We start from the raw sequence: 138,692 nt of genomic DNA on the forward strand, positions 1-138,692 counted from the left end.
CCTAAATGAATAAAAGACAAAATACATCGAAATATATTGTATAACAAGAATTAGTATATCTAAATGTTTACAACAAAATATATTACAATAAATGAAATGAAACTTATAATTATAATGAAATAAAATTAATACATTAAAATTAGGAAGAAAAAGATAACTAATTAAAAAAATGCAAATGTAATTAATAAATGAGGTTATTAATGTATCAATGGACTAAAATTATATTTTGATCTTACTCATGGTTTTAGTCTAAAAGTCATATTTGCCAAGGATTAGAATGAAGTTTTCTATTTCATTTAACTTCATTGACAAGCTTTATTGACAAGTACTTATTTATTAAGGTTCTCTAACTTCAAGTGCATTAGTATGAAAAAAAAGGGATAATGCTAGGAAGACCAATTTTTTTAAACTAAATGATGTGTCACCAATAAGAAACAAGCATGTTAATTTAACACTTAATTAATAATCCAGTCATTCTACAACCACATCATTTGGTTTGCAAATATGGTTTAAAAATTTTGGTTACCCTAACATTATCCAAATTTGTACTTAGGTACTCATTTTCTAATTCAACTCCGTCATAGCACAATGTTGTCCGCTTTGGGCCCTGACCACGCCTTCATGGTTTTGTTTTTGGGAACTCACACGAGAACTTCCCAGTGGGTCACCTATCATGGGATTGCTTTCGCACGAACTCACTTAACTTCGGAGTTCCGATGGAATTCAAAGCAGTGAGTTCCCAAAATGCCTCGTGCTAGGTAAAGATGAGAATATACATATAAGACTTACAAGATTCATTCCCCTAGGCGATGTGGGATGTTACAATCCACCCCCTTAGGGGCCCGACGTCCTCGTCGGCACACTTCCGGCCAGGGATTGGCTCTGATACCAAATTGTCATATCCCGGCCCGGGCCCCTACCACATCCCCGGCTTGACTCTGCCGTAACACGATATTGTCCGCTTTGAGCCCGGACCACGCCCTCACGGTTTTGTTTCTGGGAACTCACACGAGAACTTCTTAGTGCGTCACCCATCATGGGATTGCTCTCGCACGAACTCGCTTAACTTCGGAGTTCCGATGGAATCCAAAGCCAGTGAGTTCTCAAAAGGGCTCGTGCTATGTAGAGATGGGAATATACATATAAGGCTTACAAGATCCACTCCCCTAGGCGATGTGGGATGTTACAATCCACACCCCTTAGGGGCTCGACGTCCTCGTCGGCACACTTCCGACCAAGGATTGGCTCTGATACCAAATTGTCACATCTCGGCCCGGGCTCGACTCCGTCGTAGCACGATATTGCCTGTTTTGGGTCCTGACCACTCCCTCACGGTTTTGTTTCTGAGAACTCACACAAGAACTTCCTAGTGGGTCACCCATCATAGGATTGCTCTTGCACAAACTCGCTTAACTTCGGAGTTCCGATGGAATCCAAAGCCAGTGAGTTCCCAAAAGGCCTTGTGCTAGGTAGATATGGGAATATACATATAAGGCTTACATGATCCAGTCTCCTGGGCGATGTGGAATGTTATAATCCACACCCCTTAGGGGCCCGACGTCCTCGTCGGCACACTTCAGACCAGAGATTGGCTCTGATACCAAATTCTCACATCCCGGCCTAGGCTCGACTTTGTCGTAGCACTATATTGTCTATTTTGGGTCCTGACCACGCCTTCACAGTTTTGTTTCTGGGAACTCACACAAGAACTTCCCAGTGGGTCACCCATCATGGGATTGCTCTCGCACGAACTCGCTTAACTTCGAAGTTCCAATGGAATCCAAAGCTAGTGAGTTCCCAAAAGGCCTCATGCTAGGTAGAGATGAGAATATACATTTAAGACTTACAAGATTCATTCCCATGGACGATGTGAGATGTTACAATCCACCCCCCTTAGGGACCCGACGTCCTTGTCGGCACACTTTCGACCAGAGATTGGCTCTGATACCAAATTGTCACATCCTGGCCTGGAGCCCCACCACATCCCGGGCTCGACTCCCCACCGTGGCACGATATTGTTTGCTTTGGGCCCCGACCACACCCTCATGGTTTTGTTTCTAGGAACTCACACGAGAACTTCTTAGTGGGTCACTCATCCTGGGAATGCTCTCGCGCGAACTCGCTTAACTTCGGAGTTCCTACAAAACCCGAAGCCAATGAGCTCCTAAAAAGCCTCGTGTTAGGTAGAGATGAGAATATATATATATATATATATATATATATATATATATATATATATATATATATATATATATAAGGCTTATAAGATCCACTCCCTTAGGCGATGTGGGATGTTACAATGTGCTAGGTAGAGATCAGAATATACATATAAGGCTTACATGATCCACTCCTCTGGGCGATGTGAGATGTTACAGCTAGGGAGACCAAATTTTTTAAACAAAATGACGTGTCACCAATAAGAAACAAGCATGTTAATTTAACACTTAATTAATAATCCAGTCATTCTATAACCACATCATTTGGTTTGCAAATATACTTTAAAAATTTTGGTTAACCTAGCATTACCCAAAAAAAATTACTTAGGTACTCATTTTCTAATTTGGCTCAATTAAAAAAAAATGTCACATGTTTTTTGGTTTTAGAGCATAAGAAAAATTAATTAAGATGTCTATTATTTTTTTAAAGTAGTAAAACATGTGTTAAAATATCATTGGATCAAAATTAAGATGAGAGAGTAGCTACTAGTAAATACTTAAGTATTATCTTAAAAAAAATAATTACTTGAAGTACTTAAAACAACAATAAAGTTAGATTATCGAGATCAAAAGTGTAACCTAGCCAAACATGTTTGTCAACGCTTGCACAATGATCTCATAATGCCACCCTTAGAGACTTAGGGCGATGGTGCTTATAATCTAGGGAACTTTAATGAAAAGTACTCGGTACTGTTCACTTTAACGAAAAACCACATTTTTACACAAAAAAATCAATCCTGGTACTATTCACTTTACCCTTTATTTTGTCCTTATCATTAAAACTCAAAGTTTTCAAGCCATTTTCATTAGTTTTCCTTATAATCTATCATTTGTCACGTTTTTTTAATTTTTACGAGTTATCTCATAATTACTTTGAGATACTGTCATCTTAACGTTTTTGTTTTGTGTAAATCATTCTCTTAAAAACAGCGATTGTCATCGCTATGTATCAAGTTCAAAGGGAGGAATGCATGTGAAACAAATTGTAAGTTTGATTAGACGCATTGAGTACTGATTAGGGCAATGATTAGGCAGAAAATAAAGTTTATGGTTCTAGAAAAAAAGGTTGATTTGTAAAAGTTTGGAATTAGGGGTGTGGGTTGGCGGGACGTTATCTACATTCTTATTTGGCAGGCCGTCCAGTCGTCCACCCAATCACCGTTTCGTCGGTGCCCTTCTCTCGCTACCAACCAACGCAACACTAATAATAATTTCCTAACCCCCTCTTTGTCCACCCTTCGCTATCTCTTTAATTACCCTTTTACCCCTTTGCCCCTCGCCCTGTTTCGTTATCTATCCCACCTGCACGGCACTCGGAATTTCTGTTCGGATGACGGGATTACCCTTTTTATTGTTCATTTTTTTTTCAACGTTCATGTGTGAGAAATAAAAATACATGCATAGGTTCAGACTTGAAATGTAATTTAACATAGTTTTAATGAGGTTGGCATTTGGGGATAATGATTTTCTCGGTTAATTCATGCGTCTTGCTATACTCCGAATAAGGCAAAGAATATGTACCAACCATATGCAAGATCCTCATTCCAATTAATTAGGCGTCTGTTCTTGATTTTGTGTGGAGCCCATTTTTGTTCTAATTCCTTAACGTGTCAATAAGTAATAAGATCACATGAAAATAGGAGTGACTTCTTTCATTCATATTCTTGTAAGAATATGAGTATGAAAGTAATTGTTATAGCTGATTGATTCAAATTGGTGCAGAAAAGTCTTAAGAAAGTAATATTATTTTGTCCTAATTACATGGAAGTAGACTTAGTATGTCAACTGGTTTTTACTGCTTATAATTTGATAAGGAAACTATTTTGGCGTTCAATATGGATTCTAATAAGGGAATCATGTGGATTAATCGTCTTTATTAATAGTGGTCACTGCTAGTATAGAAAAGATAACGCTTATTATTGGACTTGGACCTATTGTAAAGTTGAGCATATTGTTTATGCAAAAGAGGAGAAGCTTACTATTAAAGTCGGCTATGACTTCATTTTTTCGATTTTCAAAATGTCAGATTTATTTGTTACAATTCCATGTTACTAAACAAGAGTTGCTCAAAAACTAGATGAAGGATTGGCTTTGGTACGTCCACTGGTATTGGAGACTGTGGTGTCGCGAATTCACCAGATGTATTATCGCTTGAAATGGATAACTTGATCGTTAGTTATCTCTCTAGCATCCCTAATTGTTTCGACAAAGAAAGAAAAAAAAAAACCCCAAAATCAAAAGGACAAAGAAGGAAGGATGTTTCTTGCAGTCAAAGTTTAAAAGGAAGGCTTTACCCTTCCTAATAAGGGTTTTACCTTAATTAACCAACACATATCATATGACTCTCACTTTGTTTTCCACCACATAGGGCTTCAGCAACCTTTAGAACAAATATTTACCCAAAAGAAGAAATTTTTTAGAAGAAAACCCTTTTCTGCTTTCACCCACAAGCAAGCATGATTGGATTTGGAGACATCATCAACTCATGACCCCAGACAAAAAATTATTAAGGGGCATATTGGTCAACTCATCGCATCTCAAATATAATGTCAACCAACCAAGGTACCAATCACAAATGTTCAAAGGGTAAAACTGGAATTATAACCCTAAACCAAAGTACACACATAAGTATTGCTCTCTCTCTAAGGAGACTAGTCACTCCCCCTTCATCAGCCCTACCACAGTACCACCACCAGTCTCACCACCACCCCTCTCTTCTTAAAAACCAAAAAACCAAAAAACCAAAAAAACAAAACCAAACAAACAAAACAAAAGGTGGTAGATGCATGAGACACAAATACAATTACACACACTCTCTCTCTCTCTTCCTTCGCTCACCACCCTCCCTTCCTTTAAAATCCCAATCCTTTTTCTTTTCCTTTTCCAGGGAATTTAATTAAATTTACAACTGCCTCTAATTCTCCGCTGCCTCTCTCCCAGCTCCAAGAACCGCCACCTTTCTGCCTCCTCAGGTAAAAAGGAGCTGCCTTTCTCTTTCCCAATGGCTACTTTCGTCTTTTTGTCTAATGGGTTGCGTTTTCATGGCGTGTTGACTGTGTTTGTGGCCGTGGACTTTTTGGGTTGACGAGGTTGGAGCCAAAGGAGGGCTTTTTTTTCGTTTGGGGTTTTTGTGTTGCTCTTGATTTGGTGTGTGTGTGTGTGTGTGTGTTGTGTGTTTGTTTTTGAATTTTGGTTTTTGGGTTTTGTTTTTCTGGTGATGAAACTTCCATGAAAGGTGGTAGGTTGGTGGGTTGACTTAGCTTTCAAAGGTCAGACATTTGGAATTTTTATCAATTTTTTTTGTGGTTTTCTTGGATTTTTTTCGATTTTAATCCATCCTGCATGATAGATGGTTCGGTTTTCTGTTTGCAAGATAAATATGACTGAGTTTGTTGTTGTCACCTTGCGCCAATTACTGCAATTCTGAAAAAAAAAAAAAAAAAAAAAAAAGATGCCTGAATGAGAGATGTTGAAGTCAAGTGATTGGATGAATTTTGCTTGTCTCTGTTGATTTCGATGTGTTCTAATTCGACTTGAGACTGTTTTCGGTTGTACAAGCACAATTGTTTGTCTTCTCACTTTATTCAAGGCACATAAGGTGTTTAAGTAAATCTCAGGGGAAGTTCATATGTATCTTTTATGATTGGAGTTTTGAGTTCCTTATGGCTTTGTTGGAATAATCTTTTGTTGTAGCAATAGAAATCGAAAATATAATCTTAGATCATGTGACCACTTGGTGGTGTTTTATCCTTGATCACTTGTAAATAGTATTGTAGTAGTTTCTTCAGAAGTGCCTTGACCTTCATTCACATTGCATATGAATTTCGATGACGTAGTTAAGAAATGTATGTGCTGAAGTTTTTCATCCTTTAATGTGGTTCTCTATAGTTAGTGGCATTGTGTTTTGATTTACTTGTTCTCACGTTATTATGTTTTTTGTTGACATTTTAATTGTTAAGTCGTACCCCGTTTGAAATTGTAACCTTACTTTTCATTGTAATATGTCTACTTGATTTGTCCAAGGAATGGGTGATGCATGAAAAAGGCTGCCAAGTGAGTGTTGTGCTTCGATAATCAAGTTGAAATCAACCATGGTGAGCTTAAGAAGGCGCAGACTGTTGGGATTGGGACTATGCTGTGGTAATAATCAGTGGAAATGTGCTATACAACATATGATTGATTGTTTTTATTGAATAGCATGTATTGTTCTTCTACTCTTAGCAATTCACATGCTAATCCTCTTTGAGTTTTAAGTTGTGTCGTAACCTTTCAGCGCTTTGTGATACATTTTCAGTTTGATGACTTTTTTTATGCTTAAACGAATTATTCACCAATTTTTGTCTTTGCAGAGATACCTCCGGTTCTAGATCCACTTCCTAGGGTTGTCAACAATGGAACCACTCCTCAAAATTTCACCCGTGCGAATCCTGTCAGTGTGCATCCCATGCCTGCAAATGATGCATATCAACCAGATGGGGTAAGAGTAGATTGTCGATCAGTCTATATCATTAAATTACGTACATTAGATGGGCAACTGTTTTCTTTGAAGGTTTTATTAGCTTGTTTAGGACACTCGTGAGGCAGGATTTTTATGTTTTCTGTTAACCTATATGTATGTATGGTAAGAGAAAATTTCCGTATATGCTTTAGAACAAAAATCCGTAGGCTGCATGTCTCGATAGCGTAGCGTAAGCTGAGCAGGGTACCCATAGCAAAATGGTAAGATGGAAATGATCACCATATAAGACCTAAAAAACCGTTTTCATTATAACAATATTTCTTTTAGGGAATTGTTATTGGCACTACAAAATTCTCATTGTGCGCTCCAAACTTTCTATATTTCAAAAGAAAACTACAGTTCCCTTCTTTTAATGCAAGAAAAGGATTTTCACAAGCAATAAACCATTTGAGATGTTGGTGCCCCTAGGCCTGGTTTTGTCACCAAGTATGCTCTTAATTACTAGTTGCTTGATCAAGAAGGCTAAAAAGCAGCATTTTCTTCTATAATATTTATTTTAATGAATTGGTTCAGCCAAAAAACGAAAAATATATGCCATAAGTAGAAACTCGAAAGCTCTATCTGGGAGATTTCACTAGAGTTCTGGATTCCTTTCAATAATTTCTTGGCTTCTTGGCTTCATTCTATCTGATGCTTTATTTATTACCAGAATACCATTGTGAAAGCAGAATTTCGGTCCTCAACTGCATCGGGTTGTAGCTTATCCAAAGAGCAGCACGATGTGGCAGGTTTGTTGTGTATATTAAATTTGCTATCATTTCTAATTATATATTACGGATTAGAATGCTGGATATCATGGACTTTGGACGCACAAATTTGCGAACTCATCCTTTTGAAACTTGTATTTTCTGTCTTTACATTATGAGCTACTTTGTGGTTGTCTTTGCGATTTCATTTCTCAGAGAAGATGCGAGTTTTTGATTTTGCAGTTATTTTCAACTTTTGGTATATATGCCAATAGAAATATCTTGGCACACAGCATATTCTTGAATCTCGATAATGGAAGTTTTAAAGAACGTATACGTTTATCCATTACAATTAGCTTGAGAGGGTATGCCAGTGTTACAGGTTGATCGTTTCTAAAACATAATATGCTATTTGCAGGGCCACCAATCAAACGCAGAAAGCGACATCGCAGAAAGCATGCTCAGAACCAGGAACCATGTCTGATGAGAGGTGTCTATTTCAAGAATATGAAGTGGCAGGCAGCAATAAAAGTTGATAAGAAACAAATCCACTTGGGCACTGTTGGTTCACAAGAAGAGGCTGCTCATTTGTACGACAGGTACTATTGCGTTTTTGTCACTACGAACACTACTTATTGGATGAGCACTATGAGTAAAGATCAGCATATACTAGATCTTTAGTTGTGCATAATTTTGAAAACCATAAACCATTGCAGTTTTCTTTTGTCTACCGAGTACCGAGTGCCTTCTCTTATTAGTGGTTCTTTATCATGTTATTAACAATACCTTCAAATAAAACAATCTTAGTCTTCATTGTTGCTTCACTGGTTTTTTTCATCCGCATTCTTCAGACAGGGTCATCAGATAAGACATGCCACCCTAAATGTTCATTCCAGCCAGTGGTTACCCGTGTCCTTTTTTATGTTATTTCTGGTTTTTTATTTTTATTTATTTTTTTGAAAATCTAAAGGCCTGTAGTGTCTGCATTGCCAACATGATATAGTGATTAGTGCCAATCCCCCGACGTTCAAAAACATGAAACTTGATAAGCCAAAAAGGAAAATGGGTGGTAGCCTTTGTGTGTCAAATGCAATAAATTATAGCACATATAAACTTTGTTAGTTTTGTTATTTGTGTTCAGGGCTGCTTTCATGTGTGGGAGGGAACCAAATTTCGAGCTTTCTGAGGAGGAGAAGAAAGAACTCAGGAAATTCAAGTGGGATGAATTCTTGGCCATGACTCGTCATGCAATTACCAACAAAAGTATGTTTTCCTCTTCTCGTCTCACATTCCCCAGACATTACGTGTCTCCGGTCTGTAATTGTTTGCTTTCGTGAAATATTTCAGAGCACCGGAGAAGGTCAGGGGCAGAGTCAGAGAAGAGGTCCGAGAGTCCTCAATTGGAAGACGCAAACTGGGAGGATGAAAAAGAAGTGAATGTCCTCTCAGCTTCAGAAGATGCAGAGCAAGACATGTTAGACTCTTGAACACAAACGTTCAAGGGCAATGCTTAGTTTCCTCCTTTCTAACAGTTAAGCGGTTAGCTGATAGACCTCCCATTTTTTGGTGTATACAGGCTCATATTAGGGCAAATGGTGGATTTCATGGTCTTTTAATAAGGCAAATGCCCCAAATAATTATTAGTTCCAGATTAGGAGCGTCATAGTTGTTAATCGCTTCGATCAGATAAGCTGCTTCGAAGCAATAATTTGCAGTGGAAATTGAAACCTTTAACTTATTAATGCTTGGGAATCTTTAGTTCCAAGAAGTATAATCTGTAGAGTAATCTGTTTATAGTTTCTTGATTAGCTGATATACTGTGATCATATGCTAAATTTGAATGAAATACTGCTATCAAATAGCAGTGGCCCTAACTTAAACAATGCTTGTTTTAATACTTCACATTGGTGGAAGAAATGGATAAGAATTAACACTTCTTAAAGCTCTGAGAAATGATTTTCATACTCCTTTTTTCCCGCGCACCCTTGTATATCTTGGTTACTTGATTCGTCCTTGATTTATACAATTCAAAAGGTTAGAAATATACATTGGTGTGCAAAGGAAAAGAAGTGTGCGGAAATCACTTTCATATTAGGAATGGCTAAGTTAATTCACATCTATTTTTGTTTGAACATAACGATGATTACCACATGGTTTAAAGTGAGGCGATTGATATAAACATCCAACTCCTTGTTTAAACAATTGACAAATCCTTAACTGAGCGAATCCGATAATTCCATGATTTGAGTGATGGTTGATCGGGAAACACATTCTTAACCCTCGAATCTGATTTTTGCATCCTATATAGTTGCCATGTACTCTTTCATAATACAAAAATAAAAATAATAAGTGCATAATGACGATTTTAGAGCGCTTGAAACAATTTGTAGATATGCTTTTCCATGTATAAAAAAGTTTTCTTTTTCATCTTTGAGCCATAAGAGAAAAAGAAGGGTCAAATATGAAAAAGAAATAGATAGCCCGAGTCCAATTTTATAATATGGTTACTATCCGAATACCCGACCTAAAACCCGATTCCGGATGAGGCGCAACCCGATTCGACCTCATGGCCCGATGGGCGATGGCTGCACCGAAAAACCGCCTCCCATAACAAAACGACTCCGAAATTCTCGCGTTGAAGGCTGAAGAGAGCTCAGGCGAAGAGCAAAAGCAAATTTCACAGCTTTCATTACAATCATGGCTTCCGACGATCCCAAAGCCGTAGAAGCAGAGCCGCCGCCGTCGTCTTGGAAGGAGCGCATCGTCTTTCCCACTCTCCTAGCTGGGATTCTCGGTGGAGGAGCTGGGTTGGTCTCCAAGCATCGAAAAGTCGTGGGTCTCCCGACCAGTTGCGCCACCTATGCTGCCAATTTCGCCATTGTTACGGCTTGTTACTGCGGTAAATTTCATTTCTTTCTTTTGAAATTTTGATCTCCAGCTTCGGGTTTATGTACCCATTTGGTTTGATTGCGTGGTGTTTGTTAAAATGCCTGAGAGGGAATGTTGGATGGAGAGGGAGTGGTGGAATTGTAATGGGTTTGTTTGGATTTGGCAGGGGCTCGTGAATATGTGGGAGTAACTCGAAAAACTGGACCTAATGATCTGGTGAACTCTGCAATTGCTGGGTTTGGCACTGGTGTTATTCTTGGGCGTCTTCAGGGTAAGAATTCCTTCAGTCTGTGTCTACCTGTACGTGTTTGCAAAGTAGAGGAAGAAATTGTGTTTACTTTGGTGTAATCAGATTGTATTCAGTGATAGGGAATCACTGAAATTTACATTGCCTTTCGACCTCTCGGCTCGTGGCTTGGACTTGTGTCATTCATTTGTAGTGGATTGGGGGGTCTATATGATCTAACCTGATGTAATCTGGGAGCGCAGTAATATGTTTTGGCTGTTAGGAATGATTACTTTGTCCTGTAAAATATGTCATGAGTTCAGTTTAATGATTTCTAGGGAGAAATGCGAGCTCAATTGATGAGCTATAAGTTTTGTAGTCTCGCTTAAGATGAACTGGAAAATTTCTGATTCGAATGTAGCTCGGATATTCCTTAGCCAGGAGTCTGGACTTGGTTCCAGAAGTAGAGAATCCATCCACTGCCAGCTTTAAGCAGGACATCACTGGTCGAGAGAGAGACATGCTCGTTTAAGGTCTTGAGTTATTGGGTGGGGCTATCTGTATTGGTCAAGCAATTACTGTATACTCACAGTAGTTTGACTCTCGGAACTAAGTCTCTCGAACCTCCTGAATCACCAGCACAGACGTCTTGACTCGCAAGCTGCATCTCTAAAATTAAAGTTGCTAGCATATTTGTTAATTGTCTGCTTTATAGTTCGTACTACTTTGAAATCCTCCCTCCTGCCATACGTGGTTTAACTGTTCTGTTCATTGGTTTATAGGGGGTCGAATTGGTGCTGTCCGCTACTCAATCATCTTTACTCTTGTTGGGACAACTGTGGATTATGCTACGATTAGACTAAGACCTGTGTTAAAGAGCTACAAAAAATCTATGCTTGGGAGTAATGACGGGTCACAGAAGAATGACGGTTGGTTGAAAATGCCCGACTGGTCTCCTATCAAAGTACTTGACGAGGAAGCGCTCGCTGCAAAACATGCTCGCGAACAAAAGATGTACGCACAGAGGGCAGCACTTGGTAACCTAAGCAAAAAAGAGTCCTAAAATTTTGTTACATGTATCTTAAACTTTCTTATATGTCAATAATAACGTTTCAGGGCATGCCTCTCAAATTTTGGTTGCGTTTGTCATCGTGTCCCCCATTTTAAGGATGCATTGCTAAGGTCTTTTCAAATATATTGAAGATATAAATAAGATGCAAGTAGATTATTCAAACTCGGAATCAAACATTTACATTTTTTGCCTAAGTCCAAGGATAATAAGCTCATAAACTTAGTCTTATTACTTCACCGTCAAGAAACAAAAGAAGACTTCTATCTCCACGTTTAACTCAGACGAAGCAAATTTAAAAGTAATGAAAATTTGCAAAGAAGAAGAAAAACCCAAGAACTTGATATAAAGCTATATAGTATTGTTACCATCATGTACAGAAAATGTCATTGCTAATCGTTCTACATCTACCCTAACAGGGGTCTAAGATCTCATATTGCTGCTCGACAACTCACTACAAGTGTACAAATTTTGGCAATCGGAAACTCACTTGCCGGATAAGCTACATTGTAAACAATCAGCATCAAGGAAGCTCCTCCAATGTCTTCAAATTTTATGAAAGCAGAGAGACGAGAGAAACAAACTCCAGTGTTACCCGGCCCTTGGACCTTGTGTTGATGACAAAGTGTTCCGGGTATTTTCTTAGCAACATAAGCAAGCCGTACCATGGTTTCCCTTTTGACTCTGGACCAGGCCAGTCCTCAGAAGTGAGATACCTCCTCACTCGAGTGTGATGCCAGACGCTGCTGTACTGCTCCACCAACTGAACAGGAGTGATATGGAGTAAGGCAGAGAAAACCAAGGTCCCAACTCATAAACCTACAATAAACAAAACTAGAATACACTATCCAAATGCATATACATGCAAAGCGTAACTAAATTATGCTACTCATATGAATAACTAAGGATGTGCTTCTACGTTGCTGATGACTGCAGATAACTGCACCATCCATCACAGATGAGACTAAATAGTGGAATAGCTGATGCATTCTTTGACAATCATCAAGGGAAGAGTGCAGTTGAAGAATAGAAAATAACCAAGTGCCAAAGGTTACGACTAACAAATATTTTGTTCGTCAGAATGTGTAGACTAACCTCAGTATGAAGTTTCTCCATAGGCATCCATTCTCCCGGACCACAAAGATCAGAGAGCACAGTAGCAACAGAGGACACCACATCCTTTTCCTCCAAATGCAGAAGTTGCTGATTGTCAGTGTCTCGATCAACCCTTGACCTTCCATCTCCCTTCTTCTCTGCAGAAATCGAAGATAAAATTATGAAGATGAGAAGCCAATGCAAGTGTGCCAAAGTTAAGGAAAGAACATGTATCTTCAGTGTCACTACAGTTAAGTATCAAACAGATCAATCCTATTCCATCAACCCATATCACAATCTAGAAGTTAAAAACTAGCAATAATATAAAAAAGACAGCCAAAGACTCTACAAGGTATCGGGTGGAGTTTGAGCTAAAAAAAATGGCTTCGAATGTATAGTTTTGCCATATCCTTGGACGAAATGAAAAACACTAGTTCTTGATTATCTAACATAAACCGCATCCAACCACAGCTACACACAATCCATACGCCCGAAAACCAAAAATAAAGAAGACGAAAACCATTCTAATAAGGAACATCAATAAAAATCATAGAGTATAACCTGCAACAAAAGAACAATTTCAATACTTTGATAACAATCTCCTAAAGCTGTAAAACAAACAGAACAAATGCACCTCATAATCCCTTTCTACGAAAAGGCCGACAAGTTCACAGAAATTCAAGCCGAAATTCGAACAACACCGATCCTCAACATGTGATTGAAAACACTTGACAACACCATGATTCATATGATTTCAGAGAACGCAACTTCGTCGGATTCCAATTTCATATTAACATCAATGCCCATCAATTTATCAATTTCTAGGAAAGAGGAAAAAGCTAGAACTGGAAAAAACTACTAACCCAAAGCTCCGGCCTTGCCTGAACCAGAACCCGACCCGCCACCATATCCGAAACCATCGTACCCTTCTCTCCTCATCTTCTTCCCACTCCCACTCCCCCCACCAACATCCTCCTCGTCCTCATACTCGTCCTCATACAACTCCCTACCCCTCCCCTTCTTCCCAATCGACCCCGCGCCCGAACCCGAGTGGTACCCGTAATGGGCCGGGCCGACGGGGCTCGGCACCACCGGCACCGAGCCGGGGTAATGCCTAGGCCCCACAGGCCCACCGAGAATGCTCCTCACCGGCAACAGAAAGTAAAACTCCTTATCTCCGATCTGAAGAAGGTCCTGCGAATCGAGCTTGACCGGGGGGTTCCCGGGCAGGTGGAGTACGCCCTCCACGAGGCAGCCGTTCTTTCCGAGGACCTCGAGGGCGAATCGACGACGCGTGAAGTCGTAAAAGATTCGCGCGTGGTGGCGCGAAATGTTCATACCGCCGCCAAGGCTGGAGAGGTCGACGTCCACCGTCGATTTCTTGGAGTTCCGGCCCAGGATTATGGAGTAGGTCTGCATGTAGTATTCGAAGTCTTCGCCTTGGAGCTTCGCGAACCCCGCCTCCACATCGCTGCTGCTCGCGGCCATTGAAATTTTCACAGATTCGCGGATCGGAGAACTGATATAATCCCCCAAATTCCAATTGGTTTCGGTCTATTTCTCAATTGCAATGGGGTTTAAACTTAAATGGAAAAATGTAGAATTGTATTAAGTTCAGGGGCCAAAATAGAAATAAAAAAAGTATTCACTTCTTTCCCCCAAAAGTCAAATTTTCGATATTCTCACATTTGCCCCTTCGGAGTCCTTTTTAGGGATTTACCCTCTCAATTATCTCTACTCCCCTCCTGCTCTAAACGAACACCTTGGTCTCTGTAGCTCTTCTGCTTCTTCTCCGCCGCGAAATTCACTGTAATTCTTTCTACCCATCTCTAATTACTTTCTATTTCTGCTAAAAATCCTTGCTTTCTTTCAATTTTTATTCAATTTTGATGTGAATTTTCTGTTTTTCTTTCACAAATTTGTCACCTTTTGTGTTTCAATTTCTTCACTTTGTAATTCGAAGTGAGGATTTCTATTTTTTTTTGTTGGGAATTAAATGGATCTTATATCGGATTTTGGTGCAGTTGATGCTCTTAGCATTTTGGTTGGGATCTCACATGATCCATGGAATGACACCAATTTTTGAGTTAGGGTTTGCTCTTGTTTGTTGATTGAAATTTTAAAAAAGTGTGCCAGATGATGTGGGAAATTGCGCAAGGGCTTTGAGTTCCAGGTTATTACCATTTACATGGACTGGAACAGTGAAAAGGATTACTATGATCTATCCCTTCTGATGGCAGCTATGGATCAACTATTTCTCAAAGTTTACACTTTTGCTGTCCATATGCAAACATTAAGTTATCTGTTTTTCGTCGCACGTCTTGTTCTGGCTTGAACTGTTGGACATGGGAAAGATTGGACTGTGGTCATACTTGAGTTAAATATGTGCTTCGGTGGGAGTGAGGAAGTTATTGAGCGGTTCTCGTGCCGGCTTGAACTGTGTCTGTGTGCATTTCTACTCCGTAGGTCATGGGATCGACTACTTGTTGTAGACTTGTAGTAGTCAAATCTCTTGAGTGTGGTGATGGGGGAGGAGTTTCGAGGGAGGGGAGGGCCACTGGACCCTGGAAAGTAAACAAGTAGGATTTAACGGCGTTATGTTTTTTGAGCATTCACGTGTAGAAATTATCTTGGACTGATTGAATGAATTAGTTAGCTTTGAGGTCTAATTAGAAGATGCAGCATGATCTGTGTTGTGTTTACGGTGATGTGTGTCTTAGTCTTCATTGTTTGACTTGTTGATTTCATGTAACATCAGTGTTTTCTTTTCCTTCTCAAGAGACATCCTTTAGCAAAAATCAAATATAAACGACTCATGTTATATTTTTCCTTTGGTTTGAGTTTTCATGTATTGTTAAAGTAGCTACAATTCCTCTTCAATTGATTGCTCAAATAAAGAATATGGTTTCACAATTAATACGTTACACTATACGAATCAACCCGCAGATGTGCATTGCCTTGTGTGCTTGATCATGAATTTGCTATTGCTTTCATGCATGCATTTGAAAGACATTATATTATTTCAAGTAAGCAAGTTTATACACCACAGGGCTGTTGTTCTTTTCACTTATGTTATTTGTAACTTGCAGAGGAGTGGGAAGTGATTATTATAAATCAATGAAGCATATTGTGAAAATTCTGACATTGTTGGTGGCCATCTCTGCCTTGTGGATTGGTCTCTTACAGATGTCTATTATTCCGCGGAGTCATACTTGGCTGGTGAGTTATTTTATTTATTGATTTCGGTCAGTTTATGTCACTGTTTATACTTTTGATGTTATATTATTGTAACTATGCTCTGTTTTATCTTGTTCCCAGCTACCAATATATTTCATTGTGTCTCTAGGATGCTATGGCCTGCTAATGGTTGGAGTTGGTTTGATGCAATTTCCGACTTGTCCTCAAGAAGCAGTACTGTTGCAGCAGGTAGAATACTTTTTCTATGTATTTTCTGCTCAGTTTACTTTGCCGAATGATACTTTGGTTAATCTCTCTCATTCTCTGTGCTATTCATTACACACATTTCACCTTTTACATTTATATATGTTTGTCTTTATAAAAAAGGAACTAAAACCTGTTCTAAGGATTTTTAATCCATTAGGACATAGCCGAGGCCAAGGATTTTTTAAAGCTGAAAGGGGTCGATGTGGGTGGCTGCGATTGATTCTGCACGCAGAGTTGTCCCTCTTCTGTGTTTGGATACGAAGAAAATACCTAATTTAGTATAGAATCCATCGAACTCCGCTCGTTCTTGCAGTGATATGGTGCACGACTTCATGACAGCTTATTGTTTCCGACCTGATGGAAAATTGGCAAAGGTTTAACCAAGTTTAAGGAACGAACGACGCCTTTGGAGTTTTTAACTTTTAGCAACAAACAAAAAAAAAGCCTCTGAATTGTGGGAAATAGAAAGCAGTTTTGGAAAGTGCACACCTTATGAATTGTGTATTTTTGTTCTTCTATTACAGGTATAGAAGTTTTTGTCTAGTGGCACTTACCTCCTCTTTCTTCCATTTCTTTTCCTCCTCATGTTCATATATCTACTTGATCGGAAAGTAAAGCAGGCAAGTTAAAACATAGCCAGCTTATAAACTTATAAAGGAGTATAATCTCGGGTTGGTCCTTGAACTTACACCTTAGTTTAGATTTTGTCGTCGGACTAAAATTCATTAATTGATGTCTTTGAATTTGTCGAACTGTGGAGCATCATTTCTTATCGTTAGATTCCGTTTAAAGTATGTTGCACACATGTAGGTCTTATACATCTATTTTTTTTCCTGTTGTGCTGTACAAGTGGTAATGACTAGTAGATTATTGGCCTGTCTCGATGAAATCTTGGTAAAACGTTCTCTTGTCTTGCATTAGTGAGATTCAGAGTTAGATGGAAACCCAACAATGGGCAGCACAAACAAACACAAAATGGCAGTACAGCTTGTTTGAGACGTATGTAATGAACTCAATTACGCGCATTTGCCGGTATATACCACACAGTCCCAAATGCTTGAAATGCACGTTGCCGTTGGTTTCGTCACGTCCGCCGTCTTCCGCCTCTGCAACCTCAAACCAACTCTTAATATTGACCGGTCATTCAGAGTTACTCTACATTTTTTTCATGACCATATTAGTATATACTTGAGTTGGAAGGGACTGTTGCGGTAATCTTTGTTGAGGAGTTGCAGTAATTCTTTGTTAAAACGTAAGTCCTCATCAAAGTAGTGTATCATCATCATGTGATAAATGATTTGGGTAATTCTACATCTCACATGATGAGATAGGCCCATGTGGATCCTTCACTATAGATGAGGATCATCTTCGGATCCTCTTTGTGGGGATCATATGGATCCTTACATCATAGTCGTTTATCGTATATTCTGCGATCAGTTTTCATTAGATACTATTTGTGTTTAATTTTAAATAATAAAATTTAAATTATCTCTAACCGTACGATATACGATGAATGGTTAAAATGTGATGATATCTAGGATCCTCACAATTTAGATCGGCTCCAAATCCTTTCACTATGACTTCCTATGGACTCTAATAATTTTTATTTTTATAATATTAGAATCACTTTTAAAGTGCATAAAGAAAAAAAAAAACAAATGAAAAAGGTTTGAAAACTTTGAGTTTTAATGATAAGGATAAAATAAAGGATAAATTGAATAGTATCATGATTGACTTTTTAATGTAAAAATGTGGTTTTTCGTTAAAGTGAATAATACAGGAATTTTTCGTTAAAGTTCCCTAAAGAAAAAAGAATTGTCTATAAATAAGAAGAAAACAAACCCAAATACATGTTTCATTTGGTTTGGTCTATAAATAAATGTTTGTTTGTTATTTTTTTTTTGCAGAAAAATAAATGTTTGTTTAGTACTAATTAAAATTCATAATTCTTTTTTATGGATGGAATATGTAATCCAGGTATGAAAACGACTTCCGTTCTTTGATGAGAAACAAATTGTTTATATGTCATAAATAATGAATATCATTACAATGCAGGTGCACCCTTACATAAAAAAATTATCAAAACAAGTGTCCATTCTTTGATTAAAATTTTTATGTGCATGGTGCGCTATTGACGTTGTCGATAACTTCTCGATAACATATTTTAGCATATTTCATTGGTTACAACAACCCTAATATTGACACACAATTTATCACATACCGACAATCATTCTTTAAAAAAAAAAGAGCGATTGTTCAATATCCAGATACATCTTCATTGAAAACATAAAAAAGAAAAAGAAAGGGAAGAGACTTGATGGTGTTCACATGAACATTCCAATTACACAATAGCACCTGTAAATTGTGATCCCCCACAATTGACTGGTTCACTGCATTTTCACTCCCTTTACTGTTCTCCTACTCACCAGTCACAATAACACATTTGCTTCCCACTCCCACATTCAACTCTCCTTGAGATTCATTATGCTTTATAAAAACTCTTTGAAAAATCATGCAATCCTTAAGACGTGGCGTTCATCTTAAGTAAAATTACAATTATTAATCACAAGAAGCCAACGTCAATTTCAGGGAACCTTCCGACCAAAATTACATCAAATTACTTTAAAAATCCTAATGGTGATCATACATTAAGACAATTAGATAGTTTTAATTACGGTAATTAATAATTCAAAGTACGCAAGCAATCAATCATAAGCTCATTTTTTATGTGCTTTGAAAAGAAAAGAAAAACTGTTTCTGTTGTGATGAGAGAATAAGCTCATTTTTGCTACTTCACATTTTCAACTTTTTTTCACCTAAAATTATGAAATAAGTTATTTTTAAGTATTAACCAAACATATTTTTAAACTCAATTTTTTTATACTCACTTTTTATAAAATCAATTCGGTACCAAATCAGTCCTCACTCATTCACATTCCGACAAGCCATTTTCTTTTGGCCCAATATCCAGCTCACAATATTTAACCCAAACTCTCCCTTTAACTCCTTTCACGTCCGTCTCGTCCTTCTCTCTCTTCTCTCTCTCACTCTCTCTGTCTTTTTCTTTTCCTTCATAACCATGGCAGCAGACAATGCAGACCCATGTATAAAAATGCCACTTTAGCTCGCCGTAGATCCAAATTTTGAAGCTTTTCAATCGAATAAAGATAACCCATTTGATTAAATCCTTCAATTTTCTTGACCCGCCATTGAAATGGGTGGTCTCAGAGAGTCATGGTGCTTCTGCAAGGGAGTGAGCAAGTCTGAGAAGATGAAAGCCGCCATTTTCTCCGGCAAGGCTCCGGCCATGGCCAGAATTTTCGGTGCCGCAAATGCGATCTCTGGCACCGGATTTCTGATCCATCGTAGTCTACTATTGACCACCCACGTCAACCTTCCGTCTGTAGCGGCTGCCGAGAGCTCCGAGATCCGGCTGCAAAACGGTGTCGCTGCAACTCTCGTTCCCCAAAGGTAGTCAGTACTAGATTTGCTTAATTTGTTTTATTAATAAAGTTTGGATTTCTCTTGGTTATATGGGAATTAATTGAAGGTAAATAATGGGTTTAGTGTTTTCTATTGGTTTGTTTTTGGAAAAGTGGAAAACCAGCCCCATTAGGCCTCTTCAATGCATTAGGATTGTTTTATGTGCTTAGTTGTAGTGGGTCCCAAATGTTAGAAATTGAATTTTTTGAATAGTTTGATTACATGATGTTTCTACCCATTTTTTTTAGCTTTCAATGGAGAATTGATTAGTTTTGTACTGAAAATTTGGTTGTACCCTTTGTTTGCATTGGTGAGATTTGAATTGGTCAAAAGTTGTAATGTGAAAAGGGTTATAGGTGCTGCAAAGAAGTTGGATTGTTTTGTACGCACCTTCTGGTGGTTGTGCAGTTGTTGGATCTGATTAGATCATATTCATTCATTTCTATATAAACTACGGGTTAGGAGAAAAAGAGTGTCAACTGCTAATCATTTTCCTTTTGACAAAACGATATTCTAATTTAAGTGAGAGATCTTAGATTCGATTGTCATCAAAGACAAATTTGAACCACATTATTGCTAGCTCATTGTGAGGCTTAGGTCGCTCCCCCCACCCCCTTATTGTAGATAATATCGTTTGTTCAACAAAAAAAAAAGATAGAGGGATTCGAACTTGAGTGCAACATGGTGGCACGCTGCCCTGGCCAACTACCCAAATCCCACATCCGCGTTAGGTGGTAACCATTCAGATAAGTTAAATGTGGAAGTCTTTAATGTAGGGGATGGAGACTAGGGGTTAGTACTGATAATGCAGTGTGTTAAATGAACTAAAACTAGAGGTAATGATGGAGGAATGGCATGGCATAGCTAAAAATGGCAAGAATTTGCAGGCAATAAGAGATGCCAGTGACTAAAAAAATGGAAGGCATTATCAATAATGGTCATTGTCTCTGAAAAGGTTAAGAAATGAAATTGCTTTCTCAACTTCTTAGGAAGCTCTTCTCAAAATCTCCGGAACTCATCTGGCAAGTCCTCTCCCTGAGTCATGGAAATTTTGTTGTTTTACTTTCAAGTTGGTCCTAAGGCTTCATGGTGCTACACACACACACACACACACACACACACACACACATATATATATATATATATATGTAGCTATCTAGTGGGTTGCCTCCTCTGGGAGTGATTAAGAAAATGAAAGGTAATTGAAAATTGGAGTACATAGCATCATGATCGTGATGATTCAGTTTATCACGTTATAAATGATTTAGTATTGCATAGAAATTCTGTTGGATCTGATAGTAGTTCAGTCCTCTAGTGTTTAGGCGAATGGAATTTTGTGACATTCTTCTCTTAAAGCATCAATACATTATGGTTTATGGTAGCCTTTGCATATTTACGCATTTCGAGTAGTGTTTCTCATTCTTTCATTGGATTGCAGATTTTTTATCACCAGTTCCATCTTGGATCTTACAATAGTAGGTTTGGATGCGGTAGATGGAGATTCAACTGCCCAAGGGCACCTCCACCACTTGAGGACCTGCTCTAAACCAAACCTGGATCTTGGCAGTGTAGTTTACCTTCTTGGCTACACGGAGAAGAAGGAATTGACAGTTGGTGAAGGTAAGGTAGTGATAGCCACAGACAATCTCATAAAATTGTCAACTGATGGAGTAACGTGGAGCCCTGGTTCAGCTGGATTTGATGCACAAGGGAATCTTGCATTTATGATGTGTGATCCTATGAAACTAGCAACATCTCCAAACACCAAATCCTCATCAACTTCCTCATCATCCTCGTCATCATGGAAGAAGGATCATCCAATGCAATTTGGTATCCCCATTCCAATCATTTGTGATTGGTTAAATCAACATTGGGAAGGCAGCCTCGATGATCTTAACAAGCCTAAGCTACCACTTATTCGGTTGATGTCTTCTGGCCAGAAAAGTGAGCACTCTTGTGCTTCCTTCACGCAGCGGCGAGTTTTTAAGTCAACTGAAGGTGACAATGATGGAACACCATCTTCATCAAATACAACCTCAAAACCTGGGGACCAGCTAGGACCAAGCTGCTCTGCTGCCGCAAACACTGTTGATGAAGAGGCCCTAACAAGTGATCGTCATGCTGCACATGTACAAGGCATTCCTACTCCAGAAATCTATGAATCACCAAAGTTAACAGCTATTCCTCTTTGGAGAAAAGAAGGTTCCCCAGTTCAGCTTTTGGACATTAATTTTCCTCCAAGGGTTGCAAAACCAACAGTTCAACCACAGTCAACCAAAAAGTTACCCCCAAATTCTGGTGAGAATTTTGTCAAGGAGCCTCCCGAGCAGATCCGATTAAGAGAAGGATACAGAGTTGAAGATAGAGGACCAGCCAGTCCTAATGCAAATGCTGAAATTGCCTCAACGGGTTCATTTAATGGGGCCCAAAGTGAGGTTGAGTCTAGTTCATTCCCAGTAGATGTTTCAGATTTGCACAATGGGTATAGCAGTGAGGGAGAGACTATGTACTCCGCCGAAACTGCTGAGAGTCGAAATTATACTATTCCTGCAGATGGAAAGTTTCAAGAAGTGGGAAGGAGCCAGAGTTGTGTGAACTATAATAGATGGGGAGCCACCCAAAGTAACCCAGTGCAGCGCAGGGCGTTGCTAGAAAATCAGAGAAGCTTTATCCATGGAAGGAAGATGCATTCGCAAGCTGCAACTTCTCAAAGGAGCAATGACTACTACAGCCCAACTGTCTCCTCAATCATGAAGAAGCGCAACTCCGAGCAGCCTGTCAGACCCCGGCAAAGTGCCGTTCATTCCTCTCCGAAATGGAACTTCTGAGTTGATTCTTATCTGGAAAGTGATTAGGACGAAGAAAATATATAGTTTTTTAAGTTAAACGGCGGTTTAATTTCCACTATGGTATAGTGTAACAAATTTGTAGTGACTGTGCAGAGTGACAGATATCAGGTGAATAAGAAAATTCAGCAAAGTTGTAATTTTGTTCCTAGTGAGACTTGTGTTACTGGTTACATATCATCTATAAAATTATTCTTTGAGGGTGAAAAACTCCCTATGGCAAGTAGATAGTTTTTTAGTTCTGGGAAATTTTAGCAGGTTAATCTGTCTCCATGTTAAACCCATGGTATATTGAATGGCACATTTAGCTGATAACTGCCTGGTTAGAGAACAGATAGGGCAGCCGCTTTCGAGTTGCATATAACAAAAAGGAAAAGTATTGAACTTGGCTGTGTTCTGCCATTTTTGGCCATGGGGTTGAGCTTGAGATTCGGATCACAAATTCAGAAAGGGAATAAAAGAAGATCATCTCCATTACAAAATGAGCCTGGACAATGGCATATATAACTCAAAATAAACTGCATAGCGTTAACGATTTTATTCAGAACATTAGCATTGATCAGATATTAGGGTTCTGCGCTAGGACAACGCTCCAAAGAAAAACTACAAAAAATCTCTTGTTGAGAGCCTCAATAGAATTCAAGTGCAGGCTTCACTAGACTAAGTGATGTCAAGTTAATCCTACTGATACGATGTGGTCTCAAGCTTGGCTGGTTTCCCTCAACTTGAGACCGCATCTTATCAATAGGATTCGAGTGCAGGTTTCAGTATATTCATCTGAGGGAGCAGCAGAGAGACGGATTCAGTTGAGGGGAACCAGCCAAGCTTCTCTAGGAGTATGTCAATCAGGTCACCTGCTAAGTAAGAAACACCTCCCACCCCAATCATGATGGTAATATAGTAGAGTAAAGTTTTTATGTACTTTGGTGGCCTCTGGATATAAGCCTTTCCAAGTGCGAGAACTATGATGCATAGAAAAGAAGTTACTGCAACTGCTGCAATCTTTAGGTCCCTGTTGTTGCTCTGGAGGAACGAGAAGCTATAAACCACAGGAGGTATTAACCCGAAAACAATGAATGATAATATAACAATAGAGGCATGAAGAGGGAAATTCTCTCTTTTCCCTAGTACTTTATGGTATTTTCCCACTTCTTCATCTGTTTCACCAGAGGGCACTTTTGAATAATCATCTTTCAGTTCCCAGAGCTGCAGGTTGAAGGTCATAAAACATTAACAAACAAACATTGTCAAAATAATAATTATGACGGGGTGAAGAGTAAATGAATTTGAAAGAGCTGCTATGGAAGTTCTGAGTTTTTCGACTGTAAAATTACTCACATTGTGACCAATGATGAAAAGTCCGCCAAGTAAGTTTGCCAATGCCAAAGCTAAAATGTTCACTACAAAAAGAAGATGGTTACAAACCTAAACATGATGATGATCAAGGCGCGCAAGTGAAAAACTAAATCTATTAGTTTCAACTACCGGAATGAAAATGTAATAGACATAAAAACTAGATGCAATGAGCTCGTATATAAAGAATCTCAGGCAGTTTAAAATTAAATCAACTTAAATAGAAGCAACTTACGTGTGGCAGTATCAGCACTGGCTGCGGATGTCACGATGCCTAAGCTTGTAATTGCTTCAGTTAAACCACCGTATACAATGCTTTTGACGATTTCTAACGTTTTGGTATCACCTGTTTCGGGGGGTATGATTGTTGGTTCTGGACTAATAACGACTATCGTGCTCTCAGGAAGCTCAGATGTAGTTGGCCCTGTATCAACACAGTATCGCATCATTCTAGATTATAATGTATTAAAGAACTTGTGTTTCAGTCTTCGAATACATGTAAATTTGCATTAGAAGGTTGCTATGGTGCTCGATACTTCCACTTTCTTAAAATGATTCCATGTTTATAGTTTCTCATGTATGACTGTGTCTTACACATACCTGCATCACTGTCTTGAATTTGTGCGGGATCTCGTGAAATGGCTACCACATCTATTTGAGATGATGGGGGCTTCGTGGTCACAAGTTCACCAACTCCTACTGGGAGAACAGGCACCGAAGGTTTTTTATCAAGTACTGTTCCATCTGACTCATGTGATGGAACTGACTCGTCAACTTCAACACCGCTCTCAAAATTATTTCCAGAAGGTTTAGCTCCAACACTAGCTTCAACAGGCTCACCAGTCACTACAGGTTTATCTATTGAGGCAGTATCTCCAACTCCAATTGGCTGAGCAGGCATTGCCGGACTTTTATCATATTGCGTTTCATCCAAGCCGTGTGATGGAACTGGAACTTCGACTCCAACGCTGCCCTGAATATTATCTCGTGAGGGTTCAACTGTTGCAGCTTCAGTGGCTCCAACAGGCTCTTCAGGCGCTGGACCTTTACTTACTGGTGCAGTTTGACTACTTTGATCTTGTAGTGTTCCAGCCGAGTCATGCGATGGAACTGGAACCAACTCTCCAACTTCAACACCTTTTCCAATATTGGTTTCTGCATCAGCAAATCAAGTAAGAGGTTTGGCTACTTGATAAGCAAAACCTTGAATACCGCTGAATTATACTTTAACGGCATCTCGATAAGGTTTATTAACAAAACAGTAGAAAAGTTTACCTTGTTTCGTAGGATCGTCCTCATCTTTATGTTCCAATTTAGGAAAGAACCAGCTGCCTATTTACATTGAAAGAATGGTTAAACTATCAGCCAAGAATTCAAGACAGAAAGTGTCACACCGCAAATGCCTAATTGATAAACGGAAACATAACAAGAGGAAAGATTCAGGTTCTGGAAGTTTAATAGCAATACGATGATCTAAATATATTACAATTTATTTTTTATATACCTTAACATCAAAGGGTAAAAATTCTTCTTTCATTTACTGGCAATAGTTAGGCAATTGAATTCCTTGTTCTAAATTCCTTGTTACTAGAGTAAGGATGCAAGACTACCTGCCGGAATGAGGAAACTGAAACACGAAGTGCATCGAATTGGATCAACTAGTGGAGGAGGTGGTGCAGCAGGAGGTAGTGTATTTTCCGGTTCTCTACCGCGAATGATAACCTTTGTGATGCAAGACTTGCAATTAGGACAGTAGAAATCATGCGTGGCCGGCTTCTGATATACCCCTTCAAGATACAATTCAGACGCTTCTTGTTCACTGATTTCTCGCAGCTTAACTCCCCCATGTTCAGCTGTCCCATTGTTTCCAGAAGCATCACGTCCATTCTGCTCAACTGACTGCTTGGAAGATAAAGTACCAGAACCATTCAACTCTTCTTCAACCTTCTTATCACCGACATCTTGACGGTTGGTAATACTAACAGCACTCTCATCAAAGGCTACTTTGACATCCAGTATTTCATCTCCAGGGTTTTTCCTGAAAGAAAAATCGACATGTCCGCCACTGAATCCAGAGATCTCATATGGAGATTCAGCACCTGAAACCATGGAGAGAGTTGAAATTTCTCATCACAAAACCATTGAGCTTGGCCGAACGCAATCATGCAAACATAATACCCTATTTAGCATGGATTTCCATGTCCACCGCCAACTAAGATCCCAATTGAAATTTACTCTTTAAAAAGAGTAAATTGATTAGTCAATTAACTGGAACCCATTTGATTCTTCCTAGCTAAAAAACAGTTAAAAAGAAAGGGTAAAACAAACAACTAGTAATTACTACTGAAACTGCAGAAAAACAAACCAAAACTTTCATTGTGAAATAACTAAATGCAGTTCTTGATGCACAACAAACTAATGAACATACCAAGAAGTGTTTTGTTTTTTTTTTTTTTGTCAAACGATAAATTTTGTTAGATTAGATGTAAGAATAGCTATCAACGGGATTCGAATGCCACGCCGTCATGCGAGGGCCTCCTTTTCACCACTGGTAAAACTTGCAAGAAGCGTTTTTTTTTTTTTTTTTTTTTTTTTTGAACTTACCTCCATTTTTGTGAGAAATGGGAGTGTCATTGCTTGGGGTTTCCTTGACTTCCTCTGCCTCTTCAGCTTCGCTAGAAGCTAATGAACTCTCAGAGGAAGAAAAGATAAAGTCACCCTGGGAGACAGTGGTGGCGAGGTTTGCTGTCTTGCTGTCCTGTTGTGGCGGCTTTCTTCTCAGAGCCATGCCTGCTTCTGCTGCTTCCTCTGTCTCCTCCCACTGATTCGTTGCCTCCATTTTTTTTCCACCAATTGCCTTGGGGAAAGCTCTGAGACTGTGTGAACAGTATTATATATGGAAACGTTAGGGAAATCTAGGGAGAAGGAGAACACATTTTCCACGTGACATGGCGCGGTTGATGATTCAATTTTATTTAACGATTGTCGTATTTGAGTCCGTATTTGTTTTCATTTATTATTATAATGAGAGGGGGAGAGTACGAAAATTATTACAATAATTTAAAAATAAGAAATCCGAACACGGTATGCATGAGCGTATCCCAATATTATATTTATTAGGATATTGTACCTCATATTTGAATTATATTTTTTTTTTGAAACATAAGTGATGATTTAGCGAAATAAATTCATTATTGACATGACATGACATAGCACTTGTCACGTCAAATCAGTGTTCAAATATGTGGTTTTTAATTTTTAGAGCATTTTTCTTAATAATTTAAAGAAAGAAGTGAATATTAACCATCATATCATGTTATCAATAAAACATAATTTGAGTATATAATCTCTATACAATGAGAATATATATAGGATAATATTATTTGCACATTCATTTTACTTCTCACAGATACTTCTCAAATTTTTGTCGTTTGAACGAATGAATAGAAGAAGATCAATGGTTAAAATTTAATAAAAGTGTGTGAGAGATAAAATGGGGGTGTGAATATCACTGTCCTATATATTATCACCTGTAAAATGTGAAGTTTTGACATTTTAGGTTAGTTATGTTGTAATGTGCTAGAATTCAAACCTTTAGATGAAGACAAAAGTAGAGTCTGTATTTAACAATAAAATGATTATATCCAAGTTAGGTGATTGAAAGAAAAAAATTGTCATGCTTTTTAAGTGTTGAATTAAAGTTTTGTATGTTCTTGACCAAAAAATTAAAGGTATTTTTAGCTTTATATTATTCAAAAAGGGAGGTGAAATCACATTAAGAACTTCGGATAAAGATAATTGCTCTTAATCGTTTGGAGTCTTGAAATACAAATGAAGTCTTTGCAAATCGATTGTGTTGATCAACTAGTAAGTTAATACGATAATTTAGTTGTATATTTACATCGCTCGTATTGTGTAAGTCTTTCTCCTAGACATAAAAGGAGATGTTTAAAAACAATGATGTAATTTCTCAAATACAAAAAATTCAAGTTAAAAGCCAACTTAAGGTCTTCACAATTGTTCGAGTAAGTGATACTTAATGAAGCAGCTTGAGTTTGATACTCATAATACTATTGTTTTTTGTTTATTATTGAACAAACGAATTATCTATATTATGGGGAGTGGGCTAAGCCTCACAATAAGTTAGCAATAATATCGTTCAAATTCGTCTTTGACGAGAATCAAACCTAAGACCTGTGATTTCAATACCTACGAGAGTCATACTTTAAAACCTCTTAGTTTATAAGTATCACGCTCATGAGTTTAATATACAACTTATAAGAATGTAATTCCTATATAGCTTAGAATATCGGACAAGGATTGTCTGCCCTCCTGGTTCATGTGCCCTCTCGTGCTTTCCTGTTTGTGTGGTCACGGTTAAGCCACGTCAACATTTTATATTACTATTCATTTTTGTCTTATTATCTCTATAAAAAAACAATATAAAATGTTAACGTGGTTTAACAGTAACGACACAAAATAAGAGGACATGAGAACAAAGAGGGTAGACAATCCTTGTCCCAGAATATCACACCCATATTTTTTTTTTTTTTTTGGCTTAAAGGCCCAACATATGAAAAATCCACCCAATTTGACTTATGTGCTTTTTTTTATTTTTTATTAACCTTTTGATTTTTTTTTTAATGGTTAGGACAATGTCCTTGGTGATCCCTAGGGTAGGGACAACAGTTTAATGTTTGTGTACCACAATATCAATGTCATCTCTCCATATTTCCTACCTCACGAAATTCATCCATCTTTGGCCACACAAAAAAAAATTAAAATAAAAAAAAATTAAAAAAATTATCCATCTAACAGTCAGACTAATGTAGTACTCATTTTAGTATATGGTTCTGGATCTTCACAGAATTTTAAGTTTGGGGGGTGGGATTTACGGAATCCATGTCTCTAGATATGAACATATGAAGCCAATTTGATCATTCACATTGTTTCTCATCATCCTACATGTGAAACCTCAGAATTTTTAAGTGCCTCAGAAGCGATTAGTTTTTCAAGATTATTATTATTGTAGAGTCATAAGATGAAAGTAAATTAGATTACAAGTTCGTAGCATTTTTCGAAAAATTTTAGATGTAGATGCATTTAGGGTTTAGAGTTGGACCAGTGAGTCGATAACACATGGTATACATTGAGTGGCTAAGTTTGCCACGTGGTGATCTAGCCAGCATGCTAGCACAAAGACATTGGTCATATTATTAGTGTGTGGAAAGTGATTAGATGAGAGAGTAATGCTACATTTATCACATTTTTCATACCACGTTTGTACAAATTCTCTAATAAATGTACGACCTACTAATACAAGTGAGTCTCACTTTTAATAGAAAACTTGTATAAATGCGGTATAAAAAATATGTTAAAAATAGCATTTTTGTAGACGAGGTAACCTAATAGCTACATAAAAATAGCATTTTAAACTATAAGCGGGAAGAGACATGGTAAAATAGATAATGATGAAATTGTATGTGAATGTGGTTTCGGGTTTCTCCGTACAGTTAATTGTGTGCAACTAATTTTAATTGGTCGATCGAGCATGCTCATGATTTGAGACTTTTACTCAAATGTTAGATGATATTTTTGTTTTTTTAAGTAAAACGGGGCAATCCCTTAGGGGAAGTACACGTTCCCTTCCATCAAATCCATAAATCTGAGCTTTTGAAATTTGATCAAACAGCTAAAAACAGGAACTCTCTTTAAAAGTTATAATAACTTTAGTCGTTTGATCAAATTTTAAAGGTTATTTCCACAAGTTGCTCCCTTCCTACTGCATAATTTTCTATGCAGGCATGACAGTGGCAACAATTAAATTTATTTTGTTATTCTCGGACCTCTAATATATTTGTTTATTTGACTTGCATGTTAGATAAAATCGTATTTTCGATTGATTTTGGTCTATTAAAGTATTTATCATTTCGTAAGGTTTTAAATAAATTATTTTTCAAACCTGTTTCAGTTTTTTTTTTAATTTTTATTTATTATTAATTTTCATTTGTAAATGAGTGTTTTAGGTTCGATTCTCATCAAAAGTGAATTTGAATCACATTATTACTAACTTATTGTAAGATTAAGTTCACCATTTAATATAAATAATATCATTTGTTCTGGAGGCTCATTACTAACCTGATCAAGACATCATAAGTAGTTCAGCAAACCCATTACTAACCTGATCAAGACATCATGCGCTCGACTGCTTGTGATGACCTATTTTTTCGGTATCTTTATTTGGGTCAACGTTGGACGAGATTGAAATGCCACAATAGTGTCCGAAAGAGAACTCAAGGGACACGAGCTTCGGACTCAAAGACCAAACTTTCATCACATAGCCTTGCAAGTAGACAAAAAAAACAAATACAAGTGAGAAGGAGATGGGGCGAAAGGGACACATCAAAACACTTTTGCTCTGCCCAAAATTGCATCATGCTTGGCCTTGTAAGCGGAAGGATATTAGGAAGACTAAATTTTATAAATCAAATTATGTGAATATTAATGATTAAATTATTACTCAAGCGTAAATTAATATATTTATTTTATATTGACAACACGTGATTTGATTTTCCTAGTATTGTTTCTAAATTATTATGACCGATGCTTAACCCAAATTACCTACCTCTCATATAAAGGAAGATATATAGCCCAATTTAGGCCCAACTACTAATAGTGGGCCAGTCAAAACCTGTACCAAGGTGTGAAACCCAATTGCCGGTGGTTACTGGGCCCACAAAATACCCCTGTACGCCCACACTATAAACCTTGGGGCCGACAAGTCCCCAATGTCGTTCGACCCCAACGACAGTATTCCAAACGTCGGCAGATAAAGCACCACGGTCCACGTGCATGACTCAAAAACTGTGGTCACACTCCACTCGGCCTCCCGTATCCGGAAAGGAATCATTTTCAGATGTGTTCCACTAAATTCATCAAATCAATTAATTTGAGTTTTTTAAATTTGATTAAACAGTTAAATTTACGGATTCATTTAAGGGTCCAAATTCATTAATTAGATGGATTTGATAGAAATGATACGGTGATGATTTTTTTCCACCGCATCCTAGTCGCCTAATACGGTTGGGTTTCCGGATCCAAATCCAGTGGCAATCTCGTAAATTCCTCCAAACCCGGTGGCGTTTCCGCTCTCCGAGGCTCCTCCACCTCGGTCCTATCGGCCAGAAAAATATTATAAGCAGAAAAAAGCGGCTTTTCTAAGTCACACACAAAATCTCTTCTTCTCTGGTTGGCCGCCGGTCTTCTCAACTTCCTGTAAAAAAATAGTAAAATAAAGAGAGAGAAAGTGACGAGAGAGAGGAAATGTTGAAGCTCTCGACATACAATGGAGTGGACCAAATTCACGGCGTGGCGGCCCAATGCCGCTTCCTTGGCCCACCCAAGCCCAACCCAATTTTCCCCCGCCGGAAAGACGGCGCCTTTCTTGCCCGCTGCGCTGCCTCACCTTCCAAAACGCCGGTTCTCGCCGTCGTATCGGACCGGGGGCCCGGGAGCTTGGCGGGTCGGGTCGAGACGAATACCGGGCCGGTCACCCTCGCGGACCGGCTGAGGCAGGGGAGCATGGCGGAGGACGGGAAGTCCTATAAGGAGTGCTTTATAGTGAGGTGCTATGAGGTCGGGATTAACAAGACTGCCACCGTCGAGACGATTGCCAATCTCTTGCAGGTGTGTTAAGAGTTGGAATTTTTGGTTTCGATTCAATGTGTGTTTGCTGGGTTTTATTTGAATTTTTGTGGGAAATGTTCATTCTTTTGGATTCGATTTTTGTGGTTTGTAGAAATGTATCGATTTGGTTGATTGGATTTTGTTTGGGGAAAATTTGGGGATTTTTGTTTGGTATATTTGCCATCTCCCCCACATGCATTTATGAAGTGAATTGCATGGTTTAATGGTCCAATTTACAGTGGTTGGAGGGGGAACGTAAAATTTGATTGGGAATGCAAGTTACCAAATAACTGTAATTATCTGATCACTGTAATTTCTGATTTAATTAAGTGATTTTTGTTTTGATTGCTTGAAATCTTAGTTGCCTAGAAGCAAAGGGAAGAACATTGTGTGATTATATTCTCTTCCTTAATTTATTTTTTTTAACTGTATTTCTGGATTAGCTAATTGAGTTTCTGCATTGTGGAAACAATTGGTCTTCTTCTGATGATTTTCGTTTTCTGTGATCATTTTGTGATGCAGGAGGTAGGATGCAACCATGCTCAAGCTGTTGGCTTTTCTACTGACGGATTTGCGACCACAACCACCATGAGAAAAATGCATCTCATTTGGGTTACTGCTCGCATGCATATTGAAATCTACAAATATCCAGCTTGGTGGGTGTTCTCTAGATTACAGTTCGGGTTTTGATTTGTAATCCGGAATGTGAAACTTAAAATGTGGGTTCGTGGTACAGGAGTGATGTCGTTGAAATAGAAACATGGTGCCAAGGGGAAGGGAGAATTGGCACTAGGCGTGATTGGATACTCAAGGACTATGCCACCGGTGAAGTCATTGGAAGAGCGACGAGGTGCGTATTCTTTTTATTTTTGTTGTTCTAAGCTTTTAAGACATCCATGAAAACATGATATAAGTATGGAAACACTGATATTTTGTCATGCAACATTGAATTTACGTTGGAGAACATGTTATTGTATTGAACCAACTTCCGTATTCTCATTAATATTACATTTGAGTCTGGCATCTCTCTAAGAACCAGTAAGCATGTACATGCGGCAGGTCTTTGAACTGTAAAGTTATTATCTTCTTGATGCTCTGAAAGGAACCCAATTTCTTTTTTTTCATCGATGCCTGTTGGGCATGACGTCATTTTAATTTGGCTGCATGACTATTAGCACTGCAATCTTTGTTCATATTTTTTCTTTGCCTTTTCCTTTCTCTCCTTTTTGATAAATCAATCATCCATTTTGAAGATTGCATGTGAAGAAGTTGTTGAATGTTTTCTGCAATTCTAATGTAGTGTTGTTGGATTGTTCTAGCAATTCTCAGTTTATGTGAGCCTATTCTGAGATATAGTCTAAAAATTGGCCATATGTACTGCATGTTTACAGCAAGTGGGTGATGATGAACCAAGACACTAGGCGACTTGTGAAAGTCACCGATGATGTTAGGGAAGAGCATTTAGTTTTTGCTCCACGAGAACTGAGGTAAATGGTCCTTTTTTTTCCATTTTGTATGACTTCATCGCTTCTATATGATAAAGTTATCCCTCATGCACAATCTGCTGATTGCTTTCTTCTCTTGGGATGATAGATTAGCATTTCCAGAGCCAAACAATAGTAGCTTAAAGAAAATCTCCAAACTTGAAGATCCTGCTCAGTATTCTACACTGGGACTTGTGGTTAGTATATCTTCAATTCATTTATGTTGTCAAATTTATCCAGTAATCTCAGTATGCTTTTTAATTTCGCAGCCAAGGAGAGCAGATCTCGACATGAACCAACATGTTAATAATGTCGCCTATATCGGATGGGTTCTAGAGGTTGGCATCTATGTCTGTTTCATTCATATGTTTGTTTTTGTGGTGTTCTATGGCTGTAGGTTATTGTTGGTTTCATAAGAGATGTTTTTAATTTTATCTTTTACAGAGCATGCCTCAAGAACTCATCGATAGCCATGAACTGCAAACAATCACCTTAGATTACAGGCGGGAGTGTCAACAGGATGACATAGTCAATTCCCTTACTAGTGTTGAACCTTTAGACGATGCTCCAGCTCTTTCAGGTAACGGAACAAATGGATCCCCTACTGCAACAGAAGATGATAAGGACTACCGTCAGTATTTGCATCTACTAAGATTAGCAGGCGATGGTTCGGAAATAAACCGGGGACGAACTATCTGGAGAGAAAAACCTGCAAGATGAGGAAGTAATCTTATCTCTTGGTTTCGCCGGTTTTAGGGTTGATTTTTGTTTCTATTTTCCTTTGTTTTTGTCCATTGTATGAGAGGTTTTGTTTCCTAGTTGATGTCATCTGTCATATTTTCGTTTTCAGTTTATTTCTTTCCAGTTGTCCTCTTCCAAATGCAATTATTTCCTGCACTGATGTGCAATGTAAGGTCTGGATTTTAGTTGCAAATGTAATACTTATGTTCCAATTGCCATCGTTTGTGATTCTTGCTGGTTTCCTTTTGGATTGGTGCAAGCTTCAAAAATAACAGCCTACGGTTTTGTTAGTCATCGTTGGCTTATAACTTTAATGAAATACGAGTTTGATATTAAGGGAACGATGTTATTGAGACTTCAAAAAAGTCATTGTTTTCTTGTATATTTTTTTTTTCATTGCGGATGACTTTCGATTGGATTAATTTTTTTTCTGTTACACTAAAGGGAGTTGAACTGTCACAAGGAATAAACCTATTATTTCAGGCAGAAATTCTTGGACCTTTAAATTAGGGATGTGCTATCTACACACCTCTATTTACTTCTCACACTCCTTGTTCATTTATGTCATTTGATCATCGTCATTTCATTAAATCCTGAAAATTAAGAGAGTGTGTGAGAAGTAAAAAATGTCTGTGGATATCACACCCTTAAATTATGACCCTACTCTTCAGCACGGATTAGGAACTTGAAAATAGGTTTAATTCATGAAACTCTACTTTCATGTTTGAAAAGTGCATTAATGGGATAGTTTTTCATATTTTTTTTTAACAAACAATATTATTTACACTAAAGATGTGAGGGAGTGGGTATAATGGGCTAGCAATAATGTGGTTCAAATTCGTCTTTAACAAGAATTGAACCTAAGACCTTTCACTTACCAATAAAGAAAAATACTACAAGATCATAGTACTAAGTGGCGGGATAGTTTTTCATCTTACATGCATTTCAAACTGTGACAACCCGTCCCAAATTTTACTATTTTATAAATTTTAAAATGTGAAATCACGAGAATACCCTAGAGATGAGGGTATTGACTTTCGTTGATCGCTAGTTCAAGATGCGTATGAACTATTACCTTACCGTATTTCAAAAGTATGTTGGTAAGGGTTGTTATTTATTCTATTCATTTCTTATAGTTATTGTTATTTTTATTAATTGAGAGGTTAGAAAAATTAACGGGGACAAAAAAAGAGGAAAGGAAAGAAGAGAAGAAAAGAAGGAAGGCTGCCTGATGACAGCGAAGTGGAGAGAGAGAAAAAGAAGATGGGCACTGCCCAATCAGGAAATGAGGAGAGTGAGAGTGACGAATGGGAGAGAAGAACCAGGAGGGAAATGAGGGAGGTGTGGAGCACCTAACCCAGCTGACCCGTACACCCACAGCAAAAACCGGTTTTGACCAGGTTCTAATTCCGGCTAGATTCCACCACTTTTCCGACGAAAGTCACCCATTCTTCAACTGGAAATCATCCCTTGACCTCCTCTCTTCTATTTCCACCCAAATATGGAAAAGATTTGGGTGTAAATCATTGAAATAAACCATGGGGGTGCCGTGAGACCCATGCTCGAAATCCATCAATCGTGAAATCATCTCCTTGAATTACCACCACTAGAACACTCCTCTAGAACACAAGAACAAAGCCCAGGCAGTGGTTGAGGCGTCTGAGTGAGTATGGAGGTCGAATTGAAGCACACCATTTTCTAGGGTTTCGGCGGGTTTGAGCAAAATTGGAGCTTTTCTCGGCCAAATTGGACTTGGCCATAGGTATAAAGTTTACTCTACTCATTGAGATCTTCATTCTTGTAAATTTTGAAAATTTTGGAAATAGTTGGATTTTCCGGCGAGTCAAGGCAGTCGACTGCCACCTGCGGCGGCGCGTGCCTAGGGGACCGTCGATGTTATCCTTAGGATAAATTAGATGTCTTGAGTTTAGTTTTGGCAATTGTATATCGTAGGTTGATCGTTTGGACCTAAACTCATTAGGATACGTTACTTGGTAAAGATATGAATCGACGATCCGACCGTTGGATCGTCACCAAACTTTAACATGTTATAGTACATAATATTTGAGGACCATAGAAACTTACGGATAAGAAATCCGACTTATGGATTTTCCTAAATTGGATTTGTAAGTTTATAAATTAAAATGTTGACCGCCATTTAGTTTTGGCAATTGGTAGAGATCTGACCGTTGGATCGTAATGAAACCTTAGGATGTTGTTCTAGAAGTATATTTTGGATCTTTGGAAGCAACGGATCAGAAATCCGTGATGCAGATCTTCCGAATTGAATTATGTAAGGATGCATTTTATGTAAATTATGTATTTTATCGGTCAGAACTCTGAGATGTGATTTGATAATTGGTCATAGGCGACGATGGTTCATGATGACTCAATATGCGTGCTAGAGAGTCGTAGCACGGACCTCAGGTAAGTGGGTCTTTTCCCTTCTATCGTATACACACACACACATATATATATATAAATGATTGATAATTCCACAAACAGTTATAAATTGATTACTACATATAATTACTATGAATGCTGTGAAGTACTAATGCGAACTACAAATGGCTTGATCCCTATTTAGGGTACATAGGCAGTCTAACGAGACATTAGATGCAGCCATAACATAAATAAGATAAAATAATTGAGGTAATAGCCTTGTTGGGAAATTGTGCAAGGTGAGGGACATTGGTAGAAAATGTGAGATTTAACCATATGAATTAGTGATTGGATGTTGGTCATAAATCATGGTGTGAAGGATCGAGAATTTGAAGTACGGAAACATAAGTAATGATAGCTAATTAAACTAGTGTCTAGTTGGGCTTATCACTGATATTTATTCTCGGAAATAAATAGTTCGGGAGTAGGGCGTTACAGCTTATGCATTTTTATGCCATAATACACACACACACACACACACACACACACACACACACACACACACACACACACACATATGTATCTAATTGAAAATGCTATAACATGGTTGAGTAATAAATTGCATCATGGTTTATCTATATGTATATTACCTGCACATAATTATTATGAATGTTTGAAGCGCAAAGGTGAACACAGGAGACCCAGGTAAGTTCAGTTGAGTTTATGGTATTAGTTGAAATGATCGAGTGATGGCATGACTATATTATGTTTTAGACAACTCCAACATTGTCGTACATGTTGCCTATGAGTTGTATATGTCATATGAGATGCATTTAGAGCTCATAAACCTGCACCCCGGTGTTAGTGCTCCGGCCCGTGGCCAGGCCACAGTCCTTCACGTGATGTTCACCCACACACCTTACGCTCACCTTGGATACAAGGTAAGTGCACAGGCCTGTCGTACAGACCACTATAGGTGGTTCCGACTCGTAGATGACCCGTGATTATTCGCACAATCTTTACGTGATTGTAGCACTTGAGCGTATTTATTTACACTTAGTCATGTCGTACATACCACTATAGGTGGTTCCGACTCTTGTGTATGGATATATGATGAGCTAGCATATGTGATGAGATATATGATGAGCTAGCATATGTGATGAGATATATGATGAGTTAGCATATATGATGAGATATATGATGAGCTAACATATGTGATGAGATATATGATGAGCTAGCATATATGATGAGATATATGATGAGCTAGCATATGTGATGAGATATCTGATGAGCTAGCATATGTGATGAGATATATGATGAGCTAGCATATGTGATGAGATATACTTATGAGCCAGCCTATGTGATGAGATATGGATAAGTCGTACATGTCACAAGAGGTGACTTTGACTTATGAGCTAGCATATGTGATGAGATATGGATAAGTCGTACATATCACAAGAGGTGACTCCGACTTATGAGCTAGCATTGATTGATGAGATATGGTTGTAGTCGCACAGGTCACCATAGGTGACTCCGACTGGCGTGCTAATATGGGTTATTAAGCACATGATTATTGATATTGTTGATGAGATGTTGTGTTGTAGTATATTTATGGATTTACTGTTGATATACTTTTGATTTCACATTGATACGTGATATGATTTTCCTGGAAACTATACAGGTGTTGCAACGAGGGGTTATAATGTTTTATATGATTTCTATTAAAATTTTATTTCCAGGGTCACTCACCCTTGTTTGGTTTTCACCCTCCAGGTTTTATTAGCTGAGCTTTCTTATCGTCGATGATTCATGGCAAGTCTTGGTATTGGAGATTACCTTTGATGGTACGATTCTTAATTCATTCTACTGTACTTACTTATGCTTTAACGTCACGTGTGAAGAGGGTTCATTCCCGCTCACTAGCGCACTCTAGTATTTAGGCACTCTTAGGTTTAAATTTATTCACATTTTTACACATCATCACACTTTATGGCTTCGTCACCTTCCAGATGTCAGCCAGCACAGCTCGATTTGGAGTCCTAGTGGACATTCCAAGTCGGGGTGTATCATAAACTCCCATGAAGAGAAGTTGAAACTCTTGCCCCCTTTGTACCCTCATTACTTATTATTACTTTAAATAATCATTGAAAATGTCTAAAATGACGATAAATCAAATATCAATTTGAATCGATGAAAATAAAATATGAACAACATAATTCAATATCGACGATATTGTGATAAAAGACAATGACATGAGATATATATGCTAAAAGTAAAATAATTTCAATCATTGAATTGATCCAAAATCAACTATCAACGATATAGCTGACACAAAATGATTAGAAATTAAATCTCAATTGTTGAACTTATCAAAATGAAATTTGGACGACATAATGGAGATTTAAAAAAAAATTATCATTTTGACCAATTTCTCATCTTACACAAACCAACATGAAAATAGTATTATCTTATACCCAATCACTAGGAATATAGATGGAAAGTCCATTCCCAAGGACTCATTCCAAATGTTTAGGAATTCAATTTTTTTTAACAGACAATATTGTCTACACTAAGGGGTAGGCGATGAGCTAGTTACAATGTGATTCAAATTCACATTTGGCGAGAATCGAACCTAAGACATCTCACTTACAAATGAAGAGGAATACCATTAAACCGTAGTATTAAGTGGCTTCAAATTTAAAATGCATAAAATGCTACTTCTCTCCTTAATATAGTTAAAGTTGTATCAATTCCAAAACCATCCATCAAACATCAAACTTAAATGCTGCTTTAGATTCAGAAAGCCTTATCGTCACGAAACCATGAAAATCCATGGCCATTAAAGCTTATCAATGAAGTTACCATTTGCTCCTACCTGTTACCAACAGATCAACCTAATTTCAAACCAACAGGAGAAACCCTCACCAAACTTGACTGGGCCTGCAGGGATTTAAAACGCAGCAGTTCCACTCAACTTAGTCATTCCATAAAGACCAAAATCTCCATGCAGACCCTACTCCATGCCATTACCGAAACAGAGTACACAAATTAATCAAAAGATTCTCTCACTCTCACTCTCTAACTCCCTCTCGCAGAGTGCCACTATTAATAGCGGGAGATCTCTACGCAGACTTCTCATGCAAAATAACTATGGAGAACAAAAGGGTGTTGCTTGTTTTCATTGTCTTTGTAGGGTTTCTTGTGAGTTCTGAAGGGGTGACCAGTAATAGTGAGAAGGAAAAGAAATTAGAGGAGGTCTATGATGCCAAAAACTACGGGGGATACGGTGGATATGGAGGGTACGGAGGATATGGGGGGCCATATGGAGGCTATGGTGGCCCTTTTGGAGGATATGGCGGTGGGGTGCTGTCATTGATTCCATTGATTAGGGATTTGCTTCCATTGCCATTTCTTGGTATACCTGGGCTGGGACGATTGGGGTTCGGTTTCCGTGGGATACTTGCAGAAGATCAGGGTGGGAAAGGATATGATGATAATTACCCTAGAGGTTATTATGGCGGGAAGGGAGATGATAATTACCCTGGAAGTGATTATTACGGGAAGGGAGATGATCCTTACCCTAGAGGTGGCTATGGCGGCCGGAAAGGAGATGATCCTTACCCTAGAGGTGGCTATGGCGGCCGGAAAGGAGATGATCGTCACCCTAGAGGTGATTATGGCGGGAAGGGAGATGATCGGAACCCAAGAGGTGATTATGGCGGAAAAGATGACAATGGTGGTAAGGGAGATGATAGTGATCACGGAGGCAAAGGAGAACGTTCCAAAGATGATCGTGGTGAAAAGGAATGTTCCGAAGATGATCATGGTGGAAAAGGAGACCGTTCCGAAGATGATAACGGTAAGAAAGGAGATCATTCTAAAGAAGATAACGGTAAGAAAGGAGACCGTTCTAAAGATGATCGAGAAGGAAAAGGAGACCGTCCTAAAGATGACCACGGTGGGAAAGGAGACAACCCCAAGTATGATTATGGTAGGAAAGGGGGCATTCCAAAATATGATGATGGAGGGAAAGGCGTTGGTGGAGCTGGCGGTGGTGGCTATCCATAGTCACTCACCCGACCACACTATGCTTTGACAGGCTCACTGAACTGAGGCCTTATTAACTACGTACATAAATAATCATGAGCCTAAGAACGTTGTAAACTCAAATTATACGTAATGTTATGGTCTTGTTGTTTAAATAAACGTGCTTCAATTATCACTGCTCTCTCTATCTCTCTTTAATTTGTTTATGTTTTAGGCCATTTTTCTTTTACTCTTCTTTTTACAAGACAATATGTGTTGTTAATTATTATAACTTATGGAGACGGAATTTAAACTTGAGTAAGTAAGTACATTGCCCTTAACAGCCCAACCTATAATATCTCCGCAAAGATATTATTCCGTTGCCGGTCCCGAAATTCTCTCCGCCTTGAAATAAAAGCCATTGTAGTGAATGAATGAGCTCTTTTTCTTATCTTATCTTCAACAAAAACGTTACTAATTAAAGTATTGTCAATAATTTTGTCAGAACATCTACTCTATAATTTTCGATACGTATCAGGGTAGGGTCACATCTAGGGTACATAATAAGATATCCAAAATCCGAATAATAAGGATCTTTAACATTTTATACCACTGTCATAAAAATAAAATTTTAAAAAATTAAAAAATTAAAAATTAAAAATTAAAAAATTAAAAATCTAAGCCATAAGAACAATCACCACCGGATTCTATTTTAAACGGTTTTCTTTTAAATTATTATTATTAGGGAGAAGGGGAAGTTTATTAACCGGGACGTATTTTTTAACCGGGACGTATGTATAAAGGTACTTTTTAAAATAAATAGTACTGTAACAATACGTAGTAAATAAAGTTATTTTTTAAAATAAAAGGTAATTTTCTGGGTTCAAATCTTTTTTCTAAATTAATGTTTTTATTTAGCCACACAAAATTTATGATGTTTTTGACACAATCCATAAAAGGGTTTACTTTTTGTACCTATACATTTTGGGTAAGTCAAAAGATGAGAAGGATTGACTATACACCATGTTAATGGGATACCTTAAATATCTCATACCAAAATTCATGTTGCAGTGGTATTTCTCTTTTTTATAAGTGAGATCGAACAAATTCTTGTCAAATACAAATTTGAACTTCATTATTGTTAGTCTATTATGAGGTTAATTCTATCTCCTCTCTCTTAGTATAGATAATACCATTTGTTCAAAAAAAAAAAATTCATGTTGGACCCACTTATTTACTTATTCGTTTGGTGTTAGTAAACAAAGAATTCAAAGTCAATTAGAAATGCTACAAGCAAAAATTTTCAGTAAATTTTCTTACTGAATACAAAGACGAGTTTGCGGTGGAACTAGGAATGGTCAATGGAGGCACATTAATACTCCATATGTATCACCATCATTATCACAAGAACAAAGATCACCACTCACGACCACATTAACACCATATATACCATCATCATCATTACAAAAACAAACATCACCACTCACGACCACAATTAACACATATCTAGTTAGCTTTATCACCATCTTTACCCAGGAGTCCCCTTTTTTGCTAACAAAGAGTCGAAACGCCTTGTAATTTTCGACCACTTCTATGCTACAATATAATTACTAAGAGTAAGCGCTATTGCTTGTTACCCGACAGCTTGATCGAACCAAGCCTCCACAGTTTCAAAATCTCCTTGTTGAACAACTTGTTCTCCCTGGTCAGAATAGAGGGGTAAATTCCTTCCCAAAGAACCATACTTGAGAGTTTCCGACCTCATACGGCTCAGCGGTCAAATTCTTTCAGTGTACTATTTATCAATGGTATTCATTTCACTTGAGTCTATATACCTTTCATAAAAGATGCTAGTTAGATGGTCAACACCGGTATACTCATTTGGTTTCTTCCTTCCGTCCCCTTCTTCTCTGCACCCAATACAAGGCAGTCGGATCCTCACCCAACCATAAACCATACGTGTAAAATAAAGCACCAGTAATTCATCACTAAGAACTTGGGCCATTCATTGCTCATCCAAAAGCTAATTGCATTAAAAGCAGCATAAAGCTGAAATTAAGGTGCCTGATTTCATAAAGAAGTTACAAATACCCACTAATCATAACATCTTTTTTGATACAAACCATTTGAGTATGAAAATTCAATTCTGCAGGCATGCCAATTCAATTCCCCAATCCTCAATCCCTCAAAAACCACCTTTCATAACCCTGCCACAACCAAGACCGTGTATAAGTACTTGACGACGAGCAAAACACGAAATTCTATAACCATGAGGAAATGTAAATTTCTTATGACTATTAGAGAATTGGCAATCCAATATCTAGTTAGTGCTATTTGTAACCTTTGCATCATAATAACCGATATAGAGAGGCACATTGCGAACAGAAGTACACAAGCGAGCAAACATATATGAGCTCCATGAGTGAACAAATAGTTATAGGAATAGGACAGCCGAGTGAACTTACATCACCAATCAACAGGTCGTAGGGAGGAATACCCTAATCAGTTCTTTCATAGTTACTTTTCTCCTACAGGTAGGGCATCTGCCCTGCGCACCTATTGCAGCTTTAATGCAAGCCTTACAGAAAATGTGGCCACATTTTGTTGACATCTCCTCAACTAAAGGAGCCATGCAAATGGGACAGGTAAAGGTGGGCTCCTTTGGTGGCGGTGGTGGTGGAGGTGGCTGTGTAACATTCTGTTTCTGCAAATAAAATATTTGAAGTATCACATACATGCACAACAAATGAATGCGGTGCCCTTAAGTCAAAAGCTTACAATTACCGTGGAGGTGGAGTTGCTGTTGCTTTCCAGATTTATGTAGAAATCACAATTAATAATTGTTTGGTTTGGTCCAACTCTTCTGCGCTTGTTCTGAGTGACCCTAGCCGTCCGTTCTGCAATGATCACAGAGAGATGGAGAGACGCATAAAGATCAATGAAAAAAATTACAAATTGTGACCAACATTAGACCTTGATTACCCTGCAAACACATATCCTAATAGTAATATGGAGCACCTACAATTCGCCACTGACAAGGTCAAACTCAAAGGTGAGTAGATTTCCTAATCTCCCCTTCTTGTTTAGAACAATAGACAAAGAAACAAAGATGACAACATCTGTCAGCTTGTACAGGGTTGTCCAGGACAACTTTCAAGACTCTGAAACTTATATTACAAACATCTTATCCTACTAAGAAAATGCTTAAAAAAAAAGAAAGAGATGACACATTATTCTGACATTATCTCCCTATTTTATCTCATAGGTTGCCCAACACCAAATTTTTATCATTGATGCAGCAAAAACAGAAGTGAGAGGAAAATCCAAAGGAGAACATTCAAATTGTCTAATAATCTCCTGAACTTAGAAGGGAACAAGAATCAAGTAACAAATAAAATAACAAAAACATCTTCACCATGAAGTAACAAAGAAACAGCAGATCACACAAAAGAACACATAAATGCCAAAAAGTTCTGCCGTAACAAATAACAAGTTTACATTACAATATAACAAAATTACCTGATTCCACATCAACAACAGTCCTCCGGTTCCTTCTGGAATTGTTTTTAGCCTGATAAAATATCATAACATTTTCTTCAATACACTTAAGTGGATGGAGAAATTCACAATAAAAGAATGTGTAAAATTAATATAAGCATGCCTCAGCAAAAGCCGTGGGGCTGGATTCAATAACATCATCATCAATAGCCTCAACATCAATCGTATTAGGTGGTATAGGCTGAACTTGCAAAGTCGCTTGATTATTCTGAGGCACTGACTGAGTTGAAGTTCCCTCCTGTTCCCGACTGTCACCAGGTGGGGCACTATTGAGGTCCAAGTTCAACTCATTCTTTCTTCGCCGCCCTCTTGCATGTGGCGCCCTGGCCCCCCGAGTGCTCATGTTATATTAAATCTTGTATCCAAGTTGAAGATTTTAAAACCTACAGTTGTTTTTTAGAAATGAAGTAATCTTATTCAAATACATGATTCACTTTGTCGGAAATCAAATGAAGAATTATAAAACAGAAGAAACAATAATAACATACTTCAATATTTTCAAACCAAAGCAATCAAGGATATGACACTACGCTCTATCAGCCCATTTCCTTTCCTACAACTTTCATATCAAACAAGCCGACAATAAACTCTGCTGAACCATGCCAACGAATGATAAGACAAAAGTTTGATTATGATTCACTGTTTAACTTCGTTAACCTACCAAAAACTGGTGCTTCAGTTCCATGCCTCAAACCAGCACGACTAACCAAACTCTCACTACAACGTATTCGGTTCAAAAAAACCTCGGCCAAAGAATCTAGAATCGAAAACCCTAGTAGCAAAACACAGTATGGAAATTGACCATAACCTGAGTGAACTGGAAATCCTAATTGCAATCACAGATTTCATCCCACTCTGTGACCAAAAAGTAACCACATTTTCACAACAAACAAAGGGCCTTCTACAAAAGCAGAAATCAAATCATAATCCATCAAGAAAATTGATCATTTGCAACTGAAATTTTCAATTTCCACTTAAAAGTCCCAATTTTTGAGCAACCAAACGGCTCAAAAATTGCCAACCCAGGGCTAAAATTTCCGACTTCCATCAAAACCAATTTTTTTCTAATCCCCAAACAACACGAGATAAGAACGATACAAGCATAGAAAACCATAAAATTGCAGTAAAAATAAATAATAATTTCGCAGAAAGAAACCCTAGGAAATTAAGAGGCACACCAGAATCGAGATTTCACAACGAGAAATTGAGAATCTAACATCCGATTTCTGGAAAGCAAACGGGAGAGATAATTCGAAATTAAATTGAATCGTACCTTCGATCAGAGATTTTTGAGAGGGGAGGGAGTTACCAATGGTTGCCCAGAAGCACTGGGTCTGCAAATATATAAGAAAATTTTGAAAAAAAAAACAAAAAAAGAAATGAAAAGAAAGAAAGTTTATTATATTTTAATATTATTTTCCGCTTTAAAATACGAGAGGTTTATTATTTAATTAAATTAGATTAGAATTTATATGGAGAGAAATATAATTTTGCTCCGCCTTCCTTCCTTACCTGCGACGAGCGGGTGGGTGAGGCACGAAACAAGTCCACGTCACGTTGCCTACGTGTGAGATGATGAAATTATCTCTCCCCTATACGCAAATGACCACTTTGCCCTCCTTGTGCCTCGCACGTGACTTTTGGTTTGCGGTTTACGGGGTTGGTCATTCAAATTTCGTGTGCAGAATATTCTAATTAATTGACTTGCGGGATTGGCTACAAAATATATTTAATATAATAATTATTTTTAATCCTTCCCCTCTTACTAAGATTAGACGATGTTCTTGAAAATTATGGCTAATTTCAGGTATATAAGTATTGATTTTAGATCTAGAGGTTAAACGTATTCTGGCTACTTTATATAAGGTAAAGTTTGTTTTTTGAGGGTGATAGTGGAAAAGTCGACAGATAAGTCACCCTTACTGCCATAATGCCACTCTATAGAAACCGTACATGAGATTTTCACCTTATATGACTTCTCGTTCAATTCTTTTGAAGTCATTAGATCATTTTCCTCGTTCAAGAATCTCTGGGCTCTTCAATTTCATTTTTATTTACTTCATGAAAGTATAGTAATCAAATTCTTAACTTGCATTAGCTTGAAAATGAGATATTTTAATGAAAAATGCTAAGAGAACTTTCTCAAACTTTCTATCACGTTACACTTTAACTTCAATTTTCATGTCAGCATTATAAAATATTATGTAAAAAATATGAGATGACATAGAATCCAAGAAAAAGCATAACTTTGAAAAAGCCCCTTTAACATTTCTCTATTTTAATTTGTTTTAATCCACAAGAACGGGATTTTAAAATTATAAGAGACGGATAAGCATAATGCACTCGTCAACCAACTTTAGCCTTCATCAACAAATTTGTCCAAGTAATTAACGGTCGTTGACGGATGGTAACAGTTTGAAATTGGATGGACCAAATTGATGCAACTGAACATAATAAGTGGAATTTCTATAAAACTACCTTGGCCTACAAAATATTCTCTAGCTCTTAAAAAGGTCAAAATTTGTCCAAGTAATTAACGGCCGTTAAATACGTTTATATTATATTCGATGATTATAAATAAAGAAGATTGTGTGGAAAGAGAAAAAGGGTGTAAAAATCAGTTCTAGGGTTACAAAGGAAACTTCGAGCTCATATGGGTTCCAGGTTGAGAATAGGCGCCAGAGAAATTGATTACTTACCAGAAAAAAATCTCAGTTTATATAAGAGAGAAAGAACATGTTACAACAGCAGCAAATAAGAAGATTTATTCAAGAAAAACGAAGAAAAAGACAATTACATACCTCTTGGTACAGATGAACTAAAAGCATACGAAATATCAGTCATCTAAAAGATGACCCAAATTTTTGCTCAAAGACTGAAAAAGTAGCTAAAAGTGTGTTGAGTTAGGCGTTTTCCTTACAAAAGTTCTACATCACAGCTTCTGTCAGCCTCACCATGAAGCTATTCATCTTAGCCGCCTCCAGAACAATCCACGAGGACTCAAACAACTCATGGAAGAACTCTGCGCCGATCTCCTGAGCTGCGTTTCGGAACGCGATTCCAAATGCGTTTCCTTGAACCGCTCCAAGTCTAGGCTTCCCACAAACCCCAACTATCAACACCTTTTTAGGCTCTTGTGCCAAGCATGCACAAACCAGAGGCTTCATTCGAGCTCCCTTCTCTCTCAGACCGTCCATCAGAAAATAGCAGAATTTCGTCAATGCCTGAGGGTACCCCAGCAATTTTGCATCCAACGAGTCTTCGAGTTTCACCCAACGAAATTTCCTTCCACTTCTTATGCAGCCTCTCTTGGTTATTGCCATGCTTCCTTGCCTTAGAATTGCCCGCTGGATCTTTATTGCTTGTTGCATTCCTCCTTTCAACTTATCAAGATTGTTCATTGACAATGCATCATAAGCCATCCCAAACTCCTTGGAAGCACAAGAACCATCTGATGTCACATACGATTCAAGCAGCGCTGTAACTCCATACACCACATCTGCTGCAGATACTCTTGATCTGTAACCATGGAGCCGCAGAAAGCTTCTGTAGTAGAAATCAGTGAGTCCATATTCGGGTAAAAACCGTTCAAACTCCTCTTTCATCAGCCGTTTCACTTCTGTATCCATGTACCTATATTTCTGCTGGCAATCCACAAGCGAAAATCCCATCCTTGCAAGAAGAAGCTTGAGCTTCTTCAACCCATTGTCACTCCATGTCTTCAATTTAGTAGCAATGTACGAAGAACAAAGCATAGAATCGAATAAATTCCACTCCTGCAACAACATTAGCCTAGGCTCATCTTCGTATGTAATTCTAGATGCCTGGGGCACACGAATCTTCGTGCCATCTTTGAGAGTCACATTAGTCACTGCCTCCAAATTCCCAGAACTGTTAATGTACTGCTCAAGCTCCATCACCGCAGCTTGGTACCTCTCATCCGTTAACCTCTCGTGCAAAAACTGATCCGTTAACGAAACGCAAGCCAACCAAAGCAACTCATTTGTGTTCTTCCTCAAAGAATGTGACAAATCATACATCAAACACCCTGAAGGCTTACCATGAAAAGTACCCAAATGATAATATTTCCTCTTCAGGTCCCGAAAGAGCTTAACTGGGTCGTTCTCCCGATCCACCCTTCTTCGCTTTCTCGAGCCGTCTCCATTTCCTTCTTCTTCCTCCTCACTCTGGCTGTCATCACCGTCACTGTCGCTATCCGATTCGGGGTCAAATTCATCATCACTATTCAAGTCACTCGCATTCGCCAAAGCCGACACATCCTCAATGTCATACGCCAAATCAGCCTGCCTCTCATCATCCAAAGTATAAAGCACAACCACACGATCATTCTGGTCGCTCAGATTATGCAAATGGATCGGACGGTGGCTGTCAACCACGAAAACACGAGCCTTGGGAGACAAATTGAGGAGCTTCTTCAGATCCCGGTGGCAGCCCCAATTGATCAACAGTATCGAAACCGAGTTTTCGGACGAAGAACACAAATCCGGGCCTGCATACTTGTGAATCTCCTGAAACGACGAGACGGGGTAGCACGCGTATCGGATCGAATCGGACTCCAGGACATGGAAGATGATTTTGAGGGCACAGAGCGAGTCCGCATCTGAAGTCGATGGGAATATCAGAAGAGGAGATTGAGACGACGCCGTTGCGGACTCACGGAGCCTCCGGTAGAAGGACTCCACAGTTGTCTCTCTCACCATGAGTTTATAGGGTTTGAACTCAATTGGGCATAGAGATTTCAATATTTCTAAAGCAAAAATCGAAGCTTTCCTATGAATCCCAATTCAGCGAAACCCTAATTTCAGCTATTCTGAAACAACTGCTCAATTGGGTTCGCAGATGTTGGTGCGGGGATGTGTAAATCTAGAAATTGAAGTGAAAAATGAAAGGGTTTTTTCTGCGTGAAAAGAACTGGAAGTTCTGAATCAAAGTGAAGTACCTGAGATTTGTAAGGATTCGAACACAGCAATCGGTTCCCTGTATTCGATTCAGCTATGGCGGACTGGCAATCCGAAATCTAAGAGAGACAGAGAGGGGGGATTTGAGATTTTAGGTTTCAATTTTCAAACATGTAATCTAACATTTTCGTTTTGAGTATTTTAACGTACTTTTTTCAGCGAAATTTGAAGTTTTGAAACTCGCGGCGAAATTTTGGCGCTCGATTGGGGTTTCTGGTTTGGTCTGTGGGGGCGAGAATTGTAAGTGAGCGCCCTCAGGGTGGACTCCCATCCCATTATTTGTACGGTGAGGATTGGTTATTTACAATTGACCCTCATTTTTCGGCTTTGTCCTTTTTCTTGTCGGCGGCTCGGACACTGCAATAATGTAATGATGTTAGTAGGGAACAATCGTGCATAGTTCTCCGTTCAAATTTTTGGGAGGACATGTTATTTTATTGCGGTTAGAAGTAGGATAGAATGCCTTTAATCTTTCCGAGTCCCACTAGACATTATTTATGCTCTATAGAGTGTAGGATACCTTAAGCTTAAAAGAAATTGATTTATGATTTGGTTGAATTTTTGTAGAGGGATTTTGAAATGGTGACCTACAAAGCCAAGTCAAAATCATTTGGCAACATTACAGAATGAGAAGGAGAGCTGAGAAAATAGACCTAGAGGGTGCGAGCATCGTTTAGTGTTTATCTCTACCCTCTGATGTCAGAAGAAGGCAACATATATTCCCACGAGAAAATGCATCCCAAAAGAACAAGACAAATATTGCCGGACATTATTTATTGAAATAGGATCAAAGAATCGAGTTTTTTCCAACCATATATATAGTTGTTAAATTGGTAACTCAATGACACAATAACACACCCAAAAAAAGATGACAAAAAAGAAGAAGAAGAAAGATTTCCAATCAGAATGGAACGAAAGCTTTATTAATACAAAAATAACACACAACCTTGGATAGATAAAAATGGATGCACTTTATAGAAGGTACTCTTCCCTCGTGGATACAAAGCCCTTAAGATATTTACAGGTCCAAACACCTTATCATTTACCCACAAATTCCGAGATACGATTCAATCTCATTTTCTGCTCCATGGAAAGCAGCAACTCTGCAAAATTTGAGTCCGAAAAAGAAAACGAAATGAGACATGAAAAACGGTGTTTGCATGAAAATGAGAGTGATATGGTGATTAGTGACAAACCTTGGCACTGTCATTGGAACCCTGCCTTCTTGCATCCTGGTAAGACGGCTGAGAAGGAGTCCCTGGTACTTTTCCCGCCCGCTCCTCCCGCACTTTGTTGAATATGTGAGTGAAACCATCAGCTGATGCCGGGTCGTTTTCATCCCACTCGCCAAATTTCGGAACAGCAGCACCTTTCTCAGGCTGCCACATTAAAACAGAAAATATACTCAAGAGCAAGACTTGACAAAGATATTGTATCACTATAAAACTACCTGTTATTAAGTTAACTACAGGAACAATAATTTCGAAAACAATGGTTTTTACCCAGCAAAACTTTTTCGAATGATGCTTGATCATCAGTCAAAACAAGTTTTTGAGACCATATCTTTTTACCGTAATTACAATAAAGAAGGAAAAATAGACAACAGTTTGACAAGTTTATGATGGTATAACAATATAATAATGGATATGAGGAAGAACATTTACACTTTCATCGCGAGGTTTGAGGCGGGACCTTCCAGGAGTGCCATGGCTAGTTTCATATGAAGTCTTTCCTTCCCAGGAGGGTGAATCTCGTCCTGTGACCTTCGCATTGCGATGGAGAGGTGAACGCTCAACACTGTTCTCAGACCCAGCACTTGGTCGTGCAGGCCTTCGATGGGTTTCACCAGAACTAACTCCACGGCCTCTGCTAGGTTGATGTGCTGATTCACCAGAATTTCTGCGCTGGGCTGGGGAGTTGGCAAATCTTAGGTCATTATCCTCCCTGCTTCTTCTCTGTTCATGAACTGGTTTTTCTGGTTCTGGTCTAACTTTTGGAGGAGAAGATGCAGATATGTCAGAAAGGATGTCCGGGTTCTCTTGGGGGTCATTTGGATTAATCATCTTTCCCCCGACACCAGTTCGATCCTTACGGGCCTTATCAAAATAGGCTGTGTAAGGAACACTTTCTTCGCCTTCCCAATTGCCAAACTTTGGTACATGTGAACGTTGCTGCCACATTAAGAAAATAGTGTCATGCCTACTATTTTCATCAATCAATACATTTCAATACATCAAGTAGCATTATATGAAGTATTTAAGACCTCGTCTATAAACAGGGTCATTGAATGGGTAAGTTCAAGTAGGCAGATGAAACCACTGAACAGAAATGAGGACCAAATTTAAAAATATGAATTGGACAAGTATGACAGGCAGTTCAATGTGATCACAACTTGATCTCGCTTAACCACATTGCAACAAACTTTCAAATAAACACAGTTAGAACAGATCGGGGAAGAAAAGGACATTCAAAATCTATTGCAACTCCCTAAACCTTCTCAGAGCAACACAAAAGAGATACTTCTTCAACAAGCTTTGGTTGCATTCAAAGAATGAGGTAACAGATGGTGACCTTACCTTTGTCCGGTGAGACAGTTATGCATTTTCTCAATGGCATGCTCTTCCCTAAACGTGTTTCCATTTCTACCATGAGCGCCCTAAAGCGAGGGAGGGAAATGACTGGAAGATTAAATGCCCATGGAAAATATTCAAATGAACATACGCCAAATGGTATACCAGATGACACATCCCAATATACCACCTCTACGATTGTCCAATTGCCCACATGATTGTTTGGTTTAGACTGCATACCTATGCCTTTCTAGTTTCTAATCAAAAGCCAATCAATCCAATGCAACATCCAAGTTTAAGTTTTTAACAGCATATACTGACATCAAACCCAAATTCCTTTAAAATCAATGGTATTATAAGACTATCTTGGCACAACCAATATCAAGCCACTAATTCCAGTTCTCCTTAATTGCAACAAATGAAGGATAACTCATCCAACCTAGTCACCTTGTCACTCAACACTATCGATTTGGAGAAGCTGTAAAATGCACCAAACACTAGTGAACAATGATATCTCTCTTCACACTAAGTAAAACCCCATATATTCATTTTAACTGAGAAGCCAAAGAATTTCAATTCATACAAGAAAGTTGATAAAGAGAGATAAATTTCAGCTTCATCCAATCAACTCATTCAGAGAGAGAGAGAGAGCTAAAGAGAGAAAGCTTTCCGGACTCACCTACTAGTACGAAAAAATACCAAGTTATAAACTTATAATACATAAAAAAATGTCAACCCATTGATTTCATTTCTCTAGAAATGGCAATTATCCAACATTCTCACTTTGTGCCCCAACAGTATCTGTTGGAGATACCTTAAAATTCATCGAAAAAAATGAACAAAGATTTCTCCACCCACATAATAAACAATGTAGACTCAGAGAATTTCAAGTGTGATTATGCAAACAAGAAGGGGAAGAGAAATTTTGTCTAAGAACATATTATCAAACATATAACACATACAGGTTTTCAATTACCTACTAGCACTAAAAATTTCAAATAAGATACCATAAAACATCAGCCTCATCAAAAGATTATCCATCCAAAATTTCAGCAAAAGTATCAACTTCCAAGAATCAAAACACTGGAGCCGTATGGCATATGCATCAGTGTTTAAGCATAATGCAACATCAACTAGACTACAGTAGACCGCTCAACCCCATTCCAATCCTCAAAACAAGAACTCGGCAACCCAAACTCAGTACAACTATTACGCAAATTAACAAAAGCTAGGGCTCCAGTTCGCCCAAGCACAATTTTTTCAATGCTAATTCAACCACATGAGCAAAAAAAATGCAAGAATTCTTCTTCTTTTTCGAAATAATTATTGAACATATATCATATACAGAAGCTGAAATGTAGATTCGAAGGAATGATAAAAGGCACTTTGATTGAGCAACCTAAAGTAAACTCCCCAATAACAGAACCCAGATCAATAATACATCAAAGTTTGCAACTTTACATGTCAACAAGCTTTCACATCAAAATATAAATTAGTAAACTTACAATCCCAATTCAATATTTTTCCATTCAATTTCCAACAAAGTAGAAAATTTCCAAAATTAGAAGACAAAATCAGATAAAGCTCATATTTTTCTGAATTTCCATAAATTCTCTTCTTTATTTCCACAAGGAAACAGAATATTCATTTATTCAAAAAAATAAAGCACAAAAAAACCCAGAGAAAGTTGTGAACTTACTGCCATTTTGCTGTCCACCAGATTTAGAAAAAACCCAGGAAAGTAATGTCAGAGTAGAATCTCCTGGACCACCCACCACAAACACGCAACCCCAGTAGCTCCTCCACGAAACCCTTCTACGAACCACCAAGAGAGAGAGCAATTATTTTAGAGAGAGAGAGGGAGGGAGAGAGAGGAAGAGGGTGTAGAGAGAGAAAGGAGAGAGAGTTATAGAGGGGTTTATCAACCATTGACGGACCCTACCCGTCATGTTTGACCTTTCTCTCTATGTAATAGTCCTGCTTCTCTGTTCAAACATCTCCCTCAGCGAGTTAAGACTCTCCGTCTATTTGCGATAATGCTATTGGTTGATAATATGCTCTTTTTTTATTAATTAATTTATCCCCTGTATAATTCAATTTTTTCATTACTTGTTTTCTAATTTTCTTTTTCTTACAAATTATAATTATAACGTGCTACGTTTTTCACTCATCAAATTTTGATAGTAAGATATGATATGTTTTAACGTTCTGTCCCATTCAAATTGTGTTAGCGAGAATTGTTCATGCACACATAACTGATTGCGAGGTTTTTCTTTAAAATAAGCAACATTAAAATGATAAAATAGTAATTTACTCACTTCCATTTAAAATTTAGCATGCCTTTATCAATTTGAAGTAATTTTAAATTGTGTTAGCGAAGGTCGGTCATTTATGAATTATAAAAAAGAAGCATATAGATATGACTTTTTAAACGCGGCTAATGCATAGTAATTTTTTAAAAAACACTGATGCATAGTAGTTCCTGAAATTGGTTTTTTAGTGTGTTATGTGTTTTGCTACTCTTTAAAGCAGAGCTACCAATAACAGTTCATGCGTATTTGATTGGTTTAAGTTATTGTTCATGATTAGTACAGGGATTAGCCAAATTAATCATACGAAAATGATGTAGTTACTAGTTCTTGATGCAGTGTGACTTTAGCATTATTATTATTTATTCATTTTGGTACGTATGTGCTTTATGCTTGTCTTTTTCTGTCCATGTGTTTTATTGAGATTGTATTGTTTTTGTTAGGAATTTTAATTGTGTTCATTTGGAGTTAAACAGGTTAGTTTTAGTGGCGGCTAACTTCAAATTGTAATTTGAGGAAACCTCAACTGAAGTACGAAAGCTGTGTTCGCTTGTCGATTTCTGTGGAAACATTTTCTCATGACTCCTTTTTTTGTCTTCTTCTCAATTTTTTGGGGTTTAATTTCTTTTAAAATGTCATATTGTAATTAGATAAGAAGTTTTAATGCTAGCTTATAATTTTCTTGATTTGGTTCACAAATTCAAGGTTTTAAAAAACGCTAGGCGTTAGTCGGGTGTGCCTAGGCGGTTAGGCGAGGTCTAGGCGGATTTAGGTAAATTTCTTGTATATCTTGTAAATAAGTGCATATTAACACTTACAAAAAAATATACTTGTATAAAATCCATGGATAAAATGCAAAAAAAATATCCAACAAGTCCAAAATTTTAAAACACATTAAGCATATATGCCATATAATTTAAGATATTTTGAATTGTTATATCTAATTTTTTTTTAAATAAAGGTAAAAATCCCACATAGCGGGTTGGGTGATTCATAATAAAGAAAAAATTCTAATGTGAATATGGGTAGTTCTTAGTAATTTATAAAATATTTTTTAGAGATCATATTACTTTATGTTTAATTTAAAGAGAAATAAAGGTGTGAAATATGTGGATGTAGGGATTGACACCCCATCATTTTTTACGAGAAAAATCAATATGTTAGGGACTGACAGCCTATGGTTTTTAACAAAAAAACAAGCAACTTGATGCTTGTTGTCAAAACTTGATTGGAGGGAAACTAATAAAAAAATTAAATAAGAAAAGTATGCAGAGTGTACGTGGTGTGAAAGGAAGAGAGAGAAAGTTATTTCTCATCTGTCTTCATCCTTTCGTCTTCGCCAAACCGTGAACCAAAAACCTAGAAGGACAAGAATGCAGTTGATCTGCATTCTTGAAAACAGAACAAAACTAAAATTTCTGGACCGCCTAGGCCACTCAGTCACCCGCCTAGGTTGCCCAAGCCGTCTCGGTGGCTGCCTAATCCCTGTCCCGATTTTGAGTTAATCCTTATGGCCAGTCACCACCCAGCGCCTAGACGCCGCCTAGGCCGATTTTTAGAATACTGCTATAATTACTCTTTTGTTTGTCTTTTTTCTAAAAATTAAAATTGCTTCGCCAAGAGTTTGACTACACTCAATTTTGAGATAAACAAAATATCTTTATATCTTTATGAGTATTGTTGAGAATCTGAATTTCATATTATAGAAATAAAGTTTATACACGAACGTTTAATAATCTTGAGATTCTTTAACCATTATCAACTAGTTTGAATTGAATGTGCACATTCTAGTATATGGTGTGTTAGAACTAATTATTTATGTGTTGAACTAAATTGTCCATGTACTCCTGCATCACACAGTATTTGTTGCCTTTGATAGATAATCTCACATTGGAGCAATTAAAGCCTTAGAGCAACTCCGCCCTCCCAATTGGTAGGGGGATTGGGTGGATGATTTGATCCACCAAAACCAATAGGATGAGCTCCAGCCTTATGCCCAGTCACTCAGGCTACAGTGAAAAGCAGAAGGCCCGACTGCTCAATCGGGCCACAATCGCCCAACGCACTGCTTAAGGCAGTCGGACGTCAGGGTGACGTCACACACATTATAATTATTTGTGCCAGACACATGCATTTCACGCGTACGTGGGCGCAAGTTATCTGACAAAAATCCAGGGTCTAGATTTATCATATTTGACAGTCCTTTGTTATCCTGATTTTTATCGAAAATAAACATAATATGATTTTTTTTAAATAATTTTTTAATACCAATTGTTCGGACAATTCATCTATGGCTGGAGATACGCTTAGGTAATTACTGTTCATAAAAAAATGCCAATTACTCAATAGCACATACTATTGTCGCCCTAAAGGGTGGAGTTGCTCTTTCATATGTGTTGCCTACGATGGTGAATTTCATCCTAAACCTTACATGGAAGTAAAATTCTCTTTCCTTCTAATCTCTCTCCCCTTTCCTCCCCTTTTACTTGAACGGTTAATGTTAAGTCACGTTAACATTTTATTTTAATATTTTTTTTAAAGACAATAAGACAAAAAGTAATGTGTGAGAAGATGGGAGAGAAGGGAAGAGAATTGAAGGGAGAGAGAATCCTACTACCTAAACGTGAGATGCACTAGCTTAAATTAGGTGATGCATATTTTATTTTAATCCCATAGAAAGTTCTTCCACCGATAAAATACTGGTTTGGTACTGAGATTATTTTTTAAAAAGTGGGTATAAAAAAAAGCTGAGCTCAAAAAAGTGTTTGGTAAACACTTAAAAACAGCTTATTTTCACAGTTTTGGGTGAAAAAAAAAACTGAAAACGTAAAACAGCAAAAATGAGCTTATTCTCACAGCACAGTAAAAACAGTTTTTTTTTTCAAAACACAGTAATACCAAACCAGCCCAAAGTCCATAAACTGTGAGTGGGAGCTGGGGCTTGGCAGACATTGCACCAACTCAAGAGCTGATATAAAATACAAACTTAACTATTGATACTCCAAAATACACAGTTAAATTTGTATCTTATGTTTTCCTTATATCAACTATAAATCGTGTAAAATTTGACTCCATGGTTAGTACAGTTACGTAGGGTTATGAACTTATGCATCTTCTAGAAAGGCCAATTTGTCAACTAATTAAGTTTTAATTTAATTAACAATTGGGTTGATAAACAAAAAGAAAATCATAAATAAAGCCTTTATTCAAAACTAAACTTGTCATAAACAAATGCCCTAGTTGACATGAAGAAATCTGGTTCAAATCTTGAAAGAACACAGCTTTATAGAGAAAAAAAGTATTCTAGGCCTGATTGAGATAATTTTTTGTGCAAGGGCTTATTTGTTTGTTACGTCACAACATGAGTTTGTTTAAAATACAAAGGGGATTCCTGCATTTTGGTTCATTAAAATAGACCAAAGTATGATTCGAATGCATGAAACTTATTTTGTGGGTACATTTTGAATGGATACGTAACAAGACATAAAAGCCTGTACCTAAAAATCTCTCGTATGTATGACTTACAATTAAGAGCATACTATGAGTTCAAATATTGATTCACCTTTGAATCCACAGTAATGGTTTAACCTAATCGTGGGCTTCAAAACAACACAAGCTATGTAATGTATCTAATACTTTAGCTTAGTTCGATTAGGTTTGCTGACTTGACCGTCAGAAGGTTTCAACCAACACTGTACCTATACATCAGTCACACCCAAAATTATATATCATCTTTGAATTGTAGATTACTGGAGTAATTTGGATTCACGTTGATATTTTTGCTTCTTAGTTAGCCTCGCACAAAATGACCAACTACATAACAAATGGTGCATCTTTTGTATGATTGTAGTGCCTTTTTGCATAAAGAATCATTGTCTTTTGGGATAACGGCCAGATTGTATTCACATCTAATTGCACAATCTTTCCCACTAATCCTTCATCAACTTTTCTTTATCTCATCTCATCTCATCTCATCTCATCACTTTTATAAAGTTTGTATTAAATAGAAAGCCCTCATTAGTTTCACTAATCTTCCACTTTAACTTTATTCGTACACTTAATAGAAAAAAACTTGGTGTTTGTATGGGATTGTTTTATACATACATGTTTAAGGTGGGTGTTGTGACATATCATCGTTTCATAGTCAAAGTTCGGTCTTATTCAATAGTTTTTGTATAATGCACCAGAGCATAGCGTGTAGCGGAGTTATAAATTGTTACATGCTTTGGATTCTTTGATAAAATGAAAATAGGAATGACTATAGGATTTTGATACCTTCAATTCTTCAGTAAATATCATGCACTTCAGTAAATACCATGCACCCGAGCATGATAAAACTTTATCGTATTCAAATAATACAAATATGACTTGTTTGAAAGTCCTTTTAAAATAAGTGAAAGTGCTTTTAGAAAAAACGTTTTTAGGTTCTAAAAGCACTTCAAGTTTTTCTAAGATTCACTTGCACTTTTACTATAGATTGATTTCAATAACATTTCACTAAAAGTGCTTTTAGCTTGTTTAAAAGCATTTCCAAATAAGCAAAACAAGCTTTTAACTATCATTCAGAATGATGAGGCTGTTTTGGAAGAATCTTTTTTATTGGATGATATTTTTGTACCACTTTTTTCCCTTTTTCTTACTCAAAACATTGATGACATGTTTACTAATTCGACATAAGCCGAGGAAAACTTGAAATGACAAAAGAGTGAGTCAATGAACGTTTACAAATCTGAAAACTAATGAAAGTGGATGATTTCATATAAGGAAAATTAATGAAAATGGTTTAAAATTTTTGAGTTTTAACAATAAGGACAAAATAAAGAGTAAAGTAAATAGTACTAGAATTGATTTTTTAGTGTAAAAATATAATTTTTCGTTAAAATGAACAACATCTAGAATTTTTTTATTAAAGTTCCTTTCTATATAACCAACGAACCCCAGCTTCATGCTTGTGGCCATAACGTAGATAGTAGCCCATTGGACCCTCTTCTATTGCATTTTCAAACAAATGCCATATAAATAAATAGTCAAATTGGTAGCATACTAGCATGCAATTGCAAAATGTGGCATATGAATATATGTGACAAAATAATGGCTTGGTTGAATGTCAAAGTATGTGTAGCAAGTAGCGAGACCTTCTCAGTTCTCGACAGTCGAAGTCAAGCTGTTGCAGCTTCTACTCACAATAACAAGTACAGTACTCAACAATCTCTCTCCCACCTCTCTTCCGGACAAAGATTGTCTGCCCTTCCACTTTCGGTGTCTTTCCGTTCACTCTTATTTGTATGGTCACGGTTAGGTTAAATCAACATTTTATATTACTATTTATTTTTGTCTCATTATCTTTATAAAAGATAATATAGAATATTAACATAATTTAACCGTAATTATATAAAATAGAAAGATATGAAAAAGCATCGGACGTGAGAGGCAGACAACCTTGTCCCGCTCTTCCTCCGGCTAAAAGCTACGCAAATCTCTTTTTTTTTTTTTCCTTGGTTTTTTTGCCTTCAATTACACATCAAGTTCATTGCTTTTGACTCTGCAAAACAACTTTACTTTTCATCCCCTAATCTTAAAGCAAAACCCATTTGCAAATAAACCAAATTACACCGCCTAGTTACAGAAAAAGCCACCAAATTAAGTTAATTAACAAATGGTTTTCTGCAGAAAAGCTTCCTGCTTTCTTACATTTCCCTCAAAAAGCCTAGATCTGTGTCCTTAAACCCCATTTTTTGTCGATAAATCCAGCTTGTAGCAACTGGGTTTTGCTATTTACCTCGAAATATCATTACCCATCACCAAAAAAATCTGATTTTCAGTCAGAAATCCGTTGTTGCAGCCAGTATTTATTGCTACAGTGTCAGGAAGCTGCTTTTTCAACTCCATGGATCTGTGATTCTGCCTGCCGAGAAATGAAGCTGCTTTTCTGAGAAGCCGTTCCGATTCCATCACAAGCCAAGCAAAAAAAAAAAAACACCCAGAGCTTTTGGTGGAAGCAGGGAAGGATGATTCAGCTGTTGTTCGTAGTGCTTTTCGCCGAGGGGGTTGTAGCATTCCTTCTGCTGGTGAAAATTGGGCCGTTGAGGGAGCTGGTAATAAAGAGCTTGGATCAGATAAAAATGGGTAAGGGTCCGGCCACCATAAAAACGATTGCCGGGACCATGTCTGTGATTTTAATCTCCGACTTCATCAGCATTGTGAAGATCCAGAACAAAGGTGTGAAGCTTGGGACGATGTCGCCGATGGATCAGGTTCTGTGGAGGACCCACCTGCTTGAAGCTTCATTGTTGGGTATGTTCCTCAATCCTGCTCACTGTTTTCTTAGTAGTTTTGAGTGTTTTGGTTACTATTTAGTTAGGGTTTTCTTGCTTTAGTTATGGGTTTTTGTTAAGAGTTCATAGAGACCGGCTAGCGGCTCACTACTATTGAACACCGATACTGAACCTAACTTAATCACCTGGCCCGTAGATTTTGTACAAAAGTTCTCGATGCAATTAGTGGTGGAACCACTCAATATAAGTTCTACTGAATTTTTTTTTCTCGCGTTTTCGATGTGGGACTATACATTTTTAACAGTTTTAATTGGAAGTTAACAAATGTGTACGAGTGTGTGGATTATTACACGAGTCCACCAAGGGAAAAGTAGAAGTTCTCTAGCACAATTAGTTTTGTTGCACATAAACAAGAAACTTTTAAGGTTGTTGCCACTAGGTTCTGTTGAGAAGGGGGTCGCTCCTGGAAAAGAATCTATTGATTCTCTCGCAATTGGTTGGACCATGATTAACCCTCGGCTTTACAGATGTACCCGTCAATAATTCTTTATACATTGCAAGGATCTTTTGGCTTCTTTAGACTGTGTTAAAAAGATTTGCCTGAAAAAACTGGTTGTTTTGATTAGTGGATCTAGTAAGGACTAGAAATTGGTCTAATTGTAAGTCTTCAGTATAGTGTGGTGTTAACTTGAAATGAAAGTTCTCAAGATGATATCTGAATCGTTAGCGAAAATCATATCGTTTGGGTGGAAAAGATCACTTGTTTCAATATACAGACGTTTTTTATTTGGTTTTTCCTTTTCCTTTTTGTTCTGTTCTCTTAGCAAAATTCAAGCTGTAGTTGGTAAGAAGTATCCTATATTTTCATTTTCTTAAATATCGCTTATCAGACTAATTAAGAAAGTGAAAATATAAGATATAAAGGTTTTCCTTCAGTTGCCTACCCTTTGCCAGTTTGCCAGTATTTGTTGGTTTTTCCGTTTTAATGTGAAATTAATTTCATTGGTTTTCCTTGTTCCCCGTATACATTTGTTAAAGACATATCACTAGGAGTGTTAGTTCTTATGATTTTCATTTCCTTTCCTTTTCCGATAGCTTAATAATAATCAAGTATTTGCATGCATAATTGTATATCTTCTAGGATGTGACATCATAAATCTGTATGTAACGCACGAGGAGTAGTTCAGTACCAAGTCAAATTATATTGAATTCAATCAAAAAATTGCGACCTAAGTTTTGCACTCACAATCTACAGTGCGACTATCGTCAATGTAAGGACTCAATCCACTAGGTAAATAGGCATGGGGGCGACAAGATATTAGCCATTCATTAATAAAATCTTCACGTTGGCCTCGTACTATCACCATCCATTGTAAATGTGTTTCGCTGCAGGTTTCTCTCCTATTGTCGGAATGACCCTAATTAATTTCACTCTTAAGAACTGTTTCTTGCTCCTCTCTCTTTTTATGGTCAAATGATGCAAACCTGGCAACCAGATGACTCCATCTCTCTCTTGGACTGTGTCCCGAATCCTCAGAATCGCTGTCTACTGGTTGAATACTTGGTGTCTCCATTCTTCATTACCCTTGGTTGCTGCTGCTAGTCCGGCCTCTCTGTCCTTGTACACCTAGTAATCGCTTTCATGTTCTGGAAGAAGACGATTTTGGTTACCGGAAAAGGGAATGCTTAAGTTGATTATACAGTCTTCTTGGGCAACTGACAGTAGAGCTTCATGCATGGTGTCTGCTCTGGGATTGATGTCCAAACTGTTGTTTGCATTCCAGTGAATGATCCTTTCTATCCCTGATGACCCAAGAAATCAAGCACCATTATCTCAGTAAGCTAATCGATAATTGATCTTGCCTGCAGGTTTTACCCTATTTCTTGGATTCATAATTGATCGAATGCACCATTATCTCAGTAAGCTAATTGGATTGAGGAGTAGCGTGGGAGCTTCAAAAGAAGAACTTGATAGGCTTCAGAAAGAGAAGATACAGCTTAAAGAAAAGGAAGATAAATCGTCCCAAGAAATCAAGCAGCTGCAAGACAAAATCTCAACTCTAACAGAGGATTTGAAGAAGCTGAAATTGGAATGTGCAGAGAAGGATAAAAGCATCGAAACTGCTGAATCCCATGTTGCCTCCCTCCAAAAACAGGCTGCAGATCTACTTCTCGAATATGACCGCTTGTTAGAAGACAACCAAAATCTTCAGACTCAGTCTCTAGGTTATAGGAGCAGGTAATTTTGAAACACCGCCGCAGTTTGAGCTTTGAGACGTATTTTGCTTACTTGTGATGTTCTTGTCTGATCCCCTGCCGGAAAGTTGTTGAAAATTTTGTAATTCTCGTGAAATTAGAACGTACACTCCCAGATTTAGTTCACGATGCCTTTCGATTAATAGATATGCACACGGAAATTTGAATCTGTTAGAGCACTTTGATAAATTTTCTTTGCTGGAAGGAATGTTCGTCTTCCGAATTGTGCAACAGAAATTCATTCCTGGGAACATATCCGATGGCTCTCATGTCATGATCCAACTTATTCAGGATTTGCATGATATCGCCATGATGTTGGTGTGTCTTATCTTCCATGAGAAAAGCATGGAGCTCTCCATTCACTTCCACAACACTATAACCAGGCACTTTCTTTGTTCCTCTCTGTTTCATCATCTTCTTCATGTCTGCTACATCATCCCACTTCCTCGCCATTGCGTAGAAGTTCGAGACCAAAGCGTAAACTCCTAAGTCATCCGGATTCAAATCGAGGATCTTCTTAGCCACGACCTCTCCAATCGACGACTTCCCATGATTGTGGCAACCTGCCAGGAGGGCAACCCAAACAGCAAGGCCAGGTTCAGTATTCACAGAATTAATTAGCTCATAAGCCTCTTCCACTCGTCCGGCGCGAGCCAGTAGGTCAACCATGCAAGCATAATGTTTCTCCCCCGGAGTGGTTTTGTACTTATTGACCATGACGTCGAACCAATACTGGCCTTCTTGTACGAGGCCTGCATGACTGAAGGCTGAAAGAAGAGAAGCAAAAGTAGCATGATCGGGCTTTACGTTTGTCTCCGTCATCTGGAGGAAGAGTGCTAGAGCTTCCTCTGCATGACCATGAATTCCGTAGCTTGTAATCATAGCATTCCACGAGATTAAGTCTCTGGAAATAATCTGATCGAAGAGAGCACGTGCGTAAGAAAGGGATCCGCATTTCGAATACATGTCAATCACTGCAGTACCCAAAACTTCATCAAAATCAAGCCTCTTCAAGATAAATGCATGTGCGGATTTACCCCATTTCAAAAACCCTACTTGTGAACATGCTAGAAGTGCGCTCACAAGACACGCTGAATCGGGTTCAAATCCACTGCCCTGCATCTCTACTAGCATTTCGAGTGCACGCCCTGCGAAGCCATTTTGAGCAAAGCCGGAAATCAAAGCACCCCACGAAATGGCATTCTTGTAAGGCATCCTATCGAACACCCTATAAGCTAGCTCCAAATGCCCGTTCTTTGCATACATATGGGCAAGGCTGGTTTGAACCATAACATCCATACGAAGACCTCTCCGAATCATAAACCCGTGAACAGAAAGACTCAATCTCAAGTCCCCAAGACTTGCACAAGCCTGTACCAACCCCGTCATCGAAACCCCATCAAATTCGATTCCCTCATGTTGCATTCCCCTAAACATCTCAACTGCTTCCATTGGCCTTCCACTCTGCACAAACCCTGTTATCATTGTTGTCCAACAAACAAGGTCCTTTCTAGGCATCTTTTCAAACACCACCACTGCTTCATCCATCTTCCCGCTCTTGGCGTACAAGTTCAAAACAGATGATCCCACAAACACATCACGTTCGTACCCGCAATCCACCGCCTTAGACCAAATTTCCTCACCAATCTCCAAGTCCAACATGCTTGCGCAAGCCTTAATCGCGACAGTAAAAGTCGAACTATCAGGTCTAACTCCATCCGCTACCATCTGATGATATAAACTTAAAACTTGAGACGGGTACTCTTGCCGAGAATACGCGACTATCATGGCATTCCATGCATTCACGCCTCGTTGAGGCAATTTATCGAACACTTTGCGGGCGGACACAGTATACCCAATACGCGCGTAGGACGCTATGAGTCGAGCGTTGAAGCTTCCATCGGCGAGGGTACTAGTCAATATCATAAGAGCATGGACTTTAGCTATGGAGGTCTTATCCGTGCAGGATAAGAGGAGAGCTCTGAGGCGCCTTGGCCATGGAAGTAACTGCATCTATGCATGGGAAGCTAAAACTTGATATTCTGTTAACACCTACTAGGTTACTGTTTATAGCCTTTGCAAAAGAGAGATTATTATTTCCTACTTTACTTTTGCAATTTGTTTGATTTTCTTTTGAGCGAATATCATACTTTCTTTTAGTTTAGGACATAATATTCGATCAGATAAAAAACAGACAGAATAATTTGGTCCAAATCCTTTCTTACAGCATTAACTCTTTTCCCTTTAAATTATCTAATTAATTGTTTTTATTTATTTGGGATTTTGGTGATGGTACTTGGATAACATTTGGAAATACGTTTGAATTATTGAGGCAAATATGTTCTCGATCGAGCCATAGATTCTTTGGCGTTGAATTTGATTGGTTGGAATTAAAAATTAAATTTATTATGATTGCATCTAAAATTTTGTATCCTTGACAGAATTGAAGCGAACAAATGCACGCTTTATGTGACACACCCCAACCTAGAAAGTTTATTTGGACTCCAAATCGAGTTGTGCTGGCTGACACCAAGAGGGTGACGAAACCATAAAATATAGTGATGTGGGAAAAATGTGAATAAATTTAAATCTAAAAATGTCTAAATACGAGAGTGTGCTGTGAGCGGAAATGAACCAATTTCACACGTGATGTCAGAGTATAAGTAAAGTAGAGTATGGTGGATTAAGAATCATACCATTGAAGGTAATCTCCAATACCAAGATTTGCCCCGAATCCTCGTCGATAAGAAAGCTCAGCTAAAAAAACCTAGAGGGTGGAAACAAAGCAAGGGTGAGTGACCCTGGAAATAAAATTTTAATAAAAACCTTCTAAATCGTTATAACCCCTTACTGTAACACCTGTATAGCTTAAAAAAAAATCATATCACGTATCAATGTAAAATCAAAAGTATACCAACAGTAAATCCAACATCTCATGAGCAATATAAATAATCATGTGCTCAATAAATCAATGCTAGCACATAAGTCAGAGTCACCTATAGTGACATGTACGACTCATCTATATCTCATCAATCTCCGACCTATGTGCTAGCATTGATTGATGAGATATGGATGAGTCGTATAAGTCTCAGGCTGAGATATGACATTATGTGATCAGCTAAATTAATCTATTAATTTGTACGGATTTGGTTAGTACTATTTGGGCTTTGTCGTGATTTTATACAAGTTAGATATTTGATTTGGAATTTGAGAATTAATAAACATTTTGAGTTTGAACCAAATTAAATCATACTAAATTGTTTGACTCAAGAACTTGGCGCAGGGAAATAAACAGGGTTCGTCTTAGAAATCTCATTCTCCCTTGCATGGACACGAGTTAGACGAGTTTTCAATTTCTTTGCTCGCAAGAAAGCTCACTTCCTTGACCCCCACGTTTCTTTGCTTGCAAGACAATTATTTACTTCATTTTCTTTTACATTTTTTGGTAAAAGATTACAAATTCAAGTCATAGAAACAACTTATTCGCAAAACATGAGTAAGGCTCTATACGATAGACATTATCCTTGACCCTTGCAAAGCCAGGAGCTTTATTGGTTAGGGTCACCATTTTCGCTTCTTGTATTTAATATTTAATTCTCTCCGATCACTTCATATATAAATTATTAAATTAAGCTGAAAAAGAAGAACAGTCTTCTTGGCTCTAAAGTTGAAGGAACCAATTGAAAAATTATATAAATTCTGTTGGTCTACTCATAATCCCACAACTTAGAAAAAGAAGAAGAAGAAATCAGATTCCAAATTCCATTACCAAAAGTTGGAGAAGCAAATTGCATCTATTTGTTTGAGCATATATTTGGAGAATATTTAGTTTGTGAATATTAAAGCAACCAACATTCTGTTAAGCCACAACACGCAGAACAACCTCTTTGTGAGTAATCAAATCATGGACGATCAATCAGACGGCGGGGAAGGCAACTCCCAAAGAAATCCGAAGCTGCCGGTACCCGGAAAACGCAACATACTCATCACAAGTGCCCTCCCTTATGTCAACAACATCCCTCACCTTGGCACCATCATTGGCTGTAAGTATAATTCCCAACTACTGCTCTTTCCTCGCCTTGTTTTAGCTCGCTTTATTTATACACAAATCGCAGTTTCACGTGTGCAACATGTTCGTGAATTTAATTTGTTTGAGACCGTGATTTGCGGTTGATGTTTGTATGCATGCTTATGATTGTATATCGTATATGGACATGATGCAGGTGTTCTAAGTGCTGATGTTTACGCTCGATACTGTCGCCTTCGCGGGTACAATGCGATATACATATGTGGGACTGATGAGTATGGGACTGCAACCGAGACAAAAGCTAGGGAGGAAAATTGTACTCCACAGCAAATTTGTGACAAGTAAGTTGTGACAAAAATTCGGATAGTGAATAGCAGTATGAACTTATTACTAATTACGGAGCTTAATTGGTTTTGTAGATACTATGAAATTCATAAACAGGTCTACGAGTGGTTCGATATAAGTTTTGATAAATTCGGACGCACGTCAACTCCTCAACAGACAGAAATTTGCCAACATATTTTCAAGAAACTTTTGGAGAACGGATATTTTTCCGAGAACACAATTCAGCAGGTATATATGTACTAGTACTACTGCTCGTGTGAAAATTTACATCACTTTACTGCTTACTTAAGTGAAAATTTTGTATCTAAATGGTTTGAATTTCGGCAACAATCCAGCTGTTTTGTGAAACATGCGATCGTTTCTTGGCTGACCGGCTAGTGGAAGGCACTTGCCCAACGCTAGATTGCGGCTATGATTCTGCACGAGGAGATCAGTGCGATAAGTGTGGAAAGCTGTTGAATACAACTGAGCTTAAGGATCCTAGATGTAAAGTATGTTTAGCTCCTTGAGATTTCATACTTCATTACAGTTAATTTGTTAGGATTTCGTCGAAATTACCAGCTTCTTATTTCCTGGTTTTGTACTCGAAACTGTAATCAACAGGCATGTCAGGCACGGCCATGCATACGAGAGACGAACCACTTATTTCTAGAGCTCCCTTTACTGAAGGATAAAGTGGAAGAATTTGTCAACAACCTGTCAGTTGAAGGATTCTGGAGCCCGAACGCTATTCAAACTACATACGCATGGCTTAGAGAAGGACTTAAGGTGCGATGTATGACGAGGGACCTTAAGTGGGGTGTTCCCGTTCCACTCGAAAAATTTGAGGACAAGGTTAGCACTTAATTTATTTAACAAATGGTGATTTTCCCTTTGTTAATGTTTACTAGAAATTTGCACGTTGGTAACTTTTTTTTCCTTTGCCAATTTATGATATGCTTAGGTTTTTTATGTATGGTTTGATGCGCCTATCGGTTATATTTCTATCACTTCATGCTACACGCCCGACTGGGAGAAGTGGTGGAAGAACCCCAAAAATGTTGAGCTGTACCAGTTCATGGGCAAGGACAATGTGCCATTCCACACGGTAAAGATTTCATCTTATTTATCTGGAAGTTTGTAACTTTGTATTTGTTGCTGAAATGTTTATTTGTGGTACAATTTGATTCCAGGTTATGTTTCCATCTACGCTTCTTGGAACCGGAGAGAATTGGACACTGATGAAGAGCCTTAGCGTCACAGAATATCTGATGTATGAAACAGGTAATTGCGCGTGAGAATTGCGATGATCTTCGCAAAAGTTTTACCATTTAAAGTTTCAACTCATACTTCTATTTCTCTTTTCATTTTCACTCATTGATCGATGCCACAGGGAAGTTTTCCAAGAGTAGGGGCATAGGAATTTTCGGCAATGATGTGCAAGAAACAAACATTCCCTCAGAAGTGTGGCGATATTATTTGCTAGCTAACCGGCCAGAGGTAATCTGTTTTTTCTTCAGCTGCTGGTGATTTTGCAGTTCTTGCGTTGAACTTGGATAGTTGAAAATTCCAATGGTTATTACTTAATTATCTGTTTCCTTAATCATGATTAGGTCTCAGACACCGTTTTTACATGGGCGGACTTACAAGCAAAACTAAACACTGAGTTGCTGAATAATTTGGGAAATTTCATTAACCGGGTATTGAGCTTCATTGCAAAACCTCAAGGTCAGTAATCCGCTAAACAAAGAATTTATAATTCGGAGTTTACTTGAATTCACTTCGAAGTTTTCAATTTCCTTGCGTTTTACGGAAGTTCAAAACTTCTGTTTACATTTCTGTTTTTACTTATCTTGTATCACATTTTTTTTCTTCTTCGATCAACATATCGTGATCAAATTTATGTACCATGTTCTGCTTTCTCTTGCATTTTGGCATTCATGTGAACTTTCACCTTTTTCCTGCAGGACAAGGATATGGATCTATTATTCCAGACGCTTCGGGGGCAGAATCACATTCCTTGACGAAAAGATTGGCAGAGAGAATCGGCATATATGTGGATCAATACATAGAAGCAATGGAGAAGGCAATATATATCTGAAACTAGTCTCTCAATTCCTCTCTGCACTATCTTGTTTGACTAAGAAGTTACATTATCTCACAATCGGCGATATGTATAGGTCAAGCTAAAGCAAGCACTGAAAATTGCAATGAGCATATCCAGTGAGGGAAATGCATATTTACAAGTAAGCTCGTAAAATCTCAGTTTTTCTTCTTCAAATTATTGACAGTGTATGAATAAAGGTTTCCCATATGTAATGCAGGAGAACCAGTTCTGGAAACTTTACAAACAAGATCAAGCTTCCTGCTGTATTGTCATCAAGACTTCTGCAGGACTCGTTTATCTTCTCGCGTGTGTGCTGGAACCTTTCATACCTTCATTTTCTCTCAAGGTACAAAAAATGTCTTGTATCGAGCAGATTAAGGACAAACAAAATACTTCACTCCATGTTTAACACCTTGGTATTAATTTTTCCTTTTCATGTCCAACAGGTGCTAAAGCAGCTCAATTTGCCACCCGAAAATCAGTTTTCGCTTTGCAACGAGGATGTTGAAAGGGCAAGAAAGCCTTGGGAAATATTACCTGATGGTCACAAGATTGGGACACCAGAGCCTTTGTTCAAAGAATTGGTAACATTATATGTTCATGTATAATCTTCTGTATCCGTTGTCTGTGGTTTTTGAAATGTAATGTAATTGTTTTCAACTTATTGTTTCGCAGAAAGATGAAGACGTGGAGTTCTTTAGGAGCAAATTTTCTGGAAGCCAAGCTGAAAGGGTTGCTAAGGGAGAGGCTGAAGCAAAGAAAATGGCTGAGAAATTGGAGCAAACAAAAATTTGATGCTTCCTTTATATACTAAGTAGATTCCTTGTTTGTAGTAACTTGTATGGATGGGTTGGAGGCTACCAAGTGCTTAATTTCTGAATTAATAATGAATTTTGAAGGATTTTGCGTACTATTTTGAACGTTGTGTTTATAGAATTAAGTTGAGATTTTCTAGTATGCATCAGTGTATATTATACACTGTCATCTTTAGCAATTGAATTTTGGCATATTCAACGCTTTATTTATTTGGTGCATGCTATACACCAGAGCATAATATAATTTTAGAAAGAATTTTTTAGTATGCATTTCAACGCTTAATTTCATCCAATGCATGTCGTGCGGTAAAAGAGATGAGACTCGAAATGATGGGTGAATTCAATAGCAGAACAACAAAATAAAAAGATGGAAAAATAAAAACGCCGTCTGTGGGAATCGAACCCACGACCACACGGTTAAAAGCCGTGCGCTCTACCGGCTGAGCTAAGACGGCATTTGCGACAGTAAACCACAAAGGATTTAATTTAAAGAGCAGCTGTTAGTTTACTTTACCTCCTGATTCTGGGGAATTATGTAAAGCAACATGCTTCAGAGCTACAGTGCCTCCACAACAATGGCGGAAATCACAGAGCCTCTCCTCCCTCCTAAGGAAACCCCAGAAACATCCAAACCGCTAGAGCCAGCAGATGACTTCGATCCCAAGACGATGCGCAGAATCACGCCAGGACTCAAGCGCCTGATCATCACCGTTTCAGTCCTCTTCTCCTTCATTCTCGGTCCTCTTTATCTCTCTCTCTCCTCATCTCTCTCTCCAATTTCTATTTGCCGATTTCTGACTTTGATTTTGCATGCAGGAATCCCATTGATATACAAATCCGTGGAAATCCCATTGATTTCTAAGACTAATATAGCTTTGTATCTCCAGTTAGTTATCATGCATTCATCATCTTATGTTTTCTTATGCTAATCTTCCTGCCAGTTTCAATAGACGTTCTCCTGGCAGCTCTACGAGAATGGAGAAGATACAAGCAGGAAAATAAGAGGTAGTTAGCACGGAAGACCAAAGTGAACAAAGCATCTTGATCATAGTCGACACGAAGCACGTTTCTGTTATTTGGGCAGGAGGCCAGAAGACATCAAAAAGCAATCCAGCTCTCGTGATATATGCATGTTTCTTGCGGTCTTGGGGAGTAGACAAAGTGATAAGGAAGGGAAGCATCGAAAAGGGCAAAAGATGACCTTCTTGAGTACGTGCTTTGAATTTGAATCCACGTTAGGATTGTTTTACTCATTTTTAAGACGAATGAGGATCCTCTCCGGATCCTCCTTGTGAGGAGGTGGAGGCACGCTTGGGTTGCCGGCAGGGTTGAGTAGGAGGCTGCGGTGTTGAGGGCGGCGGAGTTATTTGTTCAAGTGTTAGCCGTTCGGTTCCCTTTTCAGATTCAATAGGGATTTATTTGCCCAAATATACATTCCATTTCAAAACTGCCATGGGGGATCTTCAAAAATTTCCTACGCAATTATTCACCTAAGAGCAAAACACATAGGAATACAAGTTGGTCAGTAAAAAGTAAAGGTATCGGTAGACGGAACACATCATCTTCAAGTTAGATTTAGGGAGAAAACAGAGTACATCCATAAAATTTAAATTTCGGGCTGTTCCAAGCTAACAAATTCACAAGGTTTATATCAATAATGAGCACATTGAAAGCCACTTACAGCGATGCGTACTAGAACGAACGGGAAAAAAAATATGAGGGGTAAAATAAAGTTACAAGCAGGTTGATACCAATCGCAATAAAGCCTGCTAGACTGAGTCATACTAAACATGATGAAACAAGGCGATGAAACGGCTCCACAGTCCACCCTCAAGTGTCAGACTCTTGATTCCAATGCCAAAAGTATCTTCTTCCTTGGGCCCTGAAACCCCCAGATGGAAAAAGGTTAGCTCAGAGCTCCGTAGCCAAAACTCATTTGATCAAACCGAAAACTCAAATTGCTTGTATGTTCATCACGATTACATTATACACAATCACGGGAAATTGAAGGATACTAACATATCGCGTAGTTCTAGCAAAATTAAGGGAAAAAAAAACTACAACAAAAAAACCATTGAGGCATGGACAATGGTGTGCCCAATCCTAATCTTTCTTTGATCCAGTGTTATAAAAAATGAATTTCAGTAAAACAAATAGTTTAACTGTTTGAAACAACTGTAACGCAACAGGATTAGTTTCAGGTCAAATGAACAGACACCGTCCTCAACATTAATTAATGATAGCCCTAATTGGTGTTTGAAATTCTCTGTTTTATTTTAACCTCCACGACATCCGACTGATGTTAGGAAAGTAACTATTGTTCAACCATGCAATACTAATTAATTTTATTAGACTATTGTGAGGATGGTATGTATGCTTTACAATAAATGAATTTTTCCTAGTGATTCAAAAATAACTTCAAAAAGCTTTTATGCCACTCTTGCATGTTGAAACATAGGCTGTACAAAGTTTTCTGACACGCACCCAAAAACAAACATGTAAACTAGCATACTTCAAATCACCAGAGCATACCAAAGGTTCAGTAACAATAAAGTCGACGTAAAATAAGTATGGATTTCTTAGTTTTGAAAACAACAATTGAGTATAATATATTGCCTATTGGGATACGATATTCATAATTCATGTTTCAAGAATTCTATCTGGGAATTTGGTTGAGTTTACCATTGGTATTCCTAGAGCCTTGAGGTCCTCATCAGTCATGTGCACAAGAGCTGTCATATCAACCTGCATAAACACTTGGAATTGAGCACTCGAAAGTAATCAAATGCAGGTGGTGGAAAAAAGAAAGAAAAAAAAGCTATAATCTGCTTACTTCCTCTGCCTGAAATGTGATGGAGTATTTTTCAAGATCCAAGGACGTCAAAAATTCATCCACTGATGAACCAGCCTGTACCAAAAGAGGTATGGGTCATGAAATTAAGAGGCAACTGTCATAATGATATTGGAACATAGACACTCAATACTTCAATCTAGAAACAAAATGAATTTTCTTTTATGCTTACTTAAAGACATTGCAATGTAAAAATATCCGTATACCACCAACAATTGATGAACCACTTCATGAAATGATTTCTTCCTGTCACGCCGAGTATTGTAAAGAAGTCTTATTCTTACTTATTTATTTCTTAAGAAGCCTGTTAGAAAGTCCCTTCAGGCCACCCTTTCTGGTGCAAAATAAAGTATGAAACTGCTTATTCGTTCTACATGAAGACAATATTTAAAATCAAGTCCTAATGAAACCTCATACTTCTATGTTGTGATGTTGTAATGTAAACCCAATAACTGCTATATACATACTATTCCCAAACCCATCCCATTGTGGCCCCTTAAACAAATAGAAATTAAAAAAGAGAATGGAAAAGATAGCTGGGTCAACACATATCTAAAATCAACATGTCATATGTCGTAAAGCAAACTTCCGCTTGGTGAAACATTTTAAATATCGAAACGTTTTCCTCTTGAGCAACGTAGTAAAGATGAACCTAACTATATTAATTCTAGTAATCAGATGTAGAGAGCAATCTCAAACACACCGAGTGTAAGTGTGTGCTTACTGGTATGAATTTACAAAAAATAAAACACTTCTCGCCTTTTGTGAAGCCCTCTTTCTAGGAGCTGGGTTGGACACTTTTTTAGTCTCTGTTGCAAGGGTGCCAACAGCAATACTTCTCCTGGCTGGTTTGGCAGCCTCCACTTTTGGTTTTGGTGGATCTGTGTTCATTGGTTGTGGATTCATAGTACCAGATAGCTTTTCGCGCAGGTCCCTTACACCTGAAAGGGATCGATTTCCACTTTTTTTGAAACTTTTCCTTTGGAGCTTCAATCGAAGGTCCCGAGCATCGACTTTCCGATCTTCACAAGATATTAACACACAGTCAGCAACCAAAGAAAGATGACTCAATGGCATAAAGCCATAGCTGAAGTTTTAGTTGCAGGTGAAAGTGTCATAGCCCATACTTGAAACTTGAGGATCATCCTCGTATAGATCATGCTCCCACTTGCCATCTTGTCTCTGCCTGCAAAAGGATATGCTATGAACTCAATTATAAAGCTTTTTGGACTGAATAACATTAGTCCGATCAAACAGTAACAGTTGAATTGACACAAAGTAACTATTCAACAAATTGCATCCTCTGAAGTTTTGAACAAAAAGTATATGCACCAAATGGGTCAAAGAATCTGGTGAAGGCCAGATTGCAACACCAAATGCAGTATCTTTGTAACTACAATGATTTCATCAAGAATGAAACAATTACAAGTGCTCTCATTGAAGTCTTCAAAATTCATCAAACACAAAATCAACTGTGCTAATAACATTGCCACTGCCACGCAATTCTGTCTTATCAAACACAGACATAAGTCATACATAAATAAGAGTTCACAACTTTCACTACTAGAAATACAAAAATAACAACTTTTTGTAATAAAAATATGAAGAGTCAAGCGGTAGAAATAAAGAAAATGGTAAAACAAGGAGTCCAATGGTATCCAAATTTGATAACATATACCACTTTGTGTTTGACATAAGTCATACATAAATAAGAGTTCACAACTTTCACTACTAGAAATACAAAAATAACAACTTTTTGTAATAAAAATATGAAGAGTCAAGTAGTAGAAATAGAGAAAATGGTAAAACAAGGAGTCCAACGGTATCCAAATTTGATTCCATACACCACTTTGTAAAGAGTCCTCATTTCGATGAAAAGGAGATCGATGGATATGAATACCAATTCAATTGCATACATTTTTAATGGTATTGATAACAATGTTGTAAGCCTGAAATCCAGCATTTTGAAAGTATAAAACCTTTGTGGACTATTGTTACTTGCGTAATCATATTGGATTTGAAAGTATTGTTTGTCAATATCCAAGCTTTTCTATTTATAAGGATACTATCATCATTATTAGCTATTAAAGTTGCCAACACTGAGACCAAATTCCTGAACTTTTGCCACCTACTTTGACTATCTACACAAATCCAACTCCAAAATCTGATATTTCTATCAATCGAGCGCATCACGAAAACTATTCTGCAACATACAAAGAAAAAGGGCAACAAAAACAACACTCTAACATACACAATTCAAACCCAAAAACATATAATCGGTGCAAACTAAACCAAAATCCATAAACTACCAGAAGAATCATTGCCATCGATTCCCGTTCTTCGGAAAAAACAAGAAAAAGGAAGGAAGAGAAAGCGAACCTCTTTCCGGCTATCTGTCTACGGCGACCAGAGTCCTCCCTGAAGCCGCCATTGAGGCGGTCCTTTGCGGACAACTTGGTATCAGCTTCCTCTCGATCAGCATACATCTCCCTTAAATACAAGAAACCCTAAATCCCAACTCCGAACTCACACTTGAAGTCTTGAACCCTAACGGGTCGGAAAAAAATGGGGAAAAAGCACAACCTAATTCGAAATTCTAGAGAGACATGGAGAGAGAGGAAAAGGGGGGAAATTTGGGAAACCCTAACCCTCGTTTTATCAGTGAGAGAAAAAAGATGAACGCTGTAAAACAGTCGGAAGGAATTGAAGAGAGAAGAGAGAGAGAAAAGAGAGAGAGAGAGAGAGAGAGATATTTGATTGGAAACGGAGAAAGCCGGTTCAGCTGCAAAACAATTTGAGATATTATGACGCCGTCACTTGATATTTCGGGTTCGGATCTCGGCATCTTTTGATTTTTCGGAGGGGGATTTGGGCAACGGTGAATTAGTGCTGTGATACGCACCGCATTGGGAACCGCCTTTTACAAAAAAAATCCCTTTTTTACTTCTTAAATTAATTTTGGAAAATTGTGTCGTCCAATACTAGGAGTGCAATTTGATGTGAGTTATCCAGAACTCGTCCATGTTTAGTCCAAATTTAAACCCGAATAAGTGGGTTTTTTCTTGGATATAAGTTATAACCTGACAGTATTCAATTCAAACCGGTTATCATTTGCCTGATTATGTCCAAACCGATTTATTAACTCGCTGTAACCCGATTATAACCTAAATTACTAATGCATATATCACACCCGACCAACAACCAACTTTTCTAATATTTGGTACAATTTCATTTATAGGAATAGTTGATAGTGCTGAAGCATTTGGCATGGGGGTTTCTTGTAGCATTAAACCGGATCTATTTGATAATTTTTAGGCCCTCATGTACTTTGTTTTAAAGGATTTTAATGATTGTTGTGGATATATGATATATGATATATATATATATATATTATGCATGGGCTTGTTTATATTTGGATAATGAAATGTCTGCTCTTTTTTTTCCTTTTCCTACAAGTAGGGGTGGACATTTGGAACCGAAAATCGAAACCGAAACACGAATTGAATCGGACTGCACTAAATGGTTGGTTTTGCGGTTTTGAAACGGTTGCAGTTTCAAAACCGAACCACGGCAAAGAAAACGGTTTGGTTTCGGTTTTGGGTTTTCAAAACCGCGTCGAAACTGAAACCACACCATATATTGAATGTTATGTTTTAATTAGTTCAACTAGAATAGTCATCCAATTTTGCACCACTATTCGACATCAGTGCCTTGAACTCATTGCTTGCATCTGTCTGTTTCTCTCTTTCTTAAAACTCATCTTCATCTCTCTCTCAAAACTCATCTTCACCTCTTCCACAGTCGACATCAGTGCCCTGAACTCACTACTTGCATCTCTGCGTGCGACCTGGCTGCTTGCATCTCTGCGACCTCACTGCTGTTGCAAAATACTTGGCAACTTTCCATACTACAGCACGCATCTGTCAGCATATGGAACATAGTCAATATAATTAGGGTGGATGAGTCATATGTAAAAACATGAATGTTGTTATCAAGAAAATTAAAGACTGACCTCATCAAACATGAAGGCATGGTCAGGATCATCAACAATTAGTGAAAGGGTCCCATCGTAGTCTAGGAAAACAACCATCCTCTTCCCTTTTGCTGCTTTCATCATTCGATCAAATGAGCCCAATGCAAAAGGGTGCTCAACCTAAACATATAACACCCAAAAAAGAACTATAAAATAAAAACGAACAAGGATATATATGGTAAGAATTGTCATAAGATCACCGACTAAGTCCAAATGGCTAGAGCGTATGTCACAACCCGTCCCGAAATATTTAGTTTCGATGGTGTGAAATGTCTAAATTGCCTTTGGACATTGAGTTGTTATGTGGTGTTGTGGTTAAATTTGGGTTAAACTTAATTGGTTAGTTCCTAAGTTTCTGGAACTTAATAATTTTTGGTGGTGGTGAATGACCCAAAATTTGGACCACACACACACAAAAGTACCTTTCTCTCTCTCCTCTTCCGTGCTCTCTCCATCAGACTCACCCTCTCTCCTTTCTCCTGTACAAATCAACAACAAACTAGTGGAAAGTTTGCAGATCGAGGGTTTAAAGGACACCATCGTGTTCCTCAGACTCACACGAGTTGAATGGTGCCATTTTTAGGGAAGAACTTCTTTGAAAACCCTAACCCGATTTATGTCACTATTCATGCAATCGTAAAATCGTGTGTTTTTTAGGATTTCAAGCTTATAGGTAGCTTAAAGAGGTCCTCACGAGGCTTGGAGTGGTATGTTGGAAGAATTTGGACGTCGGGTTATCGAGAACGACGAGCTTTAAAATTTGCCGGAATATCGAGGCTTTTTTTGATGGGTTTCCGATGGTTTCAGGGTTTAACTCAGGCCTGGTTTTGTTCGTCTTGGTGAGATCTTCAAAATGGGTCAAGTTTTATGGAATTTGGTTAAGAAATGAAGAAGATATAAGGTTTTGAAATAAAATCCTGAACCCAGCGAAGTCACCGGCGTCCGGCGACTTGTCGGATAAGATGAGGGCATATTCCGTCAGTTTTGACGGAATATGCTAACGGCGTTAGATGATGCTGTTAATAACTGACGGAATATGCTTGCTTTTAGACGGAATATTCCCTAACGCCGTTACTGCCACCGTCAGTGTGCCAGGCATGTGCCTGCGAGTGGGCAACTCGTCTGGCCGTGCCTTGGCCAGCGTGTGGGGGGTCATAAAATTTTTCTAAACATATGGGGATATTCGTGGAGTTGTGTAGATCACGTTGATGTATTCAAACATCCCATTTGAGCAATGTATGAGAAGTTATTAGCTAGTGTTGTCTATGTGCTTTAAATAACGTTTATTCAGTTATTTCGCATATAGGTGAGACTTATCTAGATGACGAGCACAATCAAAGGCGACTCGGGGGTTACGACCATTCAACATACCAGTGAGTGGGCTTTTGGTTTTCAATATATACTTATATACTTGATATTTTCCCAGAAAATGTGTTTAAATGAAAGTATGCTTTGAAAATGCCATGCCTACTAAATTATGCTTAAACGATGAGTTGAATTATTTACATATATATAAAATTGTGGTGATGCGGACGCTCAAGTAAGGACCAGGTGAGTTATGTTTTGTTATGTGAATTATTGATAATGTGACATGTGACTGAGTAACTTTGAGCTCATAAACCTGCACCTAGGGTGATTGTGATTTAGCCAGAGATATGACACAGGCTTGTATATAATGTCACCTCCCGCACCATATGCTTACTTTAAATCCAATTTAGGTGCACAGTCTTGTCGTACAAACCATTATAGGTGGTTCTGATTCGTAGGTGACTAGATATTTATCGCCCAGCTATCATGAGAGCGTAGTATTGAGCATAATTATATAACACCCAGTCTTGTCGTACAAACCCTTTTAGTGGTTCCGACTTGTGTGCAGTGTAGTGCCGTATAGGTCATTGTAGTGATTCCGGCTAGATTGACTAATGAGCTACGAATTCAGCCGTACAGACTTCTACAGGGGTTCCGGCTAATATGTTATTTTACATGAATTTATTCTCACCTGAATTACTTATTCTGTTTATATCTTGGCATGGCATATTAATGAATATAGTTAGGTGAAGCATGATTTGAATTGAGATATTTACATATATATTTATGCATATGTTTATATTCTATTTCTGGAAAAATTATACATGTTTTAAGGCAAGGGGTTAGAACTTTTGAGAAATGAAATGAATTTGAAAACATTTGTTTTTGCCCACTCACATTTTATGTTTTGCGCCCCTTCAGGTTTTAGGTTGACTTGCTGTTGGTGGTGTACGAGGATTTCGGCGGTTCTGACATAATAAAATAATTGTAGGACATCTTCTGGTACTGTATAACTAATACTTATCCTACTGGACTGCACCTAGACTTTCTACGCTCTGGTTAGGAGTATTTACACATGTATCTCATTCTTAGCACTTCCTGGTTATTAGTGCACATTAGTAGCTTTCGGTTTTTATTTATTCGTATATTTCTTATCTTAATTGCTTCCGCACTATGCACATGGCTACGTCACCCTCACGTGACGGCCAACATGCCTCAATCTCGGTTGGGGTGTATCAACGTACCAACTAGGAATTATAAGCTAAATATGAGGAGAATGGTTTCCTAAGGGTGGAGATGTCATGCATGTTTTACGGTCTTATGCATAAATAGGTGTATATTTTAAATTGTATATTTTTTTTCTCAAAAACCAAACCGAAACCGTTTGAAACCATACCGAACCGAACCGAACCAAACAATTTGGTTTCATTTTGGTTTTGGCTTCAAAACCGCACCGAACTGCACTGAGCCCACCCCTACCTACAAGCTTTGGTACTTTTTTGTATTTTAATTCAAATTTTGTATGGTTAAAACTTTTTTATTTGTTTTAACTTTTACGCGGCGATATCTATTTATGGAATTGAATTGAAGTTTTGATTGATTTATGAAATTGAAGTAAATTAGCTTTGTTGCTATTTGGCTTAAGATCAGGCAAATCCGAACCAACCTTAGTAAACCCGAATCTAATTAAACCCAAATCCACACGAGCCCAAATGAAACCTAATCCGAACCCGCACCTAAGTTGTGAATGTTGAGTTAGGGTTAAGTTGACCTTCAAACCCGCTCGAGTTGCACCTGTATCCAAAAGGCAACAATAGTACGATTACTATCATTAGAACATATTTTTCAAAAACAGATGAGATATTTTGAGGAGCAAATGATTGATGGGTGAAGCTGCATTTCTTTGCAATGAAATAGGCATTAGTATACACTTAAAAATAGGCAATAGTATATGATTCTTTTACTATCATTATAAAATAGGAAAACTAACGAAAAATTCAAAAAAAAAAATTCTAGTTTTAATGAAAAATGACAAATGAAGGTATAGTGAATAGTACTAGGGAAAAGGTAAAAATGTGGTTTTTCGTTAAAAATAAATAGTACCGGAAGCGCTTTGTTAAAACTCCCTTATAAAATAGGCATTAGTATACACTTAATGAAGAGATGCTTCATTTTATTATGTAAACTAAATGCAATGAATATATGAAAACTATAAAGAGGTACAACCTTTAAATAAAGGGTTTTTATTACAAATAGTCCTTGAAATTGACCTTCACTATCAAGATGGTACTTGAAATTGAAAATCGATCAATGTAATCCCGAAAAGGTGTCGCAAATCAATGTGGTCATTTTGTCACAGTTCTGTTAAAAATTATGTTAACTGCTGATGTGGCACATAAATGAGCTATGTAAGTCCTTTTTTTAATCATAAATGGTCATTGAAATTGACCCGCGACATCAAAATGGTCCCTAAAATTGACCCGAGACATCAAAGTGGTCCCTAAAACTAAAAATTGATCAGTATAGTCCCGCAAGTAAGTGTCTTAAATTAATGTAGTTCTTCTGTCACAATTATGTCAAAAATTCTGTTATATGTTGGTGTGACACATAAATAGGTCATACAAATCTAATTAAATTAAAAAAATTACAAATAGGTTTAATAATGTAATAATTAATAAAAAATTTGTCAACCCAAAAACGTAGTCCCGCAATCACTTCTGATCCCAGTCCACATTCCTCTACCTCCATCTATGATAGCATTCCCTGTCTATTCTATAGAAAAAAAATATTCTCAATACACTCATTTTTACGCACTTCGACACCCTTCATCGAATTGGACTGGTGATAGCTTGGATTGACGATGACATCTATGACATCATCGTTAACATTTAGGTGATCAACATCCTCACAACTTTAATCTTGGAGAGCTTGTTGGGCGTTCCCCTACTGGTCTGGTGACATAGAGAACGATGAGGTCTACCTTAAGATAATGATGTTCTAACTGAGATGCGTCTATTGTTGGTTGAAAATCATTTCCCTTGGTTAAGCCTTGTGCCTTTGACAACTTATGGAAGTGATCTCTTTTCGGAATAGGCCCTACTATAAAAAGAAAAAAAATTAATTGTGCAAAAAGGTATTTAGACAACTTTTTTAATCAATTATTATATTATTAAACCTACATCAGTACATAACAATTTTTTTTTACAAAATTGTGGCGGAATGATCATATTAATTTCCGACACCTATTTTCATAAACTATATTGATCGATTTTCAATTTCAGGGACCATCTTGATAGTATGGGTCAACTTCAGGGACCATTTCTGATAAAAACTTGTAAATTTTGTGGGGCCCATTTATGTGCCACATCAGCACTTACTAAAATTTTTAAAATAATTGTGACGGAAAGACCACATTGATTTGGGACACCTATTTTTAAGAACTACATTGATTGATTTTCAATTTTAGGGACCATCTTAATGGTGAGAAGACAATTTTAGGGACCATTTGTAATAATAAAAAAAACCCTTAAATAAGTAACTCTTTACTACAAAGATTATACCATTCAATAGGGTTACAGACGTGTTATGATACATTTGCTTGTCTACTAATCAAGTTTGCAGTTTCGATTCATTCCAATTTCAATGTTACTTGAGAGAGTCTACGAGAGTCTCTATCTTTCGGGGTGATTCTCAACTTAACCACGGCCAACATTAGAGATCTTATTTATGTTAATATGAAATAGTTTTAAAAGGCGCCAGTCGAGCAGCGGGTATGGGCTTAATCCTTAGGAGATTAGGTCTTTTTTTTAATAAAATTTATTATACAACATATAATAAGTGTCTACTTATACTTAAAGAAAATACGTAATTGTATCTAGAAACATAAATTGTAAAATATAGGGAGTAGATCAACCTCTTATAAGTCCTTACATGGTTGTTCCTTTCACTAATGTGAAATTCTTTTACCTTTACATCCTTACAAAAACTACCCAGCTTGCTTAGACCCACCTAGCCTGCTTATGTCCACCTTGGCAGGCAACTAGGCAGGTTTAGGAGGATAAATAACTTGGTTATTGAACGTTCAAGGATTCTCGGTGTCTTAATGGAGTAAATATATTGGAGTTTTAATCATATGCAATCAATAAAGGATCCTAGCTATAACAGTGGAATTAGTTAAAACTCTAGCTATAAAACTAAGGAGCAGTCTGTGTTGGAATTCAGACCATCTTCAACATTAATAAAACTTGAATAAAAATGAGAAAGATGGAGATTTTAAGAGGAAGAAGCAGTTTACTACTACAGAAAATAGGAGTCGAAAGGTAGAGAGAAAAACAGAGAGATTGAGCCAACTTTTTCAGATATTTTTTTTTACAACAGCACAAGGCCGACATATAAAGGAAATAGTCAGGCCTTGTTTTACAACAGATCTAAGCCATACAGGTGGCACTAGATCAGAGTTCCAAAGCATTTTAAATTACAAAAATAGTTTAAGTAAAGCATTAACTTTTAACATTCTCTCTTAATGCTTTGCTGCTTCACTCCCATAAGTTCTCTTAGGTAGATGAATCTATCCTTTGGTAATGCCTTGGTGAAGATATCAACAACTTGATCTTCTGTCTTGCAGTAGACCACATCCACTTCCTTGTCTTCCACAGCACCTCTGATGTAATGATGTTTCAGAGCAATATGTTTTGATTTTCCATGATAGACAGGATTCTTGCTCATGGCAATAGCTGATTTGTTGTCACATAGGATAGGAGTTGCTAATTCTTGTTTCTCACCAAAATCTTGCATAATTCTTCTCAACCACACTGCTTGAGAAGTTGCAATTGAAGCCGACACATACTCAGCCTCTGCCGTTGATAGTGCAACTGATTTTTGCTTCTTAGACGTCCAAGAGAATACACCGGTCCCTAATGTAAAAGTATAGCCAGATGTGCTCTTCAAGTCATCCACACTACCTCCCCAATCACTATCATAGAACCCATACAATTTTGGCTCAACATTCCTTTCATACATAATACCAAAGTTAAGTGTACCTTGTATGTATCTTAGGATCCTCTTTACAGCTCCATAGTGAATGCAAGTAGGCTTGTGCATAAATCTGGACAACAAGCTTGCAACATACATAATATCGGGTCTAGTCACTGTCAAATACAACAAACTCCCAACTAGGCTTCTATACATAGATTCATCAGCATCACCATTACCATCTTCTCTTTGAAACTTTTCATTCACAACTAGAGGTGTTGCAACAGGCTTGCAACCAATCGTTTTAAATTTTTCTAGAAGTGTTTTTACATATTTCTTTTGAGTAATAAAGATACCATCAATTGATTGAATGATACTAATTCCCAAAAAATAATGCAACATGCCTAGATCACTCATCTCATATTTCCTCATCATGTCATTCTTGAAATTCAAGATCATATTATGACTACTTCCAGTGTAAACCAAATCATCAACATATAAGGAAACAATAAGGATATCTGAAGTACCTTCAGTTTTGACATAGAGGGTAGGTTCATTCTCACTTCTTTGAAAACCTTTTTCATTGAAATATGAGTCGATCTCTCCATACCATGCTCTCGGAGCTTGTTCCAGGCCATAAAGTGCCTTCTTAAGCTTATACACCTTGTGCTCTTGTCCTTTAAGAACAAATCCTTGAGGTTGATCAACGAACACCTCTTCTTTTAGGACTCAATTTAGGAAAGCCGACTTGACATCAAGTTGGTGTAGAAACCACCCCTTCTGAGCAGCTACAGAAATAAGGCCTCTGATTGTTTCATGCCTAGCTACTGGTGCAAAGGTTTCTTGGAAGTCAATCCCGGGTTTCTGAGAATAACCCTTTGCTACCAATAGCTTTGTTCCTTTGAACGGAACCATCTTGATTTAGCTTAGTCATATAAATCCACTTCACTCCAATGACGAAGTTGTCACAAGGTCTGTCTACTAGTTCCCATGTCTTGTTTTTCACAATGACATTGATCTCCTCTTGCATTGCAACCTTCCATGTCTCTTCTTTCACTGCATCATCAAAGTTTTCTGGTTCTACAACACATAAATTGCAGCTTTCATAGACTTCATTTAAGCTCCTTAATCGAACCGGCGTTGAACTTGGACTCGAAGGTGTAGGAGAGTGAACTTGTGGACTGTTTTCAGGTGATAATTGTGGAATTTCTTACTCAATTTCCTCTTCATTTGGTTGATTTTCTTCTTCAATTCTGATTAGTGCAGATTCCTCTCGGATGGTTGCTTGATTCCAATCCCATGAAGATTTCTCACTAATAAGAACATCTCTACAAACCACAACTTTCTTCCTTTTTAAATTGTAGAGTCTATACCCTTTTGTGTATGAAGCATAGCCTACGAAAGTGCATTTTTCACTTGACTCATCAAGTTTTTGTCTTAGTTCTTTCGGAACATAAGCAAAACAGATTGACCTAAACACTCTCATGTGATTCACGGATGGCTTTCTTCCACTCCATGCCTCAAATGGTGTCTTGCCTTCAACTGCCACTGTTGGATGCCTATTCATCAAGTAGACCGCTGTATTAACTGCCTCACCCCACAAATATTGAGGCATTCCCTTGTCATGCAACATTGCCTTAGCCATTTCGACTATGGTTCTGCTTTTTCTCTCAGCTACTCCATTTTGTTGTGGAGTGTAGCTGACAGTAAGCTGCCTTTCCAAACCAATATCTTGACAAAACTTATCAAATTCTGTGGATGTATACTCTCCTCCTCTGTCACTTCTAAGAACTTTGATTAGATAACCAGATTGTCGCTCAACCATAGCTTGAAACTTCTTGAAGATTGAGAACACTTCTGATTTCTATCTTAGAAAGTATACCCAAGTCATTCTGGAATAATCATCCACGAAGATTAGGAAATACTTGTTTCCCACTTGAGTAGAGGTCTTCATGGGTCTGCAAACATCTGTATGAATCAATTCCAATGGAACTTTTGCTTTCCAAGCTTTACCATGTGGAAATGAATCTCTATGATGCTTCCCAAGTGCACACCCTTCACATATTTCTTCATTTTCTTGGATGCTCGGCAACCCATGCACCATTTCTTTTTCTTGTAGCTTCTTGAGACTTTGAAAATTCAAGTGGCCAAGCCTTTTATGCCATAGCTTTGAATCTTCTTGCACTTCCATCTTGAATGCAGATTGAGTTGCATACTCAATTGTGAGAGGAAAACTTCTACTCTTCCTCATCTCAATCTTAGCCAAGAGTTGTTGACGATTCCTCCTATCATATATCTTGCAAGTATTGTCTCCAAAATATAAGTAGTAGCCATGCTCAATGAGTTGTCCAAGACTTAGCAAATTTTGCTTCAAATCAGGAACTAACATGACATCCTTGATGAACATCTTTCCATTCTTCGTATGCACGGCAATAGTACCTCTTCCTAATGTATCAACTAGTTGTCCATTTCCCATCTTCACTCGGGTTAGGTTTGTAGTGTCAACATTATGGAGAATGTTCTTGTTCGCCGTCATATGATTGCTACAGCCGCTGTCCACAAACCAAACTTTAGCTTCTTCTTGGACAGTTGTATCATGACCAACATAAAACATATTGGTCTCTTCATCTTCTGCTTTGGTGTAATGAGCAAGCTGATTATCTTTATAGGTACAATCCTTTTGCATATGCCCGAATCTGCTACACTTGTGGCATTTCACTTTTCCCTTGAACCAACATTCACTGGAATGAGCTTTGTCACAAATTTTGCACTTCGAAACATACAAACTCTTCTCAACCTTTTTCTTCTCTTCAAAATTACCCTTTCCTTCCCACGCTTTGTTTTTGCCTTTCCAATTCTTGTTGGACTTGGCTTTGCTTTGACTTGAACTAACTTGAGTTTTTGGATTCACTGTAAGTGTTTGGAAAGCATTTTCTACATCATTGTTGTCATGCCTAGATAGTCTCTGAGCAAAACCTTTGAGAGAACCAATCAATTCTTCAACACTCAAAGTTGACAAATCCTTAGTCTCCTCTATGATTGAAACTATGTTATCATACTTTCTTGGCAAGCTAATTAGATACTTTTGAACTATTCTCTCATCAGAAAAAAAATTTCACCATAGCTTTTCATTTGATTAATAATCTCAGATAATCTACTCAGGTAATCATCTAGCAATTCATCATCTTTCATTCTTATATACTCAAAATCTCTTCTCAAGGATTGGGGTTTGACAGCCCTTACCTTAGTAGAGCCTCTGTAGACTTTCTCCAGCACATCCCAAGCTGATTTAGCACTTGTCTCATTTGAGATTCTCGGAAAAATTTCATCTGAGATAGCATTTTGGATGACCCCAAGAGCTTTTGCATCTTTCTTGATGTTTTCCTTCAGCTCCCTTGTTTGAGTCTCTATCAAAATCACAGTACTTAGAGGTACAACATAGCCATCTTCAATCAAGCTCCACAAATCATGAGATACAAAAATTGTTCTCAACTTTGTCCTCCAGAAGTCGTAGTTCACTCCACTGAAGATAGGAGTTCGAATCTCACCACTGCTACTTGAACCAGCCATGAATTTGAAAATTTTTTATTCTAGGGTTTCACTTAGAATTTTCCCCCTTTTTTGAGAATAAAAAAACGCCCCACTCTTTTGATTAGATTGGCTCTGATACCATGTTGGAATTCAGACCATCTTCAACATTAATAAAACTTGAATAAAAATGAGAAAGATGGAGATTTTAAGAGGAAGGAGCAGTTTACTACTGCAGAAAATAGGAGTCAAAAGGTAGAGAGAAAAACAGAGAGATTGAGCCAACTTTTTCAGATTTTTTTTTTTACAATAGCACAAGGCTGACATATAAAGGAAATAGTCAGGCCTTGTTTTACAACAGATCTAAGCCATACAGGTAGCACTAGATCAGAGTTCCAAAGCATTTTAAATTACAAAAATAGTTTAAGTAAAGCATTAACTTTTAACAGTCCGTGCTTCCATACCGACTGAATCTCACCAAAACTACGAACTTATTTCGTTAGTACGGTTCATTGAGGGGCACTGGAAGTAGAAGACTGCTTCTAATTTGCACCAAGAATGTCCATGGCTGCAGGTAAGTGTTTCTATAATCAATACATGGCTTTATATGCCACGCTGTTTATATTGTTTAAAATGTAACCCTAGTTTCATACTGTTGGATTCTGGGATAGTATAACATGGCTAGCTTGAAAAAGGTTGGCCAAGATGGCAAGTTGAAGGGATCCACTACGTTTCAAGTTGTGGCGGCAAAAATATGGAAGGCTAGGAGCATCGCGCTTAACATGCCGGACGAAAAAACTACTACCATTTTTTCCAGTCTGATGTTCGCAAATGCGTCATGCCTCAAGCTCCACCAGGGTTTGCTGGCAATGCATTGGTCGTCTTGCCTTGTGAGGAAGGTGCAAGAAAGGGTGGAGAGATTGGATGATGAGTATCTGAGGTCAGGGATAAATTGGTTAGAGGTGAATAGTGTTAGACCAAGTCCGAGTCTGGTGGTGGTTTCCTCAAATTCAGGAGGTTGTGATCAACCTAAACTCTTATCCAAGAAGAGTTAGATTAGTTCAAACTTCTTTTCGAATGTTAGTTGTTTTCCTTAATATGTTTTGTAGCTTCTGTTGTAATTTTGAATTTGAAACAGCCTTGTAAATAGGGATTTCAATCCCTGATGTAATCTGAATGTGAATATAAATACATGCAGCCTCTCTTTGAAGGGGCATGCAATTAGGGTTAGAGCAAGATGAGTTCTCATGGGGAAAAGTTAAGTGCGCCACTTCGGTTCTACTAAAGCCGGGCCTTGTCATGCTTTTGCTGAGACTGGCCAGTGGCAACGGAAATGCCTGGGACTGCTTAATGATCAAATGGAGATGTTTTGCAGGTTGATGATGGTGTTAAGCATAGTGAAGAACTCAAGAATATAGAAAACAAAGAGAGAAGAAATTAGAGAGAGAAAAGTTAAAGCTTGAGAGAGAAGATAGAAAGAAGATACACAGAAAATCATTGATTATTTTTCTTCAGTGTTCAATCTTACACATATCTGCTTCTTTATCTTGTTACAACAACCTTATCCTTCTATTACAACATTATTCATTACAACTAAGCCTAACAACCTTTATAACTGCCTAGTGTAATCTATCATTCAAATTACTGACACGTGGCCTAATCCTTATCATTCATTCTTTATACTCTAACATCCCCCCTCAAGCTCATGGTGGGATGAACCAAGCATGAGATTAGAGTAGTGAGTATTGAATAAAGGAGAGCTAAGTCCCTTGGTAAGGATATCAGCGAACTGTTCAGAAGAAGATACAAATTGAACCAAAAGCTTCTTTGCGGCAACTCTCTCTCGGACAAAATGGACATCTACTTCTATATACTTAGTGCGCTAATGTTGAACCGGATTAAAGGATAGAGCAATGGCAGACATATTATCGCAAAACAAGACTGGAGTATCTTGAAGTTTGATCTTCAGGAAGTGAAGTATTTGTTGAATCCAATCCAACTCAGCAGCTGTAGAGGAAAGTGCCCTGTATTCGGCCTTAGTAGATGACCTGGATATGGTATGTTGTTTCTTGGATGACCAGGATATTGGATTATTACCCAGAAACATAACCAAACATGTGGTAAAACGCCTGTCATTTGGGTCCCCTGCCCAGTCAGCATCACTGAAAGACTTTAAGACCATCTCTCCTTTGGTATAAGTAATCCCAGTAGATAAGGACCCCTTAAGATATCGTAAAATATGCTTAACTGCTGTGAAATGAGACTCCATAGGAGCCTGCATAAATTGAGAAACCTGATGAACAGAAAATGCAATATCCGGCCGTGTAAACACAAGATACTGCAGTGCCCCAACGATACTTCTATACAAAGAAGGATTATTATATGGCTGACCATCATCTTTAAGCAGCCTACTATAAGGAAGACAAGAAGTTGCAGCAGCTTTGGAGTCGAACATTTCTGTTTTCTTCAACAAGTCTTGGATGTACTTTTCTTGAGATAAGAATAAACCAGCCTTGGTTTTAGTAATCTGAATTCCCAAGAAAAAGTGCAAATAGCCAAGATCTTTAATATCAAACTCCTTTCTCAAAGCAGAAATAAACTGTTGTATACCATCAGTGGCACTACCAGTTATTATAATATCATCGACATACAAAAGCAATATCACCATTGAGCTGCCAACATGCTTCACAAACAGAGAATTATCTGAATAGGTATTACTGAACCCCAAGTGTGGTAGAAACTGAGTAAATCTGTCATTCCAAGCTCGGGGAGCTTGTTTTAATCCATAGAGCGATTTGTGTAACTTGCAAACCAAGGAAGGGTACCTAGTGTTGGAAATGTGCCCTAAAGCCAATCATGTGATGATACTTTACGGACATTTCACATGTTAAACTAATCTAGTTTAACATATAAAGGGCATAAATTATTGTTTGAGCCGTCTCATATAAATGTTATATGCTTAAACGATAAAGTCCAAGGAATATGTGATTGGGAGAATGTAATCTAATGAAGTTAGATTCCTGAGACCATTCTTTCGTAGACACATCCTAAATGTTCCTGATCATAGGATTGCCAATTGGGCATTGGCAGTCCGTTAAGATCGGTACGTACTATGTCTTCTCTCAGGGAGAGTGAACAGTCTCGATTCATTGGTGTGTGTGACATCAAGACAAGTACGGTAGGTGCTCAATAGAGAATGAGTTCACTGAACGCGATCAACGAAGAGTTCTCATATTCCATGTCACATGAGAACTCATGGTTGGGATAATGCAAAGTAGTCCTTTGACCTGAGGCATCATAGTTGTCTTGTGGTTAAGACCTTGATCTTTGATTATGTCAAAGTCATCCCACCAGGAGGGTGTCCACGGCATCGTTGGGGTCAAGCCGCTTAGCTATGGAGACAAGTGAATGCGCAACAAGGGATCTCTAACCTTCAAACCGTTTGAAGGAGAATACTCTCTGATATGATTTGAATCTCTGGCCAGAGTATGAATGAGATTTGGGAATGCGTTCCTAATCACATTCAAGGTAATCATATAAGCACAAGACACACATTGGATAGTAGACATGAGAAAATAAACTATCAAACCAAACAATGTGGTCAAGAGTATTAGATTAGAGAAGGACCGTATTGCATTTGTAATCCCAGACTGAATAGGTTCTCCACCTCTTCTGATTAGCTTGGGTAACCATGACATACGGCTAGGTGTCACTCATGGTTTGTGGAAGCCCTAAACGTGTGTAATCACTAAAGGGAGAATTGAAAATAGTTTCAATTCACAATCGATGTAAAATGGTTTTAATCGCCCACTACCTCGCTAAAAGGAACCTAATGGATCGTACACCGTGTAAGGTAGAGATGGACGAAATAAATGAAATGAGTAAGATTAATTGAATGGTTTAATTATTTATGGCAAGGATTAATTAATATGTTAATTAATCAAACGAATAAGTTCGTTAAAGACCACGGGATAGTTTTGGACCTTAAGGCCCAATGGGCTTCGAACGTCAAGCCCATTAACTTAAGTTGTATGACAATTTAATGAATAAAGATTCATTAAAGCCCAAAAGCCCAAAAATCCCTAGGTGGCCGGCCATATTAGATGAATTAGGGTTGTTTGGTTATTTAGGTCACTTAAAGAAGTGACTATATAAATGACTTTATAACTAAATATTCATTAAGTGAAATAAGGGTTTATTTTTGGGGAAAATGGGTGAGAATTGTCTCTCCATTTTCTCTCTAAAGAGGCCAACACCTTGGAGGTGATTAGCTAGTCATCTAATCCTCCAAGGTCACTCATTCATCATCCAATCTCTCCTTGGTGTAGAGACTTAGAGGTTCTCAATTTTGGGAACTTGGAGAACCTATTCTTCCATCCAAATCCATGGATCTAAGAAGCAAGGAATGAAGGCCCTATCTCTTTGGGTGATTAGCCTTTGCTTATGCAAAGAGGAATCTACAAAGGTATTAATTTCAACTCACTTATTTTTGAGTTGATTATTGGTTCACCAATCTACTAGGCTTTGAATTTCATGGGTAAATGTTTTGTATTTGAGTGCATGTAAGCATGATTCCGCCTTTAATTGTTAATTGCATGCTATATGATGTTGCTCAAATGAACATGTTTTACAAAATAATTCCTTCAAGTGGTATCAGAGCCTAGGTCTAGTAGTTGGTGAATCCTTTTGGGTTTTGTAGTTCATAGTATGTGATCTAAAAGTTGTAATTGTTACAAGCTTTATTCTTGCTTCTTTGAAAGTAAATTTTGTTGGAAAATTTGCTATCTCAAATGTTGTAGATGTTGTTCATATGAGCATGAATATTGGAGCTAAAATTTGGTGCCATGCTTTTGGGAAAATTCGGCCAAAATCAAAGGGTGAATTTTTGGGTTCTTGTTTGACTTGTTAAAAGTGTTTTAATGTGTTCTTTGGAACCCCTAAGTACCCTAGTTTGGTTAGATGTTATTTCCCTTAAGTAAGAATGGTTTTGGAATGTTTTTGGGTGGAAAAAGTTCATGGAAAAATTTGGGTTTTTCATGGATGTTCTTCATTGTTCTTGATGTTCTTGTCAAGAACAAAAAGGTTTGGTGTTTTGATTCAAAGTTTTGAATTATTTCATAAAGTATATGTGATATGTTTTTAAATGATTTATTATGTATTTAAAGTGTTAAATATTTGTATAAATGATGATTGAAATAATTGTGTTTGAATTATTTCAAAAACATATCTTATCTTACATACACTTGCATGTTTTTGACAAAACTCACAAATCAACACACACACCAACCTTATCCCTCCCTAAAACCAGCCACTCCCTCAAAGGGAGTACTTTTGGGGCTTTTATGCAATTACATAAAGTTTTGATACTTTTGTGTATTTGCACTTTGGCCCAAAAGTTTACGTTTTTACGTTTAGGTCCAAAAACGCTAAAGGACAAATTGTTTTGTTCCTTTAATGATGTTTTTGCATTATTAAAAGTTTGGGTTCTAGTTGTATTTACATGAAGTTGTGACTTTTGTGTATTATACAAAGTGACCCCAAAAGTTTTTGTATTTGCAATATGGCCCAAAAGTTGAGGTTAATTGCAAGATGGCCCAAATAGGATGAGAACAAAATTGTTTTGTCTCTTTAAATGAGAATTGGATTTTCATTTTGTTTAGCTCCATTTAAATCAATTTTATGGATACAAAAACCAAATGAAAATGTTGCATTCAATTAATTAGTTAAAGTGTTAATTAATTAAAGGGTGATTATGAACCTAAGCCTAATATAATTGAGCTATGTGAAAGGCGTTTCAAATTTGTTTGAACCATGGGAATGTGTAGATTAAATTTTGGTTGTAATTTGATTTGATCAAATGTTGTAAAAGGGCTTAAGCTCTTCTTTACTTTAAAGTAATTTGTTATATGCAAATGTTGTAATGAGCATAAGCTCACCTTTACTTTGAAGTACTTCTTTCTTGCTTTATATGATATGCATGAAAATGAAGTAGTTGGGTCCAACGCCCATAAGACAACACGCCTTAATGTGATTAAACGCGTAACTAAAATCAATCTTCATTCCTAGACCGAGGTTCAACACAAGGCTCGTGTTGAATCTAAACAAAGGTTCATAATCATCCTTAGGCCCTAAGGCAACTATGTAGTCCATCAAATGAATGCAAAGTTTATGTTAGTAGTATCATATACTCTTGCTTTAAAAATCGTTTTAAAAGCATAGTGGGAGTATTATGTACAACTAAAACAAAGGGATGGACCAATAGTTGTAATAGGACTAAAATAGTTTTAATAGAGATTAAAATGTATGTTTATATGTGATGAGACCTAAAACCCTCAACCAAACCAATATTAAGTTGATAAGCGAGAGATGTTTAGAATATCTCTTCGTGGCCTTCCACCGTGGTGGGATCCAATCGTTTATGACTTGTACACCGGCTTCACCCTATCATGGGGGAGTACACAGTGCATGCTTATACTCAGGAGGAATCCATATACATATGATGAGGTGAGTGTAGGCAACGAGGATAGCCATATATCGTATCATCGTGAGGCTATTCTTGAACCCCTTCACACACTAAGCATGGTGGGAAGAACTTAACTAAGTGCAATGGAACCAATATCATATCATTGTGAGGTTACATTCTCTAGAGGCCAAATAAGATGGGTACTTGCATGAGTTGCAAATGAGTAAGCGTACTCTCTCATTATTATTGTTGCTAGCCATATATCGTATCATCGTGAGGTGGGCTTGGTAATAGTGAGCCTCCCATAACCTACTAGGAGTTTCATCCAAAACTCTCGAATTCCTATGAGGGATATGGAATTTGCCAAAAATAGTGGGTGGTGCTATTTTGATTTAAAGACCCGAATCAAATGGCTTAAAATCAATCAATCTATATTCGTTATGTATTTGATTACCAATATATTTGCAAACGCTATCCAACACTTGACAAAACCGAACGTTTAGTTTACGGACTTGGTACTACAAAACCATAGATTGTCTTTAATGGCTTGTAAAAGTACCAAAGTAGTCTCATCCTCACAATCTTACTATTGATAATGTATCATTAGAAGAATATGTTAGAAAAGGTCTATCATAAAGAGGACAACACTTTTAATGTCATAATTCTTCAATTACAATTTGTTGTATGAAGAAATAGGAGTTGCTTTGAACAACTCTTAGTCAATGCAAACACTTAGTGCTTGTTTCTTTGTTAAATGAACAAAGAACTTGAGAAGAAAGCACAAAGGCATGAACACTTAATGTGCCATGATTCTTCATTTACAATTGTTGTATGAAGAAATGAGAGTTGCCTTGTACAACTCTTGAAGGTTTGTAATTATGTTTAGAACATAATGGTTGGTTGACAAAAATAGTCCATTAACATGGACTTATGATGATTTTGAATCATTAAGTGTTGAAGTGATAAACCACTTAACGAGACGGAAACTAGGCAAGGACTTCACCTTTGTTTCCCTATCCTAATCGTTCACTAAGTTTATTGTAAACTATGTAGTGAACAAAAACCATATGCTCTCCAAAATTGTTTGATGTGTATAACACAATTGAAAAAGGTTTCAAGAGAGATAGTGGGAGTTTAGGGACAATGACTAATGTAGTCAAAGGTGAAAGTTAAATAAAGAAGATAAATAACTCCAAGGGAACAAACTTTCTTTATGAAAGGATGGATATTGGAAGGGGTATTTGCAAGAAATGTCTTGCAAGTGTCAAGGACACACCTTTCGAAGGTGTTGTAAATTGTTCTTGAATAGTTCAAAACAGTTGGTTCTTCTACTTGAATGCATGATTCTGTATTAGTGACTATGTTTTACAATCGTTGTAAAAGTGTGGCTAATAAGAAGTAGAAGATAAATGAGAGAAGAGAAAGTACTTCACATTCGAAACGTGAATCAAATGTAGATCTCTGCGAAAGCAGATGGTACTTACTTCCTCATATGAACTACCAAAGAAATTGGAAAAACATAGATTGTCTTTGTATTCCAATTTTAAGGAACTAAATTCAGTCACTATGTGAAATGGATAAATGTTTTGTTTGACAAAACAATGTTCTTTATTAATCAATGATTGGATTATGGTAATCTAATTAATTATCTCTATAGTAGAGATAATATGGTGGTGTTAACTGTTTAGAAAATAATGATGCTTAAAACCCAAAAGGTTGCAAGGTAGTGACTAATCCCAACTAAAGTTGTGATACCTCTAAAACATAAATTACGAGTTGGTCATAAATGGACGCTTTGGATCGTTAGATCCAGATCCAATACCTTCTTGTTAAAATTGTATGGAGGCGAAATGTTCGAATCTTTATTCTTTTGGAAAGAAGAAAGAATCACAAAGTTGTTGAGGTTAATTCACTTAAATGTTAGTGACACTTGTCCACAAACATAATACTACTCATGTTGGATAACATTCACCGAAGATCACTCTCGGTTGGACTATAGTTTATTTTGAATAAACACAAGTCCGAATACTTTGCAAAATGTTTCAAAGAATTCAAGTAATGTAAGTTGATGAGTAAGACATCTAAAGTATGTACCTCCTTAGATTTGATCCAAGGAAAGATAACACTTTAGATAAGTTTCCTTGAAAGATATCAAGGAAAATAGCATCATAAGATAATGTATTTCTCCATTAGGAGAAGAACGAACTCGAATAAGATTTAGTTCGTTAGATGTTATCTATTACCCATATATAGGATATATACTTCTAAAACAATATGATTGTGATTGAGAAGATCTTCCAATATTTTCATGACTCCATAAGATGTAGTTGGAAAGAAAGACAAATCTTAAGCATGTTAAAGATTTAGGGTTGTGTGCTAACAAGCAATATTTGTTTGATAACAATCTTGTAGGATATCCTTAAAATAACTTTTGGATATCGCTTCTATAAACCAACTAACAAATGTTGTTTTGTTGGGTAGTTCATTGTAATTCTACAATGTGATTTGCCTAAAAGCAAATGAACGAAAGATAGAACTCGAAGAATGGGTTCTTTGAGAGACAAGAAAGTAATCAACAAATATAACAACCTAGTTCCTATACCACAAGCTCCAAGGTAGTCGATAAGGATTTATAAACCGTCTCAGTTGAATGGTTTTGAACTTTATGACTACATTGAGTGCATATACGATATATACTCAAGAAAATGGTAAAGTACCATTTGACTCGAAATAATGAAACCTTCAAAGCTAATTGGTAGCTTAAGGTGACTACAATCAAAGAGAATGGTTGACTTTGAAGGAACCATTTTTGACGTAGTCTTAGTTTCAATTAATTCGAAAATTGCTAGCTACAACTAAATGGTGATTCAATGTTTGGACATAATATGGGTTTCCGAAACCATTATTAAGATAGTCTTGATAATATATGTCTAAAACTATAAATCACAAGACATGTAAGTTGTAGAGATCCATCCATCATGGATCTTAGCAAGTTAGTGGGAGCTATTTGCATTTTATGAGAAAAAGGATCAAATCGTTTGATTTCTCATAAAGATGTAAATGAATCTTTTGTTTACTAGTTTTACAAAAGATTAGTGGGAGTTAATCATGTTCCTAAAAATTTAAATATATATGATATATTAATTTTGGAAATGAAAAGAATACTTCTTCGTTAAAGTTATGACTTTAATACATTATATGAAGATAGAATGTATATGGGAGATATAGTCTATATACATGGGATGGAAATCTATAATGATATATTTCATGATATAATTGGATTATATCAATCCCTAATAATAGACAATGGATGCTAGGAAGTTTCTCATATGATGATAAACTTCAATTAGAAGGATGACTCTAGTAAGACTAGCAAGTTGCCCTTCTCAAAGGGAACGTGCCCCTTTGACTCCCAAAGAAATAATGCGTAAATAGAATCCTTTATGCATACGCAGAAAGGTGATTTATGTATTTCATATTGTATGAAAAACATTGATATGAGTTGTACCTAGAACGGTACAAGATGATATCAGTGCAAGCCCAGGATCAGAACCATGGCAACTGTCAAGTGAGTCCTTAAGTATTTAAGAAATACTAAAGGATAAATTCCTCAAAGATCGAGGAAGAATCAAAGTAACGTAATGGAAGCGTAAATGTATTAGATTATGAATCTAATCCATCATTGGATGTTTCTTCATTATGAATGAAGAGATAAACAGATATCTCTTCATTATGACTAAAGAGATATTTGGATGGAAACATTAAAGTAATGACTTTAGTGTGTTCCATTATGAATGCAAGATATATTGCCATATAGAAGTTTACAACAATGTTGTTTGGATGGGAAAGTTCATTTATGAACTCTCTATTCGGTTCCAACCAGAAAGTGTATGACACTAATGGGGCGATAGCTCAAGCCTGGGAATCAAGGTCTCATCAAGATCCGAACACAAATGAGAGACTGAACCACATGATTGAGAATCATGTATAATGGTGACGTTGTTATTCTCAAGGTTGCTTCTGTGGATAACACATATAGATATCCACTGCCTAGGCCTACTATTCAGCCATTTATGAAATGACTACAGAAGAGATATCATCATTGATGATCAAGCTGATTGGCTCTAGTGCAAGTGGGAGATTGTTGGAAATGTGCCCTAAAGCCAATCATGTGATGATACTTTACGGACATTTCACATGTTAAACTAATCTAGTTTAACATATAAAGGGCATAAATTATTGTTTGAGCCGTCTCATATAAATGTTATATGCTTAAACGATAAAGTCCAAGGAATATGTGATTGGGAGAATGTAATCTAATGAAGTTAGATTCCTGAGACCATTCTTTCGTAGACACATCCTAAATGTTCCTGATCATAGGATTGCCAATTGGGCATTGGCAGTCCGTTAAGATCGGTACGTACTATGTCTTCTCTCAGGGAGAGTGAACAGTCTCGATTCATTGGTGTGTGTGACATCAAGACAAGTACGGTAGGTGCTCAATAGAGAATGAGTTCACTGAACGCGATCAACGAAGAGTTCTCATATTCCATGTCACATGAGAACTCATGGTTGGGATAATGCAAAGTAGTCCTTTGACCTGAGGCATCATAGTTGTCTTGTGGTTAAGACCTTGATCTTTGATTATGTCAAAGTCATCCCACCAGGAGGGTGTCCACGGCATCGTTGGGGTCAAGCCGCTTAGCTATGGAGACAAGTGAATGCGCAACAAGGGATCTCTAACCTTCAAACCGTTTGAAGGAGAATACTCTCTGATATGATTTGAATCTCTGGCCAGAGTATGAATGAGATTTGGGAATGCGTTCCTAATCACATTCAAGGTAATCATATAAGCACAAGACACACATTGGATAGTAGACATGAGAAAATAAACTATCAAACCAAACAATGTGGTCAAGAGTATTAGATTAGAGAAGGACCGTATTGCATTTGTAATCCCAGACTGAATAGGTTCTCCACCTCTTCTGATTAGCTTGGGTAACCATGACATACGGCTAGGTGTCACTCATGGTTTGTGGAAGCCCTAAACGTGTGTAATCACTAAAGGGAGAATTGAAAATAGTTTCAATTCACAATCGATGTAAAATGGTTTTAATCGCCCACTACCTCGCTAAAAGGAACCTAATGGATCGTACACCGTGTAAGGTAGAGATGGACGAAATAAATGAAATGAGTAAGATTAATTGAATGGTTTAATTATTTATGGCAAGGATTAATTAATATGTTAATTAATCAAACGAATAAGTTCGTTAAAGACCACGGGATAGTTTTGGACCTTAAGGCCCAATGGGCTTCGAACGTCAAGCCCATTAACTTAAGTTGTATGACAATTTAATGAATAAAGATTCATTAAAGCCCAAAAGCCCAAAAATCCCTAGGTGGCCGGCCATATTAGATGAATTAGGGTTGTTTGGTTATTTAGGTCACTTAAAGAAGTGACTATATAAATGACTTTATAACTAAATATTCATTAAGTGAAATAAGGGTTTATTTTTGGGGAAAATGGGTGAGAATTGTCTCTCCATTTTCTCTCTAAAGAGGCCAACACCTTGGAGGTGATTAGCTAGTCATCTAATCCTCCAAGGTCACTCATTCATCATCCAATCTCTCCTTGGTGTAGAGACTTAGAGGTTCTCAATTTTGGGAACTTGGAGAACCTATTCTTCCATCCAAATCCATGGATCTAAGAAGCAAGGAATGAAGGCCCTATCTCTTTGGGTGATTAGCCTTTGCTTATGCAAAGAGGAATCTACAAAGGTATTAATTTCAACTCACTTATTTTTGAGTTGATTATTGGTTCACCAATCTACTAGGCTTTGAATTTCATGGGTAAATGTTTTGTATTTGAGTGCATGTAAGCATGATTCCGCCTTTAATTGTTAATTGCATGCTATATGATGTTGCTCAAATGAACATGTTTTACAAAATAATTCCTTCACCTAGCATCTTCAAAACCAGGTGGTTGCGACATATACACCTCTTCTTGTAATATGCCATGCAGAAAAGCATTCTTGACATCTAACTGCCTTAATTCCCAATCAAACTGAGAAGCCAATGCAAGAACCAACCTTACAGTTGTTGGTTTGACAACAGGACTGAACGTCTCTCCATAATCAAGACCTTGTTCTTGACTAAAGCCCTTTGCTACTAAACGAGCCTTGTGCCGGGCTATTGTCCCATTAGCATTTCTTTTAATCTTGAACACCCATTTACAACCCACCAATTTTTTCTGAGAAGGAAGATGAACCAAGGTCCAAGTCTTTTGAGAATGCAATGCCTCAATTTCCTCTTTCATAGCACCAAACCACACAGGAACCTTCAAAGCAGTTTTATAAGTTGTAGGTTCTGTTTGTGTAAAATCAACAATAGAGTCACTGTGAAGGGGGGCAATAAGAGCTTTCTTCTTAAAGATGCCACTTTTAGACCGAGTTTGCATGGGATGAAGATTCATAGGTGGTATACTCATAACCACTTGTAAACTGTTAGTACTAAATTCAGGGACCACTGCTGCAGGAGAATCTTGGGCAATAATGGAATGAAAGGCAGGTATAGGTGATAGTGAAAATGGAGGAACATTTATAATTGGTGAGGAAGATGGTTCAATATTAGATACCAAAATATTCTGAAGGTTAGGGACCAAAGAAGGGGAAGTGACTGGAACATGTGATGTATGTGAAGGTTGTGATGTTGCAGTAAATGAAGCATAAGGAAAATCTAACTCATCAAATATTACATGCCTTGAGATATAGATTTTCTTATGACGTAGCTCATAACATATGTAACCCTTATAACAAGATGCATAACCCAAGAAGACACATTTCAAAGTCTTAGGTTGTAATTTGGTGGTGTTATACGGTTTTAAAAAAGGATAGCATGCACATCCGAATACTCTAAGGTGCTGGATATCAGGTATGGCAGAATGAAGACTTTCAAAAGGTGAATTATGATCAATAACAGAAGATGACATTCGATTAATGAGGTAAGTAGCTGTTTGACAAGCATAAGACCAGAACTTGGATGGTAATTTGGCATTTTGCAGAAGTGTAATGGCAGTTTCAACAATATGTTTGTGTTTTCTCTCAGCTAAGCCATTTTGTTCTGGGGTATAAGGACAAGATTTTTGGTGAACAATACCATTTGTGGTGAGAAATGATTGAAATGTGTGTCCTATGTACTCTCCACCCCCATCACTCTGTAATATTTTAATCTTTGCAGAAAATTGAGTATACACAAACTGATGAAATGTAGCAAAGACAGAATGAAGATCTGATTTATTGAGTAAGGGAAACATCCAGCAACATCTGGTACATTCATCAACAAAAATGGCATAATACCTAAACCCATCAATGGATATACATGGTGCAGGTCCCCACAAATCACTATGGATGACTTCAAAAGGAATTACAGATCTAGTTGACACAGATTGAAAGGGAAGTTTAGCAAACTTTCCTTCCATACAACTTTGACAAACCATAGGAGATGTATCCTTTACAACTGACACTTTGGACTTATGAAGCATAAGAGAAACAATTAGGTTTGAGGGATGACCTAATCGGTTATGCCATAAGGTAGAAGTGACAAGTTTCCCAAGACAGGTAATGGCTTGATTTGCTAAGAACACTGGAGCAGAAGGAAGTGCAGCTAAAGAAGGAATGAGATAAAGTCCATTATTGCAGAGCCCCTTAAACAAGATTCTCCCGTTGGCCTTGTCCTGAATCCAAAAACAGTGAGCATAAAAAATTAGCCAGCAATTGTTGTCCAAACAAATCTTATGAACTGACAACAAATTATGAGACAGTTTAGGCACATAAAGAACTGAGTTTAATTTGATGGATTGAACTGGAGTTCTTAAGAGAGAATCGCCTATATGTGTAACATGCAAACCTTCCCCATTAGCAGTTTGCACAGTATCAGGTTGAGGATATGGCGAAGCAAAAGATAAATTGTTCAGATCATGTGTCATATGATTGGTGGCACCAGAATCTGTTAACCAAATTTGCTGAGGAACTCCAGTGGATGTAGAGGCAGAAACGTAAGGCATGGCATATGAAGTAGAGGCTAACATTTGATTAGGCATATGACTAGGGACCATATTCACTAGTGAAGAAGGCATCACAGGGTGAGACATCATTGCAGGAACATTATATGTAGGCTGAGAAGCCATCATAACAAGATGTTGTACTCCAGAAAATGTAGTTTGCATTGCAGCCATGGGGGAAAAATTATTCTTAACCTTATTTCTATAGAAGCATGTCTTAGCAGTATGATTACTCCTATCACATATCTGACAATTTTCAGAGACATCAGTACTTCGATAAGCACAATTAGCAGCAGTATGGCTTTGCTGTGAACACAACTGACATATAATGGTAGAAGAAGATCCACCATCATGAAACTGTGATGGACTACCAAGAATTCTAGGTGAAAAATCATGTATAATTGGTTTAGAGTATCTCTAACCTTGATTGTTATAGTGCCTTTGACCTTGATTGTTGAAAGCCTTGCCTTTGCCTTTAAACTTGGATAGGTTGCCACCATTGTAAAAATTTGGCTGTCCAGAAAAACCATTATAACCAGAAGACCCATGAACTTTAGAATTTCCATGAAAACCAGAAGATGCAACAACATTATGGTCCATATCTGAATTCTTGACTACCATTGCAAAGAGAAATGGAGTGGTTGATGTATTCTCAATAAGCGCTTCCTCAACAAGTAACTGAGCACGAAATTCCTTTAGGGAAATGACATTTTCTCGACCACGAATCACACATCGGAATATGTTGTATTCTGCAGGTAACCCATTTAAGGCCAAGATTACTATATCTTCGTCAGCAAACATGACTCCAGCAGCGGCAAGATAGTCTCGTGCTTCTTTGATGCGTTGAAGATATTGAGTAACTGAGTCTGCCTCTTTCTTGATTGTTTGCAGATCAGACTTCAACTGAAAAATAGAGGTTTTACTGACTGTAGAAAATTGCTCCTGAAGACGAACCCATAAGTCTCTCGCACTGGAACTACCAATAGCACACGAGATTGCCATTGAAGACAAAGTAGCAGTAATGAGTTGCATCAATGCCTGATCATGCATCTTCTAGACCTTGTATGCATCAGACTCAATTCCTAATTCAGACCCACTAGAAGCAACTCCGGAATCACAAGAAGAAGGGGACATGAATTGAGAAGGACATGGATTGGTGCCATTAACAAAGTCCATAATACCACAACCTTCGAGCATAAGCTTCATCTGAAAATGCCATTGAAGATAATTTGTATCGTCTAATTTGACTGTCACCGACGTTGAAACCGACGAAATCAACCCAGTAATCGGTGATTGCAGAATTTGCAATTGTGAAGCAGTAACCATTGTAAGAATTTTCTCTCTGAGAACAAACGTCAAACACCTGGTGTGCAAGAAAAATAGAAGATGAAGAATACCAAGAAGCTGGTAAGAAATGCCCAGAAAAATCAGAAAGAAACCAGCCAAAGAAACTTTAAATCTTGATGAGAAGTGGAAGCAGACAGATCGCAGGATCGAAGAAGCTTAAATCTAAGCTATACAGGCGAGTGATACCATGTTAAGTATAGTGAAGAACTCAAGAATATAGAAAACAGAGAGAGAATATATGAGAGAGAGAAGAGTTAAAGCTTGAGAGAGAAGATAGAAAGAAGATACACAGAAAATCATTGATTATTTTTCTTCAGTGTTCAATCTTACACATATCTGCTTCTTTATCTTGTTACAACAACCTTATCCTTCTATTACAACATTATTCATTACAACTAAGCCTAACAACCTTTATAACTGCCTAGTGTAATCTATCCTTCCAATTACTGACACGTGGCCTAATCCTCATCATTCATTCTTCATACTCTAACAGATGGAAGACTAAAACACAAGATTTGTATAGTCATATAAAATCATAATAGAATTATTTGAGCCGAGCCTAAGCACCTTGGCATTCGACTACACATCTAAAATGGAGTTGTTCTGCAGGTTGATGATCGGCGAATCTGATAAACCAATGCATTCGTTCTTAATTTGAGAAGCTTTCTACCAAATAATCTCTGAAATTGAGTTGTCTAGAATTAGGCCCCAAAATGTAGTAGTGGCAACTCTACTCATAAGATATTCATGTCTTGAATGTATTATTCTAGGAAAAATGATTTTCACACGCTGATTTTCTCCTTCTGCACACCCTTGTTTATTTATGCCTCTTGATTTTCTTTGAATCCAGTGGCAATAAATAAACTGGGTTGTAAGAAAAGAAAAAGGATATGTCGGTGAAAGTGTGTAAAATTACTGTTCCATAAGATCAAACAAATTAAATTACTGTGCTACCAGATCAAACAAATTAAACTACATTCATTTTTACATGTTCTTGATTTTCCCCAAAGTAAAATTCTTAGACCAAGGCAAGAGGCTCAATGTCAGAACTTTAACATGATATTCCTTGAGAAAACAATTCATCAATACTGCAGAAGGCCAAAGAAGGGGTTCGTCAATGCATTCTTCAGATGAGAAGCAGCTGAGTATAATGTGGCCATGTCAACCTTGTCCCGAGGAAGATACAAAAACTCTTCCCCTTCTGTTCTCTCGAATCCACAGAGCTCAAGAAACTCGATTCCTCCAACCAAACTGCCAACTCTATCCTGTTCAAGAAATAAAAATTTAGACAATATATAACAACTGTTCGTTATTATCTTTCAAAACCTTCTGATTTTACTTATAAAGGAAATATTTCATTATATTGATCTACTCTAGACACGCACACACACACACACAATCATCACAAGTTACCAGATTATCAGCATTGCTATATAGCCAATGAGCTAGTGTTCAAAACAAACACGCGCCGCACACACACACTCACTTGTTGGGGAAAAAGAAGAGACAAATCAACACAAGCTTACCAAGAACAACGGATTACTGAGTCTGATCTTCCTGAATTTTTCTTCATCAGGATTCTTTGCAACATTTCCCACATAAATTTGCAGAGTCTGGAAGGCCCTTCGCACTTTAGCATCATCATCCTAGACCAACCAAAGAAAACCAATAGACTAATGTGGATCAATTAAATTAATGGTAGTTCACTAGTTCTACACCAATGTTGAACGAAATAAAAATGTAGCTTAAAGAGGACAAAGAAGGTATCGTCTAGAACACTGCTTAAGATGGGTTTAAGATCATAATTACTGTATACTTCAATAAATTAGTCTTCAGTTACATGCCATATATTTGGAGCAAGATTATTTTCCCTTTTGTAACAGCCAGTACGAACAAGTGCTACTATCCCAATTCTTGTTGTACAGAGAGTGGAGTCATTTACCTTATGGTTGCGCTTCAAGGACCTTAAACACTCTCTCATGTGTTCCGATTTTGCAACAGAACTGACACGAATTGGATTCTGATATTAAAGATCAGGAAAAGAACATTAATGATACTTTGTATTCTCATTCTGCAATTCCCAGAAGAAAAAAGAATTGTACTTTTCGATGAGATTGTCTTATATAGGAAAATTAAATGCATAGTCTATAGACGTCACGACAAAATATCAGTACCTGTTTTTCACTTGCTAAAGGTGTTGAAGGTTTCTCGGGTGCAGGTTGTCCCAGTGGCAATCCAAGCTTGGTCCTTCTTTCTAACTGCAAAGGGCATGCATACAGTTTTTTGAGTAATGCAACATTACTGAGCCTCCATTGGTAGGGAAGCCTAAAAGAAAAGTGGATCAGCATTAAGCAAGCACCTTATCCTGTTCTAATTTCCTGCGAATTCTCTCTCTTGCTCGTTTCTCTTCCTCCTTCTCAGCTTGCCGGAACTCTATATTGCTGAGAAAATAAAGTTATTGTTTCACTCAGAAGTTGATTGATAATTCTCAAAGTAGTAATATATAGGCTAAAAAAAAAAAAAACCAGACAGAAACAATAGAAAAAAATGTGAATAGTGCAGACCGTTTTCTTTCATTTTCTTCTAAAATTCGCTTTGTTTCTAAGAGTTGCTTGCCAGATTGAATCCTCTCCTGAAACAAACATAGTATACGGATTAGTTAGAACCGAAAACAAAGGTACTTTTTTCAGCTTGAGTTTACGACATATATAGGTTAGGGATGTAAAGGGTGCCTAACAAACAAATAAACAGAATTCCCACTGTAATTTTAGTCAAAAGATCGAAGAATTAGAACAAGCAAGCATGGATAACATGCTCTGTAATTCAGTAACAACCAACTCATTAGCAAGCATAACTTTGTAATCTGAAAAAGAAATCGGTACGAAAGTTCATCAGTGAATCCTTCTTTAATACCTTCTCCCTTTCTCGTTCCAATTTCTTTTCTTCATCTTCCTTCTTCTTGCGTGCTCTATTCCTGATAATAAGGAAAAAACAAAAAACAACAATAAGGAATCGGATATAACTAGAAAGACAACTCTTAAAAGTCTCAAATATCAGACAACTTAAAGAAATCAAATATGGAAGATTAATGAGCGGAGGAAAATGTAACCTTAACTCCTGTGCTTTCAATTTCATCCCTTCCGTGATGTAGAGTGGTTCTGGAGATTCAATGTTAATGTCCGCAGTTACCTGTGCGTATTTGAACAACTAAGCAAAACTGCAAAAGTAAATGCAGTGACTGTATGTGTAGATAAAATGATTTCAAACGCCCTATAAAAAAATGAATGATATATACAACTGAAAGATCTTTTACTCTTCCAGCATATAAAATAAAGATCCACCAAAAGCAAAATGAAAACCAACAGGACAATATCTCATGCTCCAAAACCTAAACGAACAGGAAATTATATGTTTGTAGCAGTGAAAAATCATATGCAATGTTAGAAAGAAGCGCAGCGCCGGCTAATATTCCAAACCATACCAAGGGCATCTCATCAATGTCCGGATCATCATTGTGATCAATAATCCAATCTATAGCAGCCTCTAAGCCGGCATTACCTGGTAAAAAGGGCATAAAAGAAAATTGAAATTACCTGAAAACTTGAGAATAGTACATAAGCATTCAAGTAATTAACGAAAATAAAAATGCGTTTGATTAAAATTCAAAACAGCATGTGATCATGAATTCAAGCTCAACTAATCCAAGCCTTAAAAACACATAAAACTCCTATATCCTCTCAAAAGAATATTCATTAAACAACCCGAAGAAGCTAAATCCGGACAGCGCAATCACCATTAGTGGAGCAATTAGCAAACTATAATCTTAAAGGTTGAAAAGCTTTCATTTTATACGAAGGAGTTCTGACTAAGCCCTTTCACAATTTTTCAGTTCTCTACCATTAAACACTTTCAACAATCAAGTTTACGCACACTTTATAAAATCACAAATTCTTTTCTAGTTAGAGAAATAGTCTAATCTACTCCCATGTCCGTGAAAAAGTCACAAAGTCCTTCAAACATATAATCTTGTTAAACCAAAGCTGAAAATAAGAGCAAGAAAAAGCTTCACCAGAATAATGAAGCGCTCGAGTTGCTCGGGGTCTCGGAAATCCCATTGCTTCAAGCTCTCCAAGCAATTTCTTGTCCACTTCGGGAACAGCCATGCCTGTATTTTCGGCCAGAAAAGGTTTGCAGTTTCGGGTCGAAATCGGAGAAGAGTTGGGAATTGAGAGTTTTAAATGAAAAAATGGGAATTGAGGAGTCCTGCAATAGAAGCATTGTAAAGATGGGAGGAGTCGGAGGACAGCCATTTTCAAGACATTTCTAAAACCTTCATCTCAGTTGATTGATTCTGAATTTATACCTTTCGGCTTCTTGGGATTTAAGAAAAGAATTGTCCTCGTAGGAACTGGGTTTTGCTCTTTCTATTCTTGTGTAATGTGTGAGACTATCTATTTAAATTATAACGGTTGAGTGTAACATAATCACTCTTTCTATTCTCGTGTAATGTGTGAAACTATCTATTTAAATTATATTTTGTAAATTATATAAAATAGTAGTTGATGATTGAATTATTATTTAAGTGTTGAAAAGATTTTTCAATGTGTCTGAAATATAGGTACAATATGATTTAGGGCTGGTTTGGTATTGCTGTGCTTTGAAAAAAAGCTGCTGTGAGAATAAGCGGCTGTGCTGTGAGAATAAGTGGCTGTAAAATAAATCAGCAGAGTGTTTGGTAAACTTTTTTGTAAAAGTGCTTTTAGAAAAAAAAAAAAAAAAAAGCACTCTGATAGTAGCTCTTTTCATTAAAGGAGCATTGTAGCTCCGTGTGCTTTGAAAAAAAGCTAGTTTTCCAAAGCTGCAAATAGCAGCTTCAGCTTTTTCCTTTGATTTCAACTTATTCTCACAACAGCTTCCAAAATAAGCCTTTTTTTTCAGTTTACCAAACACCTAAAACCCTCACAACTTTTTTTCATGGGTGTTTTTTTTTTAAGCACCTCACTCCCAAACCATCCCTTAAAAAGTTGGTCTACCTTTTTTTTAACAAATGATCTACCTAACATTACTCTTCTCTAAAATACCTTGATACTTTTTTATATCACATTTTTTATATCACATTTTCTATTTTACAAAAGGGGCGTTTTGACCACCCCAACGCTAAAACCCTAGCTCCCGCAAATTATTCTCTCTGCTTTCTCTCTCTCTGACAAGGCCATGTACCACGTGGAAGAGGGGCAGAATCAGGCCGAACCGGCGAAGGAAGTGCTTGATGAGGAGAATAATCGTATAAATGGTATGCTCTTGATTTTCTGGTTTAGGGTAAATTCATGACATGGAAGAAGATTATCTGGTTTGTCTAATTGAGTACTATATTATCTGGAATTCAATTGCCACTGAATAATTTTTATTTCCTCGATCTAGCGTAGTATTTCAAGCAAATTAAGCAGTTGGTATGGATGAGTTAATTGGTTATCGTAACAACTAACAAGTTAAGCTATAATTGTCTTGAATGGAATGGAATGGAATTGAATTTTGTTGTTTGTATTTAACTCGTTAATATGCCTTGGTGCTGTTTTCGTCCACGATGCCTTCCTTACCCCAGGCTGTGATGTTTGGATGAGGGTTTTTCAAGTTTTTAAGGAATAGATGTAAGTTAGAAAGGAATTGGCCACAAATTAACATAGAAGGGATTAGAAAACCGTCCATGAACATTACATAGGCCGATAGGCGTATGAGAAGGATTCGCTAATGCCTATTTTGGAGATGTCATCTGTATATCTCTCATGTATTTGTAATACCCATGTTGGAATTTTCTTTTGCTTCTTAATTTGTGCGATTTGAGGATTTAGTTTAGTTTTAGTTTTGTATTTAACTATGGAACTGCAAACAAACAGAAAAACAGAACGTTGTACCAAAGGATGTTGGAGACTATTGGATGCAAGCAACTTTGTGTCAACTTCTTAATTCAAGGAGCTTGTCTTTTCTAAACCATTTTATCGGTTGTCTTCCCTAAACCACCTTTATGGCGTATATCAAGGAGTCAATCTCCTTATATATTGTTGTACAATTGTAATGATATCATGAAGAAAATACAAAACATACTTTGAAAATCAGCAGAGACTCAATGACTAAACTCCTTGGACGACAAAGAAGAAGATGACGACGATGATGGTGCGCACTTCTAGGCTCTGCATAGTTTGCTGTAAGAAGAAGAAGCACTTCAGTCACAATTGCCCCATACCTGAAGCATGTCCCACGTGGTGCTACTGTTGGCCCTGGCTTTCTGACATATTTTGCAAGTGTCGTAATCAGCTTGGTGGCCACACTGGGCAAAACTTTGTCGCGTTTTGCGCTTGTTGTATGACTCTGGGTCAACACCCGTATGTGAAGTGCCCGTATCGTCCCAAGGACAGACTACCATTATTTGTGCCTCGCACGGTGGTTGTGCGGTCGGCCATGGACAGACCACTATATGAGTATCCTGTACCTGACGTTTACTAGGATTAAGATCTCAATTTTGCCGTTGTTTTTCTTGCTTATTTTTAGCTAGTATTATAATGAGATAAGTAAGAGATTGAGAATACTCTAATTGAAAGTTGAACTTTGAATAAGAATAAAACACATACATTGGCTTATTTCATGTCAAATTAATACGATCAAGATTCAAGTGCAATCCTTTGCCACTAATTGCCAATCGTGATGAGTTTTCTTTGCCACAACTCTTCACCATCAAATGCTTGCGACTCCTAATTAACCTACCCATCTCGGTAATGCATTCTTAATCTTAATACTCAAGGTTCAGATCACCCATTTTGTTCTTCTACTCTCTCATCATCAACACCTCAATTCTGCAAACCAAAACCCGGAATTAGCATGTGTAGTACTTTGAGAGCGAACAAGAACTCTTAGGTAAGGCTGCCTCGACAGAGACACCAGACCAGGGGATGGAGGGGCCAGAAACTCTTACTGCTCGATCTTAATGATGCCCTCGTTCACGTCTCCGAGCCAATTTAGCATTGCATTTTCTTTTTTGGATCAAGTCAAGTGCATGGAAACATTCATCATATGATGCCATTCCAGTTAACTTCAAACTCGTCATGTTTTGTGCCTCTACATCCAATTCAAATTTTCAAGGATGTAGTGCGGTTAAACTTAGTCACTTAAAATTAAAAAATTTCACTACACCTGGCCTACAGTAATCAAATTAATTACCCTCATACTAACGCAATGTCTTCTCTCACGTTCCATTCTTGCTAAAACCCTCGCCGCTCTTCCTTCTATTAAAATAACGTAACCAAACACACATATTTTGTTCCATGCATGGTGTGGCCAGGCCACCCAAATATTTGATCAACCATTACAATACTGCAGGGTAGAAAATATGTGGTCAACCAGTACAATACAATTAGATATGTCTGTCTAACGTTAAATTGTACAGCATATCCAGAATGTTCCCCAAAGTAGCAGCAGGGCTCAAGGCTGTTATCAATACTACGATTACAGTAGCTACAAAGTATTCCTTAGCCAGGGCCAACAATAGTGCCCCGCTAGACATTCTTCCAATACGGCAAATTGTGAATGAAGTGCATATTGTCCTTAAGACAAAGGAGCGCCCAAAATCAGCTTCTCCGTCTTCTTCTTCTTCTTCTTCTTCTTCTTCTTGTTTGTTTTTCATCATCTCTAAAACCTCCAAGGGGCACAAGAAGGATTTGTTGAGCTCGTCAAAGGCTAAAATTAAGTAGATGTTAGAAATGAAAATAAAATAATAAAATAAACTTTGCCTACATGGTTTGTCTATTCCATTGAAGTGGCACGCTTTTTTAATAAGGTAATTGAGCAGGCAACTTGCAAGTCTGGTGGTATTTTTCTTCACTTAAAAGTGAGAGGTTTTAGGTTGGAATCTCATGGATGACGAATTCGATTCCAAATTAGGTTGCCCATTGTGTGACTTAGCGGAACTCCCCCTCTCCTAGTGTAAAAATATTGATGTACTAAAAAAAATAAAAAAAATGAAAAGTAAGTGACTCGTAGCTCAATTCATTAAAAGTATTCACCCTTGCACCTGAGATTCAACAGAGATCCTGTGTTTGAATCTTCTTCCGCGTACATATTTGAAATTAGTTTAGTGTACATTATTCTATCATTTGTTAAAAAAAAATAGAAAAATGGGTCACTCAGTACTACAGTCTAGTGGTATTCCTATTAACTTGAAAGTGAGAGGTCTTAGGTTGGAATCTCGTGGATGGCGAATTCGATACCAAATTAGGTTGCCCATTGTATGGCTTAGCCAAACTCCCCCTCCCCTAGTGTAAAAATATCAATGTACTGAAAAAAATTTAAAAAAAAAAGCGACTTGTAGCTTAATTCGTTAAAAGTATTCACCCTTGCACCTGAGATTCAAATAGAATCCCGTGTTTGAATCTTCTTCCGCGTACATAATTTAAATTAGTTTAGTGTACATTCTTCTACCACTCTTACCGACTGAAAAACTCCCAAGAAACAAAGAAAATAAGCAACTTCTTGTTAGAGAGAGAAACAGATGTCAGAAAACAGAGCCATGAAGAAAAAACTGCATGCACTTTTAGCTATGAAAATATAAACGATTCTGATTATTTTAAAATAAGATGCAAAGCAAAATTGTTTAAGAAATTTCTCAATAGCATGAGAGTTAGAATGTTGTGTGGAGGGCGAAGGCCCATAAGCCCAAAATAGCTCCAACCAGGTGATCAAAAGTACGCACAGTACTCCACAATTATTCGGCAACCCGCCACTATTACCACCAACCAGGTGATGAGATGTACAACCCGTACTCTAATTTGGCAACTAGCCATTCATGCCACCAACCAGGTGATGAAATGTACAACCCGTACTCTCCTTCATGCCACCAACCAGGTGATCAAAAGTACGCCTAGTACTCCAAATTATACATGAGCACTACTCATGTCATTCATACATAAACATTCATGAGCATCACTCATGACAATCATACATAAACATTCATGATCATCACTCATGTTAACATTCATAAGCATCACTCATGTCAGCATTCATGAGCATCACTCATGTCAACATCCATGAGCATCACTCATGTCAATCAAACATTCATTATCATCACTCATGTCAATCAGTTTCAAAAGCTTCATTTACAAAAGCTCTAGCTTTGAAAGCTTCATTTACAGAGCTACAGCTTCAAAAGCTTCATTTACAGAGCTCCAGCTGCAAAGCTTCACCTACAAAGCTTCAGTGCAGGGTATACAAATACCGCATCCGAACAACCGCCATTTCGGCCCATACATGGATTCAATTTGAAGTCTCCAACCAACATACTTTATTGACCGAAGACTTTAGGGACTACATTATGTACCATATATTGGGCCTCAACTGGGCCTCATGAAAAATACTTGGGGGACTTAGCCCATTACTTATGTATGGAGGAGCGAGCCCTTATTTTATATAAGGGACTCCCTCACTTTCATTAGAGAGCACCCATTATTCATGTACTGAGGAGCGAGTCCTTATTTTATAAAAGGGACTCCCTCACCATCATTAGAGAGCAACGCCGCCAGCTGAGCAACCGCCTCGCCGTAAGCAGCACTCCTAACCCATCACTTATGTATTGAGGAGCGAGCCCTTATTCTATAAAAGGGACTCCCTCACCTTCAAACGCCGCAAGCCAAGCCAACCAAGGTAACATAAGCCACGAGCCGAGCAGCCTCGCAGCGTGTGCTACTTCTAGTTGAGCATCATTTCAGATTGAGCACCGCCTCATATCGAGCATCAGTTCAAGACAACATCTAGTTACTTCGACCCACACATGGACTGAATTTCAAATCTCCAGCCAAAAGACTCTTTTGACTGAAGACTTGGGGGACTACTGTTTATACCATATTTAGGGCCTCGTATTTAGACCTCGTATAAATACTCGGGGGACTTAAATGTAATTATGTGATAAAGGAAGGGGCAAATATGTAATAAGTGAGGAGTCCTTATTCTATAAAATGACCCCTCACCCTCACAATTAGGGGAGACCAATTCTGAAGCCTTCTCATCCCTCTCATACCTCCTCTCACATTACAGAGGTTTCTCTCCCTCACAATCCTCTCATAAATACATAATCAGTGTGGACGTAGCCCAAACCTTAGGGTGAACCACGATACATCTTGTGTTATTTATATTACTTGCATATTCACGGTTGAATTTACGTTGTTCCAAGACCTCCGGTTTTGTGCATCAACAGTCTCTTAGTAGCAATTGAAGTAATTAATCTTCTGCAAAATATTCTTTGCACCTTTTTACATGGTATCGAGAGCTAGGCTGAAAACCTAGTTCCTTCCGTTGCCTTTTTTCTCTGTTATTTTCACATATTCTTTTCCGTTGTTTGCCATGGCCACCGACGCTGTTTCTAGAAACAATTCCGATACAAAGGCTAATGTTTCCAACCCTTTTTTTATTCATCATTCTGATCATCCAGCCATGATTGTAACATGGATTATTAATTCCATTGACTCGGATATTGCTGATAGTATCTTTTATATGACTGACGCTCATGCAATTTAGGAGGAATTGCATGAGCGCTATTGTCAAAGTAATGCTCCTCGAATTTTTCAACTACAACGGGACATTGCTTTGCTTACACAAGATCAACTCTCTATTGCTGCATATTACACGAAGATGAAAAGCTTATGGGATGAGTTGTCGTCCTACAGTGATTCCATTTCTTGCACTTGTGGAGCAAAGAATGAGAGGAACAAGTTGATGCAGTTTCTCATGGGACTTTAATGACTCCTATAGTGCTGTTCGAGGGCAGCGTCTGTTGATGAACCCTTTTCCAACTGTTCGTCATGCCTATGCATCGATTTTCCAGGAGGAGAAGCAAAGAAGCCTTGCCTCTTCTCGAGTTACTACCGGCACATCAGCCATGGCTGTGCGTCAAAGTGGTTCAAAGTCTTCTAATCGCAAACCCTTGCATTATACTTGTTTGTACCATACTTGACCAATCCCGAAACTACCGAGAACCGGCCAACGCTATACTGTCAAGGACCCAGAAGAGTTCCCCTCCGACCAGGAGGCCAATCACTACTCGACACGTGTCAAGATTAGAAGCCAATCAGAGCGCAGCACGTGTCGACATCAAGAACCAATCACAACATGACACATGTCAATGTGACAAAGCTACAAGTTTTTCTATAAATAGGGGTCATTCCCCCACAATATTGCCTAATGCCATTTGTGTTAAATCATTCACAAGAACTCACTAAATTGAGAGCTTGATCCCTTGTACTTGTGTAAGCCCTTCACTACTAATAAGAACTCCTCTACTCCGTGGACGTAGCCAATCTGGGTGAACCACGTACATCCTGTGTTTGCTTCTCTGTCTCTATTCATTTACGTACTTATCCTCACTAGTGACCGAAGCAACCAAGCGAAGGTTACAAAACCTGACACTTTCTGTTGTTCCAAGACCTCCGGTTTTGTGCATCAACATTTGGCGCCGTCTGTGGGAAACGACACTTATTCCTACTCTCTTCAGCTGTGTCAAGCTGGTTTCTATCATTCGTACACTTTCTTTTGACCAGGCATCCCTCTCCAACATGGGAAGCGAAGGAAGCCACAGCACACAGAATGACACCCCCCTTGCACATAGTGCGAAACAACGAAAGAAGGAAGGAAAACGAGTTCTTCTTCAAGCTAAAGTCGATGAGTTGGAAGCTCAGAACAACAAGATAGCAATGAGGAATGAGGTCCTCCAGGAGCAATATGAGAAGCTCTTCGAGACACTCCACGAAGCTAGGCAAGCTCAGACACGCGAGCTTGTTGCCCCCGTGGAAGTCAACCATCAACTGGGTGCCCTCCAACATGGAGGGTCACATGCATTCGACATAGATATCCCTGATAGGGAACAGATTACCCCTCGACTTGATAATCAACATGAGGCTTCTCTTAACCCAGTTGCTTCGACCCGAACCATGAGAAGTGGAGGGAGACACCTCTTTACTGAAGGGGCAGAAGGATCGAAAGCCGTCTTTCGCGATTGTCGGGATTTCCTGAAGCAACGTCGAGAGAATTCCATCCATATAAGCTCAAAGATTAATGACCCAAGGATTTCTGAGAGACTCGGTCCCCTGCCACGGCCCAAGCCGGCCACCAATTTGGGGAAGGGGCAACAAGTCCCAGAGAGACATGAGGGTACAGGGGACTCAGAGGTGTTCCGACAGACATACCCTGGAAGCCAGTACAGCGAGTCCAGGGAAAAATCACATGCCCTTGATCAAACCTTCCTAATTCCAAGAGGAGATGGAGATTTACGAAAGAAAGCTCCAGTGACACATAACTCCGCTCAGGACCCCCTTGTCCTACAACTTCTTGAGGAAGTAAACAAGTTGAAGGCTGAACGTCAGGCTGAAATACCTGACTGGAACCAACCCAGGCCTGGCCCTCTTACAAGGAGGATCCTCAACACCCCCCTTCAAGCAAAGACAAAGCAAAAGCTTGGCTTGCAACTTTATACTGGAAAAGAGGACCCGATTGAGCACCTTAACCTCTTTGAGTCCACCATGGCATACCGGATGCACACCGACGAAGAGCGATGTCTTCTCTTCCCCTCCACCCTCTCTGGTGGAGCTCTAAATTGGTATTGTCGTCTTACACCTGAGACGGTAGACTCATTTGAGGAATTGAGGAAACTATTTGTTTCCCAACACATTTTCCAAACCGATCGCTTGCACTCTGCAGATGACTTGTACACTATCCGCCAGAAGCCAGACGAGTCATTACGTATGTATGCTGGCCGCTTCAGCCATGAATACTCCCGGTGTGCCGAGGCAGATGACAAGACTGCCCTCAAAGCCTTCACGGCAGGCCTACGTGATTGTTTCTTTAAATACATGATCAATGCCAATACTTGGAAGACTTACTCTGAGGTGATGGCGCAGGCTTATAACCATGCCTCCGCCGAGGCAAAGACATATCAGGAGAAACCCCCTACAACCATCCTTTATCAACAAGTGGGAGGTGGAAGCCAGACTCACCTAAATGAGAAGACCTCGACTTCCCAAACAGTAGTGGCACCTCCCCATGCCTTGCATAATGCTTCACCGAATCAACAGACATATCAATTTCAAGGCAAGAGGAAGGATTTCCATCCTCACCACTCTCCTTTCAGTAAAAAGAGTAAGGGACACTATCCCGATAACTAAGGGTATCGCCACAATAACGCTCGCCCCCAGGCAGTCAATGCAGTGGGTCAAACCCGCGTCAAGATACCCCCTACCCCAAGGTATGAGACATACACGCCTTTGAATGCCACATGCGCGGCCATTTACCCCAGCATAGCTCACCTGATACCAAAACCAAAGCCGAGGCACCCAGATTACACGCCCCCGAATAACGCGGGCACGTTTTGTTGCTACCATGAGCATAACGGCCATGATAGCGAGAAATGTATCATCCTCCGTGATCGTATTGAAGCTTTGGCACGAGAAGGAAAAATTGATCAATTCCTTCTTCACCCTCAAAGGGATAACCGTAACCAACGCCAGGTGAATGTCATATATTCCATAAGCGGCGGCACACCCATATCTGAATCTTCCAATAGGGCCATGAAAAACAGTGAACGAAGTCTGAGGCCTGGTCACCAAGTGTTTCACGTGGAAGACATCAGGGGAGGGAAGTATCAAAAACCTAACTGGGATCCGATATGTTTCTACCCTGAGGAAGAAAGAGGCATCATCTACCCTCATAACGACCCATTGATCGTGGAGGCTCACATAGCCAACTTTGATGTTCGACGAATCCTCGTAGACACAGGGGCTTCGGTCAATATCATGTTTGCCGAAGCTTTCAGGGCGCTCAGTGTAGCTGAACACTTGCTCGATCGCTCGATTTCTCCTCTGATAAGCTTCTCCGGTGATATCGTGCAACCCTTAGGGAGCATACATTTACCCTTTACTATTGGTACAGGCCCTTACACGGCTACCATTACCACTAACTTCCTAGTGGTTGACTGCCCAACGGCATACAATGTCATCTTTGGGCGCACAGGCATCAATGATCTCAAGGCTATGGTATCCACGCATATGCTGTTGATGAAATTTCCAACCCCCCATGGCAACGGCTACATCAGAGGAGATCAGCTTAGTGCACGATCATGTTACAACACTTCAGTTAAGCAACAACACTTGCCCGGACCCAAGGAAACCCTGTTTGTACATGACCAAGTCACAAAGACCAGCCTAGATGAAGCGAACTTGGATCTTCCTGATAGCAACAATCAACCCGATGATCCTCGAGATGACTCTTTCACCCAGCAAGCCCAACCTGCTGAAGAGTTGGAGAAGGTACCTATCTCAAGAGATTATCCAGATCGCATGGTGAAGATTGGCACCACATTGTCACCACCCCTTCGGTTAGCATTGATATCTTTTTTGAAAGAGAACACTGAAGTCTTCGCCTGGTCATACGAGGACATGCCAGGCATCTCTCCCGATGTCATCTGTCATCGTTTGAGTATTGACCCCAAGATCAAGCCGGTGAGACAGAAGCGAAGATCTTATGACGCTGAACGATACGAGGCAATGAAAGCAGAAGTTGAAAAACTCAAAGGCATAGGCTTTGTCCGCGAAGTCAATTACCCGACATGGGTAGCAAATGTGGTCCTTGTTAAGAAAAATCCGACCAAAGAAAGTCTTTTGCTTCAAAAGGTCTTGTGGAGAATGTGTGTTGACTACACCGACCTAAACAAAGGGTGTCCGAAAGATAGCTTCCCTCTTCCTCTTATTGACAGACTTATAGACTCTACGGCCGGGTGTGAACTCCTGAGCTTCATGGATGCTTACTCAGGATACAACCAAATCCTCATGAACCCTTCGGATCAAGAACACACAGCCTTCACTACCGACAGAGGACTATACTGCTATAAAGTCATGCCTTTCGGCCTAAAGAATGCAGGAGCGACTTATCAGAGACTAGTCAACTCAATGTTCGCCGAGCAGATTGGGAAGAGCATGGAAGTTTACGTTGATGATATGTTAGTCAAGAGCAAACATGCTGACCAACACATCACCAACCTATCTGAAACTTTCACTATTTTGAAGAGGTATCGAATGAGGTTAAACCCCAACAAATGTGCCTTCGGCGTAGGCTCTGGCAAATTCTTAGGTTTCATGATTAGCCAACGAGGCATTGAAGCTAATCCCGAGAAGATCAAAGCAATCCTCGACATGAAGGAACCGGTAACTTCAAAGGACATCCAGAGCCTTACTGGCAAGGTGGCAGCCTTAACCAGGTTCATTTCTAAGGCCACAGACAAATGTGCTCCCTTTTTTAAAGCACTTAAGGGAAGTAGGAAGTACATTACATGGACTGATGAATGTGCCGAGGCATTCAAAAACCTCAAGGAGTACATGAGTAAAGCCCCTCTACTCTCCAAGCCCGAGGTAGGAGACATTCTCATTATCTACCTATCGGTATCAGCTTCAGCCGTAAGTTCCGTTCTCATTCGAAAGGATGGGAATATTGAGCGACCTGTCTACTACGCTAGCAAAGCCCTACAAGATGCGGAGACACGATACTCCAACATTGAGAAATTAGCTCTAGCATTGGTCATGTCTGCTCGGAAACTTCGCCCTTATTTCCAAGCACACGCCATCATCGTGCTTACCAATCACCCTCTTCGACAGATACTCCAGAGTCCTGACACGTCTGGGCGAATGATCAAATGGGCGATAGCATTGGGTGAGTTTGACATCTCCTACCAACCAAAACCAGCCGAAAAAGGTCAAGCAGTAGCAGATTTCATTGCCGACTTCACATATCCGGTTGACATTGCTTCTACACCTGAAGCAGTGGCTTCATTACCCCCGGAAGCTCAGAAGGTAGAATCAACGACCTCAGCATGGAGTCTGTATGTTGATGGCTCATCCAACCAACAGGGCTGTGGAGCGGGACTAGTCTTGACTACGCCCGACAAAGTAGCAATGGAGTATGCTCTTCGTTTCAAATTCAAGGCATCAAACAATGAGGCCGAGTATGAAGCCCTTCTGGCAGGATTACGTTTGGCCAAACACCTCGGGGTTAAACAAATTGATATTTTCAGTGACTCCCAATTAGTGGTCAACCAGGTTACCAACAACTTTGATGCTAAGGACAGCTCTATGGCTGCATATCTTGCGCAAACACAACTTTTGCTCAAGCACTTCCACTACCAGATCACCCAAGTTCCTCGAGCGGCAAACAGTCATGCAGACGCCCTGGCTCGCCTCGCCTCAGCTGTGGAAGACAAGATTGGAAGAAAAATTCATGTCGAACTGTTGGCAACACCAAGCACCATGGCCGCAGAAGTATGCAACTTACAACAGGGGGATAGTTGGATCACCCCGATCTATAATTTCCTTGCTCATGGCACCCTCCCAAATGATAAAGTCCAGGCTAAGCAAATTCGATACAAGTCTACCCGCTACCTGATCATCAATGATCAACTCTATAAGCGAGGTTTTAGCCTGCCATACTTAAGGTGTCTTACGCCTGCCGAGGCGGAAATCGTCCTTCGGGAAATACATGAGGGAGTCTGTGGAGATCATGCTGGATCTCGGTCCCTAGCACACAAGACTTTTTGCCAAGGATATTACTGGCCAACACTCCACCAGGATGCCATCAAAGTATCCCGCTCATGTGACAAATGTCAACGATATGCAACTATTCCTCATTCCCCTCTAGAGCCTCTTACTCCTATGATCAGCCCTTGGCCCTTCGCCCAGTGGGGACTTGATTTGATCGGCCCAATGCCGGCAGGGAAGGGCAAAGTCTGTTACGCAGTCGTTGCAGTGGACTACTTCACAAAGTGGGCCGAAGTAGAACCCTTGGCAACCATTACTGAGGCAAAGATAGAAGACTTCGTGTGGAAGAACATCCTTTGTAGATTCGGCATTCCCAATGCGATAGTCACTGACAATGGGCGACAGTTTGACAACAAGAAGTTCAGGTTGTTCTGCTCTAAGTTCAACATCAGCTTATGCTTTGCCTCTCCAGCTCATCCCCAGTCTAATGGACAAGTTGAGGCCATCAACAAAATAATCAAGCGCACTTTGAAAACCAGCTTGGACAAAGCTAAAGGCTGTTGGCCAGAATTTGTACCCCAAGTTCTTTGGTCATATCGCACTTCATATCGGACTTCAACAGGAGAAACTCCATTCTCACTTGCCTTTGGCACAGAGGCGGTTGTCCCTGTTGAGCTCGAGCAAGCAACATTCCGAGTCCAGAACTACATTCAAAGTGAAAATGACAAACAACTCACCCTCAACTTGGATTTAGTCGAGGAACACAGAAACCAAGCTCACTTGAGGAATGTCGCCTACAAGCAGCGCATCTCCAACTATTATGACTCTAGGGTCAAGCTTCGTTCTTTCAAAATAGGAGACTGGGTCTTAAAGAAAAGATTACTCTGCGACAGAGTCCCGAGTGAAGGCACACTTAGTCCAAACTGGGATGGACCGTATGAAGTCATTGGCATCAGTCGCCCTGGCTCTTACACACTTAGAAGCTCCGATGGCAAGACCCTTGGCCATCCATGGAACGCTGATCACTTGAAGTACTATTACAAATAGACTCACGATGTACAAGTGTTGAGCTATAGCCATTCGGCATCCTATGTAATGAAGGCCATTTGGCAATGAATTCAATAAAGAGGTAATTTAGCCAACTCAGCCCTCACTCTTTTACATTCCTAGCAAGGGAACACTCAAGTGTTGAAACCTCAAAGCAGATATATCCAACACGAAACAAAATCTAAGTATGTGTCGACAAGACTATACAAAGAAAGGAACAACCAAACAATGGCTTATATCCAAACAATAGATCTATTCATACATAGCCAAACATGCATTAATAATAGTGCAAACACTCATAAACACCTAAAATCCAAAACTCTCAAGCTTATAACATGGGCACATGTTATACACACATCAGACTACTACATCCAGAATACATGCAGATAGTAAAGACACTGCTATTCATTCTCATCTGAAGCCGAACCCCTGGCAGTATCACTCCGCGTCCTACCATCATCCTCTGCATCCCCAAGATCCTCTTCACCATGCTGAGTCTGTGCATCAGCACTACCTTCATTATCAGACTCATCTTCGCTGCTAGGATCAACAGCAAGGACAAATGTCTCGCCCTTTCGATGATGCTCATCTATATCTTCGTGGTATTTTCGAAGAATGCTCCCATCATCATAACGATCAAGGACGGCCATCCATTTCCTTTTTTCAAAGCGAGCTTCTTGAGCACAGTAGGGTTTAATAGCAAGATGAAAGGTCGAAGAACTTAAGTATTCTTGCACAGCAGCCTCCCTTTCAGTTGGAATGCTCTTCTCCAGTTCAGAAATCTCAACTAAGGCACCATCCAATTCTCCCCTAACCTTGGATACTTCCAAGGTAGCCACCTCCAACTGTTTTTTAGTTGCCTCAAACAATTTCTTAAGCCTTAGGTTCTCACCATTTCGCCTTTTCAAGCTCTCCATGGTTTCGTCCTTCAGTTGGAGAGCCTGAGTCAAAAGTCCCTTATTCCTTCGGGCCTCGTCCACAAGCTGCTTATTCTCCTTCAGTTTTGCCTTGTACCGCTCAACCTCTTGCAGTCTGTCGTGATACTCGGCCATGACCTGCATGGCAAGACGATCATCACTACCTAAATAATGATAATAAAGAGGAAAAAGTAAGGAAATGACAAAGTAACACTCACATATGAAGACAGCTTCAACATCCGGTCGCAATCCGATTCATCCTTAGCTAAGGGCTCTCCGAGCTCATCGAAGGCGAATCGACGCCCTGCCAAGCAATTGTTGATATCCCCAAAATCCTTTGGCCGCGTGGCAACCCTCAAGTCCTTCCACGGGACACTGCCAGCTCTTTCCTTGCCTTTCCCCTCATGGCGGGAACCAGGATCACTTTCCTGGACAGTGTGCTCCATAGTAAGAGGATGAGGCAACAGTCGGCTCCCTTCTCCTGCAACTACGGCAGCAGCATTATCAACGGCCTCGACTCCAGTCTTCCTAAAGGCAGGCCCCTTAAGGACCCCATCTTGGGACTTAGGTCTAACGGATGGTTCCCCTCGGAACTTATGAATTTTCTTATGCGGTAGGATGTCTTCCGAAGGAACTAACACTGGTGCTTTCCTTTTATGGGTGCTAGTCCCTGTTTTCTTGCTTACCTTCTCCACTGCATAAGGAAAATCAAAATAAGAAATACAACTTTCCAAATAAAGTAAGGAATTGAGCTAAGTTTACATGAAGGATACAACTTACTCGATCGTCCCTGGCTCTCGGAAACTAAGGGTTGGAAACCGTACCGACGAAATAAGGGTCGTAGCTTGCTTAAGTGTCTATCCTCTTTGGGCACCCTCAACACCTTCTCTATGTTAGATAGCTCCTGCCCAAACAGTTGGATGGTGCCCCGCGTCACTACATGAAGCAAAGTGTTAGAAGCAAGAAAAGACCACAACAAATAGCAAATAGTACGAATGGTTGATACGTTACAACCTACAGTCTGGAAGTGAGTAAGCACACGTCGCTCAGGCGTGACACCCTTATCATACTCCCAATCATTATACAGAAAGCACCAACGGTTTTTCCATGTGTAGTATGCCTTTTTCTTACCATACACAATACGCTCTCTCTCACTCCGACATGCACACTCGGCATAACCAGTGCATGATTTTGCTGGGCGCATCTTGTAACAGTAACGCCACTGATGGAAGGAAGGCTCACACAACCCACACTCCATCCAAATGATATAAAATCCAATCAAAGTATCCCAGAAACCAGGATTGAGTTGCCCAGGTGCATATCCGATCAAAGATAACATCTTTTGCAACCACGGATGTAAAGGTAGTCTCACCCCTAAAGTCAGTAATATCTGGGTGTAGAACATAACATGACCCTGGGGAGGCTCAGAAGGCCATTCTTCATCATGTACCAAACGTATCCCTACACTACGAGGGATATTACATGACTGCCTTAGTGCCTCAACCTGCTTCTCATTATCTAACAAGTTATTCTTTAGATGGTCTGCTGTGAACTCAGAGCGAACTATGGGTATGGCATCAAAAACAACCCCCTCACCCAACGCCATGGAGGAAGAACTAGCAATAGCTAAAGTTTGACGGTTGGGAAGATCATCCAATGTTTCTCTAGTACCGGACTCTAACAAAGACCCTGAAGACTCCGACATTGCAGACTCAGACTTAGAGCTAAAGCTAGAAGAGCCCTCATCACTAGAACTTCCAGGCTCTGACATCTACAATAAGAAGAAACAAATTCTATCACTACATGCATGATCAAAACATAAGGAAGTTCCTATATTACCCACATGAAGATGGTGCAAAGCGATGCCGGAACCCTTCTCAATCAGAAAGCAATCCGTCTTCCACAGTCACTACAAAACAAGCAAATGAAGACCGTGTCAAGCGCCAAAAAAAAAAAAAAAAAAAAAAAAAAAAAAACAGCTTCATCCAAAAAGCTTCACCCGAAAAGCTTCACCTCCAAAGCTTCACCCACAAAGCTTCACCTAAAAAGCTTCACCCACAAAGCTTCACCCAAAAAAGCTTCACCCGAAAAGCTTCACCTCCAAAGCTTCACCCACAAAGCTTCACCTCAAAAGCTTCACCCACAAAGCTTCACCCAAAAAAGCTTCACCCGAAAAGCTTCACCTCCAAAGCTTCACAAGGGCCCAAAGCTTCACTTAAAAAAGCTTCACCTACAAAGCTTCACCTAAAAAAGCTTCACCTAGAAAGCTTCATCTACATACTTTCACCATCAAAGCTTCACCATCAAAGCTTCACCTAGAAAGCTTCATCTACAAAGCTTCATCTACAAAGCTTCACCATCAAAGCTTCACCTAGAAAGCTTCAACACCAAAGCTTCACCTACAAAGCTTCAACACAAAACCTTGCTCCAAATAAACAAATTTTGTTCACAAAACCTAAACATTTTTTGTTTTACACCCACAAGGGCCCAAAATCTTCCTTCTTATTTATTCACTTATATATGTTCCCAAACATATTATGATAGATCAAATAATAATTCAAAGTCCAAAATTTAGTTATGGACAAAAATACAAGCAATTCACCAGTACTGAAGTTGCTACAAAAACTGGAATCTTCCCCAGCCTAGAAATCCAACAAAGCTTCGCCTCCTTTTCTCTATCAAATTTTTGCAGCTGCTGCTTCTCTCCAATGGAGCTGAATTTTGGACACCCTCTAGTTCTTGAGCAGATGAACAACTTTCAAGAAGGAACCATTTCTGTTTGAGCCACGGAAATTAAAGTGTTGAAGCTCCAAGCATGACAGTCGGATTCTTGCAGATTTCGAAGCTGCTGTGATGTTTCGAAGATCTGGAAATATTTAACCATTAGTTCATTCTGAATTTTTGATATGTTATGAAAGAGACGATGAGGAACAACTTCAATGAAGAAATCATGCTGATCTGAACAATAGAAAATGGAGTTTCGAAGCTCACAACAAATCTGACGGGTTGACAGAAAAATAATAACCAGTCATTCATCATACCTGAATTTCTTGAGTTATACAGCTCCGAGGGATCTCAATTTTGGATATGTTGTAGTTCACAAGTTAAGGAACAACTTCGCTGAAGAAAGTTTGTTGATCTAAGCAAGAGAAAATGGAGTTTTTGAAGCTCACAACAGGTCTGACGTGTTGACAGACAAATGATGAACAATCACTCGTCGTACCTGAATTTCTAGAGTTGTACTGATCTGATGGCTCTCAAATTTGGATATGTTGTAGTTAAGGAATTAAAGAACAACTTTCATGAAGCCAACTTTGTGATTAGAGCTACAGATGATGGTCTTATATTGAAAACCAATTCAGGGTGTTAGGGGAAATGAAAAACAATTCCACCAAAGAAACATCATTATGATGTTTCATCATTATGGTGTTTTCATCATTATGATGCTTTCATCATTGTGATGCTTCCATCATTGTGATGCTTCCATTATGATTGTAATGCACCAACGGTTACACCCTCTATCATAGCAGTATGTGTGTGTATCTCCCTATAGTCATCCTGTGCAAGACTATCGTAGTCAGATGGCTTTCCATAAAACAGCTACCAACCGTTACACCTTCTGCAATTCCACTTATTCGGGCCTAGCAACCTTCATAAACAAAATATATGAAGAAAAAGTCCGGGGCTACCACTTAGAAAACAAAAGAATGAAGTTTTGGTACTTACGACATGGACTATTAGCAAGACACCTCATTCGTCAACTCCCTCGACTAGAGACTTGGGGGACTCCCACCATATGCTACTACGCCTTGGTACTCAAAAGTTCGTGACTACTCAGTGACTTGGATTTTTCAAGTCTCCAACCGAGAAGTTTTCCTCACTCGGGAAATTAAGGGAACACTACCTCAAACTACATGCTTCACTCACAAAGCTTCAACAATACAGGTTTCAACAAAAGCAAAAATTCAAAGAACTTTATGAAGAAGGCTTTGGTGTATTTAACACAATATGTTGAAATGAAGCAAAGCTTATTTATTAATATTTTCGATAAGCCACAAATATGTACATATACATGAGTCAAAATAAACAAACAAAAGGGAGCCTTCACAAAGGTTGCTTAGGGGAAGTCTCAGCAGTCGGTAGAGCCCCAGAAAGAGAAAGCACCGGAGGGTGGTTATCCGGAGCCTCAGTACTTGACAAAACCCCAGAAGGAGGAGGCATTGGAGGTTCATCATTTGAAGCTTCATTACCAGGTACAACCCTAGAGGACGAAGGCAATAAATGCCTTTGGAACAAACCCACAAACCGCTGATGATCAAGTAAAACCTTACCATCAGATTCCTTCATCTGGTCAAGTTTCCTCTTCATGTTTGTAGCATAGTCATGGGCGAGCTGGTGCAACTGCTTATTCTCATGCTTGAGCCCTCTAATCTCCTGTTTGAGACTCATCACTTCAGCAGCTAATGATTCAACTTGGCGGGTTCTAGCAAATAGACGTTGGGCCATATTAGACACAGAACCTGCACACTGAACACTAAGAGCCAGAGAGTCCTTAACAGCCAACTCATCAGACCGTTTGGAAAGTAGTCTGTTATCTTTGGGAGTGAGAAGGTTCCTGGCCACCACTGCAGCGGTCATATCATTCTTCATCACAGAATCCCCAACGGTAAGAGGACCAGTAGGGGATATGAAGGATGGGCGCCATATGTTGTCTGGAGAAGGCGTGGCTGTCTCTTCTCCAAGGTTCAAGTCAAAACGACGGTCGGAGGGTCCAGACATTTTCAAATGTGTTGAAGAAGGAAGAGGTCAGACAAATCAAGATCTTAGAAGTGCAAGAAATGAGCTTCTACTGGTAGAGATTCAAGTGTGCTGTGGAACTTAATGCCAGCCTCTATAAAAATCTGCACTCGACGGAGCTTCAGAAATCGAAGAGGCGTTTTCTTTCTCAAAAGCTGGGCTGCTCAGAGACCACGAGGGCCGATCTCAGAAATCGAAGAGGCGTTTGCTTTCTCAAAAGCTGGGATGCTCAGAGACCACGAGGGCCGATCTCAGAAATCGAAGAAGCACCTGCTTTTTCAGCCTCGTCAGCACCTGTCACATGCACACTCAGCTTTGCGGAAATTACGGGCAATCTGTCGAAGATTTCTGGTGAAGTAGAAAGCACGTGAATCTTACTGTTCAATCACCGCTCTCCATATGCACCATCAACTCCTCGGGTACCACATATAACTTTGTCAAAGATCTCTGACAAAGTTTAGGCACGAGAATTTCGAAGTTCCAGCTACCCTACTATTACCCATAAGGGTAAAGGAACAGCACCACTGCTTGACAACTGGAAAGTCCCTATGTGTGTCGACCTCCGTGTTTTGCGGCAAGACAGGTTGGCAAGAACGTCCAACCTTTACTCACATTCGAGAAAAGACTCCCAACATAATTACTTTCTCAAAAACCGGAGTAGCACCGCTTTCCGAATCTCGAGAGTCAGATCCTCGACGGGATTGCTTGTTCGAAAACCGAAGAGGCACAACTCTCAGAACTTCGAGAGCCAGATTTCCTTAGATAAAGCTTGTCTGTAATCTTCACACGTAATATCAGCTTTCCAGATACCACATACCACTTTTTCAAAGTGCTCTGACAAAATTAAAACACGTGAAGCTGGCAGCTCCCACTACATTGCTGTGACCAAGAAGGGTAAAGGAATAGCATTACTACTTGTTATTGGGAAATCCCTATATACATTGACCTCCCTCCTCAACGGACAGGCAAACTTGCAAAAATGCTCAACCCTTTCTCGCATTCGAAAAGGCACCCTCAACATAACCTCTCGAAATACTCAGCTTTATTTCCCCCCGATAATACCTCAGCAAATAAGCCACACCAAGAACAAGAGTATCTCATATCATCAGGGTCGAAAGCAAGAGTATCCCATATCATGCTTTCTCCCTGTCTTTGTCTTTGTCCTTGTCCACACCTGCAGGACAAGGAGAAAGAGAGCAGTCAGTCGGAACCTGAAATCAAACCTCCAATTTGGAACTGACTGCCTGGAGCCTTTGCCTGGTCGCTTACTTAGCATTGCTCTCGAGTACTCATCCTCAACTGCTGTCAAGGTCACGAATTCCACCGGCAAATACCTCATGACAGTTGATCAGATATTGGCTCTTTACACTGAAGCTGCCAAGCGTGAATGAGTCACTATGAAGGAATGTTCTGAAGGACCATTTAAATGCAAAGGTTGCACACCACTTCTGCCATGCAAAAGATTGAAGCAGAAGGTTCAACGGTGGGCTGAAACAGATCACTACAGCACGACACCTTTCCATACCACATTCATTATTCCGTCAACAGCAATAGTATCCCATATCATCAAGGTCGAACGTACTCTAGATTTGATGGACTTGTTTTGACCCTCAAATTTTTGAGTCGGCCTTATACTCTGAAGGGCACCAGAAAACCCTCCAGCACAGTTCAAGAATAAGCCTGTGGAAAGTTACTTCTTCAAAAGCAAAAGTATCTCATATCATCTCTTATCCATTTGCTTCTCCTTATCCTGGCAGTTGAATGAGAGACAAGGAGAATGAGAACAATCAACCGGAAGCCGAAGTCAAACCTCTGCTCCTGGGTTGCTTACTTGGAAGTTTGACTGCTTACCTTGTCTGTCACCTCTTTCGGCAGATCTCCTAGCTCGGCGACTTGGGAGACTCCTATTATAGGGTTTGTATCGCACTTGACCAAGCCCGAAACTACAAGTAAGCTTCAAGTGAAATTGATACATTACCTTGTGCGTCAACATCAGCTAAATACACCATTCCCGGATGGAGGAAAGGTACTTCCAGAGAAGGGCAGATGAAGATCAGACCACACTTCGGTACTTAGAAGTTTCGTGATTACTCAAGGGATTGGATCTTGCAAGTCCCCAACCGAGGAGTTTCCCTCACTCGGGAACTTAGGGGAGCACTGTTTGTACCATACTTGACCAATCCCGAAACTACCGAGCACCGGCCAACGCTATACTGTCAAGGACCTAGAAGAGTTCCCCTCCGACCAGGAGGCCAATCACTACTCGACACGTGTCAAGATTAGAAGCCAATCAGAGCGCAGCACGTGTCGACATCAAGAACCAATCACAACATGACACATGTCAATGTGACAAAGCTACAAGTTTTTCTATAAATAGGGGTCATTCCCCCACAATATTTCCTAATGCCATTTGTGTTAAATCATTCACAAGAACTCACTAAATTGAGAGCTTGATCCCTTGTACTTGTGTAAGCCCTTCACTACTAATAAGAACTCTTCTACTCCGTGGACGTAGCCAATCTGGGTGAACCACGTACATCCTGTGTTTGCTTCTCTGTCTCTATTCATTTACGTACTTATCCTCACTAGTGACCGAAGCAACCAAGCGAAGGTTACAAAACCTGACACTTTCTGTTGTTCCAAGACCTCCGGTTTTGTGCATCAACAATACTCATTGCGATCAAGACTACCATACCATTGATACATGCTATCAACTCCATGGGTATCCACCAGGCCACCGTTTGCATAAGGTTAAACCACAGAAAGGGAACCATCGTCCTAAGACGGAACGGGGTTCTTCCTCGGCGAATCATGTCTCAGAAAATGCAGCCACCAAAGAGGAGATGTAGTCAGTCATGTCTGGGCTTTCTGATGCCCAGTTCCAACAGATTCTTCATATCATGAATGGTCAGGGCAATGATGAACAGCCACAGGCCAATGCCGCTAAGACAGGTTTGTCGAATCCCTTTTTGCATCTCCATCGATGAATAATCGATAGTGGTGCAACGGATCATATCACTTCCTCACCAGAATTGTTTACTGATGGTGTTAAAAATGAGCAAATGTCTCCTGTTTTGTTACCCAGTGGAGAGAAAGCCCGCATACTTTCCATTGGTCACATTCCTTTGAGTTCTACTTTTAGATTGCAAGATGTGCTATGTGTGCCTACCTTTAAAGTAGATTTGATGTCAGTAAGTCGTATTACGAGTGGATTACATTGTTCAGTAACATTTTTTCCTTCTTGGTGTGTTATGCAGGACCTAATGACGAGGACGATGATTGGTTTAGGTAAGCGAAGAGGCAGGCTGTACTACTTGGTGGCCTTGGCTCCTGCGCAGCCTCAACATCCTCGACGATTTTACAACCTTGTGCTTTCATCTACGGAGCTATGGCATCGGCGTTTGGGTCACTTGTCAGCCCCTCGTTTAGATTTCATGTCCAAACAATTGTTACATTTCCCTTTTGCATCTAATAATGCTTGTGATATTTGTCCTTTAGCCAAGCAACATCGATTACCTTTTAGTGTTAGTTCTATTTCTTCTAATAAACCCTTTGTTTTGATTCATTGTGATATTTGGGGACCCTTTAAAGTTGCATCTACTTCTCGAGCCAAGTATTTTTTTAACCATTGTAGACGATTATTCTCGCTTCACATGGATTTTCCTTATGCAACACAAAAATGAAACACAATCTATTCTCAAGAATTTTTTTTCTTTTGTCAAAACTCAATTCAATACTTCTATTCGGCAAATCCATGTTGACAACGGTGGGGAATTTTTTTCCCTTCGTGATTTCTTTAAAGATCATGGAGTGATTTACCAACATTCTTGCGTTTATATGCCTCAACAAAATGGGGTCGTAAAACGCAAGCATCGACATATACTTGAAACCGCTCGTGCCTTGCGTTTTCAAGCTAATCTTCCCCTCCATTTTTGGGGTGAATGTGTACTCACAACCGTTCATCTTATTAACCGTCTTCCCACACCCATTCTTTCCAAGAAAACACCTTTTGAATGTTTATATTCTAAACCTCCTACCTTTTCACACCTTAGAGTCTTTGGTTGCCTTGCTTTTGCCACTGACGTCAATGTTACTCACAAATTTTCTCCTCGTACCCACAAGTGCATTTTTATAGGATATCCCATTGGTCAGAAAGCCTACAAATTATATAACCTCACCACTCACTAAATCTTTACCAGTCGTGATGTTGTCTTCCATGAAAATATATTTCCTTATCAAACCTCACCTTTTCCATCTTCCCCTCAACCTGTATCTTCACCTACACCACTTATTTCACCTCACTTACCTGATCCCGTGTCACCCTCCGTTATCCACCCATCTGACCCTATGATTCCACTTGAGTCGTCCCATTCCGCTGATGCCGCATCTCCCGCACCTGCAACACTTCCTCCATCTACCGTTTCTGACCTTACCCTGTCAGCGCCTGCTCCGGTGCTCCGTCGTTCTAGCCGTCATTCTTCTCCGCCACCTAAGTTATGTGATTATGATTGTCCTACTCTCAAGCTCACCCAACCTCTTCCTCCATCGTCTTCGTCGTCTGGTCCCACTCTAGGTACGCGGTATCCACTCGCTAATTACCTTACTTACCATCGTTTCTCAACTGCACAGCAATCTTTCCTTGCCCATATTACTCAACAGGTTGAACCCCGGAGTTATAAGGAAGCTGCTCATTTTCCTCATTGGCAAGCTGATATGGCTTCTGAATTAGAGGCATTGGAAGCTAACCGCACTTGGTCTCTTACTCCTCTTCCTCGTGGCAAAACTCCCATTGGCTGCCGTTGGGTTTACAAGATTAAACACCGTTCTGATGGCTCCATTGAGCGTTATAAAGCATGTTTGGTTGCCAAGGGCTATACCCAGCTTGAGGGTGTTGATTTCCACGACACATTTTCTCCCACTGCCAAAATGGTCACGGTTCGGTGTTTATTGGCTCTTGCTGCTTCCCGGCAGTGGTCTCTTCATCAACTAGATGTTAACAACGCTTTTCTTCATGGTGACCTTCATGAAGAAATTTATATGACTCATCCTCTAGGTCTTCGGCGACAGGGGGAGAACTTGGTTTGTCGCCTTAGCAAGTCTTTATATGGGTTGAAACAAGCTTCTCGTCAATGGTTTGCAAAGTTTTCTGACTTGATTCAATCCACTGGTTATGTACAATCCAAGGCTGACTACTCTTTGTTTACCTGGACACAAGGCAAGTCTTTTACAGCCCTCATAATTTATGTTGATGATATTTTGATTACGGGCAATGATTCGAGTGCTATCGATTCCCTAAAACGGTTCCTTAATGGTCGTTTTAAAATCAAGGATCTTGGCAATTTGAAGTACTTTCTTGGGATTGAAGTATCACGTTCTAAGAAAGGGATCTTTATTTCCCAACGGAAGTATGCTTTAGAAATATTGAAAGATGGAGGCCTTTTGGGAGCTCGCCCCGTCGAATTTCTCATGGAACAGAATCTTAAGTTATCAGACAATGGTGCAATCCTCAAAGACCCGGCAAAATATAGAAGATTGGTAGGGCGTTTGATATACCTAACAATCACTAGGCCAGATATAACCTATTCCGTGCATGTGTTGAGTAGGTTTATGCATGAGCCCCGCATACCACACATGGAAGCAACCCTTCGGATTTTGAAATATATCAAGAATACACCTGGACAAGGTTTGTTCTTCTCTTCTGAGAATGATTTGGTCTTAAATGCATGGACTGGGCAGGTTGTCCAACAACACGAAGATCAACTACGGGGTATTGTATTTTTTTGGGCTATTCGTTGATTTCTTAGACGTCAAAGAGACAAAAGACTGTGTCTTTATCATTAGCGGAGGCCGAGTATCGAGCCATGGCTGGAACTTGTTGTGAATTATCATGGCTACGATATTTATTGAAAGACCTAGGTATACTACATCAAAGACCGGCTCTGCTCCATTGCGACAATAAAGTAGCTCTTCACATTGCTGCTAACCCAGTTTTTCATGAGCGAACTAGGCATATAGAAATGGACTGTCACTTCATCTAGGACAAGATACAAGATGGTTCAGTTGTTACGAGATTTGTTCCTTCTTCCAATCAACTTGCAGATGTACTCACGAAGCCATTAGGGAAGGAAACTTTCTCAAATATCATTCACAAGTTGGGAGTTCTCAATGTCCACTCTCCAACTTGAGGGGGAGTGTTGAGAAGTCAATGATATCATTCCTGATATCTTGGCTTAGTTTTAGGAAACTATTTTGTAAATTGTTTGTAATTGATTTGTGAATATTTGTAAAACCTAGAATGTAGGCTAGGTTACTTCTTCGGCAAGATCTCTCTTTGTATAAAGTCTCTTAGTAGCAATTGAAGTAATTAATCTTCTGCAAAATATTCTTTGCACCTTTTTACATATCTGGTTTTATACATAAGCATACGCAAATTCCTATTAATTTGGACATACTTTTAATTTTTTTTTTAAAAAAAGGAATGTTCCAACAAGAGATTAAAACAGGAAAATAAGGCTCCATCAAGTATCAGGAATGTTTTTATACCAGAATAATAAAAAGGGCAATACTAGGAAAGAAATCCAAACCATAGTTTAGGATACAATAAAGATCAATAAAACAAAACCCCTGATTCGATCAATATCATAATATACACAAGAAAGTCCAATGAAAATGCGGTAGAATTCTAAGACAGGTATGCTCTATGGTCTTGGGTTCGAGGCACGAAGATGGCAAAAACATAGGTAATTCCTTGGTTAAAAGCTTTGGGAGGACGTGTGATTTGCTTGTGGTTAGGGACGTGGGATGAAATTCCTTTAGCCTTCCGGGCTCCACTGGGAATTAGTCATACCCTTCAAAATGTGGGATACCCTAAACTTCGGCAGGGAAAAAGGTAATGCTGGGGAGACCAAAATTTTAAATTAAATTTGTAAACCATATGATGTAGTAGTGCTATTGTGTTAATTAACATGTTTATTTCCTATTATAGTGACACATCATATAATTTATAAATTTAATCTAAAAATGTCTATCTAGCATTACTCGAAAAGAAAATGAATATCGAAATACTTTCCTTTTTTCTATTTTCCAACACCCTGCTGTCACATTTTTTTCATGCAACAAAGATGAGGATTGAAACACGTTCAAGGTTTAAAAACACGGGAAAGAGAAATATAAGTAGACTCCAATGCTAAGTACCAGTTTGGAATTACTGTGCTTATTTTAAAAATCACTTTTGTTATGTTTTAAGAATAATCAGCTGCAAGATAAAGTAGTATTTGTGCCCTTGAATAAACTGTATTTTTTAAAGTTTGTGAGTATGAAAAGCAGTGTAAAGGCGTTTGGTAAATTCTAATGTAAAAGTGATATAATTGTATATAATGACAAAAAATGGACATAATACTGTGTGCGATGACAACAACGACGGTCACGAAGGCAATGGTTGTGATGGTGGTGGCGGCGGTGGCAACGATGATGGTGGCAGTTGTGGTGGTAGTGGGGGTGGGAGGTGATTGTGGTGCGGTGGTGACAACAATGGTAGTGATAATGGCAATGGTCGCGTAAGAGGTTAGGGTTTATAGTGGTGGTGGTCACTTTATTTTCAAAGATAAATGTATTTAGAAGGATAAATAATGTTATTTTTAAAATTAATGAGCGTATTACAAGAACTAAAAGCATCCATTAAAGGCTTAACTCCTTTTTTTATTAAACCATCTTCAAAAAACAACTATCTGGAGGTTTGCTTTTAATATAAGCCCGATATTTTATTTTTATCAAATACTTTTTTACTGTTTCACTTTAAAATGAAGAAAATTTTGGTGTAAAAAACAATACCAAATTGGGCCTAAGTCTAATGTTATCCTTTAATTTTAAAACAGAATATTAGACAAAGAGCCGAAGCCCAAATAAAATTTAGTAGAACCTCGTGAACGCTACGCATGGCCAACCTTAGGTCTGTTACCTCTGACCTGTTTAAACCACAAATTTACGCACTCCTGCCTCTCACCCCGCCTAACGCTAACTCCCTGCCATCAATCTCTCTCGCGCAAACTATCTAAGCCATGGCATCCGAATCCGACTTGGGATCGGCATATGGAGAGGGGCAGAATCCAGCCCGACCGGCGAAGGAAGTGCTTGATGAGGAGAATGATCTTAGAAAAGGTATATATATATGCTATTGATTTTTAGGTTTAGGGCTAATTTGTGACGTGGAAGAAGATTATCCGGTTTGGCTAATTGAGTAGTACTATAATTCTCAACATCTCCCGAATGGTTATCTGGAATTCAATTGCCACTACATGATAATCTTTAAGCAGTTGGCATGGATGAGTTTAAAAAATTAAGCTATAATTGTCTTGTCTTGAATTGAATTGAATTGAATTGAATTTTGTTGTTGTACCTTGGTGCCGTTTTCGTCTACACTGGCCTCCTTTGCCCCATATTTTGGAGGTGTCATCTACCTATCTCTCGTGCATTTGTAATGCTCTTCTAATCCCCTCCATACAACATTATATGATCCACTACATCAATTTCTTGGGACTTAGAAAACCCTCGTCCAAAATATAGCCTTAGGGTTTTAGAGTTCTCCGTGTCCTGATCTAGCAAAACTACTGGTGTATGTGGTGTCAGCCCGACACCAATATTTGATTCCCTTAACTTGGGGTTCATATAGAGGTTATTGTTTCTTATATGCTTATCATGTTTCCTACTCTGATTATTGTTCATTTTGTTCTTTATAAATACTGAGTTTCTTCATTCATTTTGGGGCTTGGCTTCGTTCATTTTCTTTCAATTATATTGGAAGAGATTATTTGGAATTTTCTTGTGCTTCTTAATTTGTGCGAATTGAGGATTTAGTTTTATTTTATTTTTGTATTTAACTAAGGAACTGCAAACAAACAGAAAAACAGAAAGTTGTACCAAAGGATGTCGAAGACTCAATGACTCAACTCCAACTGGACAAATGACGGCCATGGTGCTTCTAGGCTTTGTAGAGTTTGCTGTAAGAAGAAGAAGCACTTCAGTCACAATTGCCCGTACCTGACGCATGTCCCACATGGTGCTACTGTTGGCCCTGGCTATGACATAGTTTGCAAGTGTTGTAATCAGCTTAATGGCCACCCTGGGCGCTACTGGGAAGGGCGTGCTGTTGTCATGTTTTGCGCTTGTTGTATGACTATGGGTCAACACCCGTACGAGAAGTGCCCGTATCGTCCCAAGGACAGAGCACCATTTGTGCCTCGCACGGTGGTTGTGTGGTCAACCTTGGACACAACACCATATGAGTCTCCTGTACCTGACGTTTACTAGGATTAAGATCGATTTTGTCAGTGTTTGTCTGAAGGACTAAAAAAAATTCAAAGCTAAATAAAGTGATTATTAATTTGATGACATGTAATTTAGAAAAACGGAAATCTTTTTTTTTTTTTGGTCATTATAAAATTCATTACCACAACAACAAAGATACAAAAAGAGGTCCAAATACATTGAAAGCACTATACTAAAAAATGGACCCCAAAGCATCACTAAAACAGAGCCAAACCCAAAAGATAGAGTCCAAAATATACAGACAAAAAGCAAAAAACCCTAGCAACTCTGCCGCCGCTGAAGCACAAACCAACGCCAGATGCAGGCCGAGAACCAACCAAACAAAGACTCCAAAATGGAAAAGAAGAACATTCCACCCTCCATCACCGAGCACCACAAAGTCCAAGTCCGCAACAAACAAGTAAAGGTAGCCAGTGGAAAAAACTTCCCGCAAGCAACAGTGCAAATTGCACATAGATGGAAGGTGGTGTGTGACCACCCAAGCAACAAGCCAGAGTTGGAGCTCGACACACCTTCCGAGATGGCCGCAAACCAAAATCCAGAATAAACATCTGTAGTATGTTGAGAGCGTACGGGAACTCTTAGGTAAGGCTGCCACGACAGAGAGACCAGACCAGGGGATGGAGGGACCAGAAACTCCGAGGGATCGATCTTAATAATGCCATCGATCACATCTCCAAGCCAATTTTATCTATTTAGCATTGGATTTTCTTTTTAGCTCAAGTCAAGTGCATGGAAATTAACATTCATCATGGGATGCCATGCATTCCAGTTAACTTCAAACTCATGTTTTTAATGTCAATTGTCCCTCTTATGCAATCTCTTCTGTCACGTTCCATTCTTGCTAAAACCCACTCACATATTTTGTTCGATGCATGGTGTGGCCAGGCGACCCAAATATTTGACCAACCAGTACAATACCGTAGGGTACGTAGAAAATATGTGGTCAACCACAACCAGTAAATACAATTAGATGTGTATATCAAATGTTAAATTCTACAGCATATCCAGAATGTTCGCCAGAGTAGCAGCTGGGCTCATGGCTGTTATCAATGCTACGATGACACTACCTACAAAGTATTCCATAGATCGGGCAATTGTGAGTGAAGTGCATATTGTACTTAAGACGCAAAACAGCGCCCAAAATAAGATTCTTCTTCTTCTTCTTGTTTGTTTTTCATCATCTCTAAAATCTCCGAGGGCCACAAGAATGATTTGTGTAGCTCGTCAAGGGCTTTAGTGTTGAAATGTCCCACATCGACCGTATCAATGACAAAAGAAGAGTTTAAATATCATAACCCTACTCTAACTAATACCGAAGCCTTTTGTGATAAAACCCCACACCTGACGGATTGTGCAGGTGGTTAAGTGGGGACAATATCGGTGTTGTTGGAAGTAAGCCGTATGGCCCGTCTCTCTGATAATTCTACATGGTATCAGAGCCAGGGAGCGGGCCCGTACCGTAGTGCCACGTGATGGGTGGGTCCCCTTGGCCCCGCACGATGATGGTGGGTCCCTTGGCCCCGTGTGTAGGGTGAGCCCCCTTAGCTCCACGTGGTTGTCGATGTATGAATCTCCCACGTGTGACCTGCTAATTGGGTCCCACGTGAGGGGGCGTGTTGAAATGTCCCACATCGACCGTATCAATGACAAAAGAAGAGTTTAAATATCCTAACCCCACTCTAACTAATACCGAGGCCTTTTGTGATAAAACCCCACACCTGACGGATTGTGCAGGTGGTTAAGTGGGGACAATATCGGTGTTGTTGGAAGTGGGCCGTATGGCCCGTCTCTCTGATAATTCTACATGGTATCAGAGCCAGGGAGCGGGCCCATACCGTAGTGCCACGTGATGGGTGGGTCCCCTTGGCCCCGCGCGATGATGGTGGATCCCTTGGCCCCGCGTGTAGGGTGAGTCCCCTTGGCTCCACGTGGTTGTCGATGTGTGGATCTCTCACGTGTGACCTGCTAATTGGGTCCCACGTGAGGGGGCGTGTTGAAATGTCCCACATCGACCGTATCAATGACAAAAGAAGAGTTTAAATATCCTAACCCCACTCTAACTAATACCGAGGCCTTTTGTGATAAAAACCCCACACCTGACGGATTGTGCAGGTGGTTAAGTGGGGACAATATCAGTGTTGTTGGAAGTGGGCCGTATGGCCCGTCTCTCTGATAATTCTACATTTAGCACTCGCCAACTTTCAACATTATAGGTAAATGAGATCCCACGTCTCTATTTATAATAAAATGTGTCATGTATAAGAAGACAAAAATAAAGGATAAAAGTAGCAAATATTGAAATAAAATTTGTCTACGTGGTTTGCCTATTCCATTGAAGTGACACACTTTTTCTGTAAGGCAATTGAGTAGGCAACTTACCATGCCAACTGTTATAATATAAATTTACTATTTCCTTTGCCTATACCATTCGAGATGTTTTTATGTGCGGCCTTTCTCGCGTCACTGCTAAAATTTATTTCCCTACTTAATTTGGGTTTTTTAACAAAAAAAAAACTTGGGCCTAATTTCGATCTATGAAAAATCTGGCCCAGAATTATCTAGAAACATGTTATGTGAAAAATAAGACAAAAAATGAAAGGGAAATTATGTTTAATTATACTCAATTCTTATCTCTGAACCCATAAAACTTTAATTTTTTGTAATGACAACTGTATTATAATGTCTAATGATTCAAATGCCTAATTCAATTTGAATTTTAATATTTCTTAGTATTTGAAAAATGGAAGATCTAAAATTAAAAAATCAAAAGCGACTTATTGTTCGGTTCGTTAAAAATATTCGTCTTTATACCTGAGGTTTTGTGTTTGAATTCCCCTCCTCGTAGTTTAGATGTGGTTAGTGTAAATTATTCTATCGTTTGTAAAAAAAAAAAATGAAATGAAAAGAAAAGAAAGAGGGAGTAGGTTGGTGTCCAGCCGTAAATCCCCTCTCTCTCACCCCCACCTCATCAACCGTTAAGGTCATCTGTTTCCTCTAACGTAGAGCAACTTGCACACCGCCAAGAGTTTCTCCTTTCCTGCACCAAGTTCCATAGCACGACTTCATGTTTGGTAACGCTCTTTCCTGCTTTCTTTCCTCTTTTTCCTGTGTGATCTTGGAAGGGAAAGCCCATTTTCTGCACAATAAAAAGGCGCGTGACTCTAGGTTTACATGTGATTTGGTTATGATTCGTTAGCTCAGCTTTGGGTTTTGGTTGTTTCCTAAGTATCCTAGTTGGTTTGCGAGGAAGATGGGAAACTTCGTCCGTTATGTCTCAAACCTTCCCACGTGAAGCCAAAATCATAGGCTTGGACTTTTAGTGCTCCCAAGTAGCCCAAAGTCTTCCACAACCCTAATTCCATATAGGTCCAATGAATTTCCATAACCATCCACACCACGATCCATTTGACGAGCCCATGTAAGCCCCGTTACATGGCTTAGGCTCATTTAAGTGTGTCGCATGCTTGCCATGACTCAAATTATAATTTTAATGTATTAATATTATTATATCGCTTGGCACGATAAATATGTGTGATTTTCATGAGCTTGGTGTCCCATAATCTATTATATTATCGTCCATGATTGTAAATTTGCTTACTCGTCATTTCTCACTTTATGCATGGATTAAGGCTCGGCTTGATGACGCTTTCATAACAATTGGGCTTTGAGACATGATTAAGCTTTAAGTGAGCTTTTTGGGCCCCAACACCCTTCTATCCTTGGTCTCTCTCAATGCCTCTAGATTATATGAAGGTAACCACAAATGAAAAATAGAAGAGACACAATTTGAAGATGCAATTGTACAAAACAATGTTTGGGTGAGAAGAAAAAATAATTTTACAAGAGGCTTGTTATACTATCCCATAAGAGGAGTCAAATTTTAAACATAAAATTTGAATTTAACATCCTAAGTGGCATTTTGACATTTTTAAAAAAAAAAATTTGTACTCCACCCAATATGTCAAATTAAATTATTATTTTATTACATTATTTTCTTTTCATAATTTCTATTTTATATTTTAATGTTGCATATATAAATAATTCATATTAAAAGTTCATACTTTATTTTCTTTTCATAATTTCTATTTTATATTTTAATGTTGCATATATAAATAATTCATATTAA

The 138,692-nt window shown here is 38.6% G+C and overlaps 18 protein-coding genes, 3 long non-coding RNA genes and 1 other non-coding gene across 25 annotated transcripts; 10 read left to right on the forward strand and 12 right to left on the reverse strand.

The window, feature by feature from the left end:
* Window positions 1-4,881: 4,881 nt before the first annotated feature.
* LOC126624793 (ethylene-responsive transcription factor-like protein At4g13040) lies at window positions 4,882-9,195 on the forward strand. Of its 2 annotated transcripts, none has more exons than XM_050293901.1 (7): window positions 4,882-5,188; window positions 6,240-6,356; window positions 6,566-6,693; window positions 7,385-7,463; window positions 7,840-8,020; window positions 8,563-8,684; window positions 8,769-9,195. In XM_050293901.1, exons 2-7 carry the CDS (start codon window positions 6,308-6,310, stop codon window positions 8,906-8,908), a joined length of 699 nt encoding a protein of 232 aa, XP_050149858.1. In that variant the 5' UTR covers window positions 4,882-5,188; window positions 6,240-6,307; the 3' UTR covers window positions 8,909-9,195. The 2 variants fall into 2 exon arrangements, with proteins under 2 accessions (XP_050149858.1, XP_050149859.1); XM_050293902.1 differs by lacking the exon at window positions 4,882-5,188 and adding an exon at window positions 5,242-5,485.
* A 793-nt stretch (window positions 9,196-9,988) lies between these two features.
* Window positions 9,989-11,667, forward strand: LOC126623372 (uncharacterized). The gene is made up of 3 exons (XM_050292256.1): window positions 9,989-10,320; window positions 10,477-10,581; window positions 11,319-11,667. The coding sequence occupies exons 1-3, from the start codon at window positions 10,119-10,121 to the stop codon at window positions 11,597-11,599; spliced, it is 588 nt and encodes a 195-aa protein (XP_050148213.1). The 5' UTR covers window positions 9,989-10,118; the 3' UTR covers window positions 11,600-11,667.
* Window positions 11,668-11,924: 257 nt separating this feature from the next.
* Window positions 11,925-14,288, reverse strand: LOC126623371 (FHA domain-containing protein FHA2-like). The gene is made up of 3 exons (XM_050292255.1): window positions 13,564-14,288; window positions 12,701-12,858; window positions 11,925-12,368 (listed from the first exon to the last, which is right to left on the reverse strand). Exons 1-3 carry the CDS (start codon window positions 14,186-14,188, stop codon window positions 12,159-12,161), a joined length of 993 nt encoding a protein of 330 aa, XP_050148212.1. The 5' UTR covers window positions 14,189-14,288; the 3' UTR covers window positions 11,925-12,158.
* A 72-nt stretch (window positions 14,289-14,360) lies between these two features.
* LOC126623373 (dolichol-phosphate mannose synthase subunit 3) lies at window positions 14,361-16,697 on the forward strand. Its single transcript, XM_050292257.1, has 4 exons — window positions 14,361-14,509; window positions 15,790-15,919; window positions 16,019-16,126; window positions 16,302-16,697. The coding sequence occupies exons 2-4, from the start codon at window positions 15,818-15,820 to the stop codon at window positions 16,362-16,364; spliced, it is 273 nt and encodes a 90-aa protein (XP_050148214.1). The 5' UTR covers window positions 14,361-14,509; window positions 15,790-15,817; the 3' UTR covers window positions 16,365-16,697.
* A 2,419-nt stretch (window positions 16,698-19,116) lies between these two features.
* On the forward strand, window positions 19,117-22,683 carry LOC126623850 (uncharacterized). The gene is made up of 2 exons (XM_050292830.1): window positions 19,117-19,615; window positions 21,066-22,683. The coding sequence occupies exons 1-2, from the start codon at window positions 19,359-19,361 to the stop codon at window positions 22,453-22,455; spliced, it is 1,647 nt and encodes a 548-aa protein (XP_050148787.1). The 5' UTR covers window positions 19,117-19,358; the 3' UTR covers window positions 22,456-22,683.
* A 245-nt stretch (window positions 22,684-22,928) lies between these two features.
* Window positions 22,929-26,753, reverse strand: LOC126623849 (membrane protein of ER body-like protein). Its single transcript, XM_050292829.1, has 7 exons — window positions 26,431-26,753; window positions 25,437-25,925; window positions 25,102-25,158; window positions 24,427-24,981; window positions 24,062-24,250; window positions 23,812-23,873; window positions 22,929-23,679 (listed from the first exon to the last, which is right to left on the reverse strand). Exons 1-7 carry the CDS (start codon window positions 26,663-26,665, stop codon window positions 23,215-23,217), a joined length of 2,052 nt encoding a protein of 683 aa, XP_050148786.1. The 5' UTR covers window positions 26,666-26,753; the 3' UTR covers window positions 22,929-23,214.
* Window positions 26,754-30,822: 4,069 nt separating this feature from the next.
* LOC126624290 (oleoyl-acyl carrier protein thioesterase 1, chloroplastic-like) lies at window positions 30,823-33,955 on the forward strand. The gene is made up of 7 exons (XM_050293328.1): window positions 30,823-31,512; window positions 32,035-32,168; window positions 32,249-32,362; window positions 32,904-32,999; window positions 33,106-33,193; window positions 33,266-33,334; window positions 33,441-33,955. The coding sequence occupies exons 1-7, from the start codon at window positions 31,150-31,152 to the stop codon at window positions 33,714-33,716; spliced, it is 1,140 nt and encodes a 379-aa protein (XP_050149285.1). The 5' UTR covers window positions 30,823-31,149; the 3' UTR covers window positions 33,717-33,955.
* A 5,166-nt stretch (window positions 33,956-39,121) lies between these two features.
* LOC126623730 (uncharacterized) lies at window positions 39,122-40,341 on the forward strand. Its single transcript, XM_050292709.1, has 2 exons — window positions 39,122-39,705; window positions 39,748-40,341. The coding sequence occupies exons 1-2, from the start codon at window positions 39,270-39,272 to the stop codon at window positions 40,185-40,187; spliced, it is 876 nt and encodes a 291-aa protein (XP_050148666.1). The 5' UTR covers window positions 39,122-39,269; the 3' UTR covers window positions 40,188-40,341.
* Window positions 40,342-42,153: 1,812 nt separating this feature from the next.
* LOC126624140 (uncharacterized) lies at window positions 42,154-45,142 on the reverse strand. Of its 2 annotated transcripts, none has more exons than XM_050293158.1 (6): window positions 44,977-45,142; window positions 43,807-44,086; window positions 43,665-43,716; window positions 42,930-43,042; window positions 42,611-42,849; window positions 42,154-42,352 (listed from the first exon to the last, which is right to left on the reverse strand). In XM_050293158.1, the coding sequence occupies exons 2-5, from the start codon at window positions 44,044-44,046 to the stop codon at window positions 42,619-42,621; spliced, it is 636 nt and encodes a 211-aa protein (XP_050149115.1). In that variant the 5' UTR covers window positions 44,047-44,086; window positions 44,977-45,142; the 3' UTR covers window positions 42,154-42,352; window positions 42,611-42,618. The 2 variants fall into 2 exon arrangements, with proteins under 2 accessions (XP_050149115.1, XP_050149114.1); XM_050293157.1 differs by having other exon boundaries at window positions 42,924-43,042.
* Window positions 45,143-46,442: 1,300 nt separating this feature from the next.
* Window positions 46,443-49,018, reverse strand: LOC126623601 (uncharacterized). Its single transcript, XM_050292542.1, has one exon. The coding sequence runs from the start codon at window positions 48,422-48,424 to the stop codon at window positions 46,631-46,633; it is 1,794 nt and encodes a 597-aa protein (XP_050148499.1). The 5' UTR covers window positions 48,425-49,018; the 3' UTR covers window positions 46,443-46,630.
* Window positions 49,019-49,441: 423 nt separating this feature from the next.
* LOC126623602 (RPM1-interacting protein 4-like) lies at window positions 49,442-53,190 on the reverse strand. Of its 2 annotated transcripts, XM_050292544.1 has the most exons (4): window positions 52,952-53,190; window positions 50,347-50,853; window positions 49,879-50,061; window positions 49,442-49,785 (listed from the first exon to the last, which is right to left on the reverse strand). In XM_050292544.1, exons 1-4 carry the CDS (start codon window positions 52,955-52,957, stop codon window positions 49,756-49,758), a joined length of 726 nt encoding a protein of 241 aa, XP_050148501.1. In that variant the 5' UTR covers window positions 52,958-53,190; the 3' UTR covers window positions 49,442-49,755. The 2 variants fall into 2 exon arrangements, with proteins under 2 accessions (XP_050148501.1, XP_050148500.1); XM_050292543.1 differs by lacking the exon at window positions 52,952-53,190 and having other exon boundaries at window positions 50,347-50,877.
* A 5,809-nt stretch (window positions 53,191-58,999) lies between these two features.
* LOC126624042 (uncharacterized) lies at window positions 59,000-62,261 on the forward strand. The gene is made up of 2 exons (XM_050293037.1): window positions 59,000-59,855; window positions 61,706-62,261. Exons 1-2 carry the CDS (start codon window positions 59,570-59,572, stop codon window positions 62,077-62,079), a joined length of 660 nt encoding a protein of 219 aa, XP_050148994.1. The 5' UTR covers window positions 59,000-59,569; the 3' UTR covers window positions 62,080-62,261.
* Window positions 62,254-64,310, reverse strand: LOC126624041 (putative pentatricopeptide repeat-containing protein At3g25060, mitochondrial). The gene has a single exon (XM_050293036.1). It carries the CDS (start codon window positions 64,103-64,105, stop codon window positions 62,264-62,266), a length of 1,842 nt encoding a protein of 613 aa, XP_050148993.1. The 5' UTR covers window positions 64,106-64,310; the 3' UTR covers window positions 62,254-62,263.
* Window positions 64,311-65,938: 1,628 nt separating this feature from the next.
* LOC126623424 (probable methionine--tRNA ligase) lies at window positions 65,939-69,463 on the forward strand. The gene is made up of 14 exons (XM_050292315.1): window positions 65,939-66,135; window positions 66,316-66,460; window positions 66,539-66,692; window positions 66,800-66,955; window positions 67,068-67,298; window positions 67,408-67,551; window positions 67,637-67,727; window positions 67,837-67,943; window positions 68,057-68,171; window positions 68,411-68,529; window positions 68,624-68,689; window positions 68,768-68,896; window positions 68,997-69,134; window positions 69,226-69,463. The coding sequence occupies exons 1-14, from the start codon at window positions 65,997-65,999 to the stop codon at window positions 69,343-69,345; spliced, it is 1,854 nt and encodes a 617-aa protein (XP_050148272.1). The 5' UTR covers window positions 65,939-65,996; the 3' UTR covers window positions 69,346-69,463.
* A 284-nt stretch (window positions 69,464-69,747) lies between these two features.
* Window positions 69,748-69,820, reverse strand: TRNAK-UUU (transfer RNA lysine (anticodon UUU)). The gene has a single exon. It is a non-coding gene; the product is annotated as a tRNA-Lys (tRNA).
* A 1,119-nt stretch (window positions 69,821-70,939) lies between these two features.
* On the reverse strand, window positions 70,940-75,019 carry LOC126623425 (uncharacterized). Its single transcript, XM_050292316.1, has 6 exons — window positions 74,596-75,019; window positions 73,344-73,402; window positions 72,976-73,238; window positions 72,199-72,273; window positions 72,048-72,110; window positions 70,940-71,247 (listed from the first exon to the last, which is right to left on the reverse strand). Exons 1-6 carry the CDS (start codon window positions 74,700-74,702, stop codon window positions 71,203-71,205), a joined length of 612 nt encoding a protein of 203 aa, XP_050148273.1. The 5' UTR covers window positions 74,703-75,019; the 3' UTR covers window positions 70,940-71,202.
* Window positions 75,020-87,938: 12,919 nt separating this feature from the next.
* LOC126622754 (uncharacterized mitochondrial protein AtMg00810-like) lies at window positions 87,939-88,724 on the reverse strand. Its single transcript, XM_050291485.1, has one exon. The coding sequence runs from the start codon at window positions 88,722-88,724 to the stop codon at window positions 87,939-87,941; it is 786 nt and encodes a 261-aa protein (XP_050147442.1).
* A 14,092-nt stretch (window positions 88,725-102,816) lies between these two features.
* On the reverse strand, window positions 102,817-106,343 carry LOC126621582 (uncharacterized). The gene is made up of 10 exons (XM_050290121.1): window positions 105,995-106,343; window positions 105,407-105,483; window positions 105,035-105,114; window positions 104,839-104,899; window positions 104,490-104,557; window positions 104,285-104,366; window positions 104,100-104,183; window positions 103,868-103,945; window positions 103,452-103,571; window positions 102,817-103,190 (listed from the first exon to the last, which is right to left on the reverse strand). The coding sequence occupies exons 1-10, from the start codon at window positions 106,233-106,235 to the stop codon at window positions 103,008-103,010; spliced, it is 1,074 nt and encodes a 357-aa protein (XP_050146078.1). The 5' UTR covers window positions 106,236-106,343; the 3' UTR covers window positions 102,817-103,007.
* A 739-nt stretch (window positions 106,344-107,082) lies between these two features.
* On the forward strand, window positions 107,083-108,560 carry LOC126623889 (uncharacterized). Its single transcript, XR_007623926.1, has 2 exons — window positions 107,083-107,218; window positions 107,820-108,560. It is a non-coding gene; the product is annotated as an uncharacterized LOC126623889 (long non-coding RNA).
* An 11,171-nt stretch (window positions 108,561-119,731) lies between these two features.
* LOC126621745 (uncharacterized) lies at window positions 119,732-121,305 on the reverse strand. The gene is made up of 3 exons (XM_050290327.1): window positions 121,223-121,305; window positions 120,661-121,136; window positions 119,732-120,580 (listed from the first exon to the last, which is right to left on the reverse strand). Coding segments are annotated over exons 1-3 (1,131 nt in total). The 5' UTR covers window positions 121,224-121,305; the 3' UTR covers window positions 119,732-119,926.
* A 640-nt stretch (window positions 121,306-121,945) lies between these two features.
* Window positions 121,946-124,192, reverse strand: LOC126621728 (uncharacterized). The gene is made up of 3 exons (XR_007623175.1): window positions 123,484-124,192; window positions 122,626-123,308; window positions 121,946-122,540 (listed from the first exon to the last, which is right to left on the reverse strand). It is a non-coding gene; the product is annotated as an uncharacterized LOC126621728 (long non-coding RNA).
* Window positions 124,193-133,197: 9,005 nt separating this feature from the next.
* Window positions 133,198-134,623, forward strand: LOC126621470 (uncharacterized). The gene is made up of 2 exons (XR_007622986.1): window positions 133,198-133,396; window positions 134,138-134,623. It is a non-coding gene; the product is annotated as an uncharacterized LOC126621470 (long non-coding RNA).
* The last annotated feature ends 4,069 nt before the right edge of the window (window positions 134,624-138,692 follow it).

Source organism: Malus sylvestris, chromosome 5 (assembly GCF_916048215.2).
Source record: "Malus sylvestris chromosome 5, drMalSylv7.2, whole genome shotgun sequence".
NCBI lineage: Eukaryota > Viridiplantae > Streptophyta > Magnoliopsida > Rosales > Rosaceae > Malus > Malus sylvestris.

What these genes read in the sequence shown, in the direction of transcription:
- LOC126623730 (XM_050292709.1), top strand. Translation starts at nt 39,270, where the DNA reads ATGGAGAACAAAAGGGTGTTGCTTGTTTTCATTGTCTTTGTAGGGTTT. An exon ending in AGATGATCCTTACCCTAGAG is followed by an intron (nt 39,706 to 39,747) that starts GTGGCTATGGCG and finishes CTTACCCTAGAG; the next exon opens with GTGGCTATGGCGGCCGGAAA.
- LOC126623850 (XM_050292830.1), top strand. Translation starts at nt 19,359, where the DNA reads ATGGGTGGTCTCAGAGAGTCATGGTGCTTCTGCAAGGGAGTGAGCAAG. An exon ending in GCAACTCTCGTTCCCCAAAG is followed by an intron (nt 19,616 to 21,065) that starts GTAGTCAGTACT and finishes ATTGGATTGCAG; the next exon opens with ATTTTTTATCACCAGTTCCA.
- LOC126623849 (XM_050292829.1), bottom strand. Translation starts at nt 26,665, where the DNA reads ATGGAGGCAACGAATCAGTGGGAGGAGACAGAGGAAGCAGCAGAAGCA. An exon ending in CATTTCTCACAAAAATGGAG is followed by an intron (nt 25,926 to 26,430) that starts GTAAGTTCAAAA and finishes CCATGGTTTCAG; the next exon opens with GTGCTGAATCTCCATATGAG. An exon ending in TTTTCATCATTGGTCACAAT is followed by an intron (nt 23,680 to 23,811) that starts GTGAGTAATTTT and finishes TTCAACCTGCAG; the next exon opens with CTCTGGGAACTGAAAGATGA.
- LOC126622754 (XM_050291485.1), bottom strand. Translation starts at nt 88,724, where the DNA reads ATGGTGATATTGCTTTTGTATGTCGATGATATTATAATAACTGGTAGT.
- LOC126624042 (XM_050293037.1), top strand. Translation starts at nt 59,570, where the DNA reads ATGATTCAGCTGTTGTTCGTAGTGCTTTTCGCCGAGGGGGTTGTAGCA. An exon ending in GCTTGAAGCTTCATTGTTGG is followed by an intron (nt 59,856 to 61,705) that starts GTATGTTCCTCA and finishes TCTTGCCTGCAG; the next exon opens with GTTTTACCCTATTTCTTGGA.
- LOC126623373 (XM_050292257.1), top strand. Translation starts at nt 15,818, where the DNA reads ATGAAGCATATTGTGAAAATTCTGACATTGTTGGTGGCCATCTCTGCC. An exon ending in CGCGGAGTCATACTTGGCTG is followed by an intron (nt 15,920 to 16,018) that starts GTGAGTTATTTT and finishes TCTTGTTCCCAG; the next exon opens with CTACCAATATATTTCATTGT. An exon ending in AAGCAGTACTGTTGCAGCAG is followed by an intron (nt 16,127 to 16,301) that starts GTAGAATACTTT and finishes TTAATCCATTAG; the next exon opens with GACATAGCCGAGGCCAAGGA.
- LOC126621745 (XM_050290327.1), bottom strand. An exon ending in TGTTGAAGCTGTCTTCATAT is followed by an intron (nt 120,581 to 120,660) that starts GTGAGTGTTACT and finishes CTTGCCATGCAG; the next exon opens with GTCATGGCCGAGTATCACGA.
- LOC126623371 (XM_050292255.1), bottom strand. Translation starts at nt 14,188, where the DNA reads ATGGCCGCGAGCAGCAGCGATGTGGAGGCGGGGTTCGCGAAGCTCCAA. An exon ending in AGGCAAGGCCGGAGCTTTGG is followed by an intron (nt 12,859 to 13,563) that starts GTTAGTAGTTTT and finishes CGATTTCTGCAG; the next exon opens with AGAAGAAGGGAGATGGAAGG. An exon ending in TGGAGAAACTTCATACTGAG is followed by an intron (nt 12,369 to 12,700) that starts GTTAGTCTACAC and finishes ACTCCTGTTCAG; the next exon opens with TTGGTGGAGCAGTACAGCAG.
- LOC126624041 (XM_050293036.1), bottom strand. Translation starts at nt 64,105, where the DNA reads ATGCAGTTACTTCCATGGCCAAGGCGCCTCAGAGCTCTCCTCTTATCC.
- LOC126623424 (XM_050292315.1), top strand. Translation starts at nt 65,997, where the DNA reads ATGGACGATCAATCAGACGGCGGGGAAGGCAACTCCCAAAGAAATCCG. An exon ending in CCACAGCAAATTTGTGACAA is followed by an intron (nt 66,461 to 66,538) that starts GTAAGTTGTGAC and finishes TTGGTTTTGTAG; the next exon opens with ATACTATGAAATTCATAAAC. An exon ending in CTTCATTGCAAAACCTCAAG is followed by an intron (nt 68,172 to 68,410) that starts GTCAGTAATCCG and finishes TTTTTCCTGCAG; the next exon opens with GACAAGGATATGGATCTATT.
- LOC126624140 (XM_050293157.1), bottom strand. Translation starts at nt 44,046, where the DNA reads ATGAGCACTCGGGGGGCCAGGGCGCCACATGCAAGAGGGCGGCGAAGA. An exon ending in GCCCCACGGCTTTTGCTGAG is followed by an intron (nt 43,717 to 43,806) that starts GCATGCTTATAT and finishes ATATTTTATCAG; the next exon opens with GCTAAAAACAATTCCAGAAG. An exon ending in TGTTGTTGATGTGGAATCAG is followed by an intron (nt 43,043 to 43,664) that starts GTAATTTTGTTA and finishes TGATCATTGCAG; the next exon opens with AACGGACGGCTAGGGTCACT.
- LOC126621582 (XM_050290121.1), bottom strand. Translation starts at nt 106,235, where the DNA reads ATGGCTGTCCTCCGACTCCTCCCATCTTTACAATGCTTCTATTGCAGG. An exon ending in ACATTGATGAGATGCCCTTG is followed by an intron (nt 105,115 to 105,406) that starts GTATGGTTTGGA and finishes AAATACGCACAG; the next exon opens with GTAACTGCGGACATTAACAT. An exon ending in CCTTGAAGCGCAACCATAAG is followed by an intron (nt 103,572 to 103,867) that starts GTAAATGACTCC and finishes TGGTTGGTCTAG; the next exon opens with GATGATGATGCTAAAGTGCG.
- LOC126623372 (XM_050292256.1), top strand. Translation starts at nt 10,119, where the DNA reads ATGGCTTCCGACGATCCCAAAGCCGTAGAAGCAGAGCCGCCGCCGTCG. An exon ending in TGTTACGGCTTGTTACTGCG is followed by an intron (nt 10,321 to 10,476) that starts GTAAATTTCATT and finishes TGGATTTGGCAG; the next exon opens with GGGCTCGTGAATATGTGGGA. An exon ending in TATTCTTGGGCGTCTTCAGG is followed by an intron (nt 10,582 to 11,318) that starts GTAAGAATTCCT and finishes ATTGGTTTATAG; the next exon opens with GGGGTCGAATTGGTGCTGTC.
- LOC126624793 (XM_050293901.1), top strand. Translation starts at nt 6,308, where the DNA reads ATGGTGAGCTTAAGAAGGCGCAGACTGTTGGGATTGGGACTATGCTGT. An exon ending in GCTGCTCATTTGTACGACAG is followed by an intron (nt 8,021 to 8,562) that starts GTACTATTGCGT and finishes ATTTGTGTTCAG; the next exon opens with GGCTGCTTTCATGTGTGGGA. An exon ending in TCATGCAATTACCAACAAAA is followed by an intron (nt 8,685 to 8,768) that starts GTATGTTTTCCT and finishes GAAATATTTCAG; the next exon opens with AGCACCGGAGAAGGTCAGGG.
- LOC126623601 (XM_050292542.1), bottom strand. Translation starts at nt 48,424, where the DNA reads ATGGTGAGAGAGACAACTGTGGAGTCCTTCTACCGGAGGCTCCGTGAG.
- LOC126624290 (XM_050293328.1), top strand. Translation starts at nt 31,150, where the DNA reads ATGTTGAAGCTCTCGACATACAATGGAGTGGACCAAATTCACGGCGTG. An exon ending in ATTCTACACTGGGACTTGTG is followed by an intron (nt 33,194 to 33,265) that starts GTTAGTATATCT and finishes TTAATTTCGCAG; the next exon opens with CCAAGGAGAGCAGATCTCGA. An exon ending in ATATCGGATGGGTTCTAGAG is followed by an intron (nt 33,335 to 33,440) that starts GTTGGCATCTAT and finishes TATCTTTTACAG; the next exon opens with AGCATGCCTCAAGAACTCAT.
- LOC126623602 (XM_050292543.1), bottom strand. Translation starts at nt 50,862, where the DNA reads ATGTGGCAGCAACGTTCACATGTACCAAAGTTTGGCAATTGGGAAGGC. An exon ending in TCAAACCTCGCGATGAAAGT is followed by an intron (nt 50,062 to 50,346) that starts GTAAATGTTCTT and finishes TTAATGTGGCAG; the next exon opens with CCTGAGAAAGGTGCTGCTGT. An exon ending in GTTCCAATGACAGTGCCAAG is followed by an intron (nt 49,786 to 49,878) that starts GTTTGTCACTAA and finishes CAAATTTTGCAG; the next exon opens with AGTTGCTGCTTTCCATGGAG.
- LOC126623425 (XM_050292316.1), bottom strand. Translation starts at nt 74,702, where the DNA reads ATGTATGCTGATCGAGAGGAAGCTGATACCAAGTTGTCCGCAAAGGAC. An exon ending in AGACAGATAGCCGGAAAGAG is followed by an intron (nt 73,403 to 74,595) that starts GTTCGCTTTCTC and finishes ATCCTTTTGCAG; the next exon opens with GCAGAGACAAGATGGCAAGT. An exon ending in GGATGATCCTCAAGTTTCAA is followed by an intron (nt 73,239 to 73,343) that starts GTATGGGCTATG and finishes TATCTTGTGAAG; the next exon opens with ATCGGAAAGTCGATGCTCGG.